Source organism: Haliotis cracherodii, unplaced genomic scaffold (genome assembly GCF_022045235.1).
Source record: "Haliotis cracherodii isolate W230 unplaced genomic scaffold, xgHalCrac1.p SCAF_6, whole genome shotgun sequence".
Classification (NCBI taxonomy): domain Eukaryota; kingdom Metazoa; phylum Mollusca; class Gastropoda; order Lepetellida; family Haliotidae; genus Haliotis; species Haliotis cracherodii.
The window spans coordinates 29,090,466-29,233,300 of record NW_027266319.1 but is presented as its reverse complement, the minus strand read 5'-3'; the positions used below and the strand labels follow the sequence as shown (position 1 = coordinate 29,233,300).

Genomic DNA, 142,835 nt, shown 5'->3' with positions numbered 1-142,835 from the left:
ATATGTTTTCAAATTAAAACATTGGTCCGAGAATAAATGATGACAATGAAAACACTTTTTTTTCTTTCAATTGAAATAATTAATGGATTCGTAAATTATCTTAACGAGGCGGTCATTACCCGAATGTATATCAACCTATTACTAAATGGCCTACTGACAAAATCTCATACAGATTAATGAATTTAAACATAATCCGGTAACCCAAATGAGTCGATCGGATTAGCTATGGAAGTCTGAATACGGCTTAATGATGTAAACGGCCAACATCAAAGCCCGCTGTAACCGAGGAGACGGGATTATCATTGCTGGCTTAGAGATTTGAACAGATTTCTTGCGAGATATACAAGTTTGGACATAAACCACGCATGAAGCAACGACAGGTCGGGGAGTATATAAACATTCTAACCAATGGTGACAATCAGAACAAGCCTGGCCTCTTCTCCAGAAACACCTAGCTCTAGAACAGAGTTTCAAAGAACAACACTGCAAGGAGTGTGAGTATTTAAACTAATAACTTTCACAAAGGACTTCCAAATATATGTATTATATATTTATTGGTTAATAATCGGATAAAAAATATCACATTATTTATATGTTATCTGGAAAATGGTTCGTTTGTTTTGCTTACAGGCTAGAACTACGGTTTTTAGTTGCCATGGTAACCTAATACATGCCACTGGTGTTGTTGCGTAGGCGTTGTGCACAGTTGTTGAAAAACCTGTGCATCCCACCTAAGCGGCACTGCCAGTGGCCCATCGACAAACACCCTGGCCCCCAAGACAGAGCAGCGGGTGCTACAGTCTCCACCATCCTTCAGTTCTTGTCAACGTTCGCACGGTAAACGTATTTAGATTCGGTAAAATGTCCTAGGTAGGTAACCACCAATCCGATCCTATGATATAAGCCCAACCCACCTACCCAAAAATTCAAAATTCGCTGATGACGGAGAAATATGGGTCAAACACAGAAACATCACAAATCCGATAAATATCCAGTCAGCCATGGACGGACCAATATGCAGTAAATCGGTTTCACCTTTTCAAGTGAAAAATCGGGGGTTCTATTCAAACGCAGGGGTAAAGATGCTGTGACATCCATGTCTATCCATAAAAGTCAAAGCAATCAAATTCGAAAAATCAGCTAAATGCCTGGGCGAGAACCTATAGATCCAAACTTTATTTGGAGATAACATAGAGAATATGTTCTAAACAGATGCCATAAGGAACTGAAAGAATTACAGGCAATTTGAGGCACATTTGGGGACACCTCTATAGACCCTCAGCTAGACCTCTGCAAAGCACTAATAAGATAAAAAATAGACTATAGTCGTGGGGCCTTCTATTAGATGTCTTGAACCGCTTTGACAAAATACAATACAAAGCCCTAATGCTAGCCACAGACCACAGGTGCAGCAACAGCTACTTCACTAGAAGCCTTAAGGTTGAAGCACTAAGGTAGAATAGCAAACAAATATGTCAAGACAAAAACGGCCAAGATGAAGCCCTAGATGAGAATATTCCTTCGCTATTCTCATCTAGGATATTTGTATGTGATACTGCTTCGTATTTAAACAAAGCAGCCAAAGACATTTTATCAGTTTCCCCAAAAATAAAAATCATATCAGTGCGAAATCAGAAATCTTATCAATGCCAAACCAGAACTCTTATCGATACTAAACTCCCAATAGATATGTGTACGCCGTCACACACCTGAGTCCTAAAGAGGGGCAGGTAAGCCGGAATTGCTGACAGAAGGCGACCCGTTAAGAAAAAGAACAGTTAAATCAGAACAAGTCTGTCCTCTCTTCCAGAAACACCTAGCTCTAGAACAGTGTTTAAAAAAAAATCACAGCAAGGAATGTGGGTATTCAACTATTGCCTTTCATCTAGAACGTAGTTATATATGTTTTATTTATGAATTAGATAATGATAATAATATAATAAAATTGTCACATTCTTTGTAAAATGGAAACTGAAACGACTTATTTCCACAATATCGTTTGCTTCCAGGTTAAAACTACAGTGTGGGGTTGCCATGGTAACCTAAACATGCCACTGGTGTCGTTGCGTAGGCGTTGTGCACAGATGTTGAAAAACCTGTGCATCCCACCTAAGCGGCACTGCCAGTGGTCCATCGACAAACACCCTGACCCCAAGGCAGAGCAGCGTGTGCTGCAGTCTCCACCATCCTTCAGTTCTTGTCAACGTTCGCACGGCCGCATCACCATCGCTTTTCTCACGATATACACATTCGCTATGCAGAGTTGCTTCCCTTAGGCGTGCCAGGTCCTTATGATCGTGTGTTCTAAGCCCATATTCGCCTTGATTATGATTATGATCAGCCCCGTTCTCGTAACAAATACTTAATCTTCTGCTGGAGGCATGCTTTCTGTAATCTGCTGTGCATAGTTGCGTCCCTTAGCCGTTTCAGGATTTTATTATTGTGATATCGAATCCCAGATTCACCCTGATTATGAGCCTTTATTTTGTTAGGACCATATCAATGGCCATGTTAAACACCCACGCAGTGATAAAACTAAACTGATGTTCAACTAACTAACTCACCGGTGTATTGTGCGGTGGTAAACCTGTAATAACTTGCGCTGGAATAATAACATCGGAAATATATTATTTTGTTAATTTCGTTGCCTGTCGCACATGCTGGTGCTATTACAGACATGTACAGTGAACGTTATCACATCCCAAAGATATTATAATTAACGCCGGAAGGAAGGCGAGTATTAACTTTCCTCCAAGTTTGTACACCGGGGTCAACTGATGAAGTCTCTTTTACATAGTTACCATAAATCTCTATATCCTTAAATTTCTTATATTAAGACATTTTCTTTGCATATAGTTTCTAATTGAAATCATAGATAAAATGTCACATTACGCTTCGATATCATGGATGGTTTACACTTTCGTACTGCCCACGCGATCCTCTGTTATGCGAGGTGAAAAAGTTTAAGGTCGAGGTCAAGATTATTTCATTTACATGGCGACGTGCATACATGTATGCGTACGTGCGTTTGTGCGTGCGTGCTTGCGTGCGCGCATGTGTGTGTGTGTCTGCTTATACTGGTACGGACTAATGCCGATTTGATACTGCTAGCCCACTGACATCTGCTGCATCTTAACTTGAATACCTAACTCAGACACAGACTCCGAGCAGACCAGTCCTTGTTTTAGCCCATTAATGCAGAGCGCCAGACAGGGTAACAACACACATATAGCACACATATCTGTGCATTATTAATGAGCCGGTTGTCTATAGCACACATATATGTGTGTTATTAATGAGCCAGTTGTCTATAGCACACATATCTGTGCGTTATTAATGAGCCAGTTGTCTATAGCACACTTATGTATGTAGCTCAGTATTATTAATGTTTGTTTGTTGTTTAACGCCGCACTCAGCAATATTCCACCTATATGAAGGCGGTCTGTAAATAATCGAGTCTGGACCAGACAATCCAGTGATTTACATCATGAGCATCGATTTACGCAATTGGGATCGATGACATGCATCAACCAAGTCAGAGAGCCTGACCACTCGATCCCGTTAGTCGTCTTTAACGACAAACATAGTCGCCTTCTACGGCAAGCATAGATTGCTGAAGACCTATTCTACCCCGGATCTTCACGGGTCGCGTTATTAATGAGCCTGTTGGCTATAGCAAACTTATCTGTGCGTTATTAATAAGCCGGTTGTCTACAGCACTGCTTGTGTGCATTATTGAGTGACATCACATCCGGGTACTGTGAAAAGCACTGGACCTAGATGTATTCTGGAACATGTTCAGTATGACGCAAACTTTATAGTGTGATGTAATTTAACAAACCCTTGATATTATGTACAGTTGGCTGAAACATAGAAGTCGGTATGAAACAGAAAGCATCACAATAAACGATAAATACCACAATGAGCATGTATGCAATACACATTCCTTTGACACAAAACGCACAAGCCTATAGTTTCACACATATCTCTAAGGAAGCAAGCACGCATGTACTTCCCCCATTTCACAGATGCTACCAGCACCCTTGTTGAACCCTGACAGTTCAGTTTCAGTTTTATTTCTCTGAAAAACCACCAACGGTGGTACAAGAGTATATATATATATATATATAACATATAATATACAATGCAGATCAAGATGGTAACAAGCCTAAAATAAAAAAATTAATAAATAAATAAAAATTAAGCAAATATAATGATAATAATAATCATCATCATCATCATCATCATCATAAGAAATAAAATTAGACACCTTAACGCAATAATGAGTTCAAATGTACGATGAATCTTGACAAATGTTTCAAAGTGGATATATTTTTAGGCGATAACGTTTTACGCAATTTACACATATTTGGCCAGATATAACAATTCTGTGGGATGTAAAGAAGTCGTTGGAGAAGTGCTTCACACCTAAAAAGATAGTGGAACCCTGACACTAGGCGAGGTTCCTACAACTAACGAGAGACCTACAAAAACAAACACATTCGGTAGATGTTGTTACAGACAGACAGACAGACAGACAGACAGACATGTTTATTCAGTAAAAGGCCAATGGCCCAAAATACAGACATGTGAGCATGACATTTGCAGGGCACAGAATTTATCATTAATGATTTTGTGAGCATAATATAAGAATCTACAAACTAGAAATAATGTTTGCTCATTATAATTACTAAGAATATTTATTACATGAGAATTACTGTAATGAGTAGGCATAGGAAGATTAACAAGGTATTTTTGTCTTAGGGCAGAATATAAATTACAATCAAAGAGTACATGGAATTCATCCTTAATGACATTAACTCCCTTACTACTACAATAGTTACAGAATCTGAGTGAACGGTCTGTTTTACTATATCTGCCAGTTTCTAAAGCTATTTTAAAATTTGAACATCTGAATTTAGTAAAACAATTCTTAAATGGGTAGGGAGTGGACATGACAAGTACCTTTCAACATTTAACATATGAACGTATGGAAGCCCCAAGGGCCACTGACCGCAGACTCAAGAGACTTACTCAATCCGTCAATAATTTCCCCTCACCCACCCAAAGAAACCCCCTCCTAACTTACAATAATCTCTCTTCATGGGTGGCCCGGTCGTCGAAGGCGCCGCAATTCGCAGTGCTGAGATGCGTCCCTTTGGCACGCAAGAACCCATGATTGTGGGTTTAAATTCAGGTGTCACAAATCAAAAGCAGAACTAAGGATATACAACACACATTATTACAAACGAAAAAGAAAAATACTTTAGGTTGATTACATTTATTACAGTCAGCAATATTTCACATCAGGTTGAATGTTATATTTCAAAAGATACTAGTGTTGAAAGTTCTTTGTTTTACACAGAAAAGCAGTATAGTCAATACAAACACTGTTCCTACAGGGTCTAAATATGAATATAACATTCCACACTAAAATAGAATTCTGTCATAGCATTAACATGTCCTTTTTTACATGTTCAGGTGTTCCAATTAAAGGTCCATGATGAATGTCCGAGTTAGGGACCGCAAGAAGGAGCAATCAGGCCAGATCTCAGGTCTCAGCGACAGTGAAAGATCAACTTAAAACTGCTATGACATGGCTTTAGTCAGAGACAAAACGCATGTTTTTCACATGTCAAAATGGTGTGTTTGGGCGACCCGTCCCAGTATTAAGGATGACATCTACCCCTACCAAAATACATCCCAAAAGTTATGATAAAACTTACGCCCTGATTCTCTTCCTAGGTTTGTCAGCACCATACCCGTGCTCGTAGATTTCACCAAGTGCTAAACGTCTGTTTAGATCCGCTTCGGGCTTTGCTCTCACTGATACGTCGTGATATACTTGGCACACTGCCAAAAGCGGCGTTACACCAAACGCACGCATTCACTCACTCACCCATTCCAATAATAGCCTCTCATCACTTCAACAACACCCTTACCCCAACCGTAACCGCTTCTCATCCACTCGAACAATAGCCTCTCCTTATACACTCCACTTATAGCCGCTCATCACTCGAACAATAGCCTTTCCTCACTACAACTAAAGTCTCTTTCATTAAAACAATAGCCTCTCCTCAATCCAATAATAACATCTCGTTACTCCAACAATAGCCATTCCTCACTCCAACAATAGCCTCTCCTTATACACTCCACTTATAGCCGCTCATCACTACAACAAAATCCTTTTTCATTAAAATAACAGCCTCTCCTCATTTCAATAATAGCATCTCCTCACTCCAACAATAGCCACTTCTCACTCCCACCATAGCCTCTCCTCATTACAATAGCCTCTCCTCAATCCACAATAGCATCTCGTCACTCCAATAATAACCTCTCCTCAGTCCAACAATCGCTTCTCCTCCCTCCAACAATAGCCTGTCATCACTCCAACAATCGCACCTCCTCTCTCCAACAATAGCCTCTCCTCAATGAAACAATAACCTCTCCTCACTCCAACAATAGCCTCGCCTCACTGAAACAATAGCCTCTCCTCAATCCAACAATAGTCTGTACTCACTCAAAACATAATATCCCCTCACACCAACCATAACCTCTTCTCACTGAAACAATAGCCTCTCCTCACTCCAACAATATCCTCTCCTCACTCCATCAATAGCCTCTCCTCACTCCAACAATAGCCTCTCCTCACTCCAAACATAATCTCTCCTCACTCCAACAATAGCCTCTCCTCACTCCATCAATAGCCTCTCCTCACTCCAACAATATCCTCTCCTCACTCCAAACATAATCTCTCCTCACTCCAACAACAGCCTCTCCTCACTCCAACAATAGCCTCTCCTCACTCCAACAATAGTCTCTCCTCACTTCAACAATAGTCCCTCCTTACTCCAACAATAGCCTCACACCTCACACACGAGCCTTCCTCATTCCAGGATTCATTCCCCCTCTTTTTTTGCCTTATTCATATTTTTAGACATGCTACACTTTCGGCTTTCCTCACACTTTCAATTGACACTCCTTGATATGACAGATGTACTGTTCAAAGCGGCTTTAAACAAGACTCACTCACTCTTTCACCAATAACTCTTACCCAACCCAACCTGTTCTCAATCGCTACTCAGTTATTCGTTTCAAAATTGGAATTGTAAGGATAAATAAGTAAATATATGTATGGCGAAAACATATTAACATACTTCTTCTTTAACCAGCCAAAGCCAAATGGTACAGTAACTCTTGACATTTTAAACCGCCGGAGAAATAGCCATGATGAAATGTCACAACCGTTGCAACAAACATTACACGATTTGCGCACTTATGATCCTTGTAGGGCAGTGTTATTTATAGAAAATAGAATCCCATGGCAGAGACACCAATAGAGAAAGTATCCAAATCATCCAAAGTATTTGTGCTTAGAATATAGAAAATGTAGAGAAAAAAACGAAAATAGATGATTCCATTAGCATTATGCAATATCAAGGAATACCTTCTTGTTTGTGAGCATTTGCGATGAAACGACAGTTAAACAGATAAACAGGTCGTCTAGAAGTGCGATTGAAAATCGTAGATAAGTTCATTTATAAGGTCGGTCAACTTTAAGTATTGTGATAATTGCGGGTATTTATGAGTATTTGATACTTTGCAATTTCAAAACAAACGACTTCACAAATCATTAACGTTCTATTACCTACTACGTTTTGGGGCCTGCATTGGCAGGCCGATGTAGTGAAGGGTAAGCAGTTGACGGCTACAAAGTAGGGTCATCACTAAGACCACTGAAGATGGCCTGTCGGAGGAGCATCGATCAGATGTTACGAAAATCACATGGGAAGTCAAGTTTGGAAGAGTAACTTGAAAGATCAGCTGTGAAGATCAGCGGTTAAGATCAGGTGCAAAGAGCAGCCTTTAAGACCAGTTGTGAAGATAAGTCGTTAAGACCAGTTGTGAAGATCAACCGTTTCGACCAGCTAAGAAGACCAGCTAAGAAGGCCAGCTACGAAGATCAGCTCGGAAGATTTATTAGCTTCAAAGGGTCAGCCGTTCGGACCAGTTGTGAAGAGCAGCCGTTCGGACCAGTTGTGAAGATCAGCCGTTTCGACCAGCTTAGGAGGCCAGCTATTAAGATCAGCTTGGAAGATGTATCAGCTTGAAATGATCAGACGTTAAGACCAGTTGTGAATATCAGCCGTTAAGATCAGTTATGAAGACCACTTGTGAAGATCAGTCGTTAAGACCAGTTGTGGATATCAGCCTTTAAGACCGGTTTGAAGATCAGCCATTACGACCAGCTAAGAAGGCCAGCTATTAAGATCAGCTGTGAAGATTTATTGGCTTGAAAGGATCAGCCGTTAGAATCAGTCGTTAAAACAAGCTAACAAGAGCAGCTGTGAAGATCAGCAGGGGGAGATTAGCTTGAAAGGATCAGGCGTTCGGACCATCTTCGGAGCCATGATGCGAAGATCAGCTGGGGGATATTAGCTAGAAAGGATCAGCCATTCAGACCAGTTATAATGATCAACTGTTAAGACAAGTTGTAAAGATCAGCCGTTGAAACCAGTTACTTAAATCGTATGCGAAGATGAGCTGGAAAGATCAGGAGTGAAGATCTGCTATGAACACCAGTTGGAAAGATCAGCTGTAAATTCTGTCTGGAAAGATTATCGTGGAAGATCAACGTGGTAGATCAGCCATAGAGACCAACTGTAAGTTGAGCCAGAATGATTAACTCTGAATAGCTATTAAGTGTAATAGTGTAGTGTAACATGATATTAATATTCATTTAGGCAATGCCACATAAGTCGTAATAATAGTGTTAATAGAACACCGCCACATCGGTCGCCTTACTCCGTGGTTGGGGATTGAGCTGACCGGTATCAATGACAGAGAGGAGGAGAGACACAGTAGTAGTGTTTCCGGTCGAATGTACAGCTGTGTACGAGGAAGTGTTATACACACATAGCCTCGTCTCACTGTTTGATGGTTCAAATCTGACCTTTGACATCGGGCGCATACTGTGTTTGTGACTCTCTGAGAAGAGGAACTGTTATACACATGATCGCGAGGCTGTGTTAAAACCCCACATTATTAGTAAGCGAGCGTCTCAACTCATTTGACCATTGTGAAACTTCATCGGATTGATAATGTAGCGGTGGTTCGTACAAAATATTGTTTTTTTGAACATATGTCACACCAGATAATGTGTATGTTGTATTGAGTGTGAGCAATTGCGTCTTAACAAGCATGGTGCACTGCAGAGGGAGAGGTCTCAGTCTCCTCGTGTGTGTGTTTTTCCTATCGGTGGCAGCAGGCGTATATCCAACCTGGGAGGACACTGAACGTGTAGATGAGGTGATCACAGACAACAACACAGGGCACGTGTACACGGCGGGGGAGAAGGGGATCCGTCATTGGTCTGAAAATCTCACTTTCATCGCCGGTGTTGGTTGGGGCGATGCTGAAGTTGGTTGGGGCGACTGTGTTGGTGATGCTGGAGGTAATGTGACAGCCATGGCGTTACAGCCTGGCTCCCCTAGACTTCTGGCCTGCTCCACAGCCTGTAGGGGTCTCTGTGCTGTGTACAATACGTCTAATATCACCCAGAGGTTGTGGATGAACAAAGGAACTAACCACAGTTACATCAACACTCGTTCTGTTCTGGTGTTCCTTGACAATGTAACGTTGCTAGTAGCATCATCAACCACGGACCAGCCGACGCCCGTCGTCCCCGTGTTGTCGTACCGACATTTGTTTCTCCCAGACCAAGGCCAACCTAGTATGAACATCATTGACCACAACGAGTCTGTCATTTCAAGAAAATCAGAAAGCAACTACGCCATACATTTCATTTCAGGCTTCACCAAGAACAATTTCACATATTTCCTTACAACCCAGAGAGAAACGTCAACCATGAACGTCACAACCCGACTCATTAGGTTTTGCACAAGTCACGAGTCTTTGTTCCCTCTCATGGACTTTCCCCTGGATTGTCGGACCAATGACCTGACCTTATACAACATCGGACTAGACATGGCGGATACCGGAAGTTCAATCACTGTGAGTTTCGGAAAAAACACAGACCAATCCGACTTTCAGCAAGATCCCTCTCTTGGATCAGCGTTGTGCCAGTACACATTTGAGGATATCAGAAACGAAAGTTCTAATGTGCTGTGTAAGTTGAGTACAACTCCAAATGTGTCGTGGGCAGATGTCACCGGCGGGTGTAATGTTCAGGTAAGAGGGCGCCTACCTATTACTCCATGGCGAACGACTTGTATACGTCGCTGTACACAAATACTGCTGTCAAACGAATAAATTCCATAAGGATGGACTATAAAAACCAATTCTTATTGGTATACATTATGCCCACAGAACTGGGGGCTCTGGATTAGACAGGTTAATCGCAAAATGCTTGAGTTGATGCAGCCGAAATTTTAAATGTAAATTGTCGGGTCCGGGCCAAAATAATCAGAAAACTATTTCAGTAAAATTGTAGTTTTTAGTTTATCAACTTTAAAACACCGAGGCCGACATACACATACAGATATTTCGGAAAAAAATATATTCTTGTAAATCAATGTTTAAACGCTCTTTCCAAAATAGGCAGACAACTATTTCAGTACAAATTTAAAACTCCCGGGCCGATACAGACCGTCAACTGTTTCAGAAAACTTGATATTTTATTGTAAATGAAATTTGAAACGCCGAGGCCGAGAAAGACAACAATTGCAGGGACATTGATATTTGTGTGGTGACGATAACACTGACATGTGGAGAGTCCTGAGAACCCACTGCAATGTTTCTGACATGTGGGAAGTCGTGACTATGACACGTGGGGATGTTGGGAGTCGTGATGATAACACTGTCATGTGGTAGTCGTGAGGATAACACTGTCATGTAGGGAGTCGTGATGATAAACACAGTCATGTGGGAATCGTGATGATGACACTGTCATGTTGGAATGGTGATAATAACACTGTCATGTGGGTAGTCGTAATGATAACACTGTCACGTGCGAGTCGTGCTGATAACACTGTCATGTGGGAGTCGTGATGTTAACACTAATATGTGGGAGTCGTGATGTTAACACTAATATGTGGGAGTCCTGATGTTAACCCTGCTATGTGGCATTCGTGATGATAACACTGTCATGTGAAGAGTCGTGAGGATAACACTGTCATGTGGGGAGTTGTGATGATAACAGTCATGTGGGAGTCGTGGGTATAGCTCTGTGATGAGGGAGTAGTGATGATAAAACTGTCATGAGGGAGTCGTAATGATAACACTGTCATGTGGGGAGTCGTGGCGATAACACTTTCACGTGGGAGTCGTGATGTTAAAATTGTCATGTGAGAGTCGTAATGATAACACTGTCATGTTGCAGTCGTGATGATAACACTGTCATGTGAAGAGTCGTGATGATAACACAGTCATGTGGGGAATCGTAATGATAACACTGTCATGTGGGGAATCGTGATGATGACACTGTCATGTAGGGAGTCGTAATGATAACACTGTCATGTGGGGAGTCGTGGGGAGAACACTTTCATGAGGGAATCGTGATGATGACACTGTCATGTGGGGAGTCGTAATGATAACACTGTCATGTGGGGAGTCATGGGGATAACAGTTTCATGTGAGAGTCGTGATGTTAACACTGTCATGTAGGGAGTCGTAATGTTAAGACTGTCATGTGTGGAGTCGTGATGTTAACACTGTCATGTGGGAGTCGTGATGATAACACTTTCATGGTGAAGTCGTGATAATAACACTGTCATGTGTAGAGTCGTGATGATAACACTGTCATGTGGGAGTCGTGATGATAACACTGTCATGGTGGAGTCGTTATAGGCACTACCATGGGGAAGTAGAGATGTTAACACTGTCATAAGGGAGTCGTGATGATAACACTGTCATATGGGAGTCGTAATGTTAACACTGTCATGTGGGGAGTCGTGGGGATATCACTTTCACGTGGGAGTCGTGATGTTAACACTGTCATGTGGGGAGTCGTAATGAAAACACTGTCATGTGCGAGTCGTGATGATAACACTGTCATGTGGGAAGTCGTGATGATAACACTGTCATGTGGTAGTCGTCAGGATAACACTGTCATGTAGGGAGTCGTGATGATAAACACAGTCATGTGGGATCGTGATGATGACACTGTCATGTTGGAATGGTGATAATAACACTGTCATGTGGGTAGTCGTAATGATAACACTGTCACGTGCGAGTCGTGCTGATAACACTGTCATGTGGGAGTCGTGATGTTAACACTAATATGTGGGAGTCGTGATGTTAACACTAATATGTGGGAGTCCTGATGTTAACCCTGCTATGTGGCATTCGTGATGATAACACTGTCATGTGAAGAGTCGTGAGGATAACACTGTCATATGGGGAGTTGTGATGATAACAGTCATGTGGGAGTCGTGGGTATAACTCTGTGATGAGGGAGTAGTGATGATAACACTGTCATGAGGGAGTCGTGATGATAACACTGTCATGTGGGGAGTCGTGGCGATAACACTTTCACGTGGGAGTCGTGATGTTAAAATTGTCATGTGGGGAGTCGTAATGAAAACACTAATATGTGAGAGTCGTCATGATAACACTGTCATGTTGGAGTCGTGATGATAACACTGTCATGTGAAGAGTCGTGATGATAACACAGTCATGTGGGGAATCGTGATGATGACACTGTCATGTGGTAGTCGTCAGGATAACACTGTCATGTAGGGAGTCGTGATGATAAACACAGTCATGTGGGAATCGTGATGATGACACTGTCATGTTGGAATGGTGATAATAACACTGTCATGTGGGTAGTCGTAATGATAACACTGTCACGTGCGAGTCGTGCTGATAACACTGTCATGTGGGAGTCGTGATGATAACACAGTCATGTGGGGAATCGTGATGATGACACTGTCATATGGGGAGTCATAATGATAAGACTGTCATGTGGGAAGTCGTGATGATAACACTGTCATGTGGTAGTTGTGATGATAACACTGTCACGTGCGAGTCGTGCTGATAACACTGTCATGTGGGAGTCGTGATGTTAACACTAATATGTGGGAGTCCTGATGTTAACCCTGCTATGTGGCATTCGTGATGATAACACTGTCATGTGAAGAGTCGTGAGGATAACACTGTCATATGGGGAGTTGTGATGATAACAGTCATGTGGGAGTCGTGGGTATAACTCTGTGATGAGGGAGTAGTGATGATAACACTGTCATGAGGGAGTCGTGATGATAACACTGTCATGTGGGGAGTCGTGGTGATAACACTTTCACGTGGGAGTCGTGATGTTAAAATTGTCATGTGGGGAGTCGTAATGAAAACACTAATATGTGAGAGTCGTCATGATAACACTGTCATGTTGGAGTCGTGATGATAACACTCTCATGTGAAGAGTCGTGATGATAACACAGTCATGTGGGGAATCGTGATGATGACACTGTCATATGGGGAGTCGTAATGATAAGACTGTCATGTGGGAAGTCGTGATGATAACACTGTCATGTGGTAGTCGTGATGATAACACTGTCACGTGCGAGTCGTGCTGATAACACTGTCATGTGGGAGTCGTGATGTTAACACTAATATGTGGGAGTCGTGATGTTAACACTAATATGTGGGAGTCCTGATGTTAACCCTGCTATGTGGCATTCGTGATGATAACACTGTCATGTGAAGAGTCGTGAGGATAACACTGTCATATGGGGAGTTGTGATGATAACAGTCATGTGGGAGTCGTGGGTATAACTCTGTGATGAGGGAGTAGTGATGATAACACTGTCATGAGGGAGTCGTGATGATAACACTGTCATGTGGGGAGTCGTGGCGATAACACTTTCACGTGGGAGTCGTGATGTTAAAATTGTCATGTGGGGAGTCGTAATGAAAACACTAATATGTGAGAGTCGTCATGATAACACTGTCATGTTGGAGTCGTGATGATAACACTGTCAAGTGGGAGTCGTGATGTTATCACAGTCCTGTGGGAGTCGTAATGTTAACTCTGTCATGTGGGAGTCGTGATGTTAACACTGTCATTGGGGAGTCGTGATGATGAACACAGTCATTTGGGAATCGTGATGATGACACTGTCATATTGGGAGTCGTAATGATAACACTGTCATGTGAAGAGTCGTGGTGTTAACCCTGTTATTGGGGAGTCGTAATGTTAACATTGTCATGTGGGAGTCGTGATGACAACACTGTCATATGGGGAATCGTGATGTTGACACTGTCATGCTAGAGTTGTGATATTGACACTGCCATTGGGAGGTCGTTATGTTAACAATGTCCAGTGGAAGTCCTGATGATAAAACCGCCATGTGGGAAGGGAGTCGTAATGTTAACACTGTCCAGTGGGAGTCCTGATGTTAACACAGCCATGTTGGAGTCGTAATGTTAACACTGTCATGCGGGAGTCGTAATGTTAACACTGTCATGTGGGAGGCGTGATGTTAACACTGTCATGTGGGAGGCGTGATGTTAACACTGTCCTGTGGGAGTCGTGGTGTTAACACTGTCATGTGTGAGGCGTGATGTTAACACTGTCATGTGTGATGCGTAATGTTAACACTGTCCTGTGAGGGTCGTGATGTTAACACTGTTATGTGGGAGGCGTGATGTTAACACTTTCATGTGGGAGGCGTAATGTTAACTCTTTCATATGGGAGGCGTAATGTTAACACTGTCATGTGGGAGTCGTAATGTTAACACTGTCATGTGGGAGGCGTGATGTTAACACTCTCCTGTGAGGGTCGTGATGTTAACACTGTCATGTAGGAGGCATGATGTTAACACTGTCCTGAGAGGGTTGTGATGTTAACACTGTCATGTGTGAGGCGTGATGTTAACACTTTCATGTGGGAGGCGTGATGTTAACACTGTCGATTGAGAGTCGTGATGTTGACACTGTCCTGTGGGGGTCGTGATGTTAACACTTTCATGTGGGAGGCGTAATGTTAACTCTTTCATATGGGAGGCGTAATGTTAACACTGTCATGTGGGAGTCGTAATGTTAACACTGTCATGTGGGAGGCGTGATGTTAACACTGTCCTGTGAGGGTCGTGATGTTAACACTGTCATGTGGGAGGCATGATGTTAACACTGTCCTGAGAGGGTTGTGATGTTAACACTGTCATGTGTGAGGCGTGATGTTAACACTGTCACATGGGAGGCGTGATGTTAACACTGTCGATTGAGAGTCGTGATGTTGACACTGTCCTGTGGGGGTCGTGATGTTAACACTTTCATGTGGGAGGAGTGATGTTAACTCTTTCATATGGGATGTATATATATATATATTTATATATATATATATATATAGGAAGGGAATCTTGTCTATAACACTGACATATGGGGAGTCGCGATGATACCAGTGAACCACGGCCAGTGTAACTGACATGTAGGGAATCTTGTCTATAACACTGACATATGGGGAGTCGCGATGGTACCAGTGAACCACGACCAGTGCTACTGACATGTAGGGAATATTGCCTATAGCACTGACATATGGGGAGTCGCGATGATACCAGTGAATCACGGCCAGTGTTACTGACATGTAGGGAATCTTGTCTATAACACTGACATATGGGGAGTCGCGATGGTACCAGTGAATCACGGCCAGTGTTACTGACATGTAGGGAATCTTGTCTATAACACTGACATATGGGGAGTCGCGATGATACCAGTGAACCACGGCCAGTGTTACTGACATGTAGAGAATCTTGACTATAGCATTGACTTCTTTTGCCAGTTTGTTTGTTGTGTAACGCCGCACTCAGCAATATTCCAGCTATATGATTTGTAAATAACCGAGTCTGAACCAGACAATCCAGTGATTTTTTGACATCATCAGCATCAATTTATGTAATTGGGATACGATGACATGCATCAACCAAGTCAGCGATCCTGACCACTCGATTCCGTTCGTAGCTTCGAACGAGAAGCATGAGTTGCTGAAGGTCAACCCTAACCCGGAATCTCCCCGGGACCAAATATTTTAAAGATCAATTCGTAGGATAAGAGTTTTATGAAATAAAGAGATTTAAGCACACGCATAGAACTTTCTTAGCTTGTATTGCTGCATGTTTAACATGACCAGACTATGATAATGACCAAGCAAATAATAATCCTAAATATTTATATGAGGGAACACATTCAAGTCGCTTGTCTGGATAGTACCATTTCTCAGTTTTGATGAATAACTACCCTTCATCAACCAAAATTTAAGTTTTATCTAAATTAACAGACTTGTGATATTTATCACAAAACGCTTCCAAACATTTATACTGTTAAGCAACCCAAATACTGCGTGAGCAATGAGGACATTATAGTCAGCAAATAATAATATAAACAATTGTATGATATCATGATGTAACTGTATACTTGGTAGTGCCAATCCATTCATTAATATAGAAAATAAAAATGGGCTCATGACACAGCCTTGCCTAAGGTCTGATGGACAATCAAAGCATTCTGATAAATTATTGTAAACACGAACACAACCTTTCACACAATCTTACGCTACACATCTGGTCCGATTTTAGCCTAACATCACTCATTGGCAATCTTACATTCATGTATTCGAGAGAAGAAAATATGTTGGACAAATTGACAAATAATTTCCAAATGTGTTTAGATAGATAGTCTTTGTGGTGTCTTACAACGGATCTCCGATCGCGTATATATTATATAAAAACATCACATCCGCTCTCAGAAATACTGACCCAATAACAGTTATATTTAAGGAAGTGATCATCGTAAATCCTAAACATTTGGTTATTGCAGGACCAACAGTGTATAGTGTGCCAGCAACCTCAATGTCAAGGAACATTCCTAATAACGGACAACCACTACCTATTTACTTATAAAGACTTTAAACCGGACTTCAATGCAGTCTACCGAAACATCACGATTGTAATTACCACAGTGCTTCCAAGTGAAGTAGGAACCGTCAACGTTGCTACTTCCGCTGGAGAAGTACTGCAACTTACGGTAAGTAACATCTTTGTTGATCTTCCAAGTGTGTAGTGTAGAGTAGTGCGGTGTGGTGCGGGGTGGTGTGGTGTGGTGCGGTGCGGTGCGGTGCGGTGCGGTGCGGTGCGGTGCGGTGCGGTGTAATGTAGTGGAGTGTAGTGGAGTGTAGTGGAGTGTAGTGGAGTGTAGTAGTATTGATACGTAGTATTGATGCCTAAAGGACTAAGTAAGTGATTTCCTTGTTGATCTGTATGTAGTAGTATTGATGTCTGTAGTACTAAGTTAGTGACTTCCCTGTTGACCTGTATGTAGTAGTGATGTCTATACGACTGGGTAAGTGACTTCCTTGTTGACCTGTATGTAGTAGTATGGCTGTCTGTAGGAGTAAGTAAGTGACTTCCTTGTTGATCTGTATGTAGTATAGATGTGTGTAGGACTAAGTGCGTGACTTCCTTGTTGACCTGTATGTAGTAGTATTGCTGTCTGTAGGAGTAAGTAAGTGACTTCCTTGTTGATCTGTATGTAGTAGTATTGATGTCTGTAGTACTAAGTTAGTGACTTCCCTGTTGACCTGTATGTAGTAGTGATGTCTATACGACTGGGTAAGTGACTTCCTTGTTGACCTGTATGTAGTAGTATTGCTGTCTGTAGGAGCAAGTAAGTGACTTCTTTGTTGATCTGTTTGTAGTATGGATATTTATAGGACTTAGTAAGTGACTTTCTTGTTGATCTGTATGTGGTATTGATGTCTAAAGAACTAAGTAAGTGACTTCCTCGTTGATCTGTATGTAGTAGTATTGATGTTTGTAGGACTAAGTAAGTAATTTCGTTAATGATCTGTTTGTAGTAGTATTGATGTCTATAGGACTAAGTAAGTGACTTCCTTGCTGATCTGTATGTAGTAGTAGTGATGTCTAAAGGACTAAGTAAGTGACTTCCTTGTTGACCTGAATGCACTGTTGATATCTGTAGGACAAACTAAGTGACTTCCTTCTTAACCTTCCGTGTTGACCTGTATGTAGTATTATTGGTGTGTGTATGACTAAGTAAGTGACTTCCTTGTTGATCTGTTTGTAGTAATATTGATGTGTGTATGACTAAGTAAGTGACTTCCTTGTTGATCTGTTTGTAGTAGTATTGATGTGTGTAGGACTAAGTAAGTGACTTCCTTGTTGATCTGTTTGTAGTAGTATTGATGTGTGTAGGACTAAGTAAGTGACTTCCTTGTTCACCTGTATGTAGTAGTATTGATGTCTGTAGGACTAAGTAAGTGACTTCCTTGTTGATCTGTTTGTAGTAATATTGATGTGTGTATGACTAAGTAAGTGACTTCCTTGTTGATCTGTTTGTAGTAGTATTGATGTGTGTAGGACTAAGTAAGTGACTTCCTTGTTCACCTGTATGTAGTAGTATTGATGTCTGTAGGACTAAGTAAGTGACTTCCTTGTTGATCTGTTTGTAGTAATATTGATGTGTGTATGACTAAGTAAGTGACTTCCTTGTTGATCTGTTTGTAGTAGTATTGATGTGTGTAGGACTAAGTAAGTGACTTCCTTGTTCACCTGTATGTAGTAGTATTGATGTCTGTAGGACTAAGTAAGTGACTTCCTTGTTGATCTGTTTGTAGTAGTATTGATGTGTGTAGGACTAAGTAAGTGGCTTCCTTGTTGATCTGTATGTAGTATTGATGTCTATAGGATTAAGTAAGTGACTTCCTTGTTCAACTGTGTGTAGTAGTATTGATGTCTGTAGGACTAAGTAAGTGACTTACTTCTTGTTCTGTATGTAGTAGTATTGATGTGTGTAGGAGTAAGTAAGTGACTTCCATGTTAACCTGTATGTAGTATAGATTTCTATAGGACTAAGTAAGTGACTTCCTTGTTGATCTGTATGTAGTTGTATTGATGTCTGTAGGACAAAGTAGGTAACTTTCCTCTTGACCTGAATATAGTCGTATTGATGTCTATAGGTCAAAGTAAGTGACTTCCTTGTTGACCTGTATGTAGTAGTATTGATGTGTGTAGGACTAAGTAGATGATTTCCTTGTTGATCTGTGTGTAGTAGTATTGATGTCTGTAGGACTAAGTAAGTGATTTCCTTGTTGATCTGTATGTAGTTGTATTGATGTCTGTAGGACTAATTATGTGACGTCCTTGTTAATCAGGGGTTATCGTAAGAAAATACCTTGCCAAGATCGCCACAATAACATTCATCTTTCATTTTAGCCTTCTCACTATTACATTGTAGATAATTAACACTTCTTACTCAATTTGCTGTTACAGACCGGTGTTGAGGGGAACCTCTCGTTAAGCAGCAACATGAGCGTTAGCGGTGACAGTTCCCTACCACGCCGTGTCGTCGTCCGAGACAGCAACGACTCCTTGCACCTCTTCACCATCAGCAGCAACACGGCGAGTGTTTTTTCATTATATCTTAACAATGTATGAACCTTTCCTCACACACAAACATCAGATAAAAAGAAATGATAATGTGTATAGGTACCTACGCGCTTAATGAAACACAAGTATAGTACTCCTACAACCATCATTTTGGCATTTCAGCAAATATATAATATATAATCACAAAATGTCAAGAGCTCCGATTTATTCAATGAATGCACAAAAACATGCATTTGGACATCATAAATGCACGATTTCCGAGAAATGACAGAACTACTTTCCAAATGACGTCGACCTTGACTACGTTTAGTCAAAAAAAAACACACATACTTTATGACGTCATCATATAAAAAAACAGTTTCTCGCTCAGGTATAACGTCGGCGAAAGAAAAACATTTACACAAACAACACAACATAGATTAGTTTAGTTTAAACATATTTAATTCTCATGAAAATGGTTGGGCACAAGTTATCACAACTTAGAACGCTCTCTCCCATAGATTAACATGTATGCTTACAGTTAATAAATCAAATGACAAAAAGAAAAGGAAAGAGATAGAGAAACGTATGTACATTCACACTGCTCACTCAAACCTTTTTGTTTTCTTTATATATGTATGTACATTCCTAAAAATGCTTTCGTTCACATGATTAGGTAAACTTGCATTTCCAACTAGCATCAGGTCAGTATTAACATCACAAGTATCTTTCACAATTAACAATAGTGAGTGTATCAATTCGTTTCTAGCTGATTAAAATAAAGGACATTCAATGAAAAAATTATATGAATTTTCACATGGGCTGCCACATCGGCATTTTGGATCCTCGTTTAAAAACCTTTTCTAAATAAGTCATTTTTTTAATTCAGCGTCATCATATCTTAATTTTGTATGTATTATGTTAATCTTCCTGAAACCATATGAGAAATATGATGGAACTGTAGGACTATCTGTTCTTAAACTGGATTTAAATCGAGGGAAAGTTTCAATATTCCTTTGCTGAATAGGTAATGTATTCCACAATTAGTATATGGGTATCCATTCAACAAAACTGTTAGGCCTTGCAAAAACATTTGTTTGTTATTTGTATGACGTCGCGATAAGATTTTTATTCATGTATTCTTGTGCGTGTTGCGATATGCAGCGAAATGATCAAACTTGACAACAAACCTGATAAATAGGATAAATATATCAGATGAGGGTCGATTTTGTATTTATAAGAATTATCTTGTGTCACTGTCACGCGACATTTTTTCTATACATCGAAGTATAACAGTCACAAATCTCGTATAAAATGGTTCCGCTACGCTACGCGATTTTATACAGTTTGTAACTGTTATACTTCGATGCATGCACAAAAATTAAAAGCAATTCTTGAATCAAACGCGTGACAGTAACTCAGTACTAAAGCATAGCATCACGCATCAATCATGTCACTGAGTCAATGTTACATCAATCACCGCACTGCATCAATCATGTCACTGCGTCAATGTTACATTCATCATACCACTGCATCAATCATGTCACTGCGTTAATGTTACATTAATCACAGCACTGCATCAATCATGTCACTGCGTCAATGTTACATTAATCACAGCACTGCATCAATCATGTCACTGCGTCAATGTTACATTAATCACAGCACTGCATCAATCATGTCACTGCGTCAATGTTACATTAATCACCGCATTGCATCAATCATGTCACTGCGTCAATGTTACATTAATCACAGTACTGCATCAATCATGTCACTGCGTCAATGTTACATTAATCACAGCACCGCATCAATCATGTCACTGCGTCAATGTTACATTAATCACAGTACTGCATCAATCATGTCACTGCGTCAATGTTACATTAATCACAGCACTGCATCAATCATGTCACTGCGTCAATGTTACATTAATCACCACACTGCATCAATCATGTCACTGCGTCAATGCTACATTAATCACTACACTCCATCAATCATGCAATATGATATTGTGTCAGCCACACATCGAATCATAGTAATATACTGAACCTCAAAAGAAACGCGAATGTTAGTAACGAGCCTGTGTCAATATATACTCTACAAAAATGTCGGGGGTATTCAAAAATAAAAGAAACAGAAATACAAAGAGGTATGGATGATGGTCATGGATGGGTAATAAAAAAAGGACTGGGTGTAATATCACATTCAGCAGAACAATTTGGCGGTGTATTGTAAATTTGCAACAGACCCATCTCTAAATCTGTCGTTTTACCTTACGTTGACGTTCTCATGATGTCCGTTAGTTGTACCAGTTTGAAGCGTTCCGATATGCCTTAGGTGTTCATCACGTTGTAGACAATACATTCTCTTTATGGTCACAAGTACGTCTTACTGTGGATAATGAAAATGAACATTACTTATGGCTAGGGACGATACGGCGGCCTTTTTCTGAAGTGTCAAAATCAAGCATGACCCACGTATTCTCACGTACACGGAGGAATCGAATGGTTCATGTACAATCTTTCGGGTGAGTTGGGGCGTTCGGTTTTGGTTCTCTTGAAGGCATTTCCAAAGCTCGTCTTCCTTCCGACGACTGATCATTTTGGGTGAGTGTATGTATAAACGTGATATTCATGCTATCGATAAAGTAAGGTCATAACAGCGAAAGCGTGATTCTGGATGAAATGAATAACGCCGGGGTGCTAGCTACAGCCCAATCAAAAGCATCACTTCGCACAGTAATGGACTGAATGGTTCAACTTGGACTATTGGGTATACCGTAGACATAAATATTTCAATCCTGCAATCCAGCTTGTCGGTATACCAGTCATGGACAGACAACATGGATATGAGGCAATCGGACGACTGCAGCCTAGTGGCCAGAGGAGACACTTGCTAATGCCTTCAACGTCAAATCAATAACAATTTATCGTCTATGAGAATGTTTCAACGTCACCAAACGTGCCAACAATCATCAACACAGTGTATTAAGTGCGCCCGGAGTGACGACACCTCGACGAGGCAGAAAACTGTTTCGAACCACCTGCCAGACAAGTTCCAAACTGCAGCTAAAACAGCCCGGCATCAGTGATGATGTTGATACAGATATTGCCGAGGCTTTATGATTGTGTAGAAGTTTAACAATTGGGTCTTCTTCATCTTGGACCATGAAATCAGACAGTAAATCAACCATCTCGGGCCATATCAGCAACCGCCCAAACCACAACATCAATTGAAAAATCATCCGAATCCTCTCCAACAACCTCCATGATTTCACTAAACTGGCAGAAGTAGCCCAGATTCGCCGCCACAAGCCTTCTATGAACAGAGATCAAGGCTATTTCATCCGATCCGCCTACGATAAAATCTTCAAACCATGCACTCATCTTCCCGTTAATTTGGCTTCGAGTGTAACTGGCTTCCTCGTCGTGCGTTCTCTGTCCATCACGTGGTTACAATGTAACATTGTTCAGGGCACATATTTGCCGATTTATGTATTTTTCAAGGCACATGTATGTTGTTCTATGTAACATTGTTCAGAACACATATTTGCTGTTCTATGTAACATTGTTAAGGGCAAATATTTGCTGATCTACGTAACATCGTTCATGACACATATTAGCTGATCTATGTATTTTTCAAGGCACATGTTTGCTGTCCTATGTAACATTGTTCAGGGCACATATTAGCTGATTTATGTATTTTTCAAGGCACATGTTTGCTGTCCTATGTAACATTGTTTAGGGCACATATTTGCCGATTTATGTATTTTTCAAGGCACATGTATGTTGTTCTATGTAACATTGTTCAGAACACATATTTCTGTTCTATGTAACATTGTTAAGGGCAAATATTTGCTGATCTACGTAACATCGTTCATGACACATATCAGCTGATCTATGTATTTTTCAAGGCACATGTTTGCTGTCCTATGTAACATTGTTCAGGGCACATATTAGCTGATTTATGTATTTTTCAAGGCACATGTTTGCTGTCCTATGTAACATTGTTCAGGGCACATATTTGCCGATTTATGTATTTTTCAAGGCACATGTATGTTGTTCTATGTAACATTGTTCAGAACACATATTTGCTGTTCTATGTAACATTGTTAAGGGCAAATATTTGCTGATCTACGTAACATCGTTCATGACACATATTAGCTGATCTATGTATTTTTCAAGGCACATGTTTGCTGTCCTATGTAACATTGTTCAGGGCACATATTAGCTGATTTATGTATTTTTCAAGGCACATGTTTGCTGTTCTATGTAACATTGTTCAGGGCACATATTTGCTGTCTAAAACTGTTCCCAGCATATGAAATTCGCATAGGCATAGGGCCCTGTAAATATGTGTCTTTTGTACTGATGTTAGATTTTACTGACTTTCCCGCTGGATATACCACAACCCAGCAGTATAGTGCTGTTTGAAGCAAACATAGTCGCGTCTAGCTTCTCTGTAACACTATCCATCCACGTGTGGTGTACTTCATGACAGGATCTAAATTGGCAAATACATAAAGCTGGTGAAATCTTTGTCATTAAATCCCCTGACAACAGGAATGGGTTCATTCATAGAGAGAAACTCGTTTCTCAATTCTCAAAACATATTGTCCTTTGAAATGGAACCTTGAATTGTTCGACTCGGAAGGGATTTGTAAATAACTGTGTCCCTGTATTTCCAGGTGAAGGAGGTTGACATCTGTGAAGGCAGACGCTGCCAGGAATGTAGACGTATCAGTCGTTGTAGTTGGTGCAAGAAGTGTGTGTTCAGTGAGGCATGCGGAGGAAGCACGTGTAAAGTCCAGGTACTCAGATGGAGTTGAGTACGACCTGCATGTATCAACATCGAACACATATTAATCCGCTAACAAATAACTACACAATAAGTGTTACAATTCCCTAATGATAATGTACACCCCAGTCCGACTTCAGATATACACATTGTTTCATATATTATTAACATCGTGGACATATAAAACCGCATATAAATAATTACACACTACGTACAATCCCTTATCACATGTGTACACCCAAGTCCCACTTCAGATATACATGTTTATATATTTGTTTTATCAGAGCCGGAGATTAAATAGAAACAAGAGTCATAATTCACTGCACAAAGTGAATACATTAAACTATGAATGAGTGACGACACTAACACATATAAGGGAACACTACCTGCCTTGAACATCGGACACGTAAACGCCAGCTAGCGCCACACATATTTGTTTTACTACAGAACTGGTATCCAAAGAAAGGGCCGGAGTCTGGGGGAACAGTCATCACGTTTGAGGGATGTGGACTCAATGAGACAGACAATAAAGCAGCTGTAGCTGGGAAAAGATGTGAACTGAAGGACACAAGGTAAATCAGCTTCAGTGGACTACATTATTACTCAGATGGAGATGCGTGCAAGATCAGTAACGCTTAATTATCACAATCAACAGTCTCATCTGGCACAGTTTGCACCGATCCTGTATCTGAAAGCCAGCCTCAGTAATAATTAATTATGTGGACCTTATTGTCATCAGGAACTACGTTGTCGTTTGTTTTGAACTCCCATGGAACTGATACACCTGTGAACTGACACTGCATGAACTACTCCTTTCAACACGTATTATGACGTCAGTGACGTTCTCTGTAACCTAGAACTGACTCCTTGTGATTGAGTGAGTGAGTGAGTGAGTTGGGTTTAACGATACTTTTAACAGTATTCCAGTTATATCGCGGCGTGTAAGTGTAATGTGGGCGGAAAGTCAGAAGTGATGCAGTTCTCAAACGTTTACCACTTCGGTGAAACCCACGAGCACGGGTATGGTGCTGAAAAACCTAGAAACATAATCGGGGGTGAACCGGGACACAATCATAGGTTTCTGGCGTGCCCAAGGGCCGCAACTCTACACAGCGAATCGCGGCACCTTAAACAACTGGGCCCCCCTTGTGATTGAAGCCATGTGGGGTTAGTGTGGGGTTCGGAAGCATCGATGACTAAGTCATCTAAACTATGCTATTCGTGTCCGCGTTATCATTGCAGTTTGACCAGGGGACGGTGCACACTGGAGATCAAGACAAGACAAGATAATGACAATGTCCCGAATAAAAATATGAATGTTTCGTTTCCTGGCTGCTCACTTGGCAATTTTACAATCACGCCAGACCCAGTCATTACAGATGTATCCCCGACAACATCCATACAGAGGTATGCGCTGTTTATACATATTTCATGTTTAACGACGCCACAGTATTTAGATAGACAATGTACTTGATAATTGAAATTAAGAATTCGGTATTCCGTAATATGAAGTTGCGTTGAAAAGGGATGCATCCAGTTTTTTAAATACGCGTTGTCAAAATTGGTAGTTATTTAATCAGTTTCATATGTACAGTCGCCCAGTATATTACACAGTCTGCGTAGAAATAGAACAATGGCATGGAACTCGGTTGTTGGTGATGTATAAGATATATCAGCAGCATCGATACTCATTATCCTGCTGCAACGTGGCATTACATCCCTGTATTTGCACAAAGGGTCGAACATGGTCTCGAACGATGTCGTCCCAAGAGCGTACGCCATTCAAATTGCCATTTACAATGCTGAGTTTTTTTCTCCCTTGAGTTGTAACGTCACTCCACACCATTACACACCCACCTCCAAACTGACGACGCTGAGTAACTGAGCGTAGCTGAAGCCTTCTCCTGGACGCCCATGGACCCTTGCACGACCACCAGAAATGTCCAGATGAAACCTGGACTCATCTGTGAACAGTTTTCTGTGCCAGTTTTGTCTTCTGAACCTCAGATACTGTCTACACCAAGTAAGGCAAGGCTGACGGTGAAGTGGAAGCAAAAACGGACGCCAGGGCCGGATGTTGTGCTTTCTCAACCGGCTGCCTACAAATCTCTGCTATTAACTTGTCTCAACCCAAGATTTGTTCGAACTGTTAATGTGGCAGACTGGCATCGATTCCGTAGATGCACCAACCAAATATGGTTGTTGACGTCACATGTTGACGACCTACCCTTGGCAAGGCATGGGTCTCCAACGATATGATATTATGTTTTGGCGACAATCAAAACGTTTCACAACTTCGTATTGCGCCATTCCTGTTTGCAGCGTACCCAAGGTGCGTGGAAAATGAAATCACGACCTCAAACTAGAGGGTATGTCTTCATGTTTATGCATTAAAGATGCATTAAAATTTCATTTTAAAAATATGGAACTTTTTGTTGAGCATTGATGAAGAGAGAGAGACAGACAGAGACACACAGAGAGATTAGCTCAGGAAATGTAGATGAATCAGTGCAGTGTGTCCCATGCGTGCTCAAATTTAATAAAATCCCCCATTTCACTTATAGATCTTAAAATATAAGCAAGAAAAGGGCTACTTGTCAGTCATTTGAATATGTCTGATAATTTTTATACCGATATATCAAAGATATCTGCATCTTTAACAATTCTAGTGGGACGACAGGGTCCCGCAACCTCATTCGTCCGTTGTCGTGTGTAAACAAAATTAATATATTATGTGTCAACGTTGCAGCAAGTTTCTTGGTTAATAACTAATGTATGGCTTGCAGTGGAGGTCTGACGATCACAGTCGTGGGGGAGAACTTTGACGCAATACAACAGCCGCGGATTGAAATGACTGTGTTTAACAGCACACACGGTGCGGTGAGTGAATCATCTTTCTACAAGTGTGTGTTTGTGTGTGGAGAGATTGGTTGGTTGGTTTGTTGCTTAAAGCCGCACTCAGCAATATTCCAGCTATATGACTGCGGTCTGTAAATAATCGAGTCTGGACCAGACAATCCAGTGATTGATATCATAAGCATCGATCCACGCAATTGGGATCGATGACATGCATCAACCATGTCAGCGAGCCTGACCACCCGATCCCGTGAGTCGCCTTTTACGACAAGCATAGTCGCCTTTTACGGCAAGCATGGGTTGCTGAAGACCTATTCTACCCCGGATCTTCACGGGTCGTGGAGAGAGGATGGATGTTGTCTATCATTGTGCCAGTCTGTCCGTGTGTAACACTGTGTATATGACATACTAGCATGTGTGTCAGTGTGTCACCATCACTTCATATATATAGTTGCCGTACAAGGTGTCATATTAAGTTATTACGCCTCGCCCAATATTTTCTTCTGCTAACCTAATATAACACCGTAAAGAATGTCAAAATGAAAACTTGACACTAACAACCATCACACAGGACAGGATCAGTACCTATGTTTCCGATACAACGCTTTAATGTAAACACAAACGTTAACAATGGAATATATCATGCACTGAAATGTGAATGTTGAAATTATCATAGCTAAAATGGATAGAATTATCATAAAAATGCCCGCGAATGAACAGAAATCTGCGGGCCACTGCAACTTGATATTGCTATGTGACGTCTTTGGCGTCACGCTTCTTGTTTGTGACGTCATCCTATGATATGTTCTATGACGTTGCTATTTGTAAAGCCCCCGTTACACAATCAAAAACTATGATATAAAATTGGGTTAAAGAAAACTTTGACCAAGATTTATTGGTTCAAGTTGGGCTGTTTACACTCATCAAAGTTTTTGACAGGCTGTCAAAGTTTTGGCGGGAATTATATTGCCAAGATGGATGCTACTGACAAAGAATGTTTTGCTGTTGTCATATGTATTTCGTGTATTGTCATGTTGAGAAGGTGGCGTCGGGGTAGGCAAAGGCATATCTGGTCACACGAATAGCTGCTCGTTGTTGAACCAAATCCATTAATTCTTCGAACATTTCGTCAGTCCAAAATAGTTGGCTCATTTTGACTTGACTCTATGCACCTCCGGTTGAAAAAGGGGAAATGTTTCTTGCATTCTGATTGGCTAAATTAAATCAACGTCATCAAACTTTGATCAAAGTTTGACGAGAAATAGGACCGGTTTCTATTCCATCAAAGTCCGTAAAAAACTCTGTAAAAGTCTTTGACAGCATGTTACACAATCAAAAGAGTTTTTTATCAAAGTTGTTGATAGTGTAACGAGGGCTTCAGTGACCTCAGTTGTATAGAGGGTATTTCATGTGTCGAGTGAAATATCATGTTTCTCTCATCGAGTGACGGGGGAATGGAGATATTTTCACGAGTGGCGTGATCGTGAAAATCTCGTGAAAACATCTCCGTTTCCCCCGTCACGAGATGAGAGAAACATGATATTCTCGAGACGTATGAAATATCCTATTGTTTTTGTGTAGATGTCTACCGGAAAATTAAATTATTTCATTAAAAACGTAAAACCGTGAAACCCTACCTAACACACAGGGACGGTTCACCAACCCTTGGGTTTGAGACTTAAAAAGTTGTTTCGTGTATACAACAATATAAAGCTGTATAAAGAAAATAGGAGACCGCTGTTCGAAGCGAACGAATACACACTTGTCAAGTAACAAAAGTGGCGCTTTGCGAAAGGAACAGTCTCGATTGACGAGTTAAATGAGAAATCTACAGTTTATAACGAAACAATTTTGAGAGAATAACAAACGGCAAGAAGTGATATTAACTCCATAAACGACCATCTGCCAAAGTGGAACTAACCTAAAAAAGACGTCAACAGTTTGTGTACGGGGTAGACACTGACGATAAAGGGAGACAATTAAAGGGAACTCTTGTATGACGAATAGTTCCGTCAAAGTGTTATGTTCACTGCAGTGAAATATTACATATTATATTCACTGCAATGAAAATATCACTTTTCTCAACTTCAGAAAACTCAGTCTTTCACACTGAAGTATATAATAAAAGCTTTTTTTCTCCATATTTTTTTTATAAATAAAGCCAGAACGTAGTTTTTTAAATGAATAATGTCTTTGCTCATCACAATTAATTATATTAAAACACAAAACAATGTTAAATAACGAATTTGTGTACCAGAATTGCCATGTGAAATATGTGAGGTGGGTGTTGGAAAATCCAAAATGGCTGTTGTTGACGGTGTACGGTCAGTAACAACTATCATGGATTTTCATGGATTTACATATGTATGTCAAAGTAACCATGTGTCTTTCACAGTGTATATACATATTATGTCAGTGTTTCCACCTGTGTCACTGTGTACATACGCATGGATGTCAGTGTGCTACCATGTATTCACCTTCATCTGCGTATATACATTTGTACGTTGTTATCCAGCCATGTGTTCATCTATCACAGTGTATATATACATGAGCATGTCACACTCACCATGTGTTCATCTATCACAGTGTATAAACATATGTTTGTCAGTGTGTAACCATGTGTTCATCTATCACAGTGTATATACATATGTTTGTCAGTGTGTAACCATGTGTTCATCTATCACAGTGTATATATACATGAGCATGTCACACTCACCATGTGTTCATCTATCACAGTGTATAAACATATGTTTGTCAGTGTGTAACCATGTGTTCATCTATCACTGTGTATAAACATATGTTTGTCAGTGTGTAACCATGTGTTCATCTATCACAGTGTATAAACATATGTTTGTCAGTGTGTAACCATGTGTTCATCTATCACAGTGTATAAACATATGTTTGTCAGTGTGTAACCATGTGTTCATCTATCATAGTGTATAAATATATGTTTGTCAGTGTGTAACCATGTGTTCATCTATCACAGTGTATAAACATATGTTTGTCAGTGTGTAACCATGTGTTCATCTATCACAGTGTATAAACATATGTTTGTCAGTGTGTAACCATGTGTTCATCTATCACAGTGTATATACATATGTTTGTCAGTGTGTAACCATGTGTTCATCTATCACAGTGTATAAACATATGTTTGTCAGTGTGTAACCATGTGTTCATCTATCACAGTGTATAAACATATGTTTGTCAGTGTGTAACCATGTGTTCATCTATCACAGTGTATAAACATATGTTTGTCAGTGTGTAACCATGTGTTCATCTATCACAGTGTATAAACATATGTTTGTCAGTGTGTAACCATGTGTTCATCTATCACAGTGTATATATACATATGTATGTCAGTGTGTAACCATGTGTTCATCTATCACAGTGTATAAACATATGTGTGTCAGTGTGTAACCATGTGTTCATCTATCACAGTGTATAAACATATGTATGTCAGTGTGTAACCATGTGTTCATCTATCACAGTGTATAAACATATGTTTGTCAGTGTGTAACCATGTGTTCATCTATCACTGTGTATATACATATGTTTGTCAGTGTGTAACCATGTGTTCATCTATCACAGTGTATAAACATATGTATGTCAGTGTGTAACCATGTGTTCATCTATCACAGTGTATAAACATATGTGTGTCAGTGTGTAACCATGTGTTCATCTATCACAGTGTATATATACATATGTGTGTCAGTGTGTAACCATGTGTTCATCTATCACAGTGTATAAACATATGTTTGTCAGTGTGTAACCATGTGTTCATCTATCACAGTGTATATACATATGTTTGTCAGTGTGTAACCATGTGTTCATCTATCACAGTGTATAAACATATGTTTGTCAGTGTGTAACCATGTGTTCATCTATCACAGTGTATAAACATATGTTTGTCAGTGTGTAACCATGTGTTCATCTATCACAGTGTATATACATATGTGTGTCAGTGTGTAACCATGTGTTCATCTATCACAGTGTATATATACATATGTGTGTCAGTGTGTAACCATGTGTTCACCTAACACTGTATATATACATATGTATGTCAGTGTGTAACCATGTGTTCATCTATCACAGTGTATAAACATATGTATGTCAGTGTGTAACCATGTGTTCATCTATCACAGTGTATAAACATATGTTTGTCAGTGTGTAACCATGTGTTCATCTATCACAGTGTATATACATATGTGTGTCAGTGTGTAACCATGTGTTCATCTACAACTGTGTGTACAGATATGTGTGTCAGTGTGTAACCATGTGTCCATCTACCACTGTGTGTACAGATATGCATGAGAGTGTAATCATGTGTTCGTTCCCCTGTCACTGTGTATATAGATATATATACATCTGAGTATGTTTGTTTCAGAATTGTACCAGAAGTAAGAAACCTACACAGCGGAAGGTGTTTTGTGTGACGCCACCGTTCGTAGCGGAAAATGGAAAAAAGACAACTGGCAACCTTTCTGTTATAATGGACGGAGTGATAAAACATTATAACATTACAGTCTACCCAGATCCAACCTTGGTATACTCACGAAGGCCTGTCGTGGTCAGTGAAGGAGATATGTTACACATACATGTAAGTACGATATGCAGCATATACAATAGCTAAATACACTCGTGGGTATAATATGTAACATATACACCATATACGTAGGCTATCCAGGAAATACACAAGCTCAACATGCCAAGTATTAAGATATAACAGCATTTACAAAAGCTAAACATACTCGTGAGTATAATATGTAACATATACACCATATAAGTAGGCTATCCAGGAAATACACAAGCTACACATACCAAGTATTAAGATATAACAGCATTTAAAACAGCTAAATATACTCGTGAGTATAATGTGTAACATATACACCATATAAGTAGGCTATTCAGGAAATACACAAGCTACACATGCCAAGTACTAAGATATAACAGCATTTACAACAGCTAAATATACTCGTGAGTATAATATGTAACATATACACCATATAAGTAGGCTATCCAGGAAATACACAAGCTACACATACCAAGTATTAAGATAAAACAGCATTTACAAAAGCTAAATATACTCGTGAGTATAATATGTAACATATACACCATATAAGTAGGCTATCCAGGAAATACACAAGCTACACATGCCAAGTACTAAGATATAACAGCATTTACAGCAGCTAAATATACTCGTGAGTATAATATGTAACATATACACCATATAAGTAGGATATCCAGTAAAATACACAAGCTACACATACCAAGTATTAAGATATAACAGCATATACATCAGTAAAACTTGTCAGGTTCTATGGTATACGACATATACATCAGATAAACATACCAGTAAGACACGCATCACACAAGAGAGAAAGATATGCAGCTTATATAACAGTTATTCATACCGGTAAGTATGATATGCATCATAGGAACCCTTTAGATATGCCAGTAAGTACGATATACACCATATATACCAGTACGACGTACCAGGAATTAAGCTATGTAACATATGCACCTGTTACACATACAAGATAGTAAGATGTGCGGTATATACACCAGTCAAACATATCGATAAGTAGGATATGCAGTATATACACCAGTCAAACATATCGATAAGTAGGATATGCAGTATATACATCAGTTAAACATATACAGTATGTTCATTAGTTATACAAATATGTATGTCAGTGTGTGATAATGTGTTCATCTATCACTGCATGTACATGTGTGTGTCAGTGGTTGTCAGTGTGTGATAATGTGTTCATCTATCACTGCATGTACATGTGTGTGTCAGTGGTTGTCAGTGTGTGATAATGTGTTCATCTATCACTGCATGTACATGTGTGTGTCAGTGTGTGATAATGTGTTCATCTATCACTGTATATACATGTGTGTGTGTCAGTGGTTGTCAATGTTTGATAATGTGTTCATCTATCACTGCATGTACATGTGTGTGTTAGTGGTTGTCAGTGTGTGATAATGTGTTCATCTATCACTGCATGTACATGTGTGTGTCAGTAGTTGTCAGTGTGTGATAATGTGTTCATCTATCACTGTATATACATGTGTGTGTGTCAGTGGTTGTCAGTGTGTGATAATGTGTACATCTATCACTGCATGTACATGTGTGTGTTAGTGGTTGTCAGTGTGTGATAATGTGTTCATCTATCACTGCATGTACATGTGTGTGTCAGTGTGTGATAATGTGTTCATCTATCACTGTATATACATGTGTGTGTGTCAGTGGTTGTCAGTGTGTGATAATGTGTTCATCTATCACTGCATGTACATGTGTGTGTTAGTGGTTGTCAGTGTGTGATAATGTGTTCATTTATCACTGCATGTACATGTGTGTGTCAGTGGTTGTCAGTGTGTGATAATGTGTTCATTTATCACCGCATGTACTTGTGTGTGTCAGTGGTTGTCAGTGTGTGATAATGTGTTCATATATCACTGCATGTACATGTGTGTGTCAGTGGTTGTCAGTGTGTGATAATGTGTTCATTTATCACTCTATATACATGTGTGTGTCAGTAGTTGTCAGTGTGTGATAATATGTTCACTTATCACAGTGTATATACATGTGTGTCAGCTTTAAATATATATCATATAGCTATGGCACAGACCATCCTTGGATCGAAGAATTAATGAAAGTCAGTTTTCTGTCAACTTAAACTTGATGTGTTTTCAGATTTACAGATGTTATTGAGTATTAACCTTCTGCATTTTGCCACTAATCAGGTTATACGACGAAGCAGTAATAGTCGTGTGATGTCTTCTGTTTAGGCTACCCTCGATGGCGTCAATGAAACAGATGTTCGAGTCGAAATCGGCCCGAGCAATTGTTCCAATGTTCATTTCAATGGCACGCTGATCACTTGTATGCCTGAGTTGAAGACTGATACCAATACGCCCAAGAATATCACGGTACAGTATATGAACATTGCAGTAATTACTACCAGCCGCGAACACGTGTTTAACATTGATCATCAGTCGGGAGACATTACAGAAATTGTGAAAGACTTCAACTCCTTGGTGTAACTTAGACTACACTTATATTGATTTGTTCATATGAGAAATATGATTATTATATGTGCATGTGTGTATTTAATTCTTTCACTCCATACACACCAGGTTCAAATAGGCAACAACCTGAGTCTGTATGCAGGACAGATCCTGTTTGTAACACGGAGGTCGCCTTCTTACCACAACATTATCATCGGGAGCGTGGTAACAGTGGCATTCATCGCCATCATCGTTGTCGCTGTAGCCGCCGTCTGTGTCAGGGAGTACAAATCAGCTCTGCATTCACGTCTGCAAACGGAGCTGACGTCAACTTCAGCAGATGGTAAGAATTATTTTCACAATATCGAGCTTTGATTGACTGAGAGACGGTATCTAGTTATAGCCACTGTGAAGGGTATTCCTGCTACACCTCGTCACCTCAGAAGACGGCTACCACTTTGGTGAAACCCCCGAACAAGAGTATTGTGTTGTCAAACCAAGCATTATACTTATACTCCAGTCTATGCTAGTCATAGAAGGTGACTTAATGGATCGGGCGGTCAGACTCGGTGACTTAGTTGATTGCTTGTGATCGTACCCCGACGGGTGGATCGTTGCTCATAACCTCAATCATTGGTTTGTCTGGTTCAGACTCGATAAGTAACAGGCCGCCGTCATATTTCTGCAATATTGCTGAGTTCGTCGTTCCAAAAAATATAATCATATCAATCCCCTTTGATCTTATTTTGCCGATTGCAGCCTGTTTATAATTATCATAAAGCATAATGACTGGCACATTTCATTATGTATATTGTTTACGATACAGGACAGAATTTATACTTCCTATTGGAATCAAGAGGAGTTAAAGAGACGCTATCTCCGGAACTGAGGCAACGCATTGAACAGAACAAGGTCGTCGTGCCGTCATCAAGGCTGAAACTGGGCGCTACGATCGGCTCAGGTAGCAACATCAATCTATTCAATCTGGATTAACTGCAGTTGTAGTGCAGCCATTTAAGGACTGATGTATGCCAACACACTTCACGTTTACTTGTACATCAGGTAGATAACATGCGCAAGAAAGCTGAGCGATTTATGTGATTTGGAATGGTGTTCTTATTTTCCATCAAGTTATAAACGCAGATATCTCTCAAGCCAGTGATTCGATATAAGGTGTATATATATTTCTCCTTCGCTATTGCAGGTAACTTCGGCTGTGTGTACGCAGGCATGTTGTACCCAGAGTCTGGGGAAGAAGAAGGGGCTGAGAAAGTCGCCATCAAAACAATGCTGGGTAGGGCCTGGCCTTCTGAATATTTGTAGTGTTTCCCTATTACGATCCAATAGTTATTGGTTATATATATGTAAGGGAACTGGCTGGGGGTAGATTAGGTGTGGGGTCATTGTAATGTCTTTTAGTAACATTTGTTGTGGTTTTAGATTGTATGGAGCTGATAGAGACACTGCCCAGTTTCGTGACTCATGACCGAGGCTAGATGTATATCATTACGTATGTTATCCGGATGAAGTAAAGCTCTTAAAGAGAGAGTCTGTTTATAGTCTGTTTATAGTCGTCCTATATGAACTTCGCACTCACATACGGTAAGTGGATGAAAGTCATGAAATGATGATGGTTGCGGTGATGTTGATATTTATTATTTCAGAAACAAGGTAACAAAAGCTGATCTGTATGTGTTACGTTAAAAAAACTTATCTTGTTCACTGGACATGATTGAAGTCCTGAACAAAGTTTTTTTTTAAATATTTGCATCTGTGTTCCAGATAACAGCCAGAACATGGATCTCTGTAGCTTTGTGGAGGAGGCGCTGGTTATGAAGGAGTTTGATCACGAGAATGTCCTCCAACTGTTGGGGATCTCGGTGAGCGAGAGTCAGCAGCCAATGGTGGTCCTGCCCTTCATGGCTAACGGGGATCTCCTGTCCTTCGTCTCGGATGACGCGAAGGTATGGTAAATCTGTTAAACAAACTATTACAAGGTTTTCCTCAGCAGGTAACCTTACCTTCCACTTCAACATGCGTCACTGAATCCTGTCTGCTTGGATGACAAGGTGGACACGAGGTGGACATATGCAGTGTCAGTGATACTTGATAAGCGGAATGGGTTCATCCTAAACATTCCATTACGACCATTGTAGGCAGACTGGGAGAACTGGTTCTTGTGATATTAAAACTGTAAGGGACAACTGGTTCTTGTGATATTAAGACTGTAAGGGACAACTGGTTCTTGTGATATTAAGATTGTGTGGGACAAGTGGTTCTTGTGATATTAAGACTGAAAGGGACATGTGGTTCTGGTGATATTAAGATTGTGTGGGACAACTGTTTCTTGTGATATTAAGACTATAAGGGACAACTGGTTCTTGTGATATTAGGACTGTAAGGGACAACTGGTTCTTGTTATATTAAGATTGTGTGGGACAACTGGTTCTTGTGATATTTAGACTGTAAGCTAAACTGGTTCTTGTGATATTAAGACTGTATGGGACAAATGGTTCTTGTGATATTAAAACTGTAAGGACAATTGGTTCTTGTGATATGAGGAGTGTTAGGGACAACTTGTTCTCGTGACATTGACATTGTGTGGGACAACTGGTTCTTGTGATATTAAACTGTAATGGACAACTGGTTCTTGTGATATGAGGACTGTAAGGAACGACTGGTTCTCGTAATATTAAAACTGTAGTGGACAACTGCTTCTCGTGATATTAAAACTGTACGGAAAACTGGTTCTTGTGATATTCAGATGCGTGTGGGCCATCTGGACGTCATGACTCTGGTGCTTACACTCTCTCCAATGTCTTCTATACAGCAATGTGTTCCTTTTACTATTTGGAAACTGGACATCATACGCAAAAGGAGAATGGTAACATACTTGAAAGGTGTCTTAGCTGGACATGACATCATGCTAAAGTCCTAGTCATACTAAGCCCCATGAGTTTGGTAGTCAGTGTACCATGGCCATGGTTAAATACTTGAATAAGTTCTTTTATACATGATATTACGAATATTGCTTAAGGTGAGCCTACAGAGTCTCATAACTTTGAGACCGTCTCCGTGGTCTAATGGTAGAGCGTCCGCCCGGAGAGCGTCCGGAGTTCGGGTCCGGGTCCGGGTCCGGGGTTCGATCCCCGACCGCGTCATGCTAAAACACGTTACAAGATGGTACTTGTTATTACCCATTACCCTGTCTGGCGCTCGGGACTAAGGGCTAAAACAAGGACTGGTCGGCTCGGAGTCAGTATACTGTGTCTGAGTGGGGTATTCATGTTAAACTGCGGCATGGTATCTCAGTGGGCTAGCACTATAAATCAGCATCAGTCCTTACTAGTACAAGCAGCCCCCCCCCAAACACACACATACAAAATAAACCCCCTCTCACCTCACCTCACCCCATATCTTTGGAAATTAAGTAAGAAGTATGACATGATGATTACACAGTTCAACCGTTTTATGATGGAGATGATATCGCGTCTAGTGTTATCCTAAATAGTGTCATAACCTTGTAATTATATTCTGTAATGTCCTCACATTCCTTGCAGGAGGTGCGGGTGTACGACATCCTGAGATGGGGTGTCGATATTGCCGAGGGCATGAACTACCTGTCCACTCTAAAACTGGTGCACAGAGACCTGGCGGCCAGGAACTGCATGTGAGTTGTTCCCGACAATATGGGAAAGGAGGTATCATATCTATAACATTGACTCTATCACACAGCCAACATTTCCTCATATCAACACCCTCGTTGCTCCCACTCTACCACTTGACCAATAGTTGCTCATATTACAGTTGACTTGTTCTGGTTCCGTACCATGTCCAAGGATTTATTGTCAGCTTGTGGTTGAAGCACGTCATGATCTAAGGCATTCAGGAACAATGAATACATAACAACTAAACAATACACCTTCCAACACCCGATGACAACACAGACATGATTGTACGGAGTCTGTAGCTCAGACATACATCATGGTCAAAAGACCCATGTATCCGGGACATTTCGTCCGGACGCCTCAGAAAGGGGTCGTTATGTTAGACTTATGGCACAATTCGTGATAATGTTATACAGAAAGTAGAGGAGAGAGAGAATTTACGGATGTCAACTTTTTATTATGAGAAACGCAACGTTTCGGAGTAAATGCATACTCCCTCATCAGGTGAACGAGGTGACTGTTGACTTCCCTTGACAGGTTTCCACCATTGTTTTCTTATTACTTTTGTTGTTTTTACGTGTACATAAAAAATCATATGTACATCCTAGCATTCATTCATCTGATGAAGCAGTAAGCATATACTCCGTAACGTTTTGCTCCTCACGATATAGAAGCTGACATCCATAAATTCTCTCTTTTCTACAAATATCTCAATGCAATTCAAAGACTTGATGAAGACCATGGACCCGTTGACGAGTTACTCATCCTGATTAACATATTTTATTTAACAAGGATGAAGTAATCATGATCATGTATTTATCTGTCTCTCTATCACGTCACATGCACCGCCTCACTATTACATTACCTGACGTATCTATCACGTCACATGCACCGCCTCACTATACCATTACATGACGTATCTATCACGTCACATGCACCGCCTCACTATTCCATTACATGACGTATCTATCACGTCACATGCACCGCCTCACTATACCATTACATGACGTATCTATCACGTCACATGCACCGCCTCACTATTCCATTACATAACCTCTTATTACATAATATGTACCGCCTTACTACTACATTACATGGCGTATACATCACGTCACATGCACCGCCTTACTTTCACATTACATATTGTCTGTATCACACAATATGCACCGCCTTACTATAACATAACATGTCGTCTGTATCACGTCACATGCACCGCCTTACTATTACATTACATGACATATCTACCACGACACATGCACCGCCTCACTATTAAATTGCTTAACGTCTGTATCACATTATACGCGCCGCCTCACTATCACATTACATGTCGTATCTATCATGTCTAATGCATCGCCTCACTATCACATTACATGTCGTATCTATCACGTCTCATGTATCGCCTCACTATAACAATATATGACGTATCCATCACGTCACATGCACCGCCTCACTATCACATTACATGTCGTCATTATCACGTCTCATGCACCGCCTCACTAACATGTCGTATCTACCACGTCCCATGCACCGCCTCACTATCACATTATATAACGTATGTATGGCCTCAGAGTAACTGTGTATCTCATTATAAAATGTACGTATCACCTAACATCCACTATGTATCACGCTCTTTAACGTATGTATCACCTAATCTGACCTGTGTATCACATGAAGTATGTATCGCCCTGTATGCTCCAGGCTTGATGACAACCTGCGTGTGAAGGTGGCGGACTTCGGACTGTGCAGAGACATCTACGAGAAAGGCTACTACACCAGCGACAACAAGAAGAAGCTGCCGATCCGCTGGATGGCGCCAGAGAGCATGGAGAGAGGAAGCTACAGCTCCAAGTCAGACGTGGTAGGTACTGGAGGCTGGTCCTAGGTGACGACAAACAGGTTTCTGAAAAGGACAACATAGAGAGTCAACTCAAAGTTAGACGTGAGATACTGGAGGCTGTTACTAGATGGTCGACACTGGAGGCTGGTCCTGGGTGGCGACAAACAGGTTTCTGATAAGGACAACATAGAGAGTCAACTCCAAGTCAGACGTGGTAGGTTCTGGAGGCTGTTACTAGGTGACGACAAACAGGTTTCTGATAGAGACGTGGTAGGTACTGGAGGCTGGTCCTAGGTGACGACAAACAGGTTTCTGATAAGGACAACATAGAGAGTCAACTCCAAGTCAGACGTGGTAGGTTCTGGAAGCTGTTACTAGGTGACGACAAACAGGTTTCTGATAAGGACAACATAGAGAGTCAACTCCAAGTTAGACGTTTTTGGTACTGGAAGCTGTTACCAGGTGATGACAAACAGGTTTCTGATAAGGACAACATAGAGAGGCAACTCCAAATTAGACATGAGGTACTGGAGGCTGGTCCTAGGTGACGACAAACAGGTTTCTGATAAGGACAATATAGAGAGGCAACTCCAAGTTAGACGTTTTTGGTACTGGAAGCTGTTACCAGGTGACGACAAACAGGTTTCTGATCAGGACAATATAGAGAGGCAACTCCAAATTAGACGTGAGGTACTGGAGGCTGGTCCAAGGTGACGACAAACAGGTTTCTGATCAGGACAATATAGAGAGGCAACTCCAAGTTAGACGTTTTTGGTACTGGAAGCCGGTCCTAGGTGACGACAAACAGGTTTCTGATAAGGACAATATAGAGAGTCAACTCCAAGTTAGACGTGAGATACTGGAGGCTGTTACTAGATGGTCGACACTGGAGGCTGGTCCTGGGTGGCGACAAACAGGTTTCTGATAAGGACAACATAGAGAGTCAACTCCAAGTCAGACGTGGTAGGTTCTGGAGGCTGTTACTAGGTGACGACAAACAGGTTTCTGATAGAGACGTGGTAGGTACTGGAGGCTGGTCCTAGGTGACGACAAACAGGTTTCTGATAAGGACAACATAGAGAGTCAACTCCAAGTCAGACGTGGTAGGTTCTGGAAGCTGTTACTAGGTGACGACAAACAGGTTTCTGATAAGGACAACATAGAGAGTCAACTCCAAGTTAGACGTTTTTGGTACTGGAAGCTGTTACCAGGTGATGACAAACAGGTTTCTGATAAGGACAACATAGAGAGGCAACTCCAAATTAGACATGAGGTACTGGAGGCTGGTCCTAGGTGACGACAAACAGGTTTCTGATAAGGACAATATAGAGAGGCAACTCCAAGTTAGACGTTTTTGGTACTGGAAGCTGTTACCAGGTGACGACAAACAGGTTTCTGATCAGGACAATATAGAGAGGCAACTCCAAATTAGACGTGAGGTACTGGAGGCTGGTCCAAGGTGACGACAAACAGGTTTCTGATCAGGACAATATAGAGAGGCAACTCCAAGTTAGACGTTTTTGGTACTGGAAGCCGGTCCTAGGTGACGACAAACAGGTTTCTGATAAGGACAATATAGAGAGGCAACTCCAAGTTAGACCTGGTTGGTACTGGAAGCTGGTCCTAGGTGACGACAAACAGGTTTCTGATAAGGACAATATAGAGAGGCAACTCGAAGTCAGACGTGGTTGGTACTGGAAGCTGTTACCAGGTGATGACAAACAGGTTTCTGATAAGGACAATATAGAGAGGCAACTCCAAGTCAGTTCATCGCGATTGGTAGATGCAAGAGCTCAAGAGGGTTCGCAAGGCTGCAGCCGTTGGAGGATTGAGTTTACATAGATCAAAGCTAAAGTAGAGAGAAATGAAATATATTCCATATTTCGAGTGAAATATCATGTTTCTCTCATCGAGTGACGAGATATCTCCTTTTCCCCGTCACGAAATGAGTGAAACCTAATACTCCAAGAGACACTATTTATTAGATACTTTTTGTGTAGTTGTCAATCGGAAAACTCAATTATTTCACTACAAATGTATAACCTTGAAACGTAAATTCTCCCTACCTAACACCCAGAGACGTTTCATCACCCCTTGTAATTGAGACTTTAAAAGTCTCCCATGTTTGCAAAATCTTAAAAAAATATAGACAAAAGTAACAAAACATATACGACGTCAAATAATTTCTTTGTCATACATTTGGATATGATTATATATACAAAATCAACTTCAACAAAATATATCCTTGAATGTTTACGAGAACGCTGTTCGAAGCGAAAGGATACACCCTGGTCAAGTTACAAAAATGGCGCTTTGCGAAAGAAACAGTCTCGTTTGACGAGTTAAATGAGAAATTTAAAGTTTGTAACGAAACATTTTCAAGAGAATAACAAACGACAAGAAGCGATATTTACTCCATAAATGAACATCTGTCATTAGTTTGCCTTGTAAATGTGGAACTAACGTAAATAGGAATTACGTCAACAGTTTGTGTACGGGCGAGACGCTTTCGATAAAGGGAGACACAAGCTCCTCACAGCGATAGTCCTTTCGCGGAGCTCTCTAATACTATCGCTGCCACCAATCAAAACTCCCCACTGTGATAGGTGGCCCCAACCATGCTTGGAGTTGAACTCGCAACCGAATGACCGTTATGTTTACAAACAAGTGACGACTGTTGTGACGCCGAATACACTTACCGCTGATAAATTACTTTCTTATTTGATATAATAAGAATGTAAGGGAGAAGTTGGTTGATTTTCCGTTAGTCTGCAATCTCGAACCAATCTGATTATTTAAACAACAAAGTAAATTCATCTGGAAAACATGGCCAGTCGTAAAGCCTTTCAAAATGAACTATGATGGCATTCCCAAAGACATAAAAAAGTATACACGTTACTACATATGGGGTTAGAGGGCAAATTTCAAGATTCTCGTAATGGCCGCGCCGAAACTGGTGGCAGCGATGTTACCGAGAGTGTAACGAAGGTGTCACGCGCTGGGAAGGAGCTAGAGGGAGACAATGTAAGGGGAGGTAACTCTTGTAAGACAATAGTTCCGTCAAAGTGATATGTTCACTACAGTGAAATAGCAAGTGTTATGTCACTGCAAGGAAAACTTCACTTTTCTCAACTTCAGAAAACACAGTTTTTTACGTTAAAGTATGTAATAGAGCTCTCTCTTGTTACGCAAAACTCAGATGTTCTGTATGCACAGGGCAATATGTTTTGTAACAGTGTTACATAATAGACAAATAACACGTAAGTCGGATAAAAGACTTACCCAGACTGAATATTTGGTATAACAGGAGTTGGCCGTATCTGTCATCTGTTTCGTTGCAGTGGGTTCTTGATTTAACTTCGAAACGTTCCCTTACAGTGGTCTCTGGGTGTGGTTCTTTGGGAGGTGCTGACACGTGGAGCCACACCCTACCCGGGGGTGGATGGATGGGATATCACGCGCTTCCTCCAACATGGCCGGCGTCTTCAACAACCCTGGTTCTGCAGTAATGAGTTGTAAGTAACACAACCAAGGCGTTCATCATTGTAGACTAATTTGGGTAAACATGTCATTAAACACCTACCTGAAGCTCCATGATCCACAAGGTAATTGGAGCAAAGTGTATGGCTGCGTGTACTAGTCCGGACTAATGCCGATGTTATAGTGCTAGCTCACTGAGATGCCATGGCGCAATTCACTTTGAATGCCACACTCAGACACAGTATACTGACGCCAGTCCTTGTTTTAGCACCTCAATGCCGAGCGCCAAGCAGGGTAACAACAAGTACCAACTTTTAATGTTTTTTGCTATGCCGCCCAAATCTCTACGGGCGGACGCTCTACCATTAGACCACGGAGGCGGTCCATCATTATTGAAGTTATATCTGTATATGACCTGTACATAATCGAGAATGACCAGGCACACCAGTGACTGAAAGCTTGAGCAACTATCAACGCCATTGACGTACAGATGATACGCAGTCAGGACAGTGGTAGAGCCTGACCACCCGATCTCAAAAACTCGGAAACATAACATTGATTATGGGTAATGTAACTTCGAGCGAGGGGTCAAGTTTAGACAGTTTACCGCGACCTCTGTGGAACAAGATATTTTCATCAACACCCAATGATATTTGTATATATAGAAAATGTACATCTAAACAACACGCAAACGATGTTGATAAGTTTAATGGGACGCTGGGATAGCATAGTGGTTTATGCGTTGGTTCATTAAACCCCAGACCCTGGTTCGATTCTCCACAAGGATACAGAGCCTAAAATAAATTTCTGGATAGTAAAGGCTGGAATTTTGCCCAAACGACGTCAAATCCCGACTATGCACATTTCATTGAGCCATTTCTTCATGTTACCGATGCTTATTCAAAAGTCATTACTATCAATATAGATTTGTTGCCTACATTTTTACATATAACCAATCTAGTCGACTATACAGTGTGTACTATATACATTCTAGGAACACCGTCATCCATGTATCTTTCAATTCTAGTTGACTATACAGTGTGTACTATATACATTCTAGGAACACCGTCATCCATGTATCTTTCAATTCTAGTTGACTATACAGTGTGTACTATATACATTCTAGGAACACCGTCATCCATGCATCTTTCAATTCTAGTTGACTATACAGTGTGTACTATATACAATCTAGGAACACCGTCATCCATGCATCTTTCAATTCTAGTTGACTAAACAGTGTGTACTATATACAATTTAGGAACACTGTCATCAATGCATCTTTCCTATCTACTCGACTATACAGTTTGTACTATATGCACTCTAGGAACACCGTTATCCATGCATCTTTCCAGTCTACTCAACTTTACAGTGTGAGCTATATACATTCTAGGTACGGCGTCATGCTGGAGATCTGGTCACAAGACCCAGGACTGCGACCCACGTTCTCTGAAGTGTCCGAATCACTCACCACGTTACTCAAACTGTCGTCAGACCAGGAAGTGACGTCAGAAAGCAAAGATGACGGTTACGTCACATTTCCTTCATGTTCCCGTTATGTTGAGCTTCGGGTCCCCGAATATTTTGTGTTAGAAACTGAAGCTTCAAGGGAAAATCAGGATGCAATGCCTGTGTAGGGAAAAAACAAAAATGCTATCAACATTTCCTTTCTCGAGAGGAGGAGCAGATAAATGAACAGTGTCGCGTGATTCAGGTGTGAGGACCCGCAAGTATGAACTCTTAGTGAGAGATTGCAGTTTGAACATATTATATGATTCATGTGGTGCGTCAGCATTGACAGAAATCCCAGATTTGGAGTAAATGATTATTTGTGTTTGTGTCTTTAGCATGACATTGATGTGTTTGTCAAAGAATGTAAATCGTCTGTTTGATGGTTAACACGTGAAATTGATGTTTGTATATGGCTATAGTAACTTGAGTACATCTTCCCAGGTCAAGGGCGTTAACTGACTATAAAAGTCCAGTTTCCATCCTTGCCGAACTAGACTGGAATTTCCAGGCTAGATCGGAGCGCCACCAGTGGCTGTTGCGGGTTATGTACCTTTAAGTCCCTCCTAGTGACCAATACCACATATCCCTTGCATTTGCTTCTAACAAAATGGCGGCGCCCAGTCAAGACGATCTGATCGATAATCAAGATCATTTTTTTGTAATAAAACGGCGAAGCGCATCAAATCACTTTAGCACCTTGATTAAAAACAGGAAAAGATTGTCAAAATATCTGTCGACGCCCAGTTGACGGTACACATGCTTCGCAATTCCTGCAGTCGACCGAAATCTACACGTTGAAATCCATGTTGTTTACCAACCGGATGTCCAGTCCGATTTTGATTTGACTATGCATAGACTCGTTGGCCCAGCCAAAACGTAACTCCATAATTCCAGCCTAGTTTGGCAAGGGCGGAAACTAGACTTTTATAATCAGTTATAGCCTTGCCGTGGAAACTGGACCCTTTTTGTCAGTTAACGCCCTTGCCCCGGGAAGATGCTACGATATATGGTGTGCCTATAAAGCCCCGGGCAGCAAGTTTTCAACCAGCTTACGACGGGCGCGGTGCAATGTTCGGGCTATTTTAGGTATGAGCAAAACACGTTACTCAGTTAAAAAGTCAAGATTAATACATGTCCGGTTTAAATACTTATGAGTAATGTCCCTTTGTGTGCATGTGTAGTCTTTACTAACAAGATCTTCCCCCAATCCGGGGATGTCCAATCCTGCGTGCTCATGACGTGTGTTCATTATCAAGAGGCCCGCCCAATTACAATCAGGATGTTGATGTCACGTCTTATTATTGTTCTAGATTTTTAGATACACTATCTATCTATCTGTGGTTTTGTATTTATTGATTAATGGTATTATACTTGCACATGAAAACGCCATCACACGTATGCATGCACTTTTTTCAAACAACGCTGAATTAACTAAAGCGATATCAGTTTTATCTATGATCTTCTATTTTGTTCCTTATATACTATTTAAGCTATGATATCTATTGTATTTACTTTGTATAAGGGCAAAGATCAAAATGATGTACATCAAAGTCTATGCATATTCTTAACATGTAAATATGTACATACAAACCTTGCTTGACTGAATATATAATAAACTCTCAATATTTTGCATATACTATTTCTTGTGTTGTTGAAGGAGTGCATAGAGTGTCCTTTGTGTTGAGGCGATGGTGCAGCCGAATGGATAACGCGGTCGCTCGTCTTGCCCAAAAAATCGGGTTCGTCTCGTACATATGTGAACTCGGGTCCTCTGTGTGACGAACTAGCGATTATCGCTGTCGGCAACACACATCGTCTTTATAAGTATTGAGTCAAGCACAACGAGTTTGGTAATCTTTAATATACCGTAACATTGTTTACATACCTGTTCTCTCTAATGCAGTATTTAGGGTCTAGACGGATTGTTCTGGTCTACAGAGGTTATTTGTTTGAAAATATCAAATTATATCTCGTATTATCAAAGATAAGATGTTACGTTGATCGAATAATGTATGAGACGCTGTAACGTTATTGTCCCGACGGAATTATTGTTGAGACTATGGGTGACATCGGCACTTCTCTCGTCTCAAACTACGTATAAGGCGATATTATATAATTAAGGGTCATTATAACTTCAGCTTAACGAGGCTTAATTATCTGTTTTGGTTAAAATTATCTCCTTCGTAAGGGCAATAAATGGCTGAGCAGGTTTTCTGCAAATGACAATGCCTAAAAATTAGTGTTACTGTTATTTTGAAAATCATGAATTGTCGTATAAACAAGGAGGTGAGGTGAAATGTGGCTTAACGTCACGTCCAAGATTATTGCACTTATATAGCGACAGGCATGCACGTGTGTGTGTGGCTGCTTGTTATAGTCCGGACTGATGCCGATTTATAGTGCTAGCACACTGAGATCCAATGCCTCAGTTCAACATGAATATCCCACTCAGACACAGTATACTGACTCCGAGCCGACAAGTCCTTGTTTTAGCCCCTTAATGCCGAGAACCAGACATGGTAACAACAAGTGACATCTTTTAACGTCTTTTGGTATGACGCGGCCGGGGATCGAACCCCAGACCTTCCGCTCTCCGGGCGGACGCTCTACCACTAGACCACGGAGGCGGTCTATAAACATGGAAAGCAAGTGACACTGCTCGTGACATAAGTATTTCCGTCCGTGTCATGCATCAGCTGCAACTGATTATGTTCCTGTATTTGATTGCTGCACAGCTATCCCAGCATTTATGTGACTGGTCAGGGGCCCCACACCCACACCCTTCCTCCCCCAAATTGGGAGCAAGAAATCCGGGAAGCTAGAAGACCTACCTGGTCCAGGCTTTCCCTCGATACATATGGCATTTACAGTTTGTGTGAGTGTTGTTTAACGCCGCAATCAGCACTCTTCCAGCTACAAGTATATGACCGCGGTCTGTAAATAATCGAATCTGGACCAGAAAATCCAGTGATTGATATGAGCATCGATCCACGTAAATGGTATACGATGAACTGCATCAACCAAGTCATCAAACCTGACCACCCGATCCATTCGACGCCTCTTACGAAAAGCATATTCGTCTTTTAAGGCAAGCATGGGTTGCTGAAGACTTATTGTCTGCCCGGATCATCACGGTTCGGAATGTAGAGACGGACAAACTGTTTTAATACAGTATTAACATATAACAATTAAGGTGCAGGCCACTCCTCCCAGAGTTGTGAGAGACGACAATGCTAAGTACAACAATAACTAAGAACGATAACTACTACAGGATGAACTGTTATCAGTGTCATGACACGTGTAAGCTAAAAAGTTACGAAAAAGGTCTGTGGCATTATTCCGTTATAAAGTGAACTTTTTATGAGTTTGTCTGTGATAAAATATCTTTGTAGGTTTTGATAATGAGACAGAATTTATCCTCATCTGAAAGTGAGCATCACTCAGTTAAAGTTGGATCCGTACAGTGCTGTACAGTGCCTTTCATCTTCAGTATCTTTCTGTTTCCAATCTTAAGGAAACACCACATCTGATGAGAACCAGTGCTAAACTATAACACGTGACATTCTTGGCTTCGTAATGTTTACATGAGTAGTCAGTGGTAAAATTCCAATATCGACTCAGCTCGTGCAGTCCTTATCTAATTTGTCCATTCCGCTTTAACTTCCTATTATTCAGTGAGGAGTAGAATATGTCGCGTATTGTGACATGTGTTGGTATTTCAAGTGCGTTTGCCCGCGCTCGTTTGCAGGCGGTGGTAGCCTAGTGGTTAAAGCGTTCGCACGTCACGCAGAAGACCCGGGTTCGATTCCCGACATGGTATTAAGCCCATGTCTGGTGTCCCCACCCGGGATGTTGCTGGAATGTTTCTAAAAACGGCGTAAAACTATACACACCCACACTCACTATTGTTTGCACCTTTCTGTTTCAGTTGTTCTTCCTTAAATCATGGCTCCTTTCTCTTTGACCGGGCATTAATTGGCTAAATTGTCAGCCACGTGACAACGACGGAACTTCTTTTCCCCCTACCATACAACTTGGTGATAAAATAATTTCCACGAGAAACGTGTGTCGCTAGCAAAATTCGAACCCATGAATTACTCACGGAAGGCTGACGAATGTATACGTAGTCATAGACAACATCTGTTAATTTCAATGGATAACATTTTGCGCCTATCAACAAAACAAATGAGTTTCCCGAGTGTCATCATTGTATATAGTGTTTTATCATTCAAACTGGCTTCCACATGGGATATCGCTTGGGTGAGATCAAGCGATATCTACACTGTAGATATCGCTGCAATGAAATGGCATCCCAATGCTTTGCAGACCATGGTTTGGTTACCATGACGTCACAATTTAATGACATCACTCAGTGGCTCTGCTACTGAAGCTGTTAGCAGTCCATTTTACGACACTGCTTATTACTGTCTACAAACTGAAAAAGTTGGAAGAATGATGTTGGATGAAAAATATAATCTCACCCTCGTGTCTTTTGAAATTAAATATATCAACGCTCGTTGATAAAAGTGGATAAAATCCTCGGCAAGCCTCGGAGTGTTCCCACTTTTATCAACTCGTGTTGATATATTTGATATCAAAAGACACTCGGTGAGATTCTCTATGTCGATGTCTATACGTAATATTATGTGCACTATCCATGTACACTCATATTTCAAAAGGATCCGAATGACATTTTGACAATATTTTGTTGCAAAATTATGATGCAAATAACTTTCTATGTTACCAAACTTTTGAAAATACTGTATCTACAACATCCAACCACTGTGCCTTCGAAATCAGCACATCGTGCATATCCGCCAACAATGGCAGTGGAGGACTTTCAGTAACAAATGTTGTTGTTGTTTTTGCAAAGACATTGTATCTTTGTTTACAAGTACATGTATCAGCTGATTATTGTTTACAAAATACAACAATTTAGTGAAAAATACTTACATTTAGTATCAGGGTGTGAATGATAGTTATACATACTATTTCGAAAGCTTTGGTAAGTACAGATAACATACTATTTTGCTATGCATACTACTATAAATGTCGGTATGGCTTACATTCATTAAGGATCCATATCCATGCAGTAAATCCCATTGTAAACGTAAATACTAGTATCCTAATACTGATACACAAATTCATATTGTAAACTGTCATGACTAGGTTTGACAACATGCGGTGATATGGTATCTTCACGTGTTATAGTCAATGCACTGAAAGATTTAGTGGCGACACGAGCGTGCATGTTATGAGCGTGCCCCTGTAACATGTATCATTTAAAGCTACACTGTCCGAAGCGCTGCATGGTAAATTTGCTCACGTGAGGCACTTTCTTCATCAGCTGATTGACGTCAACAAATGCAACTTCAATCCTTATGTTGACAGATACATAAATCATAACAAAACAATCCATTAAACATCAAACTTTAATTATTGAAAGCGAACTATATCAACGCGGAGAGTCTTGACGTCGTGACGCCAACCGTCCCAAACATTCCATTTGGAGTGACATCTCTTGGTTTTACAAACGGCAGAAAATGGCGGCTACCGCAATGTCATTCGCCTGAAATACAAGTTGCACCCAGTAATGTTAGCGTTGGAATTGGAAAGAAATCCAAAATGGATACATATTAACGTTCTGTGAACTTGTGGTGTGTGTTTGAGTCATACTACGGCTGCTGATGACGTGGATACCGCTTGAGGCGGCGCGGTTGGATTTACTGAGGCACGATAGTGTGGAGCTCGGTGATTTCTTTTGGTAAGTCGAGCATTCTCTGTTATAGCTTCGAATGGACGCTTCATTTCGGTGATCCGACATACACATGATCTGCCTGTCTTCAAAGCCTGCATCATGTCGCTCTCAGTTTTCCCTAATTATTTGTAATGTTATATTTAGACATTGATGATTTCCTCTAAAGTAGTTCTGTATGTCTCCGCGCGATTGACATACTGACGTTCATCGGGAAATGAACGACAGTCAGTTTGGTAGTGTTCACCTTGGCGAGGTCACCCGCTACTGTCAATATAGGGATGTATAATGGCTACTAATCATATAGTGTGAGATTATCCATTTTAATATCCGGTGATATCAGTGATATATAACTACAAAGTTCAAGGTATGCTGATAAGATCTACATCAAAATGGTTTGAGCATTGTGAGAAACCAACCAAATATATTTTGAAAATGGAATCTAGAAACTACTTAAATAAATCTTTTAAAGAGTTAGAAAAACACGACGGCACAATTATTAAAAAAGGGAAGAAATGGTCCTTGAGACCAAATCCTTTTATGAAAAACTATATCCAGCCCATGAGGTAGCACCTGTTGATTTGTCTGAATATTTTAAGGATACCAAGGTTACCAAGGTAACCGAATACGAATTATCTAGATTAGAAGGAGAACTAACCATGACTGAACCAATACAAGCGCTTAAAAGCAGGAAAATGAGAAAAGTCCAGGACTGTACCTTTTTATACTTGGTGTGGAAATCTTAGGAATCATGACTCCGAATAACAAAAAGATAAAGGGAATTAATTTAGGAAATATTAAGAATATGCTATCCTAATTTACTGACGATACTACTCTTACTTTAGATAGTTCTGAATAAGTCAGTCTTAAATACAGTCCAGTTGTTTGCACGTTTCTCGGGTTGAAAGGTTAATGTAGACAAAACAAAACTCATTTGGATGGGTTCTAAAAAGAGAACAAGGTACAAATTATGTAAGGAATGGAATTTTGATTGGTCTCAATCAGAGTTTATGCTTTTGGGAATAAAGTTAAACATTGATCAAGAACAAATGGTAGAAAAATATTACAATGAGAAATTCCCGCAAATTGAAAAAAGCATGAATATTTGGAGAGCTAGAAGTTTTACTCATTATGGAAGAAATATTGTTTTGAAATCACTCCTCCTTCCGAAACTGAATCACTTACTTTCGTCCCTTCCACACACCCCTGCATCTCAAATAGATGCATTTCAAAAACAATGTTTCAGTTTCATATGGAAGGGCAAACCCGATAAAATAAAACGCGAAGTTACCTTATTGAATCCTGAACGTTGTGGATTTAAAGTTCCTAATATCAAAGACATAATAATCTCAAAAGTTGCGATGGATACATAGAGTAAAACATGGTCAACCAAAGTGGTAGTTGTTTTGCTCTAAAACAGAGTGGCCAATTCGAAGCAATAATAGCTTGCGAATAGTTCCCACGTTAATGTACCTATGATTCCATTATTAACAAATATATTCTGGGTCAGACTTTATTTTGAAAAATAAAACTCAATACTTAACAGAATCAGAACAACAGGCTCAGTGTTAACGAAACAATCATGACATAAGAATTGACAAGAGACCAATTATGTATATCAGCTGGTGTGATAAAGGTGTTATTGTTGTTAACGATCTTACGCACCAGGAAGGTAGATTCTTGACTAGGAAGAATTCGTCACAAAATATTCTTTAGCAACATATTTCTTAACTTACGAAGGTGTTAAAATAGCCCTAAAGAAATCAATTAAAGATGATAAATTGTCCTTGCAATCCTACATATCTTGTCAATCTTAGACACATTAACAATATCTTGGACGCAAATATTTGTACAATCACCTTCTCAATTCCAAATTTGTAAAATTACCCCGCTATACTAAATGGTAACGAATACCTGGTTGTCACTATGCTGAAAGTGATTTGAAAAGATTTCTTTTCCTTCTGGTCCCATCTTCCTGTTTAAAGAAAGTAATTTAATGAATTAGGAGATAAACACGCTGTGTTTTCAATGTAGAGCTAGGTTACCTGTAGATTTAACCCCGCTAAATTGAATTTGGAACCGAACGCGCAGACCAGTATATCCAGTGATTGATATCATCAGCATCGATCAACGCAATTGGGATACGATGACATGCCTTTCCTACTCCGGATCGTCATGGGTCCATTTTCTAACTGACATGTTGGTGTTTTACATTTCAAGTCGTCAATATCGTGTCTTCAAAACTGATTCAAATAAAATGTGTGGAACACTGCTAACGACGAGGCATGTTAGATTAAGTGTAAACTAAGAATAGCTCGATCTCGGATGCACACAGGGAAACAGAAAGATGCAGAGATTAGGTCAAGAGTGCACTCGTCGCACTCGTCAATATTCCAGCATAACGATATGTTTTAAACATCGTCCCATGCCGATAATGACACGCAATCAACTCCCCCTCCCTCACTCACTCACCCACTCACTCACTACTCATGCCCTTTCTCCACACTACATGTTATGTCAAAATTTAAAGCAACTAACTCACTATGTGTACATTCAAATCTGACCTTTAGAATCAGCCCACGTGGTGTTTGTGACGAGTGTCCCAGGAAGTGATATGTATCTTAGTCTGTAATGTAATTGAGTCACAATCCAACCACACAGTCGCAAGGGAATACAGTCTGACGGAAGGACATGCATGTCTTCGCCATGAATTTGTCATGTACGTAGTAGTGTGTGGTCTGTACGCACGAGACTGGTGGATCTGTAAAACATTTAACGAAGTCAATTATTTGATTGTTATGGTTCAAGAGATAAGGCAATATCAGATTCTTTAAATTGCGTCTTTGTGATGTTGTGTGCTGAACTTGACGGTACATACAGGTGTACAAGTAGTACTTTTCCATTTTTTGACCATCTTCGGATTTACATTGTCTGGTACATGCATACATTGCTTCTCTGAATTGTGTAAACCTGAACATGAGTGTGGGTTTTGGCATGCCTGCTATCTCTTAAGACATGGTGCACTGCAGAGGGGGAGGTTTCAGTCTACTCGTGTGTGTGTTTTTCCTATCGGTGGCAGCAGGCGTATATGCCATCTGGGAGGACACTGGACGTGTAGATGAGGTGATCACAGACACCAACACAGGGCACGTGTACACGGCGGGGGAGAAGGGGATCCGTCATTGGTCTGAAAATCTCACTTTCATCGCCGGTGTTGGTTGGGGCGATGCTGAAGTTGGTTGGGACGACTGCGTTGGTGACGCTGAAGGTAATGTGACAGCGATGGCGTTACAGCCAGGCTCCCCTCGACTTCTGGCCTGCTCCACAGCCTGTAGGGGTCTCTGTGCTGTGTACAATACGTCTAATATCACCCAGAGGTTGTGGATGAACAAAGGAACTAACTACAGTTACATCAACACCCGTTCTGTTCTGGTGGTCCTTGGCAATGGAACGTTGCTAGTAGCGTCATCAACCTCGGACCAGCCGACGCCCGTCGTCCCCGTGTTGTCGTACCGACATTTGTCTCTCCCAGACCAAGGCCAACCTAGTATGAGCAAAAGTGACCACACCGAGTCTGTCATGTTAAGAGAACCAGAAAGCAACTACGCCATACATTTTATATCGGGCTTCACCAAGAACAATTTCACATATTTCCTTACAACCCAGAGAGAAACGTCAACCATGAACGTCACAACCCGACTCATTAGGTTTTGCACAAGTTATGAGTCTTTGTTCCCCCTCATGGACTTTCCCCTGGATTGTCGGACCAAGAACCTGACCTTATACAACATCGGACTAGACATGGCGGATACCGGAAGCTCCATCACTGTTAGTTTTGGAAGAAATACAAACCAATCCGACTTTCAGCAAGATCCCTCTCTTGGATCAGCGTTGTGCCAGTACACATTTGAGGATATCAGAAACGACAGCAGTAAATATCTTTCTCTTTTAGCAACGCCAAGCGAACCATGGCAAGTTGGAAAGTTCGAAAACGTAAGTGTATACCTTTGTCATCTTTTCATCGGAGCTTGATAATTAAGAATTGACCTTCTCTTTGTGTGAGTTCATTGGAGTATGAACCTTCATAGAGTGAGGGCCAAACTGTATGAACGTCGGAGTTTGCGACGACGTTCATACAATGTTTGGCCCTCACTCTATGAAGGTTCATACTCCTATGAACTCACACAAAGTGAAAGTCAATTCTTATAATTTTTTATTACAATTTCTTACCTCAAAGGATGTAGGCCAAGATCTAAACACAATGTCATTTAGTAATGTGACTTTATGTTTACACTGACAGCCATACAACAACCAGCTATATCGCGGTGTAAAATAGTTCCTCAAAAAGTTAGGTGACATTTGCGTATGGATGCACAACTTGCTCTTCAGAAACATTTTACGCAGCACATGTGTTCAATTCATATCCTCATTAGATGAGAAAGGTCTGTAAAGAACTACCTCTGTAAGTCAGTCACAATGACAGCGCGTCGTAATACATTTACAACAAGTACAAGACGTCAAAATAGCCGACACGATAAACGTGACGGGAGAGATTTCCGAAGTTGTTAATGAACCTCTGGCGGTTACATGTCTTATTCATCATTGATCAACTGGCCGATCATTGAAAGGGGAATAAAGAAGTGTCAAACAGACACTAAGATAAATTCATAGATTGCTGAAGACGGTCAATGTCAGCCTAGACACGGATGGAGTCGATACTACGATAGTTTAGCTGTGCATTTCTTTGTTTGGCTAGGATCGGCCGCAGCGAGGATATTCGTGAATAATCATGCAGTCACGCTCTCTGACATTTCTCAATGTATACCGAAACGCTGAGACCAAGAATAAAGGTTCTAAATGATCAGAAAGGACGCTTATATATGTTTTCTTGCTAGGGAATTCACAGGGGTTTCCCCAGGAATTTGGAAGTCGTCCTTCAGTGTTAACGTCATTTCAAGAACACGATCTCGTGAAAACGTATGAACGTCAAATTGTGTCATTCATACACTTATGAACGTCAATTTCAAATTAAAAAAATTATTTACAATTACACACCAACGCAGGCATAGAACGTGTCTTGCTTGCCTTGGCTGATGCCAAACGTGAACTGTCCAAGCTGTAACAAGAAGTACATATCTTCAAGCTAACGGTAATCTATTGAGTCAACCTCAATGAAAGGCAGGGGCATATACCCGCGAGTGGACCGTTCTACTCCACTCCACTGTCATTGTCATCCAAGCTACATGCTCATTGTTGTTGTAGTGCTCTAGTGAAGTGTGAATAATTATAAGTATTATATGTAAAGAGCCAACAGACAGTATTTAACGCGCATACACCGCACAGAATGGTACAGAAACAGTGCACAGCTGCCAATCAATCCGGTTGTTCCGCAATCTTTAAACAGTCACTGTTCATATTTTAATCCTTTCAATAATTAGGAGATAAACATACTGTGTTTTCAATGTAGAGCTAGGTTACCTGTAGATTTAACCCCGCTAAATTGAATTTGGAACAGAACGCGCAGCGTGAGGTTTCAAATGTTAAATTTTAGAAAAGCGCCAAAATTCCAAGCTCTATGTTGTCTCCAAAACGTAAATACATTCCCTTTGCTGATTTCTGTCGTGTTTTTCTGCACGTAATGTATTGCCATACATCCTTTGAATATTGTAGTAACCGCATCTGTGCATTTCGTAACCTGTAATTGTAGATATAATTATTTAAATATGCCTAGCGAAAATGACTGAAAATAGTACTATTCTGTGAATATTAGCTTCCGCGGTGATGCGGCCGTCAAACCAGCTGTTTCAATCAGAGGGGTAGAATAAATATTGTTTGCCTCGGAAACAATTTGAAAATTAGTTACACACATGTGAGCGAACATCTCTACTCTGCATTAAACATATTTTAACAGTCAAGACTCATGTTTATGCGCATATATGGCTTGGGGGCTTTGGTGTACACAGATTTCAGAAAGATAAAAAATGCATGTGATGGCAGATAATATATTTCTCCGAGTAGGTCTCCAAACACCTAAAGGTATAGTCAAAATCAAGTGTGGAAAGATATGCTCTTAATATAAACGTTGTATGTCGAACTCTAAAAAAATTGGTTTAAACACGATTTGCACGAAGGCCGTATTCCCAGAAAAGTATACCATATGATTATGTACCATAACAATCTTGGCAATAACACATACGTTATCTCTTATGCGTCACACATTTTTGACGTTTCGGTGTAGATCCTAACATGATCACTTGCTTGATAAAGGTGTTAGGATCTACACCGAAACGTCGCACTAATTGCCATTAAGAAGTTGTTCATCCTAAGGACGCGACTTACTTCATCACACCAACTTCTAAATGCAACTGAAAGAAGTTATACGATTAGAAATGGTCTACATGCGGCTTATCTCAATGCCCGACGGCCACATGTTGTTCCTTCGCTTACAAATGGTCATATTGCCAACAAACGTCAATGGTTTACACGACGTCCAAACTGGGGTAATCGTCGCTGGTCATGTGTCATGGTTTGCAATGAGTCCTGATTCACCTTGCACTTCTTTGACAGGCATGGTCGTGTCTGGCCACTTCGAAATGAACGTCGAGCAATTGTAAACCTCAGACCTCATGACAGATTTGGCGGTGGATCGGTTATGGTGTGGGGCATTACTATGCATATTGTGCAAAGAAGGGTCTCAGTAGTATCGGGAAAACATACTGACACACTTTGTTGTTCCTTTCGCAAGTCGTTTTGTTTCTCAGGACGACAACGCCCGTGCTCATCGTGCACGAATCATCGATGCTAACCTCCTGGAACGCAACATTCATAGAATAACATGGCCACCAATAAGCCCAGACCTTCTCCCATTGAAAAAAACTGTCTTGGACATGAAAGGGAGACGTGTGCGTCAACGTCAGAGGCCGCCGGCTACTTTGGGACAGACTCCCTCTAATCGGCATTGGGGGACTCATACGACGTATGCCTCGTCGAGTGAATGAATATTTAACACATCGTGGCGGTATTACGTACTACTGATCCAAACACGTCAACTCTGAAGGTTCCCATCTTTCCCCTATCGTCCTTAATGATCGTGGCGGTCATAACATCTACTGTCATACGTCACTACCGGTTGTAATGTGTTCCCAATTCGTTCATTATTATCATACAGCTATAAGTACAAACTAACATCTCTTACGATTTTGGAAATTTGGAGATCTCGACGACCAGGGAAAGCCGTTGATGTTGGCATTATGAAGGTAGTTTACCTTGACACGAGCTGTGTGCGGTGGAGCGTTGTACTGTTGAAACAGCTCCCTCTGGCGGTCAATGATTAGAAGAAGGTGAGGTTGAAGAACTTGATTCATGTAGCGATTTGCTGTCAAATTGCGATGACGAAGGTGGAACAGTCGAATGTAGCGATCCTGTGCAGTGGTCGTAACTCGTGGTCGGCCGGTTCTTGGACGGTCTGCAGTGGAATTGACCTGTGTGTATCGGTCCCAAAGGGGGCAAATGGTGCTGTGTTGGACGTTGAAGTTGCGTGCAAGAGAAGACTGCGATTCCCATCTATGGATATGCCCTATGGCGATGTTCCGACCGGCAGCGCTGAGTCTCGGCATTTTCGAACTTGAAAAATACTGACAATTGAATGACAATTCTGTTTGCCTTTTAATAGCCACTACCACGAGTTGCGAATGCCATAACTTGCACGTGCACTTTGCTTTACTGTTTTCCTCCCTGACATATTTGAAAAAGTGTGAAAAGAATGCCGTTTAAGACATTGCAAATCGACAATTGCTGCGTTTTGACGCACCCTTTGTCAAATATCAAGCCACCAACATTTTCCAATAACATATATCAAATTTATATATCGGATTTTTTGTGTAGTCAGGTTCAATGAACTACATCCTACTTGTGCGTTTCTTTTTTTAAAGCGTGTATTTCTAAGTTCCAAAATGTATAAATGTTTATATTGTTTCTAGAATTGTACATTGGCCTGTGCCACGAAATACAAAAACTAAATATATTTCAAATATCTGAAAAATAGATGTTCCAAGGCTGTTTCATAGCCCATATGTAGATTTCACTGTGTTGAATAAACGTTTGTTTTCCGTTAAACGCCGAATTCAGCATTATTTCAGCTATATGATGACGGTCTGTAAATAATCGAATCTGGACCAGACAATCAAGTGATCGATAATATGGGCAACGATCAATCTCTTCCAAATAGGTTGTCACGCAATCAACCAAGTCACCGAGCCGGACCAGCGGTTCCATTAAGTCGCTTCTTACGATCAGTTTTTATAGTTTTTGGTGAACTAATTCTGAAGAATATCACTTAAATGGATAATACCAAACCGCGGATCCAAAAATATAAATCTTATGACTCAAAACGGTCCATGGCACATTATAGGGTTTGGGCCTGTCATGCACAAATCGCTATTTAGCTTTATAATGGGTTGTCTCATGTTTCGGTCGCTGCGATAAATTTCCCATGATGGGATTTGAACCACGGACCCTTTGATCCTTGGTGGAACGCCTTGTCCACATGATCAAAAAGGTTAACCCCATCAGCAAGCTTACAACGTAGGGATATTATCTGTGTGATATATTTTGGTCTGTCTTGTATGTAATCATCGAGCTTACAAAAACAAGCAAAAAGCCACAACGCGACAATGTAACAAATGGCCAAAATGTGGCGTTGTCGCGTTGTCGTATTGTCGCATTGTCGCGCTTTGGTAAATTTTGACACTTTTTGCTTGTTTTTGTAAGGTTGACAATTAACAATGCCACAACGTCCCTTCTGGAATTCAATAGTCTTTAAGTACATTCATATGCCTCAAAGTGGCGACTAACGTATAACCCTTCAAAAAGTAATGTTGTTGTCTTCTCTGACAAAACAAAAGGGGTTAGATATTAATTGCAAACTTGGTGATATAAAAATAACAACATCTGACTCTGTCATGTATGGTGGCATACTACTAACGCATAACCTGTCATGTAAATCAAGTATTGAAAAATGTTGCCAAAAAGCAAGACAAAGTATTAATTCGTTAAAATCTGTGGGACTACCAGTGTAAAAATCTGGTTAAGAATGATATTAAAAACAAGTTTTTACGGCTGCGAACTGCTCTTTGATATTAAGGGTCAAAACATTAATGTCATTGAAAATACTCAACGCCATTTCGCGCGAACTATACAAGGACTTGATAAAAGATCTCCATCAGAATCCACTATTGCTAATCTTGGGCTGTGGACAATGATCGGCTATATCGATAACTGTAAACTTCAGCTGCTTGGCCGCTTATGTAACTTAACCTGTAACAGTCTTGTTAAACATCTTTTTTGCGCATACATTGCAAATCCAACTAATCCTAAATCTATATGTGGAGATTTATTATCAGTTCTTAAAAAGTATAACCTACGAAACAACCTTTGTACATATATAAGCTGTGGTGTATTTCCTACAAAGAGAAACTGGAAGCAACTGGTTAATAAAACCATTCATGAATATGAAGAAAATATGTGGCGCAGAAAAGTTTCTGTCAATACAGGTCTTTCACGCTTCATGCTAATACACACAAAGCTTACTCACCATATATTATGGCAACTAGCATATCTGTACCCAGAACAGAGGTCAAGTTTAACATTTTGTGTTAGAGTTTCATCACGTAACAAAACTTCCAGGGACTGTTTATTGTGTAACAAGCATGCCTTTGATTATGATAATCACATCATATTACATTGTGAAGCTCAACTGCAGGAAAGAAATGAACTGTTTTCAACCTTTATTGATCTGCTTGATGTTGAAACCTATGTCCAGTTGGAATTACAAGATGAAGAAGTTATGTTGTCATTTTTCTTTGGTGCTGATACTCACTTCTCACAATGTATTGATATAGTTACATGGGAATCTGTTATATTGATATTTTCTGCTTATGTACTTACACTAAAGCCTTACCTTGATTATGTCATCTGATCTAACCTTTTGTACTGTGTGAATGGCATGACACTGGTGCTACTGTCTTTTATTGTATATACGTACAGGTAATATGAGTTTGTGTGAATACGTTTGATTAATTATGTATAATCTTCGGATTAACTTCTGGAGGAAATAAAGAATCTCTCTATTTTTGCAGGAAAATTGTAGACCGTGTCAACAATTCGAGTGTCATCGAACGTTCAAGATAAAGGGAAATTCGAAACTCTTTAACGATTATGCTTACCGAAGCAACACGACTTTGATCACGACAGTGCTGCAAAGTAAAGACGACACCGTCAACGTTGGTACTTCCACTGGACAAGTATTACAATTTCATGTACGTGACTTCCTTGTTGATCTGTGTATAGTAGCATTGGTGTCTGAAGGACTACGTGACATCCTTGTTGATCTGTATGTACATGTAGTTGTATTGATGCCGGTGGGACTAAGTAAGTGACTTCCTTGTTGATCTGTATGTACATGTAGTTGTATTGATGTCGGTGGGACTAAGTAAGTGACTTCCTTGTTGATCTGTATGTAGTATTGATGTGTGTAGGACAAAGTAAGTGACTTCCTTGTTGATCTGTTTGTAGTAGTATTGATGTACATGTATGTAGGACAAAGTAAGTGACTTCCTTGTTGATCTGTATGTAGTAGTATTGATGTCTGTAGGACTAAGTAAGTGACTTCCTTGTTGATCAGTATGTAGTATGGATGTCTGTATGACAAAATAAGTGACTTCCTTGTTGTTCTGTATGTAGTAGTATTGATGTGTGTAGGACAAAGTAAGTGACTTCCTTGTTGATCTGTATGTAGTAGTATTGATGTCTGTAGGACTAAGTAAGTGACTTCCTTGTTGGTCAGTATGTAGTATGGATGTCTGTATGACAAAATAAGTGACTTCCTTGTTCATCTGTATGTAGTATTGATGTGTGTAGGACAAAGTAAGTGACTTCCTTGTTGATCTGTTTGTAGTATTGATGTCTGTAGGACAAAGTAAGTGACTTCCTTGTTGTTCTGTATGTAGTAGTATTGATGTGTGTAGGACAAAGTAAGTGACTTCCTTGTTGATCTGTATGTAGTAGTATTGATGTCCTTAGGACTAAGTAAGTGACTTCCTTGTTCATCTGTATGTAGTAGTATTGATGTCCTTAGGACTAAGTAAGTGACTTCCTTGTTGATCTGTATGTAGTAGCATTGGTGTCTGTAGGACTACGTGACATCCTTGTTGATCTGTATGTAGTTGTATTGATGTCGGTGGGACTAAGTAAGTGACTTCCTTGTTGATCTGTATGTAGTATTGATGTGTGTAGGACAAAGTAAGTGACTTCCTTGTTGATCTGTTTGTAGTAGTATTGATGTACATGTATGTAGGACAAAGTAAGTGACTTCCTTGTTGATATGTTTGTAGTAGTATTGATGTCTGTAGGACTAAGTAAGTGACTTCCTTGTTGATCAGTATGTAGTATGGATGTCTGTATGACAAAATAAGTGACTTCCTTGTTCATCTGTATGTAGTATTGATGTGTGTAGGACAAAGTAAGTGACTTCCTTGTTGATCTGTTTGTAGTATTGATGTCTGTAGGACAAAGTAAATGACTTCCTTGTTGATCTGTTTGTAGTAGTATTGATGTGTGTAAGTCCAAGAAAGTGACTTCCTTGTTCATCTGTATGTAGTATTGATGTCTGTAGGACAAAGTAAGTGACTTCCTTGTTCATCTGTTTGTAGTAGTATTGATGTATGTAAGTCCAAGAAAGTGACTTCCTTGTTCATCTGTATGTAGTATTGATGTCTGTAGGACAAAGTAAGTGACTTCCTTGTTGATCTGTATGTAGTAGTATTGATGTCTGTAGGACTAAGTAAGTGACTTCCTTGTTGATCAGTATGTAGTATGGATGTCTGTATGACAAAATAAGTGACTTCCTTGTTGATCTGTATGTAGCATTGATGTGTCTAGGACAAAGTAAGTGACTTCCTTGTTGATCTGTATGTAGTAGTATTGATGTCTGTAGGACTAAGTAAGTGACTTCCTTGTTGATCAGTATGTAGTATGGATGTCTGTATGACAAAATAAGTGACTTCCTTGTTGTTCTGTATGTAGTAGTATTGATGTGTGTAGGACAAAGTAAGTGACTTCCTTGTTGATCTGTATGTAGTAGTATTGATGTCCTTAGGACTAAGTAAGTGACTTCCTTGTTGATCTGTATGTAGTAGTATTGATGTCCTTAGGACTAAGTAAGTGACTTCCTTGTTGATCAGTATGTAGTAGTATTGATGTCCTTAGGACTAAGTAAGTGACTTCCTTGTTGATCTGTATGTAGTATTGATGTGTGTAGGACAAAGTAAGTGACTTCCTTGTTGATCTGTTTGTAGTAGTATTGATGTCCTTAGGACTAAGTAAGTGACTTCCTTGTTGATCTGTATGTAGTACTGATGTCTATAGGACTACGTACGTGACTTCCTTGTTGATCTGCATGTAGTATTGATGAATGTAGGACTAAGTAAGTGACTTCCTTGTTGACCTGCATGTAGTAGTATTGATGTATGTAGGACTAAGTAAGTGACTTCCTTGTTGATCTGTATGTAGTTGTATTGATGTGTGTAGGACTAAGTAAGTGACTTCCCTGTTGATCTGTTTGTAGTAGTATTGATGTGTGTAGGACTAAGTAAGTGACTTCCTTGTTGATCTGTATGTAGTAGTATTGATGTGTGTAGGACAAAGTAAGTGACTTCCTTGTTTATCTGTATGTAGTATTGATTTCTATAGGGCTAAGTAAGTGGCTTCCTGGTTTATCTGTATGTAGTTGTATTGATGTCTGTAGGTCCAAGTAAGTGACTTCCTTGTTGTTCTGTATGTAGTAGTATAGATGTCTGTAGGAGTAAGTAAGTGACTTCCTTGTTGATCTGTATGTAGTAGTATTGATGTTTGTAGGTCCAAGTAAGTGACTTCCTTGTTGATCTGTACCTAGTATAGATATGTGTAGGACTAAGTTAGTGACTTCCTTTTTTACCTGTATGTAGTATTGATATGTGTAGGACTAAGTGACTTCCTTGTTGATCTCAATGTCGTATTATGGATGTCTATAGGACTAAGTAAGTGACTTCCTTGTTGATCTGTATGTAGTATTAATGTGTGTATGACCAAGTAAGTGACTTCCCTATTGATCTCATTGTCGTGTTATTGATGTATGTAGGACCAAGTAAGTGACTTCCCTATTGATCTTAATGTCGTGTTATTGATGTATGTAGGACCAAGTAAGTGACTTCCCTATTGATCTCAATGTCGTGTTATTGATGCATGTGTGTAGGACCAAGTAAGTGACTTCTCATTTGATCTCAATGTCGTGTTATTGATGTGTGTAAGACCAAGTAAGTGACTTCCCTATTGATCTCAATGTCGTGTTATTGATGTGTGTAGGACCAAGTAAGTGACTGTGTGTGAAGTAGTATTGGTGACTGTAGTACTATGTTCGTGAGTTGTTTATCTCTTTTCAAGTAGTCGGAATATGTATTGGTCCTATCAGGTTTGAAGTCTTAACATTACAATGTATTACCTTGCGGACTGCGTGTTGAACTTAAAATGTTCATCACATTTGACATTGGTGAGGATTTCAACATCATCACTGAGAAGCAAACACAAGGTACTGTTAATCAAGTGATATGTTAGAAAATTCATAGAAATAACATTCATCTCTCATTACATTTTAGCCTTCTCACTATTACACTGTAGATAATTAACAATTCTTACTCAATTTGCTGTTACAGACCGGTGTTGATGGGAACCTTTGTCTGAGCAGCAACATCAGCGTCAGCAGTGACAGTTCCTCTACACGCCGTGTCGTCGTCCGAGACAGCAGCAACACCTTGCATCTCTTTACCATCGGCGGCAACACGGCGAGTGTTTTCTCATGATATCTTAACAATGTATGACCCTTTCCACACTCACAAACATAAGACGACATTAAACAGATATTTAACGATGTGACAGTGCGGCAATGATACACACATATAGTACGTCTACAACCATCATATTGTGAATCTGGCAATTCAGCATATATAACCAGATCTCACCAATGGGATGCTTATTAATTAACCATGTGACAGTGGCACTGCACAAAAGCTTGGCACTAACCAGCATCATGGCAGTGCGATATTGATGCATTGACCATGGCACTGCATTATTTATACGACATGGTATTATGTCAGTGAATCAAAAAAACAACGCAGATTTTAGAATTGTGTCGTAATTATGAATGTTTTATGTGTACTTTGTATGACCTAAGGTCTTGCAATAGCGGAAACGTTGACATATTTGATGCCAGATTACTCAGTACAGCCAAATCAAACGCACCACTTTACAGAGACATGGGCTGAAAAATAGTCATTAAACTTACTGGCATGACGGGGGCACGGGTGGCCCAGTTGTCTAAGGCGTCGCGATTCGCTGTGCAGAGTTGCGTCCCCTGGGCACGCCAGAAACCTATGATTGTGGGTTCGAATCCCGGTCCGCCCCGATTATGTTTCTAGGTTTGTCAGCACCATACCCGTGCTCGTGGGTTTCACCGAAGTGGTAAACGTCTGAGACCTGCACCACTTCGGGCTTTCCTCCCACATTAAGCTGACACGCCGCGATATAACTGGAATATTGTTAAAAGCGGCGTAAAACCAGACTCACTCTCGCATTCCACACCCCGTCTCCAAGCTTGTTGACATCTTCCATGTAAAGGCAGGACAATGGAGTAATCGTTCTTCCCGCTGGGTCTTTTCTCGTCCACAATGTGTCCTTCACCTATCGAAGAAGTCGATTGAATATAACTATTGTCTGAATGAATGTTCCCGAACACTTGCACATTTCGAACAAAATTCACATTCACCAGAAAATTATATAACATAAGAAAGATATTTTTTATTAGTGTGTGTCTTCGCACGATTTAAAATTCACTTGAAACATTGTGTTAAAATATATGCTCGTACAGAGATACCTTAATATCCTTTTTCCTGGAAGACGCATGGTTGTGTTGAGCTCCGCGGAAAGTAACACGATCATTCTCTGTTGATAATAGGGCCGGACGGTTCTTGATCAGGCTCTGCCAACTCTTTCCAGTTATGTTTGTTCTTGTTGCAACTGAACATGGAATCTTTGATGTGAAACACCCTGCCTCTACGGTGGGAATTTTGTTTGAGACGCCCCCTCATGTTATCAAAACTTACATAAGCCTCAAAGGATGCCGCAGGTCGCTTTGGTGAGACTTGTTGTGTTGTCTTAAAAGTCGAAAGGTCGTGAGACGCCACCGTTAATAACTATTTATGAACTGTCAACAACAAGTTCCAAGCATGCTAAAGTTACTAAAATATAATAAAAAAAAGAGACAGGTGTGTTCTTAGAAGTGGCTATATAGATAATAGTTACTCACCATGAAACTCAAGTGTCTGCATACTCACTATTCAAGCATGCATTTAAAGATTAAGTAAAGAGTGGCACATACTTCACCTCATGTGTCGATCGGTCCAGATCACTGTTGTACCTTTTACTATATAATGTCACAGGGCGGTCGGGTAGCCTAGTGGTTAAAGCGTTCGCTCGTCACGCCGAAGACCCGGGTTCGATTCCCGACACGGGCAAAATGTGTGAAGCCCATATCTGGTGTCCTCCGCCGTGATATTGCTGGAATATTGCTAAAAACGGCGTAAAACCATACTCACTAATGTCACGATACAACTTACATAATTATATTCAATGAATCTGGATCGGTCAATAGGCTTATGTCAATACCTCTCCAGTACAAGTTATATACATGAAGACATGAAACAAACTAATACATTATGATAAACTAAATACATTTACAAGAGCATGAGGTCATGGACAACAGTTTGGCGTAGTGAGTAGAAAAAATAATGTATAAGCGGGATCTATAGTCTCACGTTAGTTTAAACCTTTTGAAATGAAGTATGTATGAATGTACTGATTTTAAAATAACTGGATTAGTAGTTATTTGTAAATTCAGTATTACCATTCAATAAAGTGTTAAGATAAACTCCCTCAGAGTAGAAGAATGAATCTTGTCTTACATCATTTAAAAAGGGACAGGAAATGAAATAGTGTGATACATTTTCATACATGTATCCACAAAAATATGCTGTATTGTCAGAAACGTGTCTTCCATATCGATGGGAATTTAGATCACTACAATCAAGTCTAAGAGAGAAGGTACAATCTGACAAAATCTACTTCCCTGACCTTCAATGATTGTTGCGCCAGAGTTTATCACTTTTCTATATTTCTCATCACATTCGGTGATACATTGTACATCTGTGACGCTGGAGTTGATTTAAGTGCTCCGGCCAAGTCGGACGAACGCTTGTGAAAGGGACAGTGTTGAGTGTATAGGGGAAACAAGTCCTTCACACTAACCAATGTGCTTGCTTCAAATAGGACAAACTGTGAAACATAAAGTGGCATGTAAGTAGTTGTAATTGTGAGTTTTAGTTCTTTTAATCGCTCGGGACAAGTAGGACCGAACAAGGATCAAACACTTTTTAATGGGACCATGTTGAGAGTAGAGAGAATAATGGCTTCACTTTAAAGAACGAGTTCGTTTAACATACGGTGTACTGGGACATTATAACAAGTGCGTTCAGGTGGACATAATATTATTACATATATCTAAGATGCATTTGTGATGTTTTAGTTGTTTTTAATCGCCTAAGTCAAGATTTACCGAACACTTACCACACGCTTTTGATAGCGACCCTTTTAAGATTGAAGAGGAAAATTTACTTCACTTTTACGAACGAGTTCGTTATAAATACGAATTGCTATTCTGAAATAATAATTGGGTAAGTTAAATAATGTCCTACAGGTCTTTTAACGTTTCATGATACTTCACTTTTACGAACGAGTTCGTTATAAATACGATTTGCTTTTATAAAATAATAATTGGGTAAGTTAAATAATGTCCTACAGGTCTTTTAACGTTTCATGATACTTCACTTTTACGAACGAGTTCGTTATAAATACGAATTGCTATTCTAAAATAATAATTGGGTAAGTTAAATAATGTCCTACAGGTCTTTTAACGTTTCGTGATACTTCACTTTTGTTTTCACTGATTTTGACCGCCCGGTTCAAGGCTGCAGGAACACTTGAAATACATCATATTGTGGTGAGATGAGAGACATTACTTCCTTTAACTAGATTCTAATGACTACGCAGCTGGATATATCATAGGGGAAATGTGTTTGAAGCAAACATCTGTAATACTATGCCTGCGTTTCAACCTACATGTACTTCATTACAGGATCTAATAGGTCAAATACATAAGCATATGAAATCCTGATTACGTCGATGACAAAAGGAATAGATGTATACTGAAAAATGCGTTTCGCAAGTCGCTAAACACTTCATTACAGGATCTAATAGGTCAAATACATAAGCATATGAAATCCTGATTACGTCGATGACAAAAGGATTAGATGCATACTGAAAAATGCGTTTCGCAAGTCGCTAAACACATTCTCCTTTGAATAGGAACCTTGAACCCGGAAGAGATTTGTAAATTCTAGCTTCTCTGTAACACTATCCCTCTACGTGTGCCGTATTTCATGACAGGATCTAAATTGGCAAATACATGAAGCTGATGGAATCTTAGGCATTAAATCCCTGACAATAGAAATGGATTCATTCGTAGAGAGAAATGCGTTTCACAATTCTCAAAACATAATGTCCTTTGAAATGGAACCTTGAACTGTTCGACTCGGAAGGAATTTGTAAATAATTGTGTCCCTATATTTCCAGGTGAAGGAGGTTGACATCTGTGAAGGCAGACGCTGCCAGGAATGTAGACGTATCAGTCGTTGTAGTTGGTGCGAGAAGTGTGTGTTCAGTGAGGCATGCGGAGGAAGCACGTGTAAAGTCCAGGTACTCAGATCGAGTTGAGTACGACCTGCATGTATTAACATCGAACACATATTAATCCGCTTACAAATAACTACACAATAAGTGTTACAATTCCCTAATGATAATGTACACCCCAGTCCGACTTCAGATATACACATTGTTATTAACATCGTGGACATATAAAACCGTATATAAATAAAGACACACTACGTACAATCCCTTATTAAATGTCTACATTCCAGTCCGACTTCAGATATACCCATTGTTTTATCAGAGCCGGAGATTAATTAGAACTCAGGCGTCGTAATTCACTGCACAAAGTGAATACATTAAATTATGAATGGGTGACAACCCAGACAAATATAAGGGAACACCACTTGAACAACGCCAGCTAGTGCCACACATATTTGTTTTGCTACAGAACTGGTATCCAAAGAAAGGTCCGGAGTCTGGGGGAACAGTCATCACGTTTGAGGGATGTGGACTCAATGAGACAGACATTACAGTGGCAGTAGCTGGGAGAGGATGTGAACTGAAGGACACAAGGTAAATCAGCTTCTGTGGACTACATTATTACTCAGATGGAGATGCTGTGCAAGATCAGTAACGATTAATTATCACAATAGACAGTCTCATCTGGCACAGTTTGCATGATTCTGTGTCTGAAAGCCAGCCTCAGTAACAATCAATTATATGGACCAAATTGTCAAGCAGGACTTATATGGTCGTTTCTTTGGAACTCAATACAAACATCCATGCCATAACACTGCATGAACTACGTCCTTCAACACTGTATTATGACGTCGATGTCCGTGCAGGTCTATGCAAACTAAAAATGACTCCTTGTGATTGATGCCATGTGAGTTTCGGAACGATTCTGATTTGACAAACATCAACGACTATAACTCACCTAAACTATCATGCTATTCATGTCCCCCATTATCATTCCAGTTTGACCAGGAGACGATGTAAGCTTAGCAAAAAGAGATCCAACGATAAAAAGGTTGATGAGAGCGTTAAGTTTCCTGGCTGCTCACTTGGCAATTTTACAATCACGTCAGACCCAATCATTACAGATGTATTCCCGACAACATCCATACAGAGGTATGCGCTGTTTATACATATCTCAGCATTATCGACGCTAATGTGTTAAGTATACATGTGTTGGATATGTCCAGAGACCATATAATAGATTTAGAAATTCGTTATTCCGCAATATCCAGCTACGTTATTAAGGGATGCATCCAAATTATTGAAATCCCAAATTGTTAATTACTTAATCTGTTTTAAATGTGCAGCCACCTACTTTATTACACAGACTGTGTAGAAATGGAACAGCAACGTGGAGCCTGTTTGTTGGATATGCCGACAGTATAAAACAGCAATAAAACTCAAGGGGAGCAACTCTTGACTACTCCTCGGGCAATAGCTCCCGAGCGCACCCCCATGTGTACGTCGGTGTGAATATGTATGTGCGTGTCTGTGTGTATGTGTGCGTGTGCGTGTGCGTGTGCGTGTGCGTGTGCGTGTATGCATGCGTGTGCGTGTGTGCGTGTGAGTGTGAGAGAGATACAGAGTGATTAGCCAGGAGATGTAGACGAATCAAAACGACGAAATAGTACAAATGGATCTGGTGTCACAAAACATGACATCTTGTGTCATATATATTTTTTTAATTCGGCCATTACATACATCACTTATGTATCTGATCATACCAAAGTTTAAATATAAAGTGTACGAAGGAAAAGGGGCTAATTGTCAGCCATTTGAATATATGTCTGACAATTTTAATACAAACATCTCAAAGTTTCTGCAACTTTCATAATTTGACAATTCTTGTGGGAAGAAAAGGTTTCGTAACCTCATTCGTCGGTTGTTGTGTGGAAGGTAATACATTATGTCAGTGTGGCAGCAATTTCATTGGTTAATAACTAATGTATGACTTGCAGTGGAGGTCTGACGATCACAGTCTTTGGGGAGAACTTTGACGCTGTAGAACAGCCGCGGATTGAAGTATCTGTGCGTAACAGGACACGGGTGGCGGTGAGTGATATGTTCATCTTTGCGTTCATCTATCACTGTCTGAAACATACATATATATGTCATTTACCACTGTGCATGTACAAATGTACGTCAATATGTAACCATGTGTTCATCTATCACTGTGTATATATACATATGTACGTCAATATGTAACCTTGTGTTCACCTATCACTGTATATATACATATGTATGTCAGTGTGTAACCTTGTGTTCACCTATCACTGTATATATACATATGTATGTCAGTGTGTAACCATGTGTTCATCTATCACTGTGTATATACATATGTATGTCAGTGTGTAACCATGTGTTCACCTAACACTGTATATATACATATGTATGTCAGTGTGTAACCATGTGTTCACCTAACACTGTATATATACATATGTATGTCAGTGTGTAACCTTGTGTTCACCTATCACTGTATATATACATATGTATGTCAGTGTGTAACCATGTGTTCACCTATCACTGTATATATACATATGTATGTCAGTGTGTAACCATGTGTTCACCTAACACTGTATATATACATATGTATGTCAGTGTGTAACCATGTGTTCACCTAACACTGTATATATACATATGTATGTCAGTGTGTAACCATGTGTTCGTCTAACACTGTATATATACATATGTATGTCAGTGTGTAACCATGTGTTCACCTAACACTGTATATATACATATGTATGTCAGTGTGTAACCATGTGTTCACCTAACACTGTATATATACATATGTATGTCAGTGTGTAACCTTGTGTTCACCTAACACTGTATATATACATATGTATGTCAGTGTGTAACCATGTGTTCACCTAACACTGTATATATACATATGTATGTCAGTGTGTAACCATGTGTTCACCTAACACTGTATATATACATATGTATGTCAGTGTGTAACCTTGTGTTCACCTATCACTGTATATATACATATGTATGTCAGTGTGTAACCATGTGTTCACCTATCACTGTATATATACATATGTATGTCAGTGTGTAACCATGTGTTCACCTATCACTGTATATATACATAATTATGTATGTCAGTAAGTAACATGTTCATCTGTCACAGTGTATATACATATGTATGTCAGTGTGTGACCATGTGTTCATCTATCACTGTATATATACATGTGTATGTCAGCGTGTAACCATGTGTTCATCTATCACTGTGTGTATATACATATATATGTCAGAGTGTAACCATATGTTCATCTATCACTGTGTATATACATATGTATGTCAGTGTGTGACCATGTGTTCACCTATCACTGTATATATACATAATTATGTATGTCAGTAAGTAACATGTTCATCTGTCACAGTGTATATACATATGTATGTCAGCGTGTGACCATGTGTTCATCTATCACTGTATATATACATAATTATGTATGTCAGTAAGTAACATGTTCATCTGTCACAGTGTATATACATATGTATGTCAGAGTGTAACCATATGTTCATCTATCACTGTGTATATATATATGTATGTCAGCGTGTGCCCATGTGTTCATCTATCACTGTATATATACATATGTATATTAGCGTGTGCCCATGTGTTCATCTAGCAATGTGTATATATACATATGTATGTCAGCGTGTGCCCATGTGTTCATCTATCACTGTATATATACATATGTATATTAGCGTGTGCCCATGTGTTCATCTATCACTGTGTATATATACATATGTATGTCAGTGTGTAACCATGTGTTCACCTAACACTGTATATATACATATGTATGTCAGTGTGTAACCTTGTGTTCACCTATCACTGTATATATACATATGTATGTCAGTGTGTAACCATGTGTTCACCTATCACTGTATATATACATATGTATGTCAGTGTGTAACCATGTGTTCACCTAACACTGTATATATACATATGTATGTCAGTGTGTAACCATGTGTTCATCTATCACAGTGTATATACATATGTATGTCAGTGTGTAACCTTGTTTTCATCTATCACAGTGTATATACATACGTTTGTCAGTGTGTAACCATATGTTCATCTATCACTGATATCAATGTGTCAGTTTGTATGTTGTATGTGGGTCTTTGTTTCAGAATTGTACCAGAACTAACAAAATTACAGGAGACAAAGTCTTTTGTTTGACGCCATCGTTCACACTGGAAGGTCGAAATGAAACAACTGGCAATCTTTCTGTTATAATGGACGGAGTGGTAGCACATTACAACATTACAATTTATCCAGATCCAACCTTGGTGTTCTCCACAACGTCTTTGGAGGTCGGGGAAGGAGATATGTTGCACATACTAGTAAGTCTCATATACCAGGATAGTACAATAATCAGTATATGCACCAGTTAAACAGACCGGAAGGTGTGATGTTCTGTATATGCACAAGTTAAACATACCGACAGATGTGATATTCAGTATATGCACCAGTTAAACAGACCGGAGGGTGTGATGTTCTGTATATGCACAAGTTAAACATACCGGTAGATGTGATATTCAGTATATATACCAGGTAAGCATACCGGCAGATGTGATATTCAGTATGTGCACCAGTTAAACATACCGACAGATGTGATATTCAGTATATATACCAGGTAAACATACCGGTAGATGTGGTATTCAGTATATATACCAGGTAAACATACCGGTAGATGTGATATTCAGTATATATACAAGGTAAACATACCGGTAGATGTGATATTCAGTATATATACCAATTAAACATACCGATTTTATAATGTGCAGCATATACACCAGGTAAACATTCCAGTAATTGTGATATGCAGCATATACACCAATTAAATATACCAGTAAGTATAATAAGCAGTTTATGCCCCAGTTAAACATCGCTAAGATATGCAGTATATGCACTAGGTAAGCAGGATATACCTCTTTGACATCGTGTTTTGTCCACATAAAAAAAAAATAATTCCTCCAATGTGAGGCTCAGAACTTTTCAGTCTGCCATGTACACCAGTGTAACAGAAGGATATGCTGCAAATGCAGCAGTTACACAGCATCAGTGAAGGTCAATGAGGTGTTTTAGGATTAAATAGTTACAGGTGTTATTGAGTATTAACCTTCTGCATTTTGCCACTAATCAGGTTATACGACGAAGCAGTAATAGTCGTGTGATGTCTTCTGTTTAGGCTAACCTCGATGGCGTCAATGAAACAGATGTTCGAGTAGAAATCGGCCCGAGCAATTGTTCCAATGTTCATTTCAATGGCACGCTGATCACTTGTACGCCTGTGTGGATGACACATACCAAAACGCCCCAGAATATCACGGTATAGTATAAGTATATGGAAATAAATACTAGACCCGAACATGTGTTTACATCAGTCAATCAATCAATGGCTCAGGTAGATATACGTTTATGATCAGTAATGAGATACCTGTACAGAAAACATAAAAGATTTGAACTTCTTGTGGTAGCTTACACAATACTATTTGTTGTTGATAAAAATATCGAAAATTCATGGTCACCAGGTAAATCTTGTATATAATAGTTACAATTTATATAATTAAATCGTGAGAAAAAATCTTTGCTATTTCCAATTTTCGTACGCAGTCAATGAAGGCGCGTCCCCTAGGCATCCCTGTGATGGTGGAGGGAGGGGGCACATATGACCCAGTCTTTTAGGGCACCGCAATTTCCTGTGCAGTTGCGTACCTAGGGCACCCCAGAAACCCGTGACTGTGGGTTCGAATCCCGGTTCGTCTCGATTATGCTTCGAGATTTGTCAGCACCATAGTGCTCGTTGACTCAGTAACTGTTGAAACTTCTCTATATATTTGTCCATATGTACATGTAGATACAATCATCATATGTGCATGTGTGTATTTTAAATCTTTCCCTCCATACACACCAGGTTAAAGTAGGCAACAACCTGAGTCTGTATGCAGGAAAGATCATGTTTGTAACACGGAGGTCGCCTTCTTACCACAACATTATCATCGGGAGCGTGGTAACAGTCGCAGTCATCGCCACCATCGTTGTCGCAGTAGCCGGCGTCTGTATCAAGCAGTACAAATCATCTCTGCATCATCAGCTGCAGTCGGAACTGGCGTCAACTACAGTACATGGTATGTTATTATTTTCACACTATCTCTGCAAAAAGCAGGGTTACTTGTAGAATTCCGACTATATCATGAAAATGTGCTTATGAAGAACCATCAAATAGTGATTATACCAGGTGCTCACGAAAGGGTGAGCGTATTCTGCCCCAACTGTTGGTAGCTCGCGTCACCAACACATGCAAAGGCAAGACCATCGTTGGCCTGAAAAAGCATGGGAACGTATGGCACAAGTTAAAATATGGAATTGCATCGGGCATCATTTGTCAGTGATGCATCATATTTGGAAATGTTTTCCACGTGCCTATCAGCATTAGTGAGACCTTGCATGTTGTAACCTTGATCAATCAACTTCTGCGCAAGATTCACATGGCGCCCTTTGATATCTTGGTAGTAGAGTATGCTCAATTGTATCTCAAGGGTTGTGACATGTAAACACCAAATGCTGGACCTGCAGGAATATTGATCGATATAAAGGGAAAGTTTACAATGGGAAGTTGAAGTCATTGTCTTGTGGAGAGTCGTTTTGTCACTCTGAATCTTTATGCATTGACCTAAATATGAAACAGATGAGGCGGTCTCATGGTCTCCTTTATTTCTAGCTTCTAGGATAGGATATTCCAGTTACATCAAGATGTGACAGTAGACGTGGATATCAATCACTGGTTTGTTTGGTTCAGACTCGATTATTAACACTCGTCCGTCATATAGCTGAGTGCGGTTAAACAACAGAGAAAAAAATCATGTCAATGGCTTTTATTCTTTGTTTTTCCAAATTGCGGTCAGTTGATAATTTTCTTTAACCGTAAAAATAGACATATTATCATTGCTTTTGTAGCGACCACAAAATCTCCGAATACCGTGATGGGATTCGAACCACGCGCCTTCTGATCCGAGATCGAACGCCTTGCCCTCATGGCAAGCTGATAATGTAAGGAGTCATCTGTGTGGTGACTCCGGCCCCGCTACTCTTTTCATAACTCTGTATGCATTTTGTTACAGGACTTAATGCGTACTTCCTATTGGAACCCAGAGTTCAGAAGCCGTTGTCCAAGGAACTGCTGCAACGTATTGAGCAGAGCAAGGTCATTGTGCCCGCATCAAGGCTGAAGCTAGGCGATACGATTGGCTCAGGTAGTACCGACATTCTATTCAATCTGCATTTACTGTGGTTTATAGGTGCAACCATGTAAATTTGATATGTCATGTTTCATTCCATTTGCACGTCATGTTTGAAAGACAAAATGCACGAGACAGCTGAGCGATTTATGTGATTCGAGTTTGAAATTATCTTTTTCATTCATCCAGTTAATATGAACACAGAGAAGCCAGTGACATTGTTGGAAATGATGTATGGTATCTATGTACGTATGACTTTCTCCTTTGCTATTGCAGGTAACTTCGGCTGTGTGTACGCAGGCATGTTGTACCCAGAGTCTGGGGAAGAAGAAGGGGCTGAGAAAGTCGCCATCAAAACAATGCTGGGTAGGGCCTGGCCTTCTGAATATTTGTAGTGTTTCCCTATTACGATCCAATAGTTATTGGTTATATATATGTAAGGGAACTGGCTGGGGGTAGATTAGGTGTGGGGTCATTGTAATGTCTTTCAGTAACATTTGTGGTGGTTTTAGATTGTATGGACCTGATAGAGACACTGCCCAGTTTCGTGACTCATGACCGAGGCTAGATGTATATCATTAGGGTAGGGCCTGGCCTTCTAATAGATAAGATAAGATAAGATAAGACTTTATTAACCCAACGGACATTCACATTGCACAGTTGATCAAATCTAAAATATACACACACAAAAAAAGAAGAAAATATAATGACATTAAAATATGTACATAAGGAAAATAAGACATAATAATATACTGGTAACTATAGCCTGCCTAATGCACACAATGGGCAGAGGCACAGATCGGGTGTAACATATTAATCACAGCAATTTTAAAAGGGATAAAGGCAGGATAAAATTTCTTTACAGCGAACTATTATAAGGGTAACGCTATTTTTCAGGGCATTATCATTTTCAGAAGCCCAAGGTCGTCCATTAACTGCCCTACGAAGGCGGGCAGTTGAAATGATCGAGGGCTTTTGCAAATGATAATGCCCTGAAAAATAGCGTTACCGTTATTATAGCTAAAATGGATAGAATTTGTTAGGCCAGGTTCACAGAGTGCCGATATGGCTCCCGCTTGAGATAAGACAGCTCTACGACATGAAAAGTGAAAAAAGTCGGATAACTATCCTCAATGATCTTGAATGTCCTATCATTGTCTGAACGCAGTCGTATAAGTTCGTAACAGAGTCCTACGGATCGGGAAAGGTCCAGAGAGGTCGGCCAACGACTCCCGATAGTATGGTGCGTCCCGTAACATTCTGGAAATGATTTTGTCTAGTCGGATTACAATCGTGAATATGTCCTGACAGATTCTGCTGTATCGGATCAAAATCGTAACAATGTCCTGTGTTGTCTGGACGGTGTCCTGTGGATCGGGGTGTTGTCGGGATGGACAGGCATGAATTGTTCATTGCCGTTTCTTGTCGATTGAGTCCAGATTGCGTCCAGATCTTGCCGAATGCGAACCGCCTTTGTCGGTTCACTGTCCGGTCACTGCCTGATCTCTGTCGGATCGCATTCGGGAGAATCGGGACGCTGTCGGGACAGATTCGGTCTTTTTAGCATGCGGAAGATACAAATCGGATCAAATTCGGATTGAGAACAGGAGAATCAGGACGAATTCGACTGGAAACGCCTGAATCAGGACGCTTCCTGGACAATATCTGTTGTTTGTGAATATCCCGCCACGAATCACAGGATCTTGATCAGACTTTTGACAAATTTTTATTTGGGAATGGTCCTATCAAGGACGCCAGTAAAATCCTGAAAGTGTGACTGAGCCCTTATCCATTAAAAATAAACTGCAATCAACACGAATTTCACTGACCCAGTTTTACGAATAAGAAAACGTCATAGAACAAACAAGATGACGTCGCCATTGAAAGTGACGTCACCTTATACTATCCCAATGACGTCACGCGATAATGGCCCGTCGTCAAGCAATATGAGGGCACTACAGTGGTCCGCTCATTTCTGATAACATGCGGGCGGTTTAATGATAATTCTATCCATTTTAGCTATAATAAATAGTATTAAACAGATAATCTTTTAAAAGACTAATACTGGCTGGTATAAAGGATTACGAGGCCCTTTTTGTTTTCAGCATCGGCATGCGCAGTCGGCGGCCAAAAGGTAGAAACTGATATTTGGAATGAAGTATATGACTTCTGTCACTTAATGTTTTACGCGCCTTCTTGACAGTTTTTGCAGCTCATAAATGTCGCCGATCTGTTGAAATTGCGTACCAGAGATTTAAATTTGCTGTATTTAAAGTTCTATCTATTTAAGATTTATTTTGAACAGGTAGGCTCCCATACTAGCAGTTGACATTAAAAGCTAAAATTACTTGAATAAGTTTTCTATAAACAGAGAATATCGTACTATAAAGTTAAAATACCTAAGACGCTGTAAGAAATAATCGCTCTGAGGTATTTAATAAATATGCTCCGTGTTTACATTTCATGTGTGTTTTGAATCAATAATGGTGACAAGGTTTTTATAATGTTAAACCAAATCAATATTTTCGTTATCAAAATCAGCCAGGGGAATTTCAGTCTTCTTTTTTTTCTAAAACGTGCAGTCATTTCCTTTGTCTGTTTAACATTTAGACTAGCAGGAAGAACATACTAAAGTCAACCAACAAAATTCGCACAAATGATTTGGAAGGTTCAAGATGTTTGTAGATATTATTTAACAGTGTAAGCGTGGCATCCTCCATTCCTTTCCCGGCTCTTTAGGCGAACAGACGTGGGTCAAGTTAATGCTCTGTCTGTCTTAGGTATGGATTTCAAAGCAAACGGTCGGTAATCGTTATTTATAGGATTTGGAATTTATGAAACTGGGAACATTAGATGCCCTCCAAAGTATAGTAAAGAATAATTTTTTTATCGATAGATATTTGAAATATTCTTTTGAAAATATGACCGAGTTGATCACGAAATTCCTTCAACACCATACCTCATAGATCATCAAGACCAGCACCTTTGGGGACATTTATTTTAGAGAATGATTGTAAAACATCACATGAAGTTACGTCAAGCGTTTCGCAATCCAATTAAACATTTCTGAACAAGTTTCTTTCTTTCCTGAAGTCTGTAGTGTCTAAACGAGCGTAGAACATATTCAACTCATTGGCAAAGCTCAAAGTTAGCTGCAACACGTATTTCAGCTCGTTTTTACTAATGTTCCAATTATTGTCGTTCCATATGGACTGACTTGAGTTCTTTTGTAATTGTTAGGATCACAATGAATGTCAATTCGTTCTAGATCAAAAGTGCAATTCACATTTCCATTTCTATCTCCATTCTCATTCTCATCCTCATTCTGGGCGGTCGGGTAGCCTGGTGGTTAAAGCGTTCGCTCGTCACGCCAGGGACCCGGGTTCGGTTCCCGACATGGGTACAATGTGTGAAGCCCATTTCTGGTGTCCCCCGCCGTGATATTGCTGGAATATTGCTAAAAGCGGCGTAAAACCGTACTCACTCACTCACTCATCCTCATTCTCATTCTCATTCTCATCATCAATTATCAATAAATACCCTCTTTTGAATTGGAAGATTGACTGCAAAGGAAAAGTAAACAATCATAAGTTTGCAGTTAGATATGTAAACAAAACAATAACAATGTATGACAATTACGAAAACAACAAAAGTTGAAAAAAGACATTAAATTGTGACAAAATAATTGCAAGAGCATTTTCACAGAAAGAAAGTATACATTAGTGATTGAAAACTGAACACATTATCATTGCTTCAGAAAAGTTACAAATACAACATTTTGGGAAATAAAATGGCTACAGAAATATATTGACAATGGAAAAGAAATACAAATGCATGACAACATACGATTTTGGTAGCACATATTCTTTTCTAACTTTTACTTCTTGCTTTTTTGTTACTGACCACATGGGTCCTCATTCTCTCCTTCCAGAAACTAAAAAGCATGCATGGTTAAACAGAGTAACCTTCCTTGGCTAAACTCCTGAAGCATGCATAAAATAATAATCCTTTACATGCTAAATTGAAAATGAAAATTTAAGAACAATTTTAAACTTTAATAATTTGGAAAAATAAATGGAAATTATTATAAATATTATTATAACAGTTATCCACGTTTTTTTGTTCAGAAAGATCTTGATGGTATTTGAAGACTGAACTGACTGAACTGACTGAACTGACCTGAACTTTATTACTTGGAGGCTGTGGTCCACGGCATCAGAATAAAATGTACAATACAAGTACAATATGCGATGGCTTTCAAGTGAGTGAGTGAGTTGGGTTTAGCGCCGCTTTTAACTGTATTCCAGTCATATCACGGCGTGTCGCAAAACAAAACAAGTAATAGTTCATACAAGTTATATGTTAGCATGTTATCAAAATTTTTGCACAATAACTAAACAAAAGTTACTTAATTTGTTTAACAGTCCTGGCAAGACAAAATTCGGAATGATATTCGGAATAACATAATGAGATGCAGATATTTTTCTGTTCTTTTAAAATGGACAGATTAAAAGAAAATGAAAGCATCACCGATGTCTCTTGTATCATACAGTGAACCTAATCTATTTTTAATAGTATTTTGTTGCTTATTTTAATTTATAGTCGTTGGTTTGATGTTCGAAAATGACATTGGCGTTCCATATTATTTATCTAAATTTTAATATATTAATATTTCAAAATATGAATCAGATTTAATTAACTTATTTGAAGTAGATTATGAAGTATTTTGTAGTTCATTCTCCATACATTCAGATATTGATAATGTAATCTTGTGGAAATACCATTCTCTGGCGAGAAGGTAGTAAAATCCTTTTGGGAATTGTCATATATTACTTAAATTGTTCAGATTGTGTTGCCAAAGTTATTTCCTTCAGGTTTGTAATGTTCAGATTCATAATCTGATAATAATATTTTATATACATAATATGCAAACTTATTAAATTTACTTTGTAAAAGTTTGGTCCAGTAACACAATATACAGTTTGTGTCTATAAATATAGAAGATAAACCCGATCCTCCATTTAACATTTTGAGTAAATGTGATTGGACATTCCTAAAAGAGTTATTTTGTTAAAACCCGAAACTGAACAGACCAACAGAACAGAACAACATTGGCTTTATCGTGTATTCTAAGGGATTCAATTGACATTCTTTAGATAGGTGATAATATTTACTTCAGAACATAAAACATTGCTTTGGTTGCAGATTGTGCCAGTTTCATTTTTTACTTTGAAAATAGAATTATTTTTGGAGAATAGTATGCGAAGAGTTTTGTATTTACGTTTTGTAAATCAACATCACACAGCTCAAAACGTGTTTGTATTCTTTCTTTGTGCCGAAAAATTTAAGAACTTTTACTCGAATTTATAACTAATCTGATTTGTTTACAGTACTCTGCAAATATGTTCCTTGTATACTGGAGATCATTAGCCTTATTTGACATTAGGAAAGTATCGTCCGCATACATAAGTATTGTAAAACATACAGCCACGTTTTAAACACAATCAAAATCAGGAATGATTACGCCATTTCACAACACATTCACGAAGTTTATAGAATGAGTGAGATCAAGATCCGTGCTGGAATTCTCGAACACGACCCCAAGCCGTGTAATCAAAGCGCCCTTTCATTTAATATCAAGGGAATGTGGTGTCCACGATTTCACCGATTTAAATGTTGGTTTCTCGGATTTTAACTTTCTCTTGTAGTAGGGGGTTAAACAGACTGGAGTTCCGAAACCATCGATTTCGAGGCTAGATTTCTCTTTCTCAGAACCAACATTAACCAAGTTTCAGTGAATCAAAGAAGGCAGCTTTCTCGGATTTCATAAATGACCTTCACACTGGCTTCTAGTTCGTTAAGTTGGCGCCTCAGAGAACGCACATCTGCCATCAAAATAGTAGGTAAGAGAGGTCTGGTTTTACGCGACGTTATTCTACACCCCAGTTCGCCTCTCTTGCCTCGTTTACGGCTCAAGATTGTCCTTGTTTCCTCATTCGTCACCACTCGCCCCTTTCCGTAACCTGCAAGAAGATTCGTCCCCCTATCGATGAATGTTATGTGCGAAAATACGACAAACCAATCAGAATGCACGTATGATTTCAAGTTCTTCGTCAAAGAATCTCTCAGAAATAATTTTTTTTATTTTACATGTGTCTTGCATCTAAAATATACCAAAGACACAGTTAAATGTGTTCAATCATACTGTATAATTCCGCACGTCCTGATGTGCTTTAAATTGCATCTGAAATGTATATGATATAAAGGGAAATATATGTGAACTATTACGCAAAGAGTTGACGATTGTTTTAGGTATGCCCGTTTGCGCTAAGACGGAACCCGGTCGCAAAAATGGCCACGAGAGGGACACGAGTCGCTATTCGGCTTGTCCCGGAATAACACGAGTTGGTCACGAATGCTTGCTTCCTGTGTGTATTCCGAAAATATATCCATATGGAAGTCACTGACATTATTATATCACCAAAACTGGAGTAGCTGTTCCCTTTCATAGCGTATGGTGTTGAAGTCACGGTGGCCACCATGTTGGTTTCATCTACTAACCCTGTTAGCACTGACAACATTGATATGCCGTGAAAACAACAAACATGATTAGATCATCACCGCCAGAATGTAAATAACTCTGAAGCTACAAGAACGACTTAACAGCAGCATATAAAATAAGCAAAACAACTTAAAGGAAAACTGAGAGCGTTTTCAACCGCGCCTGTCGCTTCGGCGCTGCGCCATCTAGTGAGTGAAGTGTCTCTACCTACTTAAGACATAAGATTTCGCCATTAAGCTGGTGGAGTTGTGGACAGGTGTATTTTAGGACTTCAATTTGTTATTTGTAGTGTTTGCCCATCATGAACCAATAATTATTGGTGAATAAGTGAACTTAACGTTGACACCAGTACAATTGTATACATATGTAAGGGCACCTGGCTGGAGGACAGATGTAGTGTGGGGTCGTTGGGTATAGTTGAGCGGATCTGATAGGTACACTGTTTCATGACCGATGAGTGAGTGAGTTGGGCGTAAAGCCACTTTGAACAGTTTTCCAGTTATATTATGTCTGCTTAATGTGGGAGGAAAGGTCGAAGTACTGCAGGTCTCGCTTTGGTGAAACCCACGAGGACGGGTATGGTGCTGACAAGCCAAGAAACACAATAGAGGCGAACCGGGAGTGAAACCCACAATCATAGGTGTCTGGCGTGGCCAAGGGACGCAACCCTGCATAGAAACAAGTCAAAACAAAATAATATGTCCTTATGCTTTACGGAAAAAGACATATTGTTTGCTGGACGTCTTAAAAGAATGTAAACTTCTATATTATGAGGAGCACAAGGTTGCGGAGTATATGCTCACTCCTTTATCAGGTGATATACTCCGAAACGTTGTGTTCCTCATTGCAAAGAACTTGACATCTATAAATTCCATCTCTTATGTGTTGTATAATCACTAAATGTCATTCAAAGACTTATAACGAAGTGTTGTGCAAAATTTGCATCTGTGTTCCAGATAACAGCCAGAACATGGATCTTGGTAGCTTTGTGGAGGAAGCGCTGGTTATGAAGAAGTTTGACCACAAGAATGTCCTCCAACTGTTGGGGATCTCGGTGAGCGAGAGTCAACAGCCAATGGTGGTCCTGCCCTTCATGGCTAACGGGGATCTCCTGTCCTTCGTCTCGGATGACGCGAAGGTATGGTAAATCTGTTAAACAATCTATTACAAGGTTTTCCTCAGCAGGTAACCTTACCTTCCTCTTCAACAGTCGTTACTGAATCCTTTCTGCTTGGATCACAATACGATATATGCTGTGTCAGTGACACTTGATTGGCGGACCGGGTTCATCCTGCTGAACATTCCATTTCGACCAGTGTAGGCAAACTGGGCCTCGTGACATAAATACGAGTGAGACAAACTGCTGCATGATATTAAGATGAGTATAGACCAACTGCGGCTCATGACATTAAGAAGAGTATAGATCAACTGGGGTTCGTGACTTTAAGACGAGTTGAACTAACTTGGGGTCATGACATTAAGACGAATATAGATCAAATGGGCCTCACGACATTAAGACGAGTATAGATCAACTAGGCCTCACGACATTAAGACGAGTATAGATCAACTGGGCCTCACGACATTAAGACGAGTATAGATCAACTGGGCCTCACGACATTAAGACGAGTATAGATCAACTAGGCCTCACGACATGAAGACGAGTATAGTTAAACTAGCGTCACGACATTAAGACGAGTATAGATCAACTAGGCCTCACGACATGAAGACGAGTATAGTTAAACTAGCGTCACGACATTAAGACGAGTATAGATCAACTAGGCCTCACGACATGAAGACGAGTATAGATCAACTAGGCCTCACGGCATGAAGACGAGTATAGATAAACTAGCCTCACGACATTAAGACGAGTATAGATAAACTGGGCCTCACGACATTAAGACGAGTATAGATAAACTGGGCCTCACGACATTAAGACGAGTTCAGACCAAGTGGGTCACATGATATTAAGACGAGTATAGACCAACTGCATCGCATTACATTATGGTTGTGTGGAACAATTGCGTCTCGTGACATTAAGACGAGTATAGACCAACTGCGCCTCGTGAATATTAAGACGAGTGTGGACCAACTGGGCGTAATGACTTTGATGTTCACATTGACACCAATGCACCATGTCTACTATACCGCAATGTTGAGAAAAGCCATCCTATTTCTATGTGGAACTGGACATCATATTAACGGACTTGGGTGAAATGCTGGAAAGATTTCCTCCTGGACATGACATCATACTGAGCTCCATGGGTTTGGTAGTCAGTGTACCATGGCCATGTCATACATAATACTACGAATATTGCATAAGGTGTGCCTACAGACTCCCATAACTTTGGTAATTAAGTAAGAAGTATGACCATGATACTTACACAGTTCAACCGTTATATGATGGAGATTATATCGCGTCTAGTGTTATCCTAAACAGTCTCATGACTTTGTTATATACTGTGATGTTATCACATTCCTTGCAGGAGGTGCGGGTGTACGACATCCTGAGATGGGGTGTGGATATTGCCGAGGGAATGAACTACCTGTCCACTCTCAGACTGGTGCATAGAGACCTGGCGGCCAGGAACTGCATGTGAGTTGTTCACGAAAGGAGGTATCATATCTATAATTCTGACTATCACACAGCCAACATTTCCTCATGTCAACATGCTGCTCCCACTCAACCACTTGACCAATAGTAGCTCATTTCTCAGGGGAATTATAGTTACATTCAGGAACAATAAATACATAACAAGTAAACAATACACCAACCAACACCCGTGGACAGGCTAGCTGACTGTATTGATCTTATCCCATTTGCGTAGTTCGATGGTCATGATGTCAATCACTGGTGTGTCTGGTCCAGACTCGATAATTTACAGACCGCCGTGATAATGATGAAATATTGATGAGTGAAGTGTTAAAATACAAATAAACTGTACGATTATGCCTGTCGTTGAAACTATGTGTTTACAATGTTCCTTGAGAACCCGTCAAAGATTGCATATTTGGTATGCATCACATCATGTAGCATATTATTTTGACTTAACCTCAAATAATGTATCACATCATATAACCTATGTCTCGACCACCTCAGTGGTCTAGTGGTAGCGCTCGGAGAGCGGAAGGACTGGGGTTTAAAGATGGTACTTGTTGTTACCCTGTCTGGCGCTCGGCATTTAGGGGACTCAAACAAGGACTGGTCGGCTCGGTGTCAGTATACTGTGTCCGACTGGGGAATTAAATCGGCATCAGCCTGGACTAGTACAAGCGGACACACACACACACACACACACACACACACACACACACACACACACACACACACACACACACACACACACACACACAAACACAAACACACACACACACACACACACACATGCATGCTATGTCGCTATATAAGTGCAATAATCTTAGACGCGACGTTAAACCACATTTCACCTCACTATGTGTCACATCATATGACGTATATATCACCTAACCAGAACTATCTATCACATTCTATAACGTATGTATCACCTTATCTCAACTATGTATCACATTATATAACGCATATATCATCTAACCTCAACTATGTTTGACTTCATATAACGCATGTACCACCTCACTTATATATCACTATATGTAATGTAAGTGTGACATTTCAACTATGGATCACATAAAGTATGTATCGCCCTGTATGCTCCAGGCTTGATGACAACCTGCGTGTGAAGGTGGCGGACTTCGGACTGTGCAGAGACATCTACGAGAAAGGCTACTACACCAGCGACAACAAGAAGAAGCTGCCGATCCGCTGGATGGCGCCAGAGAGCATGGAGAGAGGAAGCTACAGCTCCAAGTCAGACGTGGTAGGTACTGGAGGCTGGTCCTAGGTGACGACAAACAGGTTTCTGAAAAGGACAACATAGAGAGTCAACTCAAAGTTAGACGTGAGATACTGGAGGCTGTTACTAGATGACGACAAACAGGTTTCTGATAAGGACAACATAGAGAGTCAACTCCAAGTCAGACGTTTTTGGTTCTGGAGGCTGTTACTAGGTGACGACAAACAGTTTTCAGATAAGGACAACATAGAGAGGCAACTCCAAGTCAGACGTGAGGTACTGGAGGCTGTTACTAGGTGACGACAAACAGGTTTCTGATAAGGACAACATAGAGAGGCAACTCCAAGTCAGACGTGAGGTACTGGAGGCTTACTAGGTGATGACAAACAGGTTTCTGATAAGGACAACATAGAGAGGTACTCCAATTTAGACTTTTTTGGTTCTGGAGGCTGGTCCTAGGTGACGACAAACAGGTTTCTGATAAGGACAATATAGAGAGGCAACTCCAAGTCAGACGTGGGGTACTGGAGGCTGGTCCTAGGTGACTACAAACAGGTTTCTCACTAGGACAATATAGAGAGGCAACTCCAAGTCAGACGTGGCTGGGACTGGAGGCTGTTACTAGGTGACGACAAACTGGTTTCTGATAAGGACAACATAGAGATTGAACTCAAAGTTAGACGTGAGATACTGGAGGCTGTTACTAGGTGACGACAAACAGGTTTCTGATCAGGACAACATAGAGAGTGAACTCAAAGTTAGACGTGAGATACTGGAGGCTGTTACTAGGTGACGACAAACAGGTTTCTGATAAGGACAACATAGAGAGTGAACTCAAAGTTAGACGTGAGATACTGGAGGCTGTTACTAGGTGACGACAAACAGGTTTCTGATCAGGACAATATAGAGAGGCATCTCCAAGTTAGACGTGGTCGGTACTGGAGGCTGGTCCTAGGTGACGACAAACTGGTTTCTGATAAGGACAATATAGATTCAACTCCAAGTCATACATCGTAAGTCCTTGAGCACACCCTTTACTTCATATATTGGGGCGGTCGGGTAGCTTGGTGGTTAAAGCGTTCGCTCGTCACGCCGAAGACTCAGAATCAATTTCCGACATGGGTACAATGTGTGTAGCCCATTTCTGGTGTCCCCCGCCTAGATATTGCTGGAATATTGCTAAAGCGGTGTAAAACCATGTTCACTACTTCATATATAACATCATATGCATCAGATATAGTTAGATAAAGAATATTTATACAAACTGTTATCTATTCAACGACAATACTATAACCACTGCTATCTTCATGTTTTGAATAACACAGACAAAAACATTTCCATAATCATAAGAAATCGATTATACGATACGGACCAATTCATGAACATGTGTTCATGAATCACTATCAAATAGTGATGATACAAGGTGTTCGCGAAATGGTGATCTTATCCTGTCCTACCCGTGGCACCCGTCTCAAAGAAAAGTCAGATGTGCACCTGAAAAAATACGGGAGAAGTGGTACAAGTCAAAATTGGGAAATCAGACATCATTTATGTAACTGAAGCGCCAAATTTGGAAATGCTCCCCGCGTGCCTGCTAAAACGTGTTGAAAGCTTTAGTGAGGCCTTGAATGTTGTAACCTTGACCAATCAACTTCTGAGCAAGCTTTGCATGACGCTCTTTGAAATCGTGGTAGAAAGAGTATGGACGATTGTACCTCCAAATTTGTTAAATGTAAACACAAGGGCTGGAGCTGCTGGAACAGTACTCGAGAATTAAGGGGTGGTGAGGTGAGGTGAGGTGAAATTGGGTTTAACGTCGCGTCCAAGATTATTGCACTTAACTAGCGACGTGCATGCACGTGTATGTGTGGCTGCTTGTACTAGTCCGGACTGATGCCGATTTATAGTGCTAGCCCTCTGAGATACCATGCCGCAGTTTAACATGAATACCCCACTCAGACACTGTTTACTGACTCCGAGCCGACCAGTCTTTGTTTTAGCCCCTTAATGCCGAGCGCCAGACAGGGTAACAACAAGTACAATCATTTAACGCCTTTTTGTATGACGCGGGCGAGGATTGAACCCTGGACCTTCAAGTCTCCGGGCGGACGCTCTACCACAAGACCACGGAGGCGGTCGAGAATAAAGGGAACGTTGACTGTTGTAAAGTTGATCCCTCTTGTCATACAGTTTTGAGGACAGTTTTTGTCACCCTTAATCTGTATGCATAGATTTAGCTATTAAACCGATAAGGCGGTCTCATGTATCGTATATTTCTGGTTCAGGTGGATGAATCAGTGGAAGGTACGTGGCTTCTTGACTGTCAGCAAACAGTATCAGATCATCGATAATCCTGAAGCTTATGCATAACTTCTTGGCCAACTTCCCTTTGCTTGACTTTATAAATCAGATCAGAAATTCCGATTCACATGCATAAAGAAATAGTTCAGTCAGAATAAATGTGAAATGCTAGGCTTTCTCATTGATAACAGCTATGTGACATATTGGGGATAATAGATTCAGGCAGCTCTCCCCATGGACACCAGTGGTTTTCCCCTTAGTACACTTCTTTTTTGTCACTTGACATTGCAAGCTTGTAATGTGTGGTAGTACCGGGTTTTGCAGCGTACAACGATCTTAACAGATCGGGTTCAAACATGTTACAAACATGTCTACGTCTCATTTTTGAAGCGACATGTCCAACTTAAACGAAGACGTTTTGAAGAATGCCTTTAATATCTGTTATACATCGACTCATGTAAACATCACTTTGATTAAAGAAGCAATGCATATATTCCCATCAGCCACTATGGGCTTTTAAAGTCGCGATTACAAAGGCAGCACTGTGTTTGGCGCCGTGCAAAGAGTCTTCAACACAACCATACGGATGTCACAAACTGAAGTGTGTTATTTATATCGGCCGGGTGGAGTTTTTGACTAACTGCAAAACGTTCCCTTACAGTGGTCCCTGGGCGTAGTTGTGTGGGAGCTTCTGACACGCGGAGCCACACCCTACTCAGGAGTGGATGGGTGGGACATCGCACGCTTCCTCCAACATGGACGACGTCTTCAACAACCCTGGTTCTGTAGTAATGAGCTGTAAGTTAACAAACTGATTCAGTATTCAAGTGAATGATTTTTTTTTGTAACCAGAATCCCAGTCGGCAATATTATATTATGTTCAGGAATGAATAAATTGCAAGTTATTTCTGTGGCATTTGACTGGCAATTTCTTTTACGTTAATGTTCCTATAAGAGGAACAAATGTTCCGCCAAGCCCACTCCTATTTCCTGTTTAGCTGGTAATAGGGTGGGCCGGGGTTGGGTATTGCGCTGAACGATGTTAGTGTTATCGTATTGCCTTTTGTGTAAATGATTAAATTGATAATCATTCTGTGAAGCTGTTATTGTTAACCTATTTATCTACAAGAACTTTTTTTCTTTTCTTTTTATAGAGGTTACAATACAAAAAAACATATTTAAGTCAATTCTGAACTACTACGGCCATAGTAATATACAAAAAGAATGGGATTAACATGTTCTGCAACGTCGGTATCGAACCAGAGTGTTAGGCGTTAAGAACGAACACTGAACCATGTGGCTGCTCCAAAACGTTAATTAAGGAACAATGCTCTATTGATAATTACACGTTTTCCAGTTTATAGTTAGACTGAGAAACGTGTTATCCACATTCTCCTTGTTTATGCCCTAGGTACGGCGTCATGCTGGAGATCTGGTCACAAGACCCAGGACTGCGACCCACGTTCTCTGAAGTGTCCGAATCACTTACCACGTTACTCAAACTGTCGTCAGACCAGGAAGTGACGTCAGAAAGCAAAGATGACGGTTACGTCACATTTCCTTCATGTTACCGTTATGTTGAGCTTCGGGTCCCCGAATATTTTGTGTTAGACACTGAAACTTCGAGGGAAAATCCGGATACAATGCCTGTGTAGGGTACATCACTTGTTTGTTTGGATACAATTACCTTATTGAGGTGATATAATCACTTGCAATGTTACGGTTTTTTGTCACGTGTTACTAAAGGTCGATAGCTTCTTGTAAGGTTATAAGAATTAATGCCACAGAAACAATATATTTCATAACGTGGTTAAAATAACACAAGCGTATCCATATCACTATATGTTTTTTAAAAAGTCTTTGATACAGTCTTGATGAAATTTAGGTTTGGTTTAGGAATGGTAAAATTGATAAACGTATAAACCTACCTTTTTTCATCATGCGTGATTAAACAGTCATTACTAAAGAAAGAGACTGAAGTCTGGATTATACACCACGCAGTCTACGGTCCCTTTCTTCTGTAAAGAATATTTTCAAAAGACAAAATATGGGGGAAACTTAAACATTAACTGGCATAACGATCAATTTGAAATACTTGAAATTAAATTTCAACCAGATCTAAAAGATCATTGGACAATAAACACTAGAAGTTAGATGAGATAAATAGATTTCTGTCAACTTGGGGGAAAAGGACATTTATTCCACAGGACAAAACTACAGAAATTGCAACATTATCTTTATAAAAGAAATTACAGATATTCTCTATAAAGTAGATAAGAACGATTTTAATCAGAAAGTATGAAGAAGTTGGACTTATCTTGATTGACCTTAAATCGATTCACTCAAACTATCCACTTTTACAGAAGGGACCAATAATCCAGCTAATATTCCTATTAGGTGCAAATGTTAAAAAGATTGCCAGACTTGAAACTTCATTCTAAAAGGATGTATTCAAAGCCTGGATCACCTTTTTGCGAAAAATTATACAATTGAATCAGATAATTAGAAAGATATCGTTTCTCAGCCTTCATGACTTAATCGCCATTTCACAAATCCATCATATCTGACAAGAATCATGGTTAACAACTTAATCTAAAAATTACATATTTTATTAACCTGGCCTTATGCCCTGAAATGAACATTTGAATTTGACATTAAAGGCACTTGTAATTATATCAAAATCTTGGAAAGAGACACTCCAGAATGTTGGTTTTATATATATTCTGGCAACACTGTATATCACTTGACACTTGCATATACACAAGCAATATAATATGCAAATATCTTACAACTAGGGGATATGTATCAATGTGTCTATGTATATGTATTGTATGAACCATGGGAACGAATTTACAAAAGATTGGGTTATTTTCATAATAGGGTTGGTTGACATATATGCCCTCGAATATCGAGGATGGTCGTTAGAGGCTTATTGTTTTGTGGTACTAACTTATGTTATAACATGCAAACTACTAAAATTAGAAACATGTTCATTTTACCGGTTGTTGTGTCGTATATTGTCAACACATTTGCGCACTCGTGAATTTCGATGAGAATTACATCAATGCCCGGCATGTTGTATTTTCTACTGCATTATATTCTTCTTTATGACGATAAATGACAATGAAGCTTTTCATTTAATGGTATTTAATATTCCTTCAAATACTCAACTATGAAAAACTACGTTTAGTTCATAGTTGATTTAATCTATAAATTTGTAGACTGCAAACAAAGGGTTTGTTTACTTTACTTTCAATTGTAGTCATCCATGACGTACTTGTGTTCGACGCTTTGTTACTGTGTATCAGTGGTTACTGGTTTATACAGGCATACTTATCCGGCGTTTTGTATGATAATAAATACCATGTTCATTAACGTGCATTCGTTGGTTCTTAATTTTACTCTGGATGTGTTTCTCAATATCACGAAGTGATGTAGGACTTAGGCGTTTACTTCTTTTGTGAATCCAAGTTAGTGAGCGAGTTGGGTTTAACGCCGCTTTTAACAGTATTTCAGTTATATCGTGGCGTGTCAGCTTAATGTGGGAGGAAAGCCCGAAGTGACGCAGGTCTCAGGCGTTTACCACTTCGGTAAAACCCACGAGCACGGGTATGGTGCTGACAAACCTAGAAACAAAGTCGGGGCGAACCGGGATTCGAACCCACAATCATAGGTTTCTGGGGGCGGTCGGGTAGCCTAGTGGGTAAAGCGTTCGCTCGCCACGCCGAAGAACCGGGTTCGATTCCCGACATGGGTACAATGTGTGAAGCCCATTTCTGGTGTCCCCCGCCGAGATGTTGCTGGAATATTGCTAAAAGTGGCGTAAAACCATACTCACTCACTCACTCATAGGTTTCTGGCGTGCCCAAGGGAGGCAACTCTGCACAGCGAATCGCGGCGCCTTAGACGACTGCGCCACCTGTGCCCCCTTGAATCCAAGAGTCAGGGTATAGGGTCTACAGAACCCCCTAAGGAAAATGGGACAGAGTTGTCTCCCCGGACAACTCCCCACTTATGGTGCTTATATTCTTGTGCTGCAAGAATCACATCGTAGGGAAGCACCACTCTATTCATACAACTACTCTCATGTGTATTCATTGAAGCATTGGTGTAGGGCAAATACAAGACATGATGGTCTTCTGTAGCTAATGAAGAATGTTTTGTGCTGAATATTGCACATGATCTGGGCAAGGATGTTAATGTTACCTTGATCTCGGCATGGGTGTTAATGTTACAATGATCTCGGCATGGGTGTTAATGTTACAATGATCTCGGCATGAGTGTTTATGTTACAATGATCTGATTCCCGGCATGGGTGTTAATGTTACAATGAGCTTCTATAATGAGCCCTTGTCGGTATTCACTGCATCACTATCCATTTACAAAGGCTAATGTTAACAAAAATCAATGAACAAGGTCTTTCAATGTACAATCAGAAGACTGCAACACACATGAACTTAGACAGCATGAGTGAGTATAGTTTTACGCCGCTTTGAGAAATATTCCAGCAATATACGGGAGGGGGGGGGGGGGGGGGGGGCACCAGCAATCGGCTTCACGCATTGCCTACATATGTGTGGAATCTAACTCATGTCTTCAGCGTGTCGAGCGAACGCTTTAACCCCGCCCCGACTTAGACAGAACGTAGTGGAAGAGATTTCGAGTATAGTTGACATGCCAAATTGATAAAAGTATAGGCCAAAAAGCAAATGGCCAGTCAAGAAGCCAGGGGTGGATTTAGGCAAGAACTTCGGCAACCACCGATTCTCCATAAAACTCGAATCGACATCATCCGGCGTCTGATATATTTGGATGAAGTTCAACATTCATATATTCTGTACGTAAATCTAGGTCATTGTTGATAAGAAGCTGAATGGTCTCCATCGACATTATGTCATCAATTCACAAGATAATCTTCAGTGTATTTGAAAAAAAAACAACGACTGTAACCAAATTCAACGAGAAGATACGACACTTTTATAGACCATGCATGTAAAAAATATTTCGAAATATCCTGAGACAAAAGACGTTTAAAAACACGAGGTAATCAAAAACCAATAATTATTAAGGAAAAGTCGCATTCGAGGGCGTTTGGAGCTAAGTGCCACCGGAAACGATGTGCAAATAACAGTTATCAGAAGTTCTTTAACAACTTTATTAATATCATAAGCAATGTACAGTGTAATAGACTGAATTAACGATGCAGCGTTTGGGTGAACAGAATGTCTAAAATTGTTACACTTGAGGTTTTTATGACTTCTGAAAAAAGATATTTCAGAATATACCAAGACAAGGGCCTTTCGTTTCACGAATTGATTAAATAACCAAAATAACACATATCATACGAGAGGGCGTGGAGCCACTGGCAAACGTTATTTAATAATGCTATTGATATGATAAGTGATCGGCAATCTAATATACAGCTGTATATGAATTCTTTTCGCAAAGGTTTAAATATAATGGAGAAAACATCATAATACATATCATTTATGTTTTGGATAATCATTACTGGGTAAAATTAATACTTAATATGCATATACAAATATACTGTTATATTAGATTTCCAGTTACATTTTACTAATGTTTGAATATAATGGAGAAAACATCATCATAAAGATTAGTCATGTTTTGGATAAGCATTACTGATTAATATGCATATACACATTTACTGTTATAATAGATTTCCAGTTACGTTTTTATTAAACGTATCAGCATTGTTTAAAATAATTATTGCTCAATGATATGCATCATCAATATATGCACAAATAAACACTTTCAATCTATGTACAAATAGGCAGTGTCTTTATGTGTAGAAAAGTGTTGTGTCAATGTATGTAGTAATATGCACTATCAATATATGTAGTAATATGCAGTATCAATATATGTAGAAATATGCAGTATCAATATATGTACAATAAGCATTATCAGTATATGTAGAAATGTGTACTATCAATTTATCATACAAAGTGTATGTTTCTCGACAGGATAAAGCCAACGGATAAAAACGATATCCTTTTGGGTCATATGCGGATAAAGATGCAAATATCAAATGTCAAGTAGGGACTACTTTCAGTGTTTATAAACAAACATGGCGTCGCCCTTGTCATGCGGCGATCAAGTCAGAATTAACAATCGGGATAAACTACGGCGATAATTGCTATCATTATCAATAGAAAAGTCTAATATACCGAAAATCAGTGTCTATCTGTGATGTAGCTACGTCGTTTTATAAGTTTTGGCATCTTTGGAGATATAAATTTCGAAACAATTTTGCGAGGGCACTAGGCCTAGCCAAGCGGGATCAGTAGCCATATCTGTGCTTGTAGACCTCTGCGGCTTGAAAAACCTTTTCCACAAATTAAAATAGTTTGATTTGGCCGAAATATGTTTGAATTGTTACCTTGTTTCATTTTGTCGCTGTGTGCACATCTGTCTGCACTTCTTAACGTTATGACAGGCAGACTGTCAACGTCTGAACGTTGCCGTGACGACTAGGGTTAGAGTCGCTTCCCTTTGACAAAGGGCAGTTAGTCTAGCGGACAGGCCGATGGTTTGCCGCGATAGGCAAGAAAAAACAATTGTTGTTTTGCGTATATGTTGCTTCGCCACTGTATAACAAACAGATTTCAGTTGGAACTATATTGGCTACTGTCAATGTCCGACTGACGCATCACTTGCCCTGTGACGCATTCCAGGAAAACTCGCAATTTTTCGGTAATGTTTGTGAGAGAGTGAAAGCGATTTTAAAGCACAGAATTAAAGAATGACATTATATGATAAAGAGGTTATCATGCTTGGGGATGGTATATATCCTGTATTAGGAATAAACACTATGTATTCCTAATGCAGGATATTTACCATCCTCAAAAACACTCGCGTGATAACCTCTATATATGTACAATAAGCATTATCAGTATATGTAGAAATGTGCACTATCAATATGTGTACAATAAGCATTATCAGTATTTGTAGAAATGTGAACTATCAATATATGTAGAAATGTGCACTATCAAGACATGTACAATAAGCATTATTAGTATATGGAAAAAACAAGAGGAATCCTTATGTTAAGTACATGTATTATCAAAACCGGACACCACAGACCTAAGTGAAATCATTGGTTTGCGGATCTGGTTCCATTGTTCCACTGCTGTTTTGCATAGCAAGTTTGCCGCTATTAGCTACCAGGCGGTGGCCAAAAAATGTACAAATGTGTACGATATCCGGCTATAATGCCCGAAGTGATGCAGGTCTCAGACAGTTACCACTTTGGTTAAACCAACGAGCACGGGAATGGTGTCGACAAACCAAGAAACATAATAGGGTCAAACTGGGATTCGAACCCACAGCCATAAGTTTCTGGCTTGTCCATTGGACGCAACTCTACACAACGAATTGCGGCGCACCTCAGCCCCCATAGGCTATATTGGCCCCGTGGACTTTATAGGAAATGGCTATGGGGGAAGATCTTGTGTAATAACTTTCCGATATTTGCATTTCAGGGATTCTTAATGTTGATCAGCCAGTTGAAGCCATATGACCTTACGTTGTTGCTTTGCAGATGGCTATACGAATTCATCTATAGTTCATGGCGTAGCAAATTGATACCATTACATCATTTCAACAATAGGCTGACTTCAGTTAATATTGCATGCGTTTGTCTTAATTACTTTTTTCGAACGGTAACCTCAAATTCGGGGCTTACACCATTCCTTTACTCGGGGCAGATACTCCGTAAGTCCTCCTTATTGCCCATATTATTCCTTCTGGTTATTGTCTAGCTTTGTTGGGAGATGTTTTCATATGTATGATCCGTCAATGCAGCATCTTGGCTAGCTGCTTCTGGCTCCAGAAACTCCACAAAATATTGCCAACATTGAGGATATGTAACGTCAACATCTCTGTACGATGGCGCCCTCAGTGCAGTTAGGCACTCGGCTACTTCTGAGAAGAGCGGACGCAGACTAAAGTCTTCAGACCACATCTTCATCATTAGTTTGTACCTTGTGAATACAAATAAACACATCCTAGTTTTAATAGAATAGAAATTTTGAATTTGAATGTTTTACATGCAAAACTCAAATCGTTATGTTATCGTAAGTCCTAACTTATATGAATTTGGCTATCAAACTTTATCCGTCTTTTGATAAGTAGTGTCCATTAACCAGAACCACAACAGTATAAACCAGAAGGAAATCAAACTGTTGACGGTACTGCTAACGCAAGATGGATGATAATAGACGCCGTGTCATTACATATGTCCCGGTCCCCTAATATTGTTAGATATCTTACAGCTCTCTACTGCAGAACCAAGGTTGGTGTAGACGTCGGCCAGACTGTAGAAAAATCCCGATGTCCCAGTTATCGACCTCCGGATAGGGCGTGGCTCCACGTGTCAGCATCTCCCACAGAACCACGCCCAGTGACCACTGTAATTGAATTACAGGGTACTAGAATCGTTGCGAATCACAAACATCAACAGAAAAAAACATGTGCCCTTGTTAAAGGGGTTTTGGCACGTCGTTGAAACGCCACGCTGGCTATCCGCTAACATTCGGATGCATATCAAAATAACAGTTAATGATTACCTACATAATCCAGAGACTGTCTAGGTTTCACACATGGCGCTAATCACAGTGTATACATGGGATACACCTTGTCTCTACAAGCCTCGTGCAATCTACCAGACACTTTGGTAAATTCGATGTTTACGAACCTTCTAACCGCTGTTACTCATTAAGTTAGTAGAATTCACTAGACTTTTTGTCTTTTTGTCAAACATCAGCAAAGTTAGACTTTACATCAAATAGAATATATATTTTAGGAAACTGACAATAAAATCCACAATAAACATGTTTTTGTACGCTTGTGTACGTTGATGCGAATCTCTACATTAAATATAATCAACATGCCATGTAAGACGAACTCTAACGTAAGTCTCCCCACTTACCACGTCTGAGCTAGAACTATATTTGCCTATTCCAATACACTCTGGTGCCATCCAGCGGATAGGTAGCTTTTTATTGTTGTCGCTGGTGTAGTACCCTTCGCTATAGATGTCTCTACACAGTCCGAAGTCAGCCACCTTCACGTGAAGGTTGACATCCAGCCTGGAGGATACGGCAAGTGTAATGTTATTCGTCACAACGTTTACAAACAATACAAAGAGTTATTTCCTGGATTGTACATTTTAATATGTTTTTGTCAGGTGCATCAAACAATTGTTACTATAGAAGTAGTTGTTAGCTGATTAGTATATTCTACAATGAGGAATCATTATGGGAAGTTCTTGAAGTTACTTGACTGTAAAGGTTGGATAACTGGATACTGTAAAACTAATTAAAGGTATATACCACTTCAAAACTAACTTTTCACCATCTATTCTAAAGTAACAACACATTATATTTTTCACATTTAATTTTTAAAATATATATTAATTTAGGAAAATAGAGGCACTTAATATGCCATTCTGTAGTTTCGGTCATTTCATGGAGGCGACCATGTTTCTGTTCCGCCAGGTAACGAGTGCGTGAAATCGCGAGAGTATGATGTAGACGACACACCAACGTAAGCATCTAATCGAAGGTCAATGGCATGAAGAATGAAAAGGGTGTGAGTCACGGATGTTGGGTTCTGAATAAAGAAATTATTGTTTGAATCTTCCGTTCATTGTTCCACTATTCTTATTTTTCTATAGGGGCCACCAATCAGAATTGAATAATTTCGTTAAAAAATCACGTTAAAAAAATATTAATATATTACATTTTATGGAACAAATGCATTAGTCATACATGATAATAGTCACCATCCGTGAAGACGTTTTGTGCATATTGAGGTAAAAATAATTAATCACAATCGTCTTTCCCTTCAGAGGTCACGTTGGATCCAGTTGTCTAAGTCGCTGCAATTCGCTATGTAGAGTTGCGTCCCCTAGGCACGCCAGAAGTCTATGATTGTGGTTCGAATCCCGGTTCGATCCGATAATTTTTCAAGGTTTGTCAGCACCATACCGGTGCTTGTGGGTTTCACCGAAGTGGTAAACATGTGAGACCTGCATAACTTCGGGCTTTCCTCCTACATTAAACTGACACGCCGTGATATAACTGGAAAACTGTTCAACTCACTCACTACTTTTGTACACAATTGTTACAACATCAATTGCAAGGGTATCACAAAATCTTTTCACAATTCCAACAAACATAACATCTCTATCCTGATATTGTCGCTAACAACTCACATGCAGTTCCTGGCCGCCAGGTCTCTGTGCACGAGTTTGAGAGTGGACAGGTAGTTCATGCCCTCGGCAATATCCACACCCCATCTCAGGATATCGTACACCCGTATCTCCTGAAAGACATTTGTCAAAGGTGAAGTTTGCATGAAATGTCTGATCTATTCAGTATTGAACACCTGTGGCTACTGAAAGTTACAAGCTACAAATCTGAATGCCAAATATTTTGGTTGGCTTTAAATGAACACGGTATTGTTACCTATTGTGCAACCTATATACATATATAACCATGTGTTTTCTACCTTAGAAACATCCGAGACGAAGGACAGGAGATCCCCGTTAGCCATAAAGGGCAGGACCACCATTGGCTGTTGACTCTCGCTCACCGAGATCCCCAACAGTTGGAGGACATTCTCGTGGTCAAACTCCTTCATAACCAGCGCCTCCTCCACAAAGCTACAGAGATCCATGTTCTGGCTGTTATCTGGAACACAGATGTAACTTTTGCACAACACTTCGTTTCAAGTCTTTGAATGTCATTTAGTAGTGATACAACACATAAGAGATGGAATTTATAGATGGCAAGTTCTTTGTTGTGAGGAACACAACGTTTCGGAGTATATCACCTGATAAAGGAGTAAGCATATACTCCGAAACGTTGTGTTTCTCATAATAAAGAAGTTGACGTCCATCAAACAAGACATGTTTTTTTCCGTAAAAAAAAGGACAGGTTATTTTTGTTGACTTGTTTCTGTACAGAGTTGCGTACCTTGGGCACGCCAGACACCTATGAATGTGGGTTTGAATCCCGTTTCGCCCCTATTATGTTTCTTGGCTTGTCAGCACCATACCCGCGCTCATTGGTTTCACCAAAGCGATAACCGTCTAAGACCTGCAACACTTTGGGCTTTCCTCCCACATTAAGCTGACATAATATAACTGGAAGACTGTTCAAAGCCACGTTACACCCAACTCATTCATCGGTCACAAAACAGTGTACCTATCAGATCCGCTCAACTATCTACACAAGCCCACAATTGTTACTGAACCACATTACAAATGACCCCCACACTTATGTCTGTCCTCCAGCCAGGTGCCCTTGCATATGTATACAATTGTACTGGTGTCAACGTTAAGTTCACTTATTCACCAATAATTATTGGTTCATGATAGGGAAACACTACATCACCTACATGTATATGGTCATACTTGTGGCACAGATACCGGAACTGGCAGTCATACTTGTGGCACAGATACCGGAACTGCGAATCATACGGGTGACACAGATACCGGAACTGCGAGTCATAATTGTTGCACAGATACCGGAACTGCGAGTCATGCTTTTGTCACAGATACCAGAACTGCGAGTCATACTTGTGGCACAGATATCGGATTTGCGAATCATACGGGTGACACAGATACCGGAACTGCGAGTCATATGGGTGACACAGATACCGGAACTGCGAGTCAAACTTGTGGCACAGATACCAGAACTGCGAGTCATACGTGTGGCACAGATACCGAAACTTCAAGTCGTACTTGTGGCACAGATACCGGAACTGCGAGTCATACGGTCGACACAGATACCGGAACTGCGAGTCATACGGGTGACACAGATACCGGAACTGTGAGTCATACGGGTGACACAGATACCGGAACTGCGAGTCATACTTGTGGCACAGATACCGGAACTGCGAGTCATACAGGTGACACAGATACCGGAACTGCGAGTCATATGAGTGACACAGATACCGAAACTGCGAGTCGAAATTGTGGCACAGATACCGGAACTGCGAGTCATACGGGTGACACAGATACCGAAACTGCGAGTCATACTTGTGGCACAGATACCGAAACTGCGAGTCATACTTGTGGCACAGATACCGAAACTGCGAGTCATACTTATGGCACCGATACCGGAACTGCGAGTCATACTTGTGGCATAGATACCTGATTTGGGAATCATAATGTTGACATAGATACCGGAACTGCGAGTCATACGGGTGACACAGATACCGGAACTGCGAGTCATACTTGTTGCACAGATACCGGAACTGCGAGTCATACTTTTGGCATAGATACCGGAACTGCGAGACATACTTATGGCACAGATACCAGAACTGCGAGTCATACTTGTGGCACAGATACCGGATTTGCGAATCATACGGGTAACACAGATACCAGAACTGTGAGTCATACGGGCGACATAGATACCGGAACTGCGAGTCATACTTGTGGCACAGATACCGGAACTGCGAGTCATACTTGTGGCACAGATACCAGAACTGCGAGTCATACTTATGGCACAGATACCGGAACTGCGAGTCATACGGGTGACACAGATACCAGAACTGCGAGTCATACTTGTGACACAGATACCGAAACTGCGAGTCATACTTATGGCACCGATACCGGAACTGCGAGTCATACTTGTGGCACAGATACCGGAACTGCGAGTCATACTTGTGGCACAGATACCGAAATTTCGAGTCGTACTTGTGGCACAGATACCGGAACTGCGAGTCATACTTGTGACACAGATACCGGAACTGCGAGTCATACGGGTGACACAGACACCGGAACTGCGAGTCATACGGATGACACAGATACCAGAACTGTGAGTCATACGGGCGACATAGATACCGGAACTGCGAGTCATACGGGTAACACAGATACCGGAACTGCGAGTCATACTTGTGGCACAGATACCGGAACTGCGAGTCATACTTTTGGCATAGATACCGGAACTGCGAGACATACTTATGGCACAGATACCAGAACTGCGAGTCATACTTGTGGCACAGATACCGGATTTGCGAATCATACGGGTAACACATATACCAGAACTGTGAGTCATACGGGTAACACAGATACCGGAACTGCGAGTCATACTTGTGGCACAGATACCGGAACTGCGAGTCATACTTATGGCACAGATACCGGAACTGTGAGTCATACGGGTGACACAGATACCGGAACTGCGAGTCATACTTGTGGCACAGATACCGAAACTGCGAGTCACACTTGTTGCACAGATACCGAAACTGCGAGTCATACAGGTGACACAGATACCAAACTGCGAGTCACACTTGTGACACAGATACCGGAACTGTAAGTCATACAGGTGAAACAGATACTGGAACTGCGAGTCATACAGGTGAAACACATACCAGAACTGCGAGTCATACAGGTGAAACAGATACCGGAACTGCGAGTCATACAGGTGAAACACATACCGGAACTGCGAGTCATACAGGTGAAACACATACCGGAACTGCGAGTCATACAGGTGAAACAGATACCGGAACTGCAAGTCATACAGGTGAAACACATACCAGAACTGCGAGTCATATAAGGTGAAACACATACCGGAACTGCGAGTCATTTAGGTGACACAGATACCGGAATTATGTGTCATTCCGTGTGGCATCAAATCAAAGAATTGTTTAATGAGGCAGGTAAATATGTTTCATTATAGTCGTAACATAGCGAATAGTTAACGGGAAACTTATCCTACCCTTCATTGTTTTGACAGCAACTTGCCGAGGGTGCCAATCTTCTCCCGTCTCTGGACACAGTATACCTGCGCGCACACGGCCGAAGTTACCTGGAATGATAGACAAAGCCTATTGACAGGTCAAATGAGGCCAGAGTGACCTCACCAACACCAGCAATAGTGTCAAAAATGTTGCTGCCTATACCAGAGGATCGTTTAAGACAGACCAAAGATTAGATTTTTGCTATCAATGTTCAACAGTTCAAATATTTCAAATAACTGTTGTCGAAAGCTGTATGTGACATTTTTGGTCGTACCTGCGCCAATAGTGGTACCAATGCGCAGTCTCGCTGCCGGAATGATGACCCTGCTTTGTTCAAGACAATTCATCAGTTCTGGCGGCAGATGATGTTCTGACAGAGACGGCGTCAGATAAAGGTCATTCCCTCCTGTGGAAAGAACATACAGCCATCAAACAAACATGATGAATAATGATTGTGGGGAAAGAGTGAATGAGTGCATATAACGCCGCTTTGAACATTATTTATTTAAATCCAGACGTGTTAATAACTTGTACCAGTTAACATCAGTTCCAATTGCAGACGGGGATGCAGAGGTGATTTGTTGTGAAACGAAAATGTCCATTTCTTGAAGTTGGAAATAGTTTTGGAATTAATTTGAATGCACATATCATTTATAGCTTGACACATTCATTCACTCAAAAATCTCGATATTGTGAAAATAATAACTTGCCATCTGCGGAAGTTGGCGTCAGCTCCGATTGCAGACGTGAATGCAGAGCTGATTTGTACTCCCTGACACAGACGGCGGCTACAGCGACAACGATGATGGCGATGAATGCCACTGTTACCACGCTCCCGATGATAATGTTGTGGTAAGAAGGCGACCTCCGTGTTACAAACAGGATCTGTCCTGCATACAGACTCAGGTTGTTGCCTACTTTAACCTGGTGTGTATGGAGTGAAAGAATGAAATACACACATGCACATATAATAATCATATTTCTCATATGAACAAATCAATATAAGTGTATTCTAAGTTACACCAAGGAGTTGAAGCCTTTCACGATTTCTGTAATGTCTCCCGACTGATGATCAATGTTAAACACGTGTTCGCGGCTGGTAGTAATTACTGCAATGTTCATATACTGTACCGTGATATTCTTGGGCGTATTGGCATCAGTCTTCAACTCAGGCATACAAGTGATCAGCGTGCCATTGAAATGAACATTGGAACAATTGCTCGGGCCGATTTCGACTCGAACATCTGTTTCATTGACGCCATCGAGGGTAGCCTAAACAGAAGACATCACACGACTATTACTGCTTCGTCGTATAACCTGATTAGTGGCAAAATGCAGAAGGTTAATACTCAATAACATCTGTAAATCTGTAAACACATCAAGTTTAAGTTGACAGAAAACTAACTTTCATTAATTCTTCGATCCAAGGATGTTCTGTGCCATAGCTATATGATATATATTTAAAGCTGACACACATCTATATACACTGTGATAAGTGAACATATTATCACACACTGACAACTACTGACACACACATGTATATAGAGTGATAAATGAACACATTATCACACACTGACAACCACTGACACACACATGTACATGCAGTGATATATGAACACATTATCACACACTGACAACCACTGACACACACATGTACATGCAGTGATAAATGAACACATTATCACACACTGACAACCACTGACACACACATGTACATGCAGTGATAGATGAACACATTATCACACACTGACAACCACTGACACACACACATGTATATACAGTGATAGATGAACACATTATCACACACTGACACACACATGTACATGCAGTGATAGATGAACACATTATCACACACTGACAACCACTGACACACACATGTACATGCAGTGATAGATGAACACATTATCACACACTGACATACATATTTGTATAACTAATGAACATACTGTATATGTTTAACTGATGTATATACTGCATATCCTACTTATCGATATGTTTGACTGGTGTATATACTGCATATCCTACTTATCGATATGTTTAACTGATGTATATACTGCATATCCTACTTATCGATATGTTTGACTGGTGTATATACTGCATATCCTACTTATCGATATGTTTGACTGGTGTATATACTGCATATCCTACTTATCGATATGTTTGACTGGTGTATATACTGCATATCCTACTTATTGATATGTTTGACTGGTGTATATACTGCATATCCTACTTATCGATATGTTTGACTGGTGTATATACTGCATATCCTACTTATCAATATGTTTGACTGGTGTATATACTGCACATCTTACTATCTTGTATGTGTAACAGGTGCATATGTTTCATAGCTTAATTCCTGGTACGTCTAACTGGTATATATGGTGTATATCGTACTTACTGGCATATCTAAAGGGTTCCTATGATGCATATCATACTTACCGGTATGAATAACTGTTATATAAGCTGCATATCTTTCACTCTTGTGTGATGCGTGTCTTACTGGTATGTTTATCTGATGTATATGTCGCATACCATAGAACCTGACAAGTTTTACTGATGTATATGCTGTTATAGCTTAATACTTGGTATGTGTAGCTTGTGTATTTCCTGGATATCCAACTTATATGGTGTATATGTTACATATTATACTCACGAGTATATTTAGCTGTTGTAAATGCTGTTATATCTTAATACTTGGTATGTGTAGCTTGTGTATTTCCTGGATAGCCTACTTATATGGTGTATATGTTACATATTATACCCACGAGTGTATTAAGCTGTTGTAAATGCTGTTATATCTTAATACTTGGCATGTGTAGCTTGTGTATTTCCTGGATAGCCTACTTATATGGTGTATATGTTACATATTATACCCACGAGTGTATTTAGCTGTTGTAAATGCTGTTATATCTTAATACTTGGCATGTGTAGCTTGTGTATTTCCTGGATAGCCTACTTATATGGTGTATATATTACATATTATACTCACGAGTGTATTTAGCTGTTGTAAATGCTGTTATATCTTAATACTTGGCATGTGTAGCTTGTGTATTTACTGGATAGCCTACTTATATGGTGTATATGTTACATATTATACTCACGAGTATATTTAGCTGTTGTAAATGCTGTTATATCTTAATACTTGGCATGTGTAGCTTGTGTATTTACTGGATAGCCTACTTACTTGTACGTTTAACTGGTGTATATGTTACATATTATACCCACGAGTGTATTTAGCTATTGTATATGCTGCAGATCGTGCTTACATGTATGTGTAACATATTTCCTTCACTGACCACGACAGGCCTTCGTGAGTATACCAAGGTTGGATCTGGGTAGACTGTAATGTTATAATGTTTTATCACTCCGTCCATTATGACAGAAAGGTTGCCAGTTGTCTTTTTTCCATTTTCCGTTACGAACGGTGGCGTCACACAAAACACCTTCCGCTGTGTAGGTTTGTTAGTTCTGGTACAATTCTGAAACAAACATACTCAGATGTATATATCTATATACACAGTGACAGGGGAACGAACACATGATTACACTCTCATGCATATCTGTACACACAGTGGTAGATGAACACATGGTTACACACTGACAAACATATCTGTACACACAGTTGTAGATGAACACATGGTTACACACTGACACACATATGTATATACACTGTGATAGATGAACACATGGTTACACACTGACACACATATGTTTATACACTGTGATAGATGAACACATGGTTACACACTGACATACATATGTTTATACACAGTGGTAGATGAACACATGGTTACACACTGACAAACATATGTTTATACACAGTGGTAGATGAACACATGGTTACACACTGACAAACATATGTTTATACACAGTGGTAGATGAACACATGGTTACACACTGACACACATATGTTTATACACTGTGATAGATGAACACATGGTTACACACTGACAAACATATGTTTATACACAGTGGTAGATGGACACATGGTTACACACTGACACACATATGTTTATACACTGTGATAGATGAACACATGGTTACACACTGACATACATATGTATATACACTGTGATAGATGAACACATGGTTACACACTGACAAACATATGTTTATACACTGTGATAGATGAACACATGGTTACACACTGACAAACATATGTTTATACACTGTGATAGATGAACACATGGTTACACACTGACATACATATGTATATACACTGTGATAGATGAACACATGGTTACACACTGACAAACATATGTTTATACACTGTGATAGATGAACACATGGTTACACACTGACAAACATATGTTTATACACTGTGATAGATGAACACATGGTTACACACTGACAAACATATGTTTATACACTGTGATAGATGAACACATGGTTACACACTGACAAACATATGTGTATACACTGTGATAGATGAACACATGGTTACACACTGACAAACATATGTGTATACACTGTGATAGATGAACACATGGTTACACACTGACAAACATATGTTTATACACTGTGATAGATGAACACATGGTTACACACTGACAAACATATGTTTATACACAGTGATAGATGAACACATGGTTACACACTGACAAACATATGTTTATACACAGTGATAGCTGAACACATGGTTACACACTGACAAACATATGTTTATACACAGTGATAGATGAACACATGGTTACACATTGACAAACATATGTTTATACACTGTGATAGATGAACACATGGTTACACACTGACACACATATGTTTATACACTGTGATAGATGAACACATGGTTACACACTGACAAACATATGTATATACACTGTGATAGATGAACACATGGTTACACATTGACAAACATATGTTTATACACTGTGATAGATGAACACATGTTTACACACTGACAAACATATGTTTATACACTGTGATAGATGAACACATGGTTACACACTGACAAACATATGTTTATACACTGTGATAGATGAACACATGGTTACACACTGACACACATATGTTTATACACTGTGATAGATGAACACATGGTTACACACTGACAAACATATGTATATACACTGTGATAGATGAACACATGGTTACACATTGACAAACATATGTTTATACACTGTGATAGATGAACACATGTTTACACACTGACAAACATATGTTTATACACTGTGATAGATGAACACATGGTGAGTGTGACATGCTCATGTATATATACACTGTGATAGATGAACACATGGTTACACACTGACAAACATATGTTTATACACTGTGATAGATGAACACATGGTTACACATTGACAAACATATGTTTATACACTGTGATAGATGAACACATGGTTACACACTGACAAACATATGTATATACACTGTGATAGATGAACACATGGTTACACATTGACAAACATATGTTTATACACTGTGATAGATGAACACATGGTTACACACTGACAAACATATGTATATGCACTGTGATAGATGAACACATGTTTACACACTGACAAACATATGTTTATACACTGTGATAGATGAACACATGGTTACGCACTGACATACATATGTATATACACTGTGATAGATGAACACATGGTTACACACTGACAAACATATGTTTATACACTGTGATAGATGAACACATGGTGAGTGTGACATGCTCATGTATATATACACAGTGATAGATGAACACATGGCTGGATAACAACGTACAAATGTATATACGCAGATGAAGGTGAATACATGGTAGCACACTGACATCCATGCGTATGTACACAGTGACACAGGTGGAAACACTGACATAATATGTATATACACTGTGAAAGACACATGGTTACATTGACATACATATGTATATCATCACACACACACACACACACACACACACACACACACACACACACACACACACACACACACACACACACACACACACACACACACACACACACACACATAACCCCGTATACTGTCAGTGAAAATCCATGATAGTTGTTACTTTAACATTGTTTTGTGTTTTAATATAATTAATTGTGATGAGCAAAGACATTATTCATTTAAAAAACTACGTTCTGGCTTCATTTATAAAAAAATATGGAGAAAAAAAGCTTTTATTATATACTTCAGTGTGAAAGACTGAGTTTTCTGAAGTTGAGAAAAGTGATATTTTCATTGCAGTGAATATAATATGTAATATTTCACTGCAGTGAACATAACACTTTGACGGAACTATTCGTCATACAAGAGTTCCCTTTAATTGTCTCCCTTTATCGTCAGTGTCTACCCCGTACACAAACTGTTGACGTCTTTTTTAGGTTAGTTCCACTTTGGCAGATGGTCGTTTATGGAGTTAATATCACTTCTTGCCGTTTGTTATTCTCTCAAAATTGTTTCGTTATAAACTGTAGATTTCTCATTTAACTCGTCAATCGAGACTGTTCCTTTCGCAAAGCGCCACTTTTGTTACTTGACAAGTGTGTATTCGTTCGCTTCGAACAGCGGTCTCCTATTTTCTTTATACAGCTTTATATTGTTGTATATTTTGCAAACACGAAACAACTTGTTTAGTCTCAAACCCAAGGGTTGGTGAACCGTCCCTGTGTGTTAGGTAGGGTTTCACGGTTTTACGTTTTTAATGAAATAATTTAATTTTCCGGTAGACATCTACACAAAAACAATAGGATATTTCATACGTCTCGAGAATATCATGTTTCTTTCATCTCGTGACGGGGGAAAAGGAGATATTTTCACGAGATTTTCACGATCACGCCACTCGTGAAAATATCTCCATTCCCCCGTCACTCGATGAGAGAAACATGATATTTCACTCGACACATGAAATATCCTCTATACAACTGAGGTCACTGAAGCCCTCGTTACACTATCAACAACTTTGATAAAAAACTCTTTTGATTGTGTAACATGCTGTCAAAGACTTTGACAGAGTTTTTTACGGACTTTGATGGAATAGAAACCGGTCCTATTTCTCGTCAAACTTTGATCAAAGTTTGATGACGTTGATTTAATTTAGCCAATCAGAATGCAAGAAACATTTCCCCTTTTTCAACCGGAGGTGCATAGAGTCAAGTCAAAATGAGCCAACTATTTTGGACTGACGAAATGTTCGAAGAATTAATGGCTTTGGTTCAACAACGAGCAGCTATTCGTGTGACCAGATATGCCTTTGCCTACACCGACGCCGCCTTCTCAACATGACAATACACAAAATACATATGACAACAGCAAAACATTCTTTGTCAGTAGCATCCATCTTGGCAATATAATTCCCGCCAAAACTTTGACAGCCTGTCAAAAACTTTGATGAGTGTAAACAGCCCAACTTGAACCAATAAATCTTGGTCAAAGTTTTCTTTAACCCAATTTTATATCAAAGTTTTTGATTGTGTAACGGGGGCTTTACAAATAGCAACGTCATAGAACATATCATAGGATGACGTCACAAACAAGAAGCGTGACGCCAAAGACGTCACATAGCAATATCAAGTTGCAGTGGCCCGCAGATTTCTGTTCATTCGCGGGCATTTTTATGATAATTCTATCCATTTTAGCTATGATAGTTTCAACATTCACATTTCAGTGCATGATATATTCCATTGTTAACGTTTGTGTTTACATTAAAGCGTTGTATCGGAAACATAGGTACTGATCCTGTCCTGTGTGATGGTTGTTAGTGTCAAGTTTTCATTTTGACATTCTTTACGGTGTTATATTAGGTTAGCAGAAGAAAATATTGGGCGAGGCGTAATAACTTAATATGACACCTTGTACAGCAACTATATATATGAAGTGATGGTGACACACTGACACACATGCTAGTATGTCATATACACAGTGTTACACACGGACAGACTGGCACAATGATAGACAACATACATCCTCTCTCCACGACCCGTGAAGATCCGGGGTAGAATAGGTCTTCAGCAACCCATGCTTGCCGTAAAACGCGACTATGCTTGTCGTAAAAGGCGACTCACGGGATCGGGTGGTCAGGCTCGCTGACATGGTTGATGCATGTCATCGATCCCAATTGCGTGGATCGATGCTTATGATATCAATCACTGGATTGTCTGGTCCAGACTCAATTATTTACAGACCGCAGTCATATAGCTGGAATATTGCTGAGTGCGGCTTTAAGCAACAAACCAACCAACCAATCTCTCCACACACAAACACACACTTGTAGAAAGATGATTCACTCACCGCACCGTGTGTGCTGTTAAACACAGTCATGTTAATCCGCGGCTGTTGTATTGCGTCAAAGTTCTCCCCCACGACTGTGATCGTCAGACCTCCACTGCAAGCCATACATTACTTATTAACCAAGAAACTTGCTGCAACGTTGACACATAATATATTAATTTTGTTTACACACGACAACGGACGAATGAGGTTGCGGGACCCTGTCGTCCCACTAGAATTGTTAAAGATGCAGATATCTTTGATATATCGGTATAAAAATTATCAGACATATTCAAATGACTGACAAGTAGCCCTTTTCTTGCTTATATTTTAAGATCTATAAGTGAAATGGGGGATTTTATTAAATTTGAGCACGCATGGGACACACTGCACTGATTCATCTACATTTCCTGAGCTAATCTCTCTGTGTATCTCTGTCTGTCTCTCTCTCTTCATCAATGCTCAACAAAAAGTTCCATATTTTTAAAATGAAATTTTAATGCATCTTTAATGCATAAACATGAAGACATACCCTCTAGTTTGAGGTCGTGATTTCATTTTCCACGCACCTTGGGTACGCTGCAAACAGGAATGGCGCAATACGAAGTTGTGAAACGTTTTGATTGTCGCCAAAACATAATATAACACGTCCCATTTTAATTCTGGAAACCCAAAAGTCCAGAAACTCTACGCTCTTTGCCCAGTCTCGGTTAAAGGTATTTACAAAATTAAACATGCCGTTTTCATGGGAACATACCAAGGAAGAAAAAATGAAAAAAAAATTGTTTAAAAACTCAATATTTAGACTATGTCGCCCATGGGCCTGCCCATGGGCGAAGTCTGGCCCATGGGTAGGCCCATGGGCAGGCCCATGGGCGAGAATATGTTCCTTTACTTAAAACTCATGTTTTTGTTTCGCAAATACATTTAATGTATTTATTCAAGTATCATGACACAAAATTTAACTCATTTTAACTTAATTCAACGATTTTATAGCGATATTGAAATATTTCGCCCATGGGCGAGAAAAAGGTTTGGCCCATGGGCAGGCCCATGGGCGAGAATATGTTCCTTTACTTAAAACTCATGATTTTGTTTCGCAAATACATTAAATGTATTCATTGAAGTATCATGACACAAAATTTAATGAAAAAATGAAAAAAAAACGTTCAAAAACTCAATATTTAGACTATGTCGCCCATGGGCCTGCCCATGGGTAGGCCCATGGGCGAGAATATGTTCCTTTACTCAAAACTCATGTTTTTGTTTCGCAAATACATTAAATGTATTTATTTAAGTATCATGACACAAAATTTAACTCATTTTAACTTAATTCAACGATTTAATAGCGATATTGAAATATTTCGCCCATGGGCGAGAAAAGGGTTTGGCCCATGGGCGAGCATATTTTCCTTTACTTAAAACTTATGTTTTTGTTTCGCAAATACATGCAGGTGTTCTTACTATTTTCATGGCACATAATGTAACTCAATTTTACTCAATTCAGCTATTTTACAGATTTATTGAAATATTTCGCCCATGGGCGAGAAAGGGTTTTGCCTTCGAAATCCTTGATTATTATATCATGCCAGAGTTCTGAAATACAGTGACAATGTTGCTGAACAGTAGAATCTGATGGACGTATTGTGCAGAACCTGTTTGACACTATGGGTTCCAGGACCACTAACACTCTGAGCTGAAAAAGTTTGGTCCTAACCGCACCCAACATCTTTAATGAACCAGGCCTTATCTCTCAAAACGTTTTGGCAGTTTATCATACGAATTCCTGTGCGTGTACAACATTAAATTTTAGTTAGTTTCTATTTCATTTCCCATTTTATGACCCGTTGATACATCCCACTGTGCAATTACGTGACAGGTACGCGTGCGCGTATTTTAATGGAAAGAAACTATTCGTCTTTTATTGCATAACGTTTGGCTGAATATCTTACATTCTAACGAAATCTAGAAATAATTATTTAATTACAAGCAGTGTCGAACTGACCAGTAGGAATTATGTTTCAATGCGATTGAGGAAAACGTGAGTGAATATTGTGACACTAAAGCAACTTTTAACTGCATTGTCACTTTTGGTATGAAAATGGTAATAGTTAAGAAAAACGTAACAGCCTTCTTATGATAATTTTCATATTCTCATTAGTACGTTGTGTCTAATTACAGCGTCGGCCTTATTTACAGGTGATTCTACAATACTTGTTGTCGGTCAATTACAATCTGCCACACCACGCGTGAATAAACAGTTATGCAGGTGTTGCTGTGGGCAAATACCTAGCCTGTACATGTATATTTTTGTGGATACATGTATTACATATTTTCGTTGATATGTGGATATATTAAGCACCGAGACACAAAAAGTTTATGAAAGATGAATTTGTGCCTTGATATATATATTCAACGCGAACGAAGCTTGTATTTTCTCCGCGATCCTGATGTGTATCATCGTTTAATTGGTCATTCATTAAAAGTATGTTGTGAGGCGATATCAAAGGAGCCGCTCAATATACACAGTGTCGTCCGTTTCGCGTGAACTACCACCCCACCCTGTCAGTAAGAGTTATGTAATCGGTACACAAATATATTTGGTGCGATGTCAGTGTGGAAGGAGTTTGAATTACGTCCGCCAGTGGCCACAGAAAGTATAGTACCAATCAACAAGGCCAATGCCGTACTAATAACCTAGTGACTCGCGTAACAACGGCTGTCAATATGTCTGCTACATCTACCATACTATCATCCCTGTCACAACTGGCGTATTAACGGTTTATTCAAAAAAATATTGTAGAAATGTCGTTACCAGACTAACGTACGTCGTATTCAGTCCTCAACTGGATGTCACATTCCTTATATCAGTTAACAGCCCTGTTTGTGAAAATATTTACTAGACATAAGATTTAAAGACTAATAAAATCAATTGTAAGACCGCATAGACCATAAAACCGAATAAAATATGTCTTGGCATCATCTCTTGTGTATTTGATGATGGCAATGACCGGAAATGTTATAACGTTAGATTAAGAAGGAGAAACATTAAAGTGTTTTACAATACTTGGAAACATGAGCAATAAGATGTAGCAACATAAACATGCATGGAATAGGGAAAAAGGATGAAAACAAATTGAAAAGGATTTTAATACAAAATTATCGAACTAAATAACTTGCCTGAACAGAAGGGGTACCCAAACTTGTTTGACAGTTATTCGTGTGTTGTAGACTGTCGAATGGGACCCATGTGTGTACGTAGGGTACGCATATCTATTGCAAGTTTTAGTACTCATACACTTTCTCTTTTTGTGTTTTGTTTGTTTGTTAGTTGTATAACGCCACACTTAGCAATATTTCAGCTGTATGACGGCGGTCTGTAAATAATCGAGTCTGGACCAGACAATCCAGTGATTGACATCATGTGCATCGATCCACGCAATTTGGATACGATGACATGCATCAACCAAGTCAGCGAGCCTGACCACCCGATCCCGGTAGTCGCTTCTTACGACAAGCGCTGTCGCCCTTTTACGCCAAGAATGGTTTGTTGAAGATCTTCACGGGTCTATTGAATGCAGGGATTTGTGTAAAGTCATCAGACAGCATACAATGTCAACTAAAAAATTATACTCAGTGTCTCCGCAAAGTAATATAGCACGGAACTTAAAGTACATGTGAGATTATACTCAGATTAGGGAGATGTTTAATCCATATAACGTGTTATTATTCTACCTAACAATGTATTTAATGAAATGAATGCAAAACAAACTCAACGGCTAAAAGGTTTCATTGAAAAAACTACCCCTAGTCTTGACTAATAAAACAACTGCAACCCGACACAGATTAAACGCAACTTACAAACACAATCATAATCTGGTTAGTCTGTATCACTCAACGAGGCCGCTTACTCTGCCCACAGTATGACAGTATTGGGCAGTTCAGTAATTAGGAGCCAAAACCAGGCAGGTACGCTGGTCACACTTGACTGGTCTGACTGATGATTAGGTCGTCTGACAATTGGGAGTGAACCATAGCAAGAAGTATCTGCGAAACTATTTGCTCCTTTTATGGGACCGATTAGTTTTATGACCATGGGCCTCGGCACAAGCGTGGTGTTGGAAGACAAGTTATACATGTACATCCGATATGGTGACTGTTTTTCGCTATTCATATTCTAAATACATTCATAATACCACAACATTTTAGTACTCCTTGAAACTTTACAATCACTTCAATATGTACAATAGATTGAACGAGAACACTTGATATATTGCAGTTTATTAAATCATTGTCTCTATTATCAGCCGCTACGTTTGTATCGTTTGCATTGTACAGAGAAATATTTTATCTGTCCTTTTGCAGATTTAGCCTCAGAATGTGCTCATTCGAATTAGGAACGAAAATAATTGCTTATCATGAGTATATATGATACAGTTAAAAGTTACTTGTACACTGTAGACGTATTCACTTTAAAGTCGCATACGACCTTCGCGAGCGAGTTGAATGATCCAGGTTAATTGGAACGAAGTCTAGAAAGGGTTATAAAGTTTTGTATTTGGTAATGTGTAGGTTTGTTAAATATAATTTTTTAAATTCCTTTTATTTCAATATGTAAAAACATAACTATGCGCTTAAAAACAGAGCTGACTTGATGGGAGATAGCCACCTTAGATTGTCTGTTGGACACGGTTTAACCTTACTGTGTCCTCGCCCTGGTTGTTGTTACCGTTGTTATAAGGGATTAAGAGCTACGGCTCATTGCATTTTTGGTTACAGTCTGTATCACTAAAGTGGACATGTGCAGGTGAACTCTTTTCAATTAGTATATGAAATGCCCCAAAATGTGAACTCCAGACAATAATAACCTGAGGGTAAATCCACGTGCGTCTGCCTTTCCCCTCGTTCACCTTCGAAATCCTTGATTATTATATCATGCCAGAGTTCTGAAATTCAGTGACAATGTTGCTGAACAGTAGAATCTGATGGACGTTTTGTGCAGAACCTGTTTGACACTATGGGTTCCAGGACCACTAACACTCTGAGCTGAAAAAGTTTGGTCCTAACCGCACCCAACATCTACAAGTTTGTAAGCTTGTAGACATCATTAAGAAGTAATTAACAGTCCCATGCTGAGACCTTTCTCAAAATTCAGACCGGTGGCAGGCTGCCAACAAAGAGAAGAAAATATCGCAACCCCGACACGAGTGTGCTCAGTCAAACAATGAACTTACGACCGGCAGAAACGTCGTATTTTAGGAACAGTGCTATAACAAGACATTTGAAATTTCTTACAAGCAGATACATTAGAGACAGTGACTAGACTACAGGTACGTAATCCGTATCAATCAAGGTGTAAAAAAAATGAAAATCATATCTGTCGGAGACCTACCAAATTACCAAGTTTTATCATTACTATATTTATTACAATGCAAATACTTTAGTGATACATTTTTTAGAGGAGAGGGCATACACACAAGTATATTGCTTCCGTGTGTGAATGCAGGTTGTACTTGGTATCTCAGTTCTCAGTTGCATACCGGTTGTATAACTGAATTTGTATATGGAACCATGCGTACAGCATGACAATTACTTGCTATTCGTCAGTTTACAACACACATAACACGGTCAAACAATTTTAGGCACCGCTTTTGCGAGTTATTTAGTACAATAATGTTTTATTAAAATCTATTTCAATTTGTTTTCACCATTTTCCCTATTGACAGTCGTTGTTACGTGCGTCACTAGGTAATTAGTACGGATTGACCTTGTTTATTGTTTCTATACTTTGAGGATTTCTGTGGCAAGTGGCGGACGTAATTCAAACTCCTTCCGCACTGACACCGCATCAAATATATTTGTGTACCGAGTACATAACTCTAATGGACAGGGTGGGGTGGTAGTTCACCGGACGACACTGTGTATATTGGGCGGCTCCTTTGATATCTCCTCCAAACATACGTTTATTGAATGACCCCATTAAACGATGATACACATCTCGATGAATATATCAAGGCACTAATTCATCTTTCATAAACATTTTTTTGTCTTTGTGCTTAATATATCCACATATCAACGAACATTTGTAAAACATGTATCCTAAAAAAAATACACATTTTCAGGCTAGGTATTTGCCCACAGCAACACCTGCATAACTGTTTATTCACGCGTGGTGTGGTAGATCGTAATTGACCGAGAGCAGGTATTGTAGAATCACCTGTAAATAAGGCCGACACTGTAATTAGATACAACGTACTAATGAGAATTATCATAAGAAGGCTGTTGTTTTTTCTGAACTGTTACCATTTTCATACCAAAAGTGACAATGCAGTTAAAAGTTGCTTTAGTGTCACAATATTCACTCACGTTTTCCTCAATCGCATTGAAACATAATTCCCACTGGTCAGATCGAAACCGCATGTAATTAAATAATTATTTCGAGATTTCGTTAGAATGTAAGATATTCAGCCAAACGTTATGCAATAAAAGACGAATAGTTTTTTTCATTAAAATACGCGCACGCGTACCTGTATATTGCATACCTAGTGTCACGTAATTGCCCAGTTTGATGTATCATCGGGACATAAAATGGGAAATGAAATAGAAACTAACTAAAATTTAATGTTGTGTAAAATAACTCCAATGAATTGGAGTACACGCACATGAATTCGTATGATAAACTGTCAAAACGTTTTGAGAGGTAAGGCCGGGTTCATTAAAGATCGCTACAATATGTAAAACGGGTGAAATTTGTAGAACTAAAGGAAACATCCAACCAAATGCCCTTTTTAAATAGTAATGTAATGATATAATATAAAGTATATTTCACATGATACAATATACTTTGCAAACAGTTAGTTGATGCTTGAAAGGGACTGACGAAAACATGGGCGAAATATTTTAATAACGCCGTAAAATAGTTGAATTAAGTAAAAATTAGTTAAATTTTGTGTCATGATACTTGAATAAATACATTTAATGTATTTGCGAAACAAAAACATGAGTTTTGAGTAAAGGAACATGTTCTCGCCCATGGGCCTGCCCATGGGCCAAACCTTTTTCTCGCCCATGGGCGAAATATTTCAATATCGCTATAAAATCGTTGAATTAAGTTAAAATGAGTTTAATTTTGTGTCATGATACTTCAATGAATACATTTAATGTATTTGCGAAACAAAATCATGAGTTTTAAGTAAAGGAACATATTCTCGCCCATGGGCCAAACCCTTTTCTCGCCCATGGGCGAAATATTTCAATATCGCTATAAAATCGTTGAATTAAGTTAAAATGAGTTAAATTTTGTGTCATGATACTTAAATAAATACATTTAATGTATTTGCGAAACAAAAACATGAGTTTTGAGTAAAGGAACATATTCTCGCCCATGGGCCTACCCATGGGCAGGCCCATGGGCGACATAGTCTAAATATTGAGTTTTTGAACGTTTTTTTTTCATTTTTTCATTAAATTTTGTGTCATGATACTTCAATGAATACATTTAATGTATTTGCGAAACAAAATCATGAGTTTTAAGTAAAGGAACATATTCTCGCCCATGGGCCTGCCCATGGGCCAAACCTTTTTCTCGCCCATGGGCGAAATATTTCAATATCGCTATAAAATCGTTGAATTAAGTTAAAATGAGTTAAATTTTGTGTCATGATACTTGAATAAATACATTAAATGTATTTGCGAAACAAAAACATGAGTTTTAAGTAAAGGAACATATTCTCGCCCATGGGCCTGCCCATGGGCCTACCCATGGGCCAGACTTCGCCCATGGGCAGGCCCATGGGCGACATAGTCTAAATATTGAGTTTTTAAACAATTTTTTTTTCATTTTTTCTTCCTTGGTATGTTCCCATGAAAACGGCATGTTTAATTTTGTAAATACCTTTAACCGAGACTGGGCAAAGAGCGTAGAGTTTCTGGACTTTTGGGTTTCCAGAATTAAAATGGGACGTGTTATATCATATCGTTGGAGACCCATGCCTTGCCAAGGGTAGGTCGTCAACATGTGACGTCAACAACCATATTTGGTTGGTGCATCTACGGAATCGATGCCAGTCTGCCACATTAACAGTTCGAACAAATCTTGGGTTGAGACAAGTTAATAGCAGAGATTTGTAGGCAGCCGGTTGAGAAAGCACAACATCCGGCCCTGGCGTCCGTTTTTGCTTCCACTTCACCGTCAGCCTTGCCTTACTTGGTGTAGACAGTATCTGAGGTTCAGAAGACAAAACTGGCACAGAAAACTGTTCACAGATGAGTCCAGGTTTCATCTGGACATTTCTGGTGGTCGTGCAAGGGTCCATGGGCGTCCAGGTGAAGGCTTCAGCTACGCTCAGTTACTCAGCGTCGTCAGTTTGGAGGTGGGTGTGTAATGGTGTGGAGTGACGTTACAACTCAAGGGAGAAAAAAACTCAGCATTGTAAATGGCAATTTGAATGGCGTACGCTCTTGGGACGACATCGTTCGAGACCATGTTCGACCCTTTGTGCAAATACAGGGATGTAATGCCACGTTGCAGCAGGATAATATCCGCCCACATGTTGCATGTGTTGAAACAGACTTTTGAGGCAGCGTAACATTCAATTTGCTGTTTCTCCAGACCATAGAACATATCTGGGATTAGATGGAACGACGCCTACGTCTGGACCAGAACCGGCCGGGAACGCTAGCTCAGTAGGGCCACTCTTTGGTTGACATTTGGGAAAACATTCCCCTGGTTGTATTCAATCATCTGGTGCCTTCAATGCACCGCCACTGCCTCGCCTGTATCAGCGCAACTGGTGGTCACATCCTTTCAGGGAGTGCTTCTCTGTCACCAGTCACAAGGTATGGTCAAATTTACACCACTTCGTTTCAAGCACAGTTCCGTCAGTATATATATCTGAATACATGAGTATCGATGCTGCTGATATATCTTATACATCACCAACAACCGAGTTCCATGCCATTGTTCTATTTCTACGCAGACTGTGTAATATACTGGGCGACTGTACATATGAAACTGATTAAATAACTACCAATTTTGACAACGCGTATTTAAAAAACTGGATGCATCCCTTTTCAACGCAACTTCATATTACGGAATACCGAATTCTTAATTTCAAATAGCAAGTACATTGTCTATCTAAATACTGTGGCGTCGTTAAACATGAAATATGTATAAACAGCGCATACCTCTGTATGGATGTTGTCGGGGATACATCTGTAATGACTGGGTCTGGCGTGATTGTAAAATTGCCAAGTGAGCAGCCAGGAAACGAAACCTTCACATCTTTCTTCGGGACATTGTCATTAACTTGTTTTGTCTTGATCACCAGTGTGCACCGTTCCCTGGTCAAACTGCAATGATAACGCGGACACGAATAGCATAGTTTAGATGACTTAGTCATCGATGCTTCCGAACCCCACACTAACCCCACATGGCTTCAATCACAAGGGGGGCCCAGTTGTTTAAGGTGCCGCGATTCGCTGTGTAGAGTTGCGGCCCTTGGGCACGCCAGAAACCTATGATTGTGTCCCGGTTCACCCCCGATTATGTTTCTAGGTTTTTCAGCACCATACCCGTGCTCGTGGGTTTCACCGAAGTGGTAAACGTTTGAGAACTGCATCACTTCGGGCTTTCCGCCCACATTACGCTGACACTCCGCGATATAACTGGAATACTGTTAAAAGCATCGTTAAATGATAATTAATCGTTACTGATCTTGCACGCATCTCCATCTGAGTAATAATGTAGTCCACTGAAGCTGATTTACCTCCTGTCCTTCAGTTCACATTTTTTCCTTGCTACTGCTACTTGATTTTCTGTCTCATTGAGTCCACATCCCTCAAACGTGATGACTGTTCCCCCAGACTCCGGCCCTTTCTTTGGATACCAGTTCTGTAGTAAAACAAATATGTGTGGCGCTAGCTGGCGTTTACGTGTCCGATGTTCAAGGCAGGTAGTGTTCCTTATATGTGTTAGTGTCGTCACCCATTCATAGTTTAATGTATTCACTTTGTGCAGTGAATTATGACGCTTGTTTCTATTTAATCTCCGGCTCTGATAAAACAAAGTGTATATCTGAAGTGGGACTGGGGTGTACACATATAATAAGAGATTGTACGTAGTGTGTAATTATTTATATGCGGTTTTATATGTCCACGATGTTAATAATATATAAAACAATGTGTATATCTGAAATGGGACTGGGGTGTACACATGTAATAAGGGATTGTACGTAGTGTGTAATTATTTATATGCGGTTTTATATGTCCACGATGTTAATAATATATAAAACAATGTGTATATCTGAAATGGGACTTTGGTGTACACATGTAATAAGGGATTGTACGTAGTGTGTGATTATTTATATGCGGTTTGATATGTCCACGATGTTAATAATATATAAAACAATGTGTATATCTGAAATGGGACTGGGGTGTACACATGTAATAAGGGATTGTACGTAGTGTGTGATTATTTATATGCGGTTTGATATGTCCACGATGTTAATAATATATAAAACAATGTGTATATCTGAAATGGGACTGGGGTGTACACATGTAATAAGGGATTGTACGTAGTGTGTGATTATTTATATGCGGTTTGATATGTCCACGATGTTAATAATATATAAAACAATGTGTATATCTGAAGTGGGACTGGGGTGTACACATGTAATAAGGCACTGTACGTAGTGTGTCATTATTTATATGCGGTTTTATATGTCCACGATGTTAATAACAATGTGTATATCTGAAGTCGGACTGGGGTGTACATTATCATTAGGGAATTGTAACACTTATTGTGTAGTTATTTGTAGGCGGATTAATATGTGTTCGATGTTAATACATGCAGGTCGTACTCAACTCCATCTGAGTACCTGGACTTTACACGTGCTTCCTCCGCATGCCTCACTGAACACACACTTCTTGCACCAACTACAACGGCTGATACGTCTACATTCCTGGCAGCGTCTGCCTTCACAGATGTCTACCTCCTTCACCTGGAAATACAGGGACACAGTTATTTACAAATCCCTTCCGAGTCGAACAATTCAAGGTTCCATTTCAAAGGACAATATGTTTTGAGAATTGTGAAACGAGTTTCTCTCTATGAATGAACCCATTCCTGTTGTCAGGGGATTTAATGTCAAAGATTTCACCTGCTTTATGTATTTGCCAATTTAGATCCTGTCATGAAGTACACCACACGTGGATGGATAGTGTTACAGAGAAGCTAGACGCGACTATGCTTGCTTCAAACAGCACTATACCGCTGGGTTGTGGTATATCCAGCGGGAAAGTCAGTAAAATCTAACATCACCCTCATTACAAAAGACGGATATTTACAGGGCCCTATGCGAATGCGAATTTCATGTGCCGGGAACAGTTTAAGAACAGCAAATAGATGCCCTGAACAGTGTTACATAGAACAGCAAATATGTACCCTGAACAGTTACATAGAACAGCAAATATATCCCCTGAACAATGTTACATAGAACAACAAATATGTACCCTGAACAGTTACATAGAACAGCAAATATGTGTCCTGAAGAGTGTTACATAGAACAGCAAATATGTACCCTGAACAGTTACATAGAACAGCTAATAGATGCCCTGAACAGTGTTACATAGAACAGCAAATATGTACCCTGAACAATGTTACATAGAACAGCAAATATATCCCCTGAACAATGTTACATAGAACAACAAATATGTACTCTGAACAGTTACATAGAACAGCAAATATGTGCCCTGAACAATGTTACATAGAACAACAAATATTTACCCTGAACAGTTACATAGAACAAATATGTACCCTGAACAGTTATATAGAACAGCAAATATATGCCCTGAACAATGTTACATAGAACAACAAATATGTACCCTGAACAGTGTTACATAGAACAGCAAAAATGTGCCCTGAACAGTGTTACATAGAACAGAAAATATGTGTGATGAACAGTTACATAGAACAGCAAATATGTGTCCTCAACAGTTACATAGAACAGCAAATATATGTCCTGAACAGTTACATAGAACAGCAAATAGATGCCCTGAACAGTGTTACATAGAACAGCAAATATGTGTCCTGAACAGTGTTACATAGAACAGCAAGTATGTGTCCTCAACCTTTACATAGAACAGCAAATATTTGCCCTGAACAGTGGTACATAGAACAGCAAAAAAAATATGTGTTCCGAACAATGTTACATAGAACAGCAAACATGTGCCCTGAACAGTTACATAGAACAGCAAATATATGCCCTGAACAGTTACATAGAACAGCAAATATATGCCCTGAACAATCTTACATAGAACAGCAAATATGTGTCCTGAACAGTCTTACATAGAACAGCAAATATGTGCCCTGAACAGTTACATTGAACAGCAAATATGTGTCCTGAAGAGTGTCACATAGAACAGAAAATATGCGCCCTGAACAGTGTTACATAGAACAGCAAACATGTGCCTGACTAGCGTTCCATAAAAAAGTTATAATGTGACATAAACACTCTTGTATACGGCAGTACAGATGTACCCTGAAAAACACATATAACTACAAACATGTGCCCTGAAGACATGATACCAAAAATTTGCCCTGAACAATGTTACTCACATCGTCATATATATATGCGCTGAAAAAAACATATAACATCAAATATATGCCCTCAAAAGTGTTTCTCACATCATCAAATATATGCCCTGAAAAATACTTATAACAGCAAATATATGCCTTTAACAGTGTTTCTCACATCATCAAATATATGCCCTGAAAAATACATATAACAACAAATACATCTTTTTGTGTTTGTTTTTTCTTCACAAAAAAACTGATTGACGCAACCAGATTAAAAAAAAACATGTAACCTTTGAAGTAAAGGAATTCTTTATATTTCTTCTAATGACGCCATAGGTTCCGGCCAGGTCATCCCAAGATGTGTTTTCGCGCCTGGGACTTCTTTGCCACCCATATGTACGTTTATGTATCTGTAGGTAGATCTCCGTAGAAATTACTTTGGTGGGATGATGAATGGTTTGATGATTTCATAGCAGGCAGATCGAATGAAATAGCCTTGATCTCTGCTGATAGAAGGCTTGCGGCAGCAATCTGTACTGCTTCTTCCAGTTTTTTAGTGAAATCATGGAGGTTGTTGGATAGGATTTGAATGCTTTCTCAATTGATGTTGTGGTTGGGGTAGTTGCTGAAATGGTCCGAGATGGTTGATTTCATGGTCCAAGAAGAAGAAGACCCAACCGCTAAACGTCTACACAGACATAAAGTCTTGGCAATGTCTGTATCAACATCATCACTCATGCGCCTGTGATAGCTTTTAGCTTCAGTTTGGAACTTGTTTGGCAGATGGTTCAAAACATCTCAAGGCGCACTTTGCAAACTTTGTTGCTGATTGTTGGCACGGTTGGTGATGTTGAAATGTTCTAACAGATAAATTGTTGTTGCTTTGACGTTGAGGGCATTGGCAAGTGTCCACTCTGGCCAGCAGGCTGCAGACGTCCGATTGCCTCATCTCCATGTTGTCTATCCATGCTGAGTGAGTGAGTGAGTTGGGTTGAACGCCGCTTTTAACAGTATTACAATTATATCGCGGCGTGTCAGCTTAATGTGCGAGTAAAGCCCGAAGTGATGCAGATGCAGGTCTCAGACGTTTACCACTTCGGTGAAATCCACGAGTAAGGGTATATGGTGCTGACAAACATAATCGGGGCGAACCGGGATTCAAACACACTGTCATAGGTTTCTGGCATACCCAAGGGACGCAACTCTGCACAGCGAATCGCGGCGCCTTAGACGACTGTGCCCCCCTTGCCCCCCCTACCCATGACTGCTATACCGACAAAATCGATTGCAGGATTGAAATAGTGATGTCTATAGTATACCCAATAGTCCAAGTTGAACCATTCAGTCAATTCTTGTGTGAAGTGATGCTTTCGATTGGGCTGTAGCAAGCATCCCGGCGCTATTCATTTCATCCAGAATCACGCTTTCGCTATGTTATGACCTTACTTTATCGATAGCATGATTAACCGAACACCCCAACACACCCGGAAGCTTGTACATGAACCATATGATTCCTCCGCGAGTATACGTAGGTCATTCTTGAATTTGTCATTTCAGTGAAAGGACGTCAGATCGTCCTTAGCCATTGGTAATGTAACACGTAAACTCTCTACGCTTTTCATGTAGTACTTGTTATCATAATGGGATTGCGTCGCCTACAACGTGATGAACACCTAAGGCAAATCGGAACGCTTCAAACTGGTACAACTAACGGACATCATGAGAACGTCAACGTAAGGTAACACGACAGATTTAGAAATAAGTCTCTAAAGATAAGGGGCGGGATCACATTGACGCATACTGACCCCGGTACTGGTTCCGTTTGCGCGCATTGCTGGTTCACGTTTTGCCTCACGATAATGCTCGTGCCTACCGTGCACCTATCGTAACTGACTACCTCCAGCAGAAACACATCACCGGAATGCAATGGTCAGCCATGATTACCGAACCTTTCTCCATAGAACACGTCTTGGACATGATGGGGAGATGTATCCGCCGAACTGGGTCAGCCGCTGCAAGAGCAGTGATTCGGACCACTGACCAATCGTGGGGGCATTACACATTATACATCAAGTCATCTCAAACGTTACTTCTCACCCTTGTCATCTTTCTTGGCTGTTTGCAAGTTTACAATACACCGCCAATATTTTCTGCTGACTGTAATATTACACCAAGTCCATTACCATCGTCCATACATCTTTGTATTCCTGTATTCATCATTTATTTTTGAATATCACCTACATTTTTGTATATATTGACACAGGCATGTTACTAAAATTTGCGTTTCTTTGAGGTTCAGAATGTTACTATGATTTGATGTATGGCTGACACAACATCATATTGCATGATTGATGCAGTGCTGTGATTAATGTAACATTGACGCAGTGACATGATTGATGCAGTGCTGTGATTAATGTAACAATGACGCAGTGACATGATTGATGCAGTGCTGTGATTAATGTAACACTGACGCAGTGACATGATTGATGCAGTGCTGAGATTAATGTAAAACTGACGCAGTGACATGATTGATGCAGTGCTGTGATTAATGTAACACTGACGCAGTGACATGATTGATGCAGTGCTGTGATTAATGTAACATTGACACAGTCACATGATTGATGCAGTGCTGTGATTAATGTAACATTGGCGCAGTGACATGATTGATGCAGTGCTGTGATTAATGTAACACTGACGCAGTGACATGATTGATGCAGTGCTGTGATTAATGTAACACTGACGCAGTGACATGATTGATGCAGTGCTGTGATTAATGTAACACTGACGCAGTGACATGATTGATGCAGTGCTGTGATTAATGTAACATTGACGCAGTGACATGATTGATGCAGTGCTGTGATTAATGTAACATTGACGTAGTGACATGATTGATGCAGTGCTGTGATTAATGTAACATTGACGCAGTGACATGATTGATGCAATGCTGTGATTAATGTAACATTGACGCAGTGACATGATTGATGCAGTGCTGTGATTAATGTAACATTGACGCAGTGACATGATTGATGCAGTGCTGTGATTAATGTAACACTGACGCAGTGACATGATTGATGCAGTGCTGTGATTAATGTAACATTGACACAGTGACATGATTGATGCAGTGCTGTGATTGATGTAACATTGACACAGTGACATGATTGATGCAGTGCTGTGATGAATGTAACATTGACGCAGTGACATGATTGATGTAGTGCTGTGATTGATGTAACATTGACACAGTGACATGATTGATGCAGTGCTGTGATAAATGTAACATTGACGCAGTGACATGATTGATGCAGTGCTGTGATTAATGTAACATTGACGCAGTGACATGATGATGCGAGATGCTATGCTTTAGTCCTGTGTCAGTGTCAAGCGATTGATTCAAGAATTGTTTTTCATTTTTGTGCATGCATCGAAGTATAACAGTTAGATAGTGTATGATATTGCGTAGCGTAGCGGAACCATTTCATACAAAATTAGAAACTGTTATACTTCGATGCATGCACAAAATACGTGAATACAACTTTTTTCGCAAAGTCATACAAATACCAAACAAGTGTTTTTTGCAAGGCATAACAGTTTTATTGAACAGATACCAATATACTATATTGTTTATGTAAATGTTTTTCTTTCACCGACGTTATACCAGAGCGAGAAAAACTGCAAAACTGTTTTGTTTTCGGAAGAGACTATATTAATGACGTCATAAAGTAAGTGTTGGGTTGTTGTTGTTGTTGTTGTTGTTTTTACGCAGTGTTTAGCTATATTCCAGCAATATCCAGAAATGGGCTTCACACACTGTACCCATGTCAGGAATCGAACAATGGTCTTCGGCGTGACGACAGTACGCTTTAACCACTAGGCTACCCGACTGCCCTCGGAAAACACGCATTTATGATGTAAAAATGATGTTCAGAATCAGAATAGCCTAAATTTGTGTAAGAAATTCATTTTGTGATTATTGATAATTATCTCACTGGTAAGACTTATGTTATATATTTGCTGAAGTGCCAAAATGATGTTTGTAGAAGTACTATACTTGCGCTTCATTCAGCACGTACACATTCATTAAGCACGTTGGTAGCTTATACAATCAGTGTTCCACATCGTTAAAAAACTGTTTAATAGCCTATTGTTAGTACACATTATCGTTCTGAGTTCTGATGCTCTGATGTTTGTGTGTGTGTAAAGGTTCATACATTGTTAAGTATGATGAGAAAAAAACTCACCGTGTTGCTGCTGATGGTGAAGAGGTGCAAGGAGTCGTTGCTGTCTCGGACGACGACACGGCGTGGTAGGGAACTGTCACTGCTAACGCTTATGTTGCTGCTTAACAAGAGGTTCCCATCAACAACGGTCTGTAACAGCAAATTGAGTAACAAGTGTTAATTATCTACAGTGTAATAGTGAGAAGGTTAAAATATATTGAAAGGTGAACGTTATTGTAGAGATCTGGGCAAGGTATGTTCTACATAACACGTGATTAACAATGAAGTCACTTACTTAATCCTACATACATCACTAAAACTACATACAGATCAACAAGGTAGTCACTTACTAAGTCCTATAGACATCAATACTGCATACCGATCAACAAGGAAGTCACTTACTTAGTCCTATAGACATCAATACTGCATACCGATCAACAAGGAAGTCACTTACTTTGTCCTACATACATCAATACAACTACATACAGATCAACAAGGAAATCACTTAGTTCTACAGACATCAACACTACATATAGATCAACAAGGAAGTCACTTACTTAGTCCTAAGGACATCAGTACTTCATACAGGTCAACAAGGAAGTCACTTACTTAGTCCTACAGACATCAATACTACATACAGATCAATAAGGAAGTCACTTACTTAGTCCTACAGACATCAATACTACATATAGATCAACAAGGAAGTCACTTACTTAGTCCTACAGACATCAATACTTCATACAGGTAAACAAGGAAGTCACTTACTTAGTCCTACAGACATCAATACTACATACAGATCAATAAGGAAGTCACTTACTTAGTCCTACAGACATCAACACTACTACATACAGATCAATAAGGAAGTCACTTACTTAGTCCTACAGACATCAACACTGCATATAGATCAACAAGGAAGTCACTTACTTAGTCCTTCAGCCATCAATTCTACTACATACAGATCAACAAGGAAGTCACTTAGTTCTACAGACATCAACACTACATATAGATCAACAAGGAAGTAACTTACTTAGTCCTACAGACATCAATACTTCATACGGGTCAACAAGGAAGTCACTTAGTCCTACAGACATCAATACTACATACAGATCAATAAGGAAGTCACTAACTTATTCCTACAGACATCAACACTACATATAGACTAACAAGGAAGTCACTTACTTAGTTCTTCAGACATCAATACAACTACATACAGATCAACAAGGAAGTCCTTGCGATATCAGTACAACTACATTATATTACACTATACAGTTAGAAGATCAACGAAGATATCACTTACCGTAAGCTGCACCGCACCGCACCGCACCGCACCGCACCGCACCGCACCGCACCGCACCGCACCGCACCGCACCGCACCGCACCGCACCGCATCGTACCGCACCGTACCGCACCGCACTGCACCCAAACACACCACACCACATTTGGAAGATCAACAAAGATGTCACTTACCGTAAGTTGCACTATACCACACCGCACCGCACCGCACCGCACCGCACCGCACCGCACCGCACCGCACTGCACCGCTTTCAACAGACCACACCACACCACACTTGGAAGATCAACAAAGATATCACTTACCGTAAGTTGCAGTACTTCTCCAGCGGAAGTAGCAACGTTGACGGTTCCGGCTTCACTCGGGAGCACTGTTGTAATTACAATCGTGTTATTTCGGTAGACTGCATTGAAGTCTTTATAAGTAAATAGTCTTTTGTTGTCTATTATCATGAATGTTCCTTGACATGGAGTTCGCTGGCACACTATACACTGTTGGTCCTGCAATAACCAAATGTTCAAGACTTACGGTGATCTCTTCCTAAATATAGCTTTTATTGGTTCAGTATTTATGTCAGTGTTAATGATGTTTTATATAATATATAAGAGGTCGGAGATCCGTTGTAAGACACCACAAACACTATCTATCTAAACAAAGTTTGGCAATGATTTGTCCATTTGTCCAAAACCATTTCTTCTCTCGAATACATGAATGTAGTGTTTGCTCTTATGCTTAAAACTTGGCGGATGTATAGCGTAGTGCTGAATTGTGTCGACTCGTAAACAACCCGGGTTCGATCTCCATTTTGGGTTCATTGTGCAACGAATTTCCGTTCTTGTGATACTGCAAAAATTGACGTCACTAAAAGGGAAAAAAACCGAGTGCCCCATTCTACACCATAAATACTATCAAATAGTGATAGTGAAAGGAAGTGGTGAGTGTGAGTGAGTATGATTTTACGCCGCTTTTAGCAATATTCCAGCAATATCACGGCGGGGGACACCAACAATGGGCTTCATACATTGTACCCATGTCGGGAATCTAACCTGGGTCTTCGGCGTTATGACCATACGCTTTGACCACTAGGCTACCCGACCGCCCTCGTAAAAGGAAGGGCGTATCATGCCCAACCAGTGGCACCCGTCACATTGATATATTGATATATGGCAATGTAATCAGCTGGTACTGTGTTGTTAAACAGTATTGTAATTGTATTACATTGTTTCTGCCGAGATTAAGTAGCATTGTGTTTTGACAATGGTTAGTTGTCAGGAATGTAATACCAACTAATGTATGCATATATGAAAGGTACTATATTTAGATGCCTTTGTTCTGGAACAGCTATACTCATCCAGCATGGTACAGAGACAGACCCTTCGAACGCCTCCGTGGTCTAGTGATAGAGCGTCCGACCGGAGAGCGAAAGGTTCGGGCTCGATCCCCGGCCGCGTCATACCAAAAGACGTTAAAAGATGGCACTTGCTGTTACCTGTCTGGCGTTCGGCATTAAGGGGCTAAAACAAGGCATTGACGCCTCCGAGTCAGTATACTGTGTCTGGGCGGGGTATACATAAACTGCGGCATGGTCACAGAACAGAGGGTATTCAGATTATATATAGTGGGCAAGACTGTGCCTCTCGCATCTCACATTACATCAAGACCAGGTCCTGATTTCTCGAAACAAACTTAAGGGGCCAGGACATGTGTGAAGATCATTTGTTTTCACCCTTGATATCCTGCCTCAGCCTATTTTGGAAGCCTGACCACTGTTGCTACTAGGTAAATATCTTTACCACTGGTATTACGTTTTATACTGCCATTGTACATGTTGTAATTGTACTGTCATTGAATGTTGTACCGCCTCTCCGTTGTGTATTGCCATTGTAATTGCTGTGCAGTAAATTAAAATTGATTGTAAACCTAGTTAAGATTATCATACAATTGTTACTTGTATACCATACATTTGTTATTTGTTGGTTTCACACTGAATTCATTTACGTATAGATTGCTGGGTTAACTTGTTATTTCACATAGCAACATCCAACAAAAACTGATTTGGTTGGTTGGTTTGTTGTTTTACGCCGCACTCAGCAATATTCCAGCTATATGACGGCGGTCTGTAAATAATCGAGTCTGGACCAGACAATCCAGTGATTGACATCATGAGTATCGATCCACGCAATTGGGATCGATGACATGCTTCAACCAAGTCAGCGAGCCTGATCATCCAATCCCGTTAGTCGCCTCTTACGACAAGCATAGTCGCCTTTTACGGCAAGAATGGGTTGCGGGTCATGGTTACGTGTTATGAAGACACTTTAAACATCGTCAAAGTAGAGATGATGAGTTTAACAGTTTTTACAGTTAGCTGTTGCTAAACAATAACACTGGTCATGGTTAAGTGTTTTCGAGACACTTAAAACATAGACAAAAAGGAGGTGGTAAGTTAAACATTTCAGTTCGCTGTTGACAGACAATGACACTGGTCATGGTTACATGTTATATAGACACTTAAAACATCTTCTGAACTCCATCATGACAGTGTTATCATAAGGACTCCCTCATGAATGTGTTATCATCACTACTCCCTCATGACAGTGTTATCCTCACTACTCCCTCATGACAGTGTTATCATCACTACTCCCTCATGACAGTGTTATCCACAAGACTCCTCTCATGACAGTGTTAACATCACTACTCCCTATATGACAGTGTTATCCTCACTACTCCCTATATGACAAAGTTATCATAACGACTCCCTCATGACAGTGTTATCCTCACTACTCACTCATGACAGTATTATCATCACTACTCCCTCGTGACAGTGTTATCATCACGACTCCTCTCATGACAGTGTTAACATCACTACTCCCTATATGACAGTGTTATCCTCACTACTCCCTATATGACAAAGTTATCATAACGACTCCCTCATGACAGTATTATCCTCACTACTCCCTCATGACAGTATTATCCTCACTACTCCCTCATGACAGTATTATCCTCACTACTCCCTCATGACAGTGTTATCCTCACTACTCCCTCATGACAGTGTTAACATCACGACTCCCTTATGGCAGTGTTATCCTCACTACCTATATGACAGTGTTATCATAACGACTCCCTCGTGACAATGTTATCATCACTACTCCCTCATGACAGTATTATCCTCACTGCTCCCTATATGACAGTGTTATCATAACGACTCCAACAAGACAGTGTTATCATCACGACTCCTCTCATGACAGTGTTTTCATCACGACTCCCCTCACGACAGTGTTATCATTACGACTCCCTCGTGACAGTGTTATCATCACGACTCCCTCATGACAGTGTTATCATCACTACTCCCTCATGACAGTGTTATCATCACGACTCCTCTCATGACAGTGTTAACATCACGACTCCCCTATGACAGTGTTATCCTCACGACTCCCTCGTGACAGTGTTATCCTCACTACTACCTATATGACACTGTTATCATCACAACTCCTTAAATGGCAGTGTTATCATAAAGACTCCCTCATGAAAGTGTTATCCTCACTACTCCCTCATGACAGTGTTATCATCACTACTCCCTCATGACAGTGTTATCGTCACTACTCCCTCATGACAATGTTATCCTCACTACTCCCTCACGACAATGTTATCCTCTCTACTCCCTATATGACAGTGTTATCATCACGACTCCCTCATGACAATGTTATCCTCACTACTCCCTACATGACAGTGTTTTCATCACTACTCCCTCATGACAGTGTTAACATCACGACTCCCTTATGACAATGTTATCATAACGACTCCCTAATGACAGTGTTATCATCAGGACTCCCTCATGATAGTGTTATCCTCACTACTCCCTCATGACAATGTTATCATCATGACTCCTGTCATGACAGTGTTAACATCACGACTCCCTTATGACAGTGTTATCATCACTACTCCCTATATGAAAGTGTTATCATAACGACTCCTTTTATGACAGTGTTATCCTCACTACTCCCTCGTGACAGTGTTATCATCACGACTCCCTTATGGCAGTGTTATCATCACAACTCCCTACATGACAATGTTATCATAACGACTCCCTCATGACAATGTTATTCTCACTACTCCCTATATGACAGTGTTATCATCACGACTCCCTTATGACAATGTTATCCTCACTACTTTCTATAAGAAAGTGTTATCATCACCATTCCCTTATGACAATGTTATCATAACGACTCCCTCATGACAGTGTTATCATCACCACTCCCTCATGATAGTGTTATCCTCACTACTCCCTCATGACAGTGTTATCATCACTACTCCCTCATGACAATGTCATCCTCACTACTCCCTCACGACAATGTTATCCTCTCTACTCCCTATATGACAGTGTTATCATCACGACTCCCTCATGACAATGTTATCCTCACTACTCCCTACATGACAGTGTTTTCATCACTACTCCCTCATGACAGTGTTAACATCACGACTCCCTTATGACAATGTTATCATAACGACTCCCTAATGACAGTGTTATCATCAGGACTCCCTCATGATAGTGTTATCCTCACTACTCCCTCATGACAATGTTATCATCATGACTCCTGTCATGACAGTGTTAACATCACGACTCCCTTATGACAGTGTTATCATCACTACTCCCTATATGACAGTGTTATCATAACGACTCCTTTTATGACAGTGTTATCCTCACTACTCCCTCGTGACAGTGTTATCATCACGACTCCCTTATGGCAGTGTTATCATCACAACTCCCTACATAACAATGTTATCATAACGACTCCCTCATGACAGTGTTATCATCACGACTCCCTCATGACAGTGTTATCATCACGACTCCCTCATGACAGTGTTATCATCAGGACTCCCTCATGATAGTGTTATCCTCACTACTCCCTCATGACAATGTTATCATCATGACTCCTGTCATGACAGTGTTAACATCACGACTCCCTTATGACAGTGTTATCATCACTACTCCCTATATAACAGTGTTATCATAACGACTCCTTTTATGACAGTGTTATCCTCACTACTCCCTCGTGACAGTGTTATCATCACGACTCCCTTATGGCAGTGTTATCATCACAACTCCCTACATGACAATGTTATCATAACGAATCCCTCATGACAGTGTTATCATCACGACTCCCTCATGACAGTGTTATCATCACAACTCCCTACATGACAATGTTATCATAACGACTCCCTCATGACAATGTTATTCTCACTACTCCCTATATGACAGTGTTATCATCACGACTCCCTTATGACAATGTTATCCTCACTACTTTCTATAAGAAAGTGTTATCATCACGATTCCCTTATGACAATGTTATCATAACGACTCCCTCATGACAGTGTTATCATCACCACTCCCTCATGATAGTGTTATCCTCACTACTCCCTCGTGACAGTGTTATCATCACTACTCCTCTCATGACAGTGTTAACACCACGACTCCCTTATGACAATGTTATCATAACGACTCCCTCATGACAGTGTCATCATCACGACTCCTGTCATGACAGTGTTAACATCACTACTCCCTCATGACGGTGTTATCCTCACTACTCCCTCATGACAGTGTTATCATCACGACTCCTCTCATGACAGTGTTAACATCACGACTCCCTTATGACAGTGTTATCCTCACTACTCCCTATATGACAGTGTTATCATAACGACTCCCTCATGACAGTGTTATCATCACGACTCCCTCATGACAGTGTTATCCTCACTACTCCCTCATGACAGATGACTGTTATCATCACGACTCCTCTCATGACAGTATTAACATCACGACTCCCTCATGACAGTGTTATCATCACGACTCCTCTCATGACAGTATTAACATCACGACTCCCTTATGACAGTGTTATCCTCACTACTCCCTGTATGACAGTGTTATCCTCACTACTCCCTGTATGACAGTTTTATCATCACGACTCCCTCATGACAGTGTTATCATCACGACTCCCTTATGACAGTGTTATCCTCACTACTCCCTGTATGACAGTTTTATCATGACGACTCCCTCATGACAGTGTTATCATCACTACTCCCTCATGACAGTGTTATCATCACGACTCCTCTCATGACAGTGTTAACATCACGACTCCCTTATGGCAGTGTTATCCTCACTACCTATATGACAGTGTTATCATAACGACTCCCTCGTGACAGTGTTATCATCACGACTCCTCTCATGACAGTATTAACATCACGACTCCCTCATGAATGTGTTATCATAACGACTCCCCCATGACAATGTTATCCTCACTACTCCCTCATGACAGTGTTATCCTCACTACTCCCTATATGACAGCGTTATCATAACGACTCCCACAAGACAGTGTTATCATCACGACTCCTCTCATGACAGTGTTAACATCACGACTCCCACTAGATGTCTGTCTATATCGGACTCTACGTTTATTAAACATAAAATAAAATTTAGATTTAAAATAGTATTTCGGCTGCATCAGCTCAAGCATTTTACAATTAATTTGTCATCAAATACAACCTGTCTAATCAAGATTTCCCAGGCTGGACGTATTGTGTACAAGTAAGGATGTGTTGTTATAGTCTATCCTTTATGGAGTTTATATGTTTGACAGCAGTGTTTGTGTACAACGCCGTATATCAACATGGAGAAATAGGTATGCGCCCTCTTACCTGAACATTACACCCGCCGGTGACATCTGCCCACGACACATTTGGAGTTGTACTCAACTTACACAGCACATTAGAACTTTCGTTTCTGATATCCTCAAATGTGTACTGGCACAACGCTGATCCAAGAGAGGGATCTTGCTGAAAGTCGGATTGGTCTGTGTTTTTTCCGAAACTCACAGTGATTGAACTTCCGGTATCCGCCATGTCTAGTCCGATGTTGTATAAGGTCAGGTCCTTGGTCCGACAATCCAGGGGAAAGTCCATGAGGGGGAACAAAGACTCATAACTTGTGCAAAACCTAATGAGTCGGGTTGTGACGTTCATGGTTGACGTTTCTCTCTGGGTTGTAAGGAAATATGTGAAATTGTTCTTGGTGAAGCCTGAAATGAAATGTATGGCGTAGTTGCTTTCTGGTTTTCTTGAAATGACAGACTCGTTGTGGTCACTGATGTTCATACTAGGTTGGCCTTGGTCTGGGAGAGACAAATGTCGGTACGACAACACGGGGACGACGGGCGTCGGCTGGTCCGAGGTTGATGATGCTACTAGCAATGTTACATTGTCAAGGAACACCAGAACAGAACGAGTGTTGATGTAACTGTGGTTAGTTCCGTTGTTCATCCACAACCTCTGGGTGATATTAGACGTATTGTACACAGCACAGAGACCTCTACAGGCTGTGGAGCAGGCCAGAAGTCGAGGGGAGCCAGGCTGTAACGCCATCGCTGTCACATTACCTCCAGCATCACCAACACAGTCGCCCCCACCAACTTCAGCATCGCCCCAACCAACACCGGCGATGAAAGTGAGATTTTCAGACCAATGACGGATCCCCTTCTCCCCCGCCGTGTACACGTGCCCTGTGTTGTTGTCTGTGATCACCTCATCTACACGTTCAGTGTCCTCCCAGGTTGGATATACGCCTGCTGCCACCGATAGGAAAAACACACACACGGGTAGACCGAAACCTCGCCCTCTGCAGTGCACCATGCTTGTCTGAATAACAAACCTGACAGTAATAAAACGAAGTTACCAAAATACGCTTACATTATCTGGTGTAGGTAAGTTTAAAGTTTACATCACTGTACGTAGAACCGTTATATTTTGAATCTGATGAAGCCTCGCAATGGGGTTTGACTATGGAATGCTACAACGGTCATTGTCGCGTTGTCGCATCGTCGCCCTTCCAAAAACAAGCAAAACGTGTCAAGCCAAGTAGAGCACCACTCACAGTGTACCTTACATACGTCGTTTGGGTTGTTGTCTGTTATCGGCTGTGCTCCGTCTCTACGCCTTGCACATAATCGCAGAGCCTATGCAGCCTGTAACCATATTAACATCGACGTGTAATTCCATCGCTTCAGTTTGGAAATACTATATAAAAAACATCAACATGTGGATCTATTCATACACAACTAGAATCTAAATTTTGTAAAGTAGGAATGAAATGTTACATATTTCTTTCAAGAGTTGCCAATGAGAACAAAAAACATCATTCGCAACAAATCCGGGCCGCTTGGCATGACCTTCACCTCTCCTTTCTCATCCAGGATCAGCGCTCCGTCAGTCCCACACTCCGTCGCAGTGGTGACTCAGTATAACACCACTGCCACAGGCTAATTTGCATATAACATGACCGGACTTTTCTCTTGTTTGTAAACAAACGCGCTTTTTCAGAAATCAGTACAGAACGCACTAATGCAAGTATTTGGGGGCGCTTTACATATTGTTTTCCATACTTATATAGATATGCTACTACAACTGCGACAGTGAGCTGCATGACAATATATATTTACTCTCCGTTGAGCTTCGATGACAACACGTGGAGCCGCACAACCAATGTAAACAAAGAATAACTACACAAAAACAAGAAGATTTTCACGTTTTAGGATACGTTCTTAATGAACCGTAACCATTCTTTGACATTTGTATGTGAAAATGTGCAGACTTGTCAAACATGAAACGGATGAACATCATATGCAATATCTTGAATGGACTGTGAAAGATGTGACGATTCGTCACATGGCGCTGGCCTGTGGCAGAGGTACTATGCTGGCTGGCTGCCGGCCGCATGGAACTCTGGGTAGGAGAGAGGCGTAAGGTGTTCTATACATATTGTTCGGCTGTGCACAATAATGTTCTTCTTATTGTAGCCTAACTGTTTTTAGTTTTGATTTATTTTATCGCAGAATAGTATCCCCAATCTCATTGTTAATGTCATCTCACCATGTCTACAGATTTACTTTAGCCCACGTGTCGCCGTCCACACGCGGCAATGACTAATTTAACTAATTTTGCCCGTCCAATCTCATAACTCGCCAAGGAATTTGTAGCCGCCGTACACTAACATATTTTATATATATATACTAACATACTGGGACACCAGAAATGGTCACTCACTCATTAAAAGTCTCGTTAATCCGACACAGTTATCAGCGTCACCTGATCCAGGAAATATGGAAATATTACTTACTACTAGCGCAGATTTGTTAGCAACTGTGAGTTGTTACTAGTAGGTACAAAGACGGTCTCTACGTCTCTGGAGACTAACATTTACTGCTACTACTAGCTAACGGCAAAGATTTGATTTTCATTTGTCAACGAGTCTACGTAGACGGTATGCAAGCCGGGCTCTGTCTCAACAGAAAAATAAAAACATTACCGCAGAGCAGCTTCAGCCTGTAACCAGCTAGCTTCCTAGATGTAGAAGTAGCACTTGAAATATACCGTGGTTGTTAAATAATTACAAATAGAATCTACATTATCATGAAGAAAATTATACGGTAACATTTGATCATTACATCACCAGCTGGTCACATGACCTCGTCATGCATCATCATCCGCCACCATTTTGTGTAAGGTCACGTCATTTGTTCCACTCATCCTAGACCTAATTTAGGCTAGTTAATTGTGTCATTTTCCTGTTTTTTCTGATACATTCCAAAATAAGATTTGGCTGTACAGTACCAGCACACTTATATAAGGACTAAGAGCAAATGTGCATATTTCTCAGTGTTCTAGTCAATTTGTGTTGGACCCAAATAGAGGGAATATTGTTACTGAAGTTCTTGTCGTTGTCTTGGCAGCAAGTGCCACATGATCATGGGCACCACTTCAGCATGTTTAGTTATACAAATTTATCAGTGAAGATCAGGGTTAGAATAGGTCTTCAGTAAACCATGCTTGTTTTAAGAGGCGACTATCCTTGTCATAAGAGGCGACTAACGTGATTGAAGGGTCAGGCTCACAGACTTTGTTGATGCATGTCATTGTATCCCATTTGCATGGATTGATGCCCATGATGTCAATTACTGGATTGTCAGGTCCAAATTTGATTATTTACAGGCAGCTGTCAAAGCAAGTATATTGCTTAGTACAGCATTAAACAACAAACAAACAAAGTTATACAGTTCATTTTTTTAATAAACTTATACTCTAGTATTATAATGTGCTATTTTTATTGATTATTATGAATACAGACTGTTTGTATCAGTTTGTAAGAGACACAAACCAAGATTCCCCCAACTATCTGCACATGCTTTGTCATAACACAATTAATATGGTATCTTCAGGTTATGTATGGGTGTAAAAAGTGCTAGAAAGTGTCCACTTTAGTTGTAAAATCAGTATGTTCCTCACAACAGAGCTAAATGTGCACTACCTTGTTGAACTCGTCTGTCTTTCTCAAGTTATGTTTGTGCAAGGTGCCTACCTGGTGTATCGATAATTTTACCTGACACGAGTCAAGTTTGCTTTTCATATTCTGAAATAAGTGTCTCCAATCTAATAGAAATTGGAAAAGTAATACGAGCGAGTTACCATCATTTTAACCGGTGCTAGGGGTGTCAGCATAAAGTATATGGTTTTTTTATTAATATTATAAATATTAAAACTCTCCCACCTGGATTGGAAGAATTGAACATTATAAAGAAAACTGCTATTTTCCTTTTCAGCTGACAGGCTGTTTGTGGAAGATGTACAGTCAAGTGTTATGGCCCCCTGTGGCAACTTAAATAATAGTATTAAGCTTGTATATATTTTAAATGATTATAATATTATTTCAACACTAGGTAGTATGTGCTACAAAATGGCTGTCCGAAGAAAATCTCACTACCAATAACACCATATATATTTATATTGCTTTTTATATGTTTTTACTCAATTTGTTTTACTATGTATTATGTATGGTCTCTTATAACCCACATCGTTGGTGGCAGAGATACTTTATAGTGTACTTTTATAATAATTTATGTGCCTATAACCTGTATCTCCGATGAGACAAAAATAAACAATTTGTCATTGTCATTGTCAGTTTAGACCTACATTGTAAATATTGTGCACTTGACCATGGAGCCTGGTCACTACAGGGTTTACCCAAGCCTCTTAAAACTGGGGACAAATTTAATTTCTAATCTAAAAAATATCATCTTGTTTCTCTAATCATACTATTAAAATTATGTTTTACGTACTTATCTACCCTCTGTGGAATTCCAAATCCAATTAAACAGTAATGTCCAATATTTTTTTATTATATTTGCAGATAACAAATTGCTATAGACTAACAAGGCAACTGCTATATTATATTCTAACTCTTTACATGATAATGGCCTGAAAAGCCCATAAGTTTGAAACGCAAGTCTAGTAACATTGTGCTCGATTTAGTAAGTCCAATTAATGATAGTCAATATGACAACACTAAAATCCTGTTCGGGCTAGTTGACCCATCATTTTTGGGCACAGACTGCTGATGTAATTCAATATATGGTGACAATGTTGCACGAGGTTCTGTTGTGTGTATTTCAATAACTTGCACATTTATGAACTTTAACCTTAATGTAATCCTTGAATCCAGTGATGCTTTATTTTTACATTTCTTTAATAACCTTCAATTGTTATGAAGCTGTCATTTTTTGTGTGGTCCCAGGAATAAAGTCACCAGAAATGCATTCAAAATTTTTATCTGATTTTGAGCATGACCAACATGGCAGATATTTTTAAAACGTTATTTTCTTCCACTACTCAGACATGTAAGTTATTGTACAGTAAGTCGTCTGTAGTGTAAAAACATGTCGATTCTTTTGTTCGCATATTTAGCTATTCCAGAACTGTTAGATGATATTAAATTGCTATAGAAGGTATTTGTTTCCATCTATAATGTCATTATGGTATACCAGTGTGTATGACAATTGTTTTGAAATTCATCAATAGGCTTTAATAACTTGTTGATAAATAAGGAATAGTGGAGTTTGAAAACGAGTATAACCATTTCGACGCATGCGTAGATTAATCCACTTAGGCTGGCGCACCATTAATCGAAAAGGGTGACAACGCGACAATGCGACAACGCGACAATGTCCCTTTTAGTATTCCATATTTGACACAACTTTCGATGCATACAGTTCCTTCCGGTCTGAACTGAGGCGTCATTAAATCGAGACTAATCTACATACAGCAGCTTCCTCGTTGGTATATATAAATGCATCAGGAAATAAAAGCGGAAAGAAAACCTTTACATATTAAATTTCTGCTAACACCAGGGTAGATCACACGTTTCCGACTATATCATGAGCTGTTCTTTATATGTCTACCATAAAACGTTTTGAAAGCTTTACTGAGGACTTGAGTGCTGTAACCTTGAGCAAATAACTTCTGAGCAAGAGTCGTATGATGCTCTATGAAAATTTGGTAATAAGAGCATGCTCGACTTTGTCTCAAAAGTTGTGAAATGTAAACACCAAAGGCTGGAGCTGCTGGAATATTGCATGAAGGGAAAGTTGACTATCATACAGTCGTTTCTGCTATAAACAAAATCTAAATCACCAAATGTTAAATGTTTTTCCCCCGCAATATTCAAGCTCTATGACGGAGACCTGTTGAGTCTGGGCCAGACAAACCAGTGACTGATATTATGAGCAACGATCCACGACGTCGGGGACCATGACACGCATTCATTTATATCCATGCGAGAGTCCTCAGTCCCTGCATCGTTCCTAAAGTGTTTAATTCCATGAAGTATTGTGACAGTTGACGGACGTGTTTCAACTATTGCCATCCTTGTTCCCGCTATACGGATAGAATGTTCCAAGCACACCAGTCGAAAAAGGCGAGACCAATAGCGATCGGGTGATCTGTCTGGGAATTAGAAATCTGAAATTCTGATTAAAATAATTAAATCAGACATTTTACCATCTATTTATATACTGGCCAGCGACAAGTTATCGCCATTTTCCCCGCGTTATATCTGATATAATCCATTTATAAAGCTTACTGAAACAATAACTATGAAACTATGAGCAAATGTGCTTATTTCCGTTGTGAACGCGACGAGACGGAATCAAAATATACAGTGTGAATATGACTTTTCCGTCGACTAATTATACCAGTTATCACCATCGTCAACATGTGCCACGATATTTTTATCTGATATCAAATATTTTATTTATTAAAATTAATATAAATTTCTTTATCAATTCGTCATCTGCCAACAGGAGATCCTCGAATGCTTATCCACACTCTTTGTACTGAGGATGTCTCCATATATTCAGGTTATGTGTCTTTGAGAAATGCTGCATTAGGTTTCAAAATCGTATTTTTTTAAGGAAATGTCGGACAGATTGTTAGCAAGGGCATATACATGTTCATCATCGTGTTGTTGGATTTCTAGGATTTGTTTACGCTTGAATTAGTCACATGATAAACCTCGCGTGTCTTTTCTAAGGTTACGTTTGAGCAAGGTGCTTATATCTCGTTTCTTTAATATTTCCTTACATGAGTAACTTCTGCTCATCATCTTCGAATAAATGTTTGTCTCTTCTCATGAAAAAGAGCAAAGTAAATCGAGTTCCTATAACGGAAGGTTGGCGACAAGTGGTCCTAAACGATAACTGGTCGTTAGCCAGCATATGAATATCGATATATTCATTCCCCCGTAAAGATCCGGGTTAGAATTGGTCTTCAGCAGGCTATTCTTGTAAGAGGCAACTAACGGGATCGACTTGTCAGGGTCCCATCCCAGTTGCGTAGATCGATGCTCATGACAATAGGTGAGGTGAGGTGAGGTGTATTATTGCACTCATGGGGGGGGGGGGGGTGCTTGTTTTAGTCCGGACTGATGCCGATTTATAGTTTAGTTCACAGACACTCAGACACAGCATACTGATTCCGAGACGTCCAGTTCTTTGTCTTTGTTTTCGCCCCTTAATGCCGTGCGCCAGACAGGGCCACGCCACGGATGAGCATGACCACTGTTCTATTTCAGTCCCATCTTACAACCAGCAGACGTTACTTTGTTGGACAGAGGAATGTGCATATGTGGAAATACGTCTTACCCTCATGCCCAACATCAGCTTCGAACAATATCCCAGTCCTATCACATCGTATTAGCTTAATGTGAGAGCAAAGGGAGATGTCACGAATCTTGTGAAACCCACGAGTGCGGGTATAGTGCTGACAAACCCAAAAAACAATAATCCGGGCGAACCTGGCATTCGAACCCACAATCATCGGACGTAGACATGCCCTAGGGACGCAACTCTGCACAGCGAATTGCAACGGTGACCTACATCACGTCTTCACCATCATCACTCTTTCACAGGATTCAAAAAGTCTATCAGTCCCCGTACTTTCCCATCAAAAAACCCTTGAAGATCCGGGTAGGAATAGGTCTTCAGCAACCCATGCTTGCTTTCGACTCTGCTTGTCGAAAGAGGCGACTAACAGGATCGGGTGGCCAGGCTCAATGCCCTGTTTGATGGATGTCATCGTATCCCATTTGCGTAGATCGATGTGCGTGATGTCAATAACTGGATTATCTGGTCCAGACTAGATTATTTACAGACCGCCGTCATATATCTGGAATATTGCTGAGTGCGGCGTTAAACAAATATAAACACTTCCCCTTAGAGGTGACTTTTCTATTAAGAATATTTTATTCAGGGTTACTTTTGATTGTTTAAAGGGGGTGTTTATATGTGGTTCACTGCCTAATTATGCAATTACCTTTAGAAAATGTACACCGTGAAATTGTTTATGAGCCTATAGGCCCAGATACGG

At 39.9% G+C, this 142,835-nt stretch overlaps 3 protein-coding genes across 3 annotated transcripts; 2 read left to right on the top strand and 1 right to left on the bottom strand.

Moving 5' to 3' along the window:
• Positions 1-8,822: 8,822 nt before the first annotated feature.
• LOC139446692 (hepatocyte growth factor receptor-like) lies at positions 8,823-46,107 on the top strand. The gene is made up of 17 exons (XM_071227965.1): positions 8,823-10,191; positions 16,775-16,981; positions 19,246-19,374; positions 24,023-24,145; positions 24,580-24,704; positions 25,375-25,539; positions 26,919-27,012; positions 31,373-31,585; positions 33,781-33,921; positions 34,129-34,342; positions 34,826-34,960; positions 35,204-35,293; positions 35,782-35,963; positions 37,560-37,669; positions 39,366-39,525; positions 42,883-43,019; positions 44,375-46,107. Exons 1-17 carry the CDS (start codon positions 9,202-9,204, stop codon positions 44,616-44,618), a joined length of 3,459 nt encoding a protein of 1,152 aa, XP_071084066.1. The 5' UTR covers positions 8,823-9,201; the 3' UTR covers positions 44,619-46,107.
• A 6,800-nt stretch (positions 46,108-52,907) lies between these two features.
• LOC139446693 (hepatocyte growth factor receptor-like) lies at positions 52,908-91,406 on the top strand. Its single transcript, XM_071227966.1, has 17 exons — positions 52,908-54,241; positions 60,385-60,564; positions 63,994-64,122; positions 68,024-68,146; positions 68,547-68,671; positions 69,077-69,229; positions 70,075-70,168; positions 72,248-72,460; positions 73,309-73,449; positions 74,035-74,248; positions 75,242-75,373; positions 75,635-75,724; positions 82,877-83,058; positions 84,404-84,513; positions 85,612-85,771; positions 88,710-88,846; positions 89,460-91,406. Exons 1-17 carry the CDS (start codon positions 53,264-53,266, stop codon positions 89,701-89,703), a joined length of 3,405 nt encoding a protein of 1,134 aa, XP_071084067.1. The 5' UTR covers positions 52,908-53,263; the 3' UTR covers positions 89,704-91,406.
• A 4,419-nt stretch (positions 91,407-95,825) lies between these two features.
• On the bottom strand, positions 95,826-135,773 carry LOC139446352 (hepatocyte growth factor receptor-like). Its single transcript, XM_071227691.1, has 17 exons — positions 134,784-135,773; positions 128,399-128,593; positions 126,824-126,952; positions 120,889-121,011; positions 119,779-119,903; positions 119,198-119,362; positions 110,033-110,126; positions 105,085-105,297; positions 102,950-103,090; positions 102,529-102,742; positions 102,093-102,224; positions 101,797-101,886; positions 98,582-98,763; positions 98,286-98,395; positions 96,999-97,158; positions 96,341-96,477; positions 95,826-96,051 (listed from the first exon to the last, which is right to left on the bottom strand). The coding sequence occupies exons 1-17, from the start codon at positions 135,771-135,773 to the stop codon at positions 95,826-95,828; spliced, it is 3,426 nt and encodes a 1,141-aa protein (XP_071083792.1).
• Positions 135,774-142,835: the final 7,062 nt, after the last annotated feature.

Coding starts and splice junctions, on each gene's coding strand:
- LOC139446692 (XM_071227965.1), top strand. CDS start 9,202: ATGGTGCACTGCAGAGGGAGAGGTCTCAGTCTCCTCGTGTGTGTGTTT. Junction 24,705..25,374: donor TGTGAACTGAAGGACACAAG/GTAAATCAGCTT, acceptor TTATCATTGCAG/TTTGACCAGGGGACGGTGCA. Junction 27,013..31,372: donor TTAACAGCACACACGGTGCG/GTGAGTGAATCA, acceptor TGTTTGTTTCAG/AATTGTACCAGAAGTAAGAA.
- LOC139446693 (XM_071227966.1), top strand. CDS start 53,264: ATGGTGCACTGCAGAGGGGGAGGTTTCAGTCTACTCGTGTGTGTGTTT. Junction 72,461..73,308: donor GAGATATGTTGCACATACTA/GTAAGTCTCATA, acceptor TCTTCTGTTTAG/GCTAACCTCGATGGCGTCAA. Junction 83,059..84,403: donor TCGTCTCGGATGACGCGAAG/GTATGGTAAATC, acceptor CATTCCTTGCAG/GAGGTGCGGGTGTACGACAT.
- LOC139446352 (XM_071227691.1), bottom strand. CDS start 135,773: ATGGTGCACTGCAGAGGGCGAGGTTTCGGTCTACCCGTGTGTGTGTTT. Junction 119,363..119,778: donor TGTGAACTGAAGGACAGGAG/GTAAATCAGCTT, acceptor TTATCATTGCAG/TTTGACCAGGGAACGGTGCA. Junction 96,052..96,340: donor TGGTTCTGCAGTAGAGAGCT/GTAAGATATCTA, acceptor TGTATTCACAAG/GTACAAACTAATGATGAAGA.